This window comes from Gracilinanus agilis, chromosome 3, assembly GCF_016433145.1.
Source record: "Gracilinanus agilis isolate LMUSP501 chromosome 3, AgileGrace, whole genome shotgun sequence".
NCBI classification, from domain to species: Eukaryota; Metazoa; Chordata; class Mammalia; order Didelphimorphia; family Didelphidae; genus Gracilinanus; species Gracilinanus agilis.
Window position 1 is genome coordinate 344,786,162 of NC_058132.1, and position 144,179 is coordinate 344,930,340.

At 39.6% G+C, this 144,179-nt stretch overlaps 2 protein-coding genes across 2 annotated transcripts in view; one reads left to right on the top strand and one right to left on the bottom strand.

Annotated features, from left to right (window-relative positions):
- Positions 1 to 16,773: 16,773 nt before the first annotated feature.
- On the top strand, positions 16,774 to 120,712 carry FSTL1 (follistatin like 1). Its single transcript, XM_044670074.1, has 11 exons — positions 16,774 to 16,857; positions 17,069 to 17,125; positions 94,353 to 94,457; positions 98,169 to 98,298; positions 99,258 to 99,290; positions 101,785 to 101,915; positions 110,007 to 110,125; positions 112,242 to 112,354; positions 113,059 to 113,169; positions 117,074 to 117,159; positions 120,511 to 120,712. Exons 1-11 carry the CDS (start codon positions 16,855 to 16,857, stop codon positions 120,550 to 120,552), a joined length of 930 nt encoding a protein of 309 aa, XP_044526009.1. The 5' UTR covers positions 16,774 to 16,854; the 3' UTR covers positions 120,553 to 120,712.
- A 14,868-nt stretch (positions 120,713 to 135,580) lies between these two features.
- Positions 135,581 to 144,179, bottom strand: part of LOC123241550 (butyrophilin-like protein 10) — an 11,025-nt gene continuing 2,426 nt past the window's right edge. The window contains exons 2-3 of the mRNA XM_044669169.1: positions 141,973 to 142,377; positions 135,581 to 135,873 (exon numbers count right to left, since the gene is read on the bottom strand). Of these exons, the coding sequence (XP_044525104.1) occupies positions 135,581 to 135,873; positions 141,973 to 142,377 (698 nt within the window). The remainder of the gene's footprint in view (positions 135,874 to 141,972; positions 142,378 to 144,179) is intronic.

The following is a 144,179-nucleotide window of genomic DNA, read 5'->3' on the forward strand; positions in this document are numbered from 1 at the left end:
TAGGAATAGGAGCACAGAGTCAGGAGGATGGCTATGAGAGAGGAGCTAAGGCAGACTGGATTCCCTGGGAAAAAAAGCCTTTCAAATCTACACAGCCCCATAAAAAAATAAAGAGCCAAGACCTAGAATAAAGCAATTGGACTCCCTTCTTTGATGGTTGTGTGAGTCATGCAGACTGTATAGGTCCCTCAAAAGGTCAACATTTGAATTAATTGCTATGGGGCTCAGCTATAAATTCTTTGTATTTTCTACTAAATAAAACCTGATCTATATTCAAGATCTTGCTGTTCCTTTGAGTACTTATATGGTCCCATTTCCAGTTCCCTTTGCTGTGGATTCTTAGGCACAAACCAAATTCTGATGTTCCTAAGGAAACCCCAACTGTGGGTAGGAGACAAAGTAGAACTTAGTGAGAAGCCTTTAGGAATGAATTCAGTCCATGTGAGCTCAGAGCTATAGTTCTGAGTCATGGGTTGCACTTGTTTTATATATTTATAAATAGATACAGCTTTAAAAGTACCAAAATGCAAAATTATGTAAATCCACACTCCTATTTATGCAAAATAATAGCTTTCCCCAGTCTTATTTGATACAATTCAATAACTTTAAATCAGTCTCCTGAATTCAATGTGTAAATGGCTGCAAATAATTTGCAAAGTTGACTTTCCCTAAATGAACCGATTTAAAAACATCAAGGATAGGGTTTGATGGGACTGAGACCACATTTTTAAAAAAGTATAACTTAATAACCAACAATAAAAATAGTCAAATACATGCAAAATAAGGGATGAACGCATACAAAAAACTCTTAATGCATTATGCTAAATAGCTAAATGAGGCAGAACCAAACAACCTTTATAAAAATCCTATTCCCATGTCTAATAATAGCATGGATGGAACCCTGGAAAATGCATAGTTAAAGCTCTGGCAAGTTCTTAACCAGGGTGGAAGGATGCTTTTAAGGATGGACCATGTCTGATCAGGCAAGCAACATTGCTACGTACTGAGAGACATTATCAGTAGGTGGCCCATTACGTGGTGAATCTTTGCTATGTCAAACCATCAAATAGAAAAAGAAAAAGAGAAAGAAAGAAGAAAGAAAAGGACAAAAGTCCAGTTCCCTTTTGCAGTAACAGTAGCAGAGTGGGATAAAAAGCGAGCGAAGGTACTAAAAACTGCATTGTTTTTAGACCATCTATAAATATTAACTTAATTGTTAGCAAATTTCTTGTTCAGTGATGGCAGTGGTTATTAGGTGGCGCAGTGGCTAGAGTACTGGGCCTGGAGTCAGGAAGACCTGAATTCAGATCTGACCTTAGAAACCTACTAGGCATGTGAGCCTGAGCAAATCATTTAACCTGTTTGCCTCAGTTTCCTTAAGTGTAAATGTGCATAATAATAACTGTCGCTCAGAGTTGTTGTGAGGATCAAATGAGATAATATTTGTAAAAATTACTTAGAACAGTGCCAGGCATATAATAAGTAGTATATAAAATGCTAGCTCTTGATTCTACTAAAGAACTAAAACATATCAATATTGACATTCTTGCTATAAATTAAACCAATAGATATAAAATAATTGTAGCTCAATGGATGATTAAAAAGAGATGGAAGAGTTGGCTTACACTTGTTTCCAAAGGCAACAAAAAAAATGTCTTGGGGCAACTGGTCATTTCATCTTTCAGAGTTGATGATGAGCATGAGAAAAAAAAAATTTCCATGAATCAATCAACAAGTATTTAATAGTTCTTATGCCCAAGACACAGAGCAGATAATTAAAAGTTATGAATCATCCTCTAATGCAGATATAGTTAACTAATACATCATTTCCATCTGGCAACACAGGGTCTGGGTATTTACCAAGTCAAATGTTTCTCTACTTCCTTCTTCTTTTCCTTCAAACCCTAACTTTTTTTATCTTAGAATCAGTACCAAGTATCAGCTCCAAGACAGAAAAATGGTAAGGGCTAAGCAAATGGAGGTAAATGACTTGCCCAGGGTCACACAGCTAGGAAGTGTCCGAGATCAAATTTGAACCCAAGACTTTCCATCTCCAGGCCTGGCTCTCAATCCACTGATCCACCTAGCAGCCCCCATTCTTTCTTCTTAAATAAAGTCTTCATGAGATTCCTGCCTAATACACCAAACTCATTGGTGGGACCAAAGCAGAGGACCTAAGATCTGGTTCACTATGTCCATTCCCCAGAATCAGTGCCTAAGCCCAAACCTTAGGGGCTAGAGAGAACTCACCCTGTTTGACTAGCTGGGGGGCAGGTTATATTTATCAAAATAATATTTTTGTACTTTTAGCAAATCCCCAGAGGGGAACTAATAACTCTAGTGAGTACTCTCCAGCAGATTTCAGTCTAGTAGTAACAAGAAGAGGAGGAGGAAGGGGAGGAGGGGAACGTATAAATGTACATTTCTACTCTCCATAGAGCTGAGAGAAACTTGTTTCCTGGGGGAAATTCTTGGAGAAACCCCCAGAAGACTATGTATTACACCATATTATGGTGATATAGTTCAGTAAAAAGTGATTTGGAAGACTCTCTGCAGCATGGAATATTTAAAAATCAGGGATTGCAAGAGCTGGGTGAGTGTTGCAAGTAGCTAAGACCCAGGGGCCAGTTGACATGGAAGAGATAAAGAGAAAAAACAGGCATATAGAGAGGGAACAAGGAATCCTAAATAACAGAATCTTGTCTTTACTGTTCTAACTGCTGTGAAAATGGAGCAAAGTGCAGCAGTCATCTAGGCTAAGGCATCAGCACTCTCTAGATCAGAGAAATTCTTAACCTGGAGTCTATTAACTTGTTTTAAAAATATTTTGAAAGCTGTATTTTGATATAATTGGTCTCCTTTATAATTCTATATATTTCATTGCATGCATTTAAAAGCATTAGGGCAGCCAGGTTGCACAGTGATTACAGCACCAGGTTTGAAGTTCAAATTTAGCCTCAGACTCTTACTAGCAGTGTGACCCTGGCAAAGTCACTTAATCCGCTTTTACTCAGTTTCTTCAGCTGTAAAATGAGCTGGAGAAAGAAATGGCAAATCACTGTAGCGTCTCTGCCAAGAAAAACTCATGACATGGATATCATTTACTGCAATGCCCTTTTTATAGATGATCATCTCTTCAACCCAGAGAGATAAGATGACTTATTCAACATGCCACAAATAGATTTTTTTTTAGGAGAAATCTTTTATTGGCACAAGGGAACTGGGTTCCAAATGATTCAGCTGGAGCGGAACCCAGGTCTCCTCAGAGACTACAAGAATCTCCTGTACTCTGGTCTCCGGGAGTTCTGATAATTAAGGCCAGAACCTTAGCCAGAACCCATCCCCACCATGAACATCCAAGGGATCCTCAGTAGGGAAGGTAGATGAAATAAAGGAATCCCTTTTATTGGGTTTTCTCCTAGAATAAGAATTTAATAGGTTCATGAATTTAGAACTAGGAAGGAACAGCATTTCTTTCTCAGGATTATACAGAGAATAAATGCAGGCTCATTTAATGCAGAGTCAATATTCTCTGCTCTTTAACCACAGGATCAGCTGCATCAGGAAACTGGATGCATGAGAGGAGGGGGCAGGGCAATACAGCCACGTCCAGATTTTGGAGACAAACAAATGGAAGATGCCTTTTTGGACCTTTCACAGATAGGAATAGTGCTATGTAAGTTGTACAATGCCCTGAATGCTTTCCCGTGTTTCATGGACTCAATTACATAGACTCTGTTTTTATTTTCTTTACACTGATTTGATTATACTTAAAAGTTGTATCAAAGCCCCCTGTTTTTTATACCAATTATTTCCCAATATACTGCCCTCTTTCAAGTGAACTTTCCTTTGTAACAAAGACACAGGTAAACAAAACTGATAAAAACAATCTCATTTCTTCATCTGACAACATAAGTCAATATTCTCCATCTATAGTCCCCTACCTCTCTACCAAGAAAGGGTGGGAAAGTTTCATTATCTGATCAACTCAATTTTTCAGAATGTATTGAATTGAAGAGTAGCTAGGTGGCCTGATGGATACTGCTAGACTTCGAGTCAGAAAGGCTGGACTTTGAATCCAGCTGTAGACATTTTATGAGCTGTGTAATCCTGGGCATGTTACTTCACCTGGGCTTCAGTGACCCTCATCTATAAAAATGGGAATAACAGTAACTAACATGCATGGTTGTGATGAAAATATAATGAGATTATATTTGTAAAATGCTTTACAAACTTAAAGTGCTATCTAAATGCTAGCTAGCTAGCTAGCTAGGTGTAGTAGTAGTATATAATGATATTTTGAAAAGCAATATGAAAAGCAAGATGATTGACAGTTACCTGATTAGAACATGGAATGGACTGAGCCTGGCAGGGGCTAGCTTGTGCCAAATCAGTTGATATTCAGGTATAAAAGGGAGGATTTGAACTGAGACAAGGTCTCAATCTGAGATATTTGGGGTTGTGGGAGGTTTGTGGTGGTGGTGAGGGTAGGTCTTAGGTCAATTTGAATTATCAGCAAACTCCACTGACCAATCTCACAGTTCCTGATCCTATGATACCTTTACACTGAGTAAACTGTTCCTGATTCATACTCCAAGAAGAAACAACAACATCCTTCAGCAAACAACCTGATTTGGGTGAACCAGTCTGGCTCTGCCAGGCTGGCAACTGGCAATTATCAATTGACAACTGATAATCCTGATTACCTTCGATTCAAGTACCATCTTTGTCAGCATTAGCTTAGATCAAGAACTTCCTGTTTCCCTTCTTCCCAGTTATTCATCCTGCTTCCCTCCTAAGCCTGAAGCACATTAAATCTTTGAACTTACCTAGATTGGTATCAACTTTATCTTGAGGTTTAGTGATTGTATCCCTGGGGCATTTGAGGGAAAGGAGAATAGTAACATTCATAGCAAGATATAATCCACATCTCAAACTCTAGCATTATCCTAATAGGCCAGATTAGTTAGTTAGAAGTATCTGTATAATTCCATTCACAGATTCTTCATTTGGCTGGCTATTCTGGGACACTGTTATTCTGAAGTTGAGTTTAGCAGATTCAATAAAACTATCTTGTGGGCCCTTTGTGTTTCACTATCACAACTTAAGTGTTACACTTAGGTATCACTCACACACTCACTCAGCTTCAGCTCCTCATATCACCAGAACCTTTATAACAAGTAATAGTAGTAGTAGTAGTAGTAGTAGTAGTAGTAGTAGTAGTAGTAGTAGTAGTAGTAGTAGTAGTAGTAGTAGTAGTAGTGGTGGTGGTGGTGGTGGTGGTGGTGGTGGTGGTGGTGGTGGTGGTGGTGGTGGTGGTGGTGGTGGTGGTGGTGGAACCAGTGGCTGCTTCAGTGGCATTATGACTTGCTTCCAGGATCCTAGACACCATATTGCTTTGGTAAAAACTGTTTTCTAAGACATTGCCTAGTGCCTTCTCTCTGTTCATAAAGTTACAGAAATGCAAGATAGACCATGAGCTCATCACAGTTCCAATTGGAGGAAGGGTGAATGCAAAATCACAAAGAATCCCCAGTGATTTACAGGATTCCTCAGCTACTATCCCACTTTATTTCTCCACTCTGAATACAGTCTTAGCACAGTTCCTGGCTCATAGCAAACACCTAAAAGTATTTATTAACTGACTAAAAACCTTCTTCAATCTCTGGCACCCAGAGACTTTTTCGTCTAACCCCTGCCCTATGCAGGTTTATGGGAAATTAAAAAGAAAATTTCACCAGAGCTCTAGTAATAATATACCCAGACATACGCAAATTATTTGATGTAGAAAACTATACCTTCAGGGAACAGTAGAGGCTTTCCTCTCTCAACCTGGCTGTTCCTCTGAGAATGATATCATGGATAAAATGCTCAACCTGGAGTCAGAAAGTCTTGGGTTCAAATCCTGCCCCTGACTCATTAATTATGTAATCATGGGCAAGTCTTTTATCAGTCTTTAAGCTATTTGAGCCCAGGCAACTTTCAAGGACTGGATGATGAGGTTATAGTTGAGTTGTAGTTTGCTTCAGATAGAGGAAGCTCCCATAGCAACAACTGAGGCATATCCACAGCTGGGAAAAAAAAACCCAACCATAAAATTTGGTAAAAAGAGATGCCATGAAGTAAAAGTTACCAAAATAATCATACCTTTCACCTATTAGTCTTATTGTTGAGAGCATACCCCAAAAGTCTTGGCTTCCTTCAAGTCCTTGCAAAGATCCCTCCTTTTATAGAAAGGCTTGCCCATTCTTGTGCCTTCCCTCTATCAATGATTTCCAATTTATCCTGTATATAGACTGCCTTTACATAATTGTTTAACTGTGGATTCCCCCCCATTAGACTGAGTTGGCTGGGAACAGAGACTGTCTTTTTATCTCTCTTTCTATCCTGGGTTCTTTGCACAGAAGAGCCTGGCATATACTAGGAGCTTATTTAATGTTTATTGATTGACAGAATGAAAAAGACAGATTTTATGTTAAAAAATTTACATAGCAACATTATGTTCATTACACTTTTTAAAATTAGAAATAACATAGGTCCCAAAATGGGAAAATGGTGAAGCAGTTCATATTAATATAACTGAATGCCAAAATGCGATCAAGATTGACAAGTATGAGGAAAACAGATATCTGGAAAGACCTCTGTGAAATTATGCAAGGTGGAAAAAATGGGAGAAAATGTAGTACATGCTACAAGCATGTAAGAGAGAAAGTAAATTAATAGACAAAGACTTCTGTTGATGATTTAGAGAGAATGACTTCCAGAAAAGTACATGGATACATTATACAACAAAACTAATCAAAATTATTAGTAAATTAACTAACATTGAATAATTTGTAGTCATCAATTAAGTTTAAACTGATTGTATTGATGAGTAATGCTGTTTCTTTTTTGTTTTGTTTTTTTAAACCCTTACCTTCTACCTTAGAATCAGTACTATATACTGGTTCTACAGTAGAAGAGTGGTAAGGCTTAGGCAATGGGGGTTAAGTGACTTGTCCAGGGTCAAACAGCTAGGAAGTGTCTAGGCCAAATTTGAAGCCAGGACCTCTCATCTCTAGTCCTGGCTCTCAATCCACCAAGCTACTCAGCTGCCCCTCCCCATGCTAAATTTCTAATAAAGCCTAAATTTTAAAAAGAGAGAGAGAGAGATGCAGGAGAAAGAGACAAGATGGTGGAAAAGATACATAGACCCACCTGATCTTTATCAAATTACTCTCCAAAAAACTATGATATAACACCTCAAAATGAATTCTAGAGCAGCATAATCCACAGAAAGATGAGGTAAATAATTGGTCAGCCCAAAACAACTCAGAAGGTCAGATATATTGCACTGGTGTGGAAATGGAGTACAAAGCAGCCAAGGCAGACCCCTTTATGACAACAGGCTTTGGGGCAGCTGAATCAGTAGTGAAGGGTTCCAGAGCTCTCAGGCACAGATGATAAAGGAGAAAGGGGTGATATATCTAACAGATACTCATAAGGAGACTACAGGGGTTCCTTTGCTGGCTTTGGGGGCAAGACTCTTATCTCAATGCCCTTACACAGAACCAGGTAGCAGTCCAGGGGCATAGTCTCATGGTGAGGAGGAACACTAATACACACCAGTGCTTGTGGCCACAGGGGAAAAGGGGGACCCTAGATATAGTTCCAAGGCAGAAAAGAGTGCTTATGGTTACTCATAGACCAGAGCACAGGCCAAGAGAATATTTAACACACCTCTCCTTATTCATAACATCTTGGAAGAACCGAAAGCAGATGGATTTCCCAGACTTATCTCTGAAGGCAGCTGCACAAAGAATCTGAAGCTTTGAGCAGTGTCCCTTTCATGACAGTGACAGAACTCAACTTTAACAGCTTTTTAAGTTAAAAGAAAAAGGCTGAAAAATGAGGAAACAACATAGAAAGTTGTTTTAATGACAGGGAAGAACAAAACACAAAACTCAGAAGAAGATAACAAAGTCAATATTGCTGCATCCAAAGCCTCTAAGAAAAATAAGAATTGCTTTCAAGCCCCAAAAGGATTAATATAGGAACTCAAAAAAGATTTTAAAAATCAAAAAGAAGCAGAAGAAAAATTGAGAAAAGAAATGAGAGTGATACAGGAAAATCATGAAAAAGAGTTAATAGCTTGGCAAAGGAGGCACAAAAACTACTAAAGAAATTAATATTTTAAAAACATAAAAGGGCATTGGTAAAAGATGCACAAAAATCCACTGAAGAGAAGAATTTTTTAAAAAGCAGAATGGGCCAAATGGGAAAAAAAGATAAACAAAAAGAGAAGAGAAGAATTTTTTTAAAAGGAATAATTGGACATATGGAAAAAGAGGTAAAAAATTCACTGAGGAAAATAACTTTTAAAAAAATAGAATTGGCCAAATGGAAAAGAAAGTACAAAAGCTCATTTTAAAAAATCATACCTTAAAAATTAGAATTGGGCAAGTAGATACTAATGACTCCATGAAAAATCAAGAAATGATCAAACAAAATCAAAAGAATGAAAAAAATAGAAGAAAATGTGAAATATCTCATTGGAAAAACAACTGACCTGGACAATAAATCCAGAGATAATTAAGTATTATTGGACTACCAAAAAGCCATGATCAAAAAAGGAGCTTAGACATCATCTTTCAAGAAATTATCAAGGAAATCTGCCCTGATATTCTAGAACCAGAAGGCAAAATAGAAATCCAAAAGAATCTACCTATCATCCCCCGAAAGAAATCCCCAAAGGATAACTCCCAGGAATATCATACCCAAATTCTAGAACTTCAAAATCAAGGAGAAAATATTGTAAGTAGCCAAAGAGAAATAATTCAAATATCATAAAGCCACAGTCAGGATAACATAAGATTTAGCAGCTTCTACATTAAAGGACCACAGGGCCTGAAATATGATATTCCAAAGGGCAAAGGAGCTAAGACTTCAACCAAAAATCATTTATTCAGCAAAATTGAGCTTAATACTTCATGGAATAAAATGGATATCTAATGAAATACAGAACTTTCAAACGTTCCTGATAAAAAGACCAAGCTGAATGGAAAATCTGACTCTCAAGTACAAAACTGAAGAGAAACACAGAAAGGTAAATAGGAAAAAGAAATCAAAGGACATTCAATAAATATAAACTGTTTATATACTTAGGGAAGATGATTCTTATAACTCCTAAGAACTTTATCATTACTAGGGCAGTTAGAAGGAGTATACATCAATACAGGGCAAAGATGTGAGTGCAATATGATGGGATGATATAAAAAAATTAAATTAAATTGAATTGAATTAAGGCATGAGAAAGAAATGCATTGGGAGGGGGAAGGAAAAATAGAATAGGGTAAATTATCTCACATAAAAGAGTCAGGAAAGAGCTTTAACAAAGGAGGGGAAGATGGGGAAGATGGAGAGAGTAGCACATAAACCTTACTCTCACTGAAATTGGTTTGATGAGGAAAGAACACACATGATCAATTGGGTATATAAATTTATGAGAAAGTAGGAGGAGAAAGAGATAAGAGGAGAGAGATGGGACTAATAGAAAAGAGGGAAAATTGGGGGAGGTGGTGATTAGAAACTAAATGGGAAAACAGGATGGAGATTAATAACCAGTAATCATAATAGTGCAAAATTGTTTTTACAAGTCTCTCTAATAAAAGTCTGATTTCTCAGATACACAAAGAAATGAGTCAAGTGTATAAAAATACAAGTCATTCCCCAGCTGATATATGGTCAAAGGATATAAACAGGCAGTTCTCAGATAAAGTATTTAAAATTCTCTATAGTCATTTTAAAATGCTCTAAATCACTATTAATTAGAGAAATATAAATTAAAGCAACTTTGAGGTACCACATCCCACCTATCAGATTGGCTATTATGACAAAAAGGAAAAATGACAAAACTTGGAGAGGGGGGTGGAAAAAATGAAACACTAATGCACTGTTGGAGAAGTTGATTCAACTATTCTTAGGAGCAATTTAGACTTATGCCCAGAGAGCTATAAAACAGTATATTGTTTTGACCCAGCAATACTATTACTAGGTTTGTTTCCCAAAGAGATATAAAAAGGGCAGGAGGAACCTATATGTGCAAAAATATTTAAAGTAGTTCTTTTTTGTGGGAGCAAAGAAATTGGAAAATGAGTGGATATCCATCAATTGGGAAATGACCAAGTAAGTTATAGTATATTGTTCCAAGATGAACTCAGAAAAACCTAGAAAGACTTATATGAACTAAAGCAGAGCAAAATAAGCAGCCAGGAGAACATAGTGACAGGAATACTATATCATGAACAACTGTGAATAACTTAGCTATTCTCAGCAATGCAATGAGCCAAAAACAATCCCAAAGAACTCAGGATAAAAAAAATGCCCAAGTTTCCAAAAAAAAAGAGCTGATGGAGTCTGAATCCAGACTAAAACAAGCTTTCACTTTCTTTCTTAATTTATTTTCAAGGTTCCTTCCACAAAAGTATTAATATGGAAAAAATGTTTTATGTGATTGTACACATAAAATCTATATCAGACAGCTTACCATCTCATGGATAGTGGGGGGGGGAAAGGATGGACAGAGGGAGAGAATTCAAGACACGAAATTCATTTTAAAATGTTGGATCAGTTTTTGCATGTAATGGGGGCAAATTAAGTTAAATTTTTTAAAAAGTTAAATCGAGGTGCTCATCATATTATTTGGTACTATGGGTACACTAAAGCCATGCCATGCCAAGGTGTAGTCCCTGCTTTCAAGACACTTATAATCCCTAGTTGAAGATATACTACTCAATACAACACAATGAACAAGGGTAAACAATATATTTTTAAAAATATATATTGGGGGCAGCTGGGTGGCTCAGTGGATTGAGAGCTAGGCCTAGAGACAGGAGGTCCTAGGTTCAAATCCGACCTCAGACACTTCCCAGCTGTGTGACCCTGGGCAAGTCACTTGACCCCCAGTGCCTAGCCCTTACCACTCTTCTGCCTTGGAACCAATACACAGTATTGACTCCAAGATGGAAGTTATGGGTTTAAATTTAAATATATATATATATATATGTATATATATACACACATATATATGTTAATGTATGCTATGGTAGAGGAGACAAATGTGATAGTTCTCAGAAGAAGAAAATCAAAAACAACTGGTAGAATTTTTAGATAAGGAAAGGGGAAAAGAATAGTCATTATAAACATGGAGCGGGGGGAATATAAAAAAAAAGGTAGACATAGAAGGGTACCATGAAAGGTTTAAAAGCTTAATTTAAGGTTTAGGTTTAGGCTCACATCTAGAGTTTCCACATAAGGGGGAATTTGGAAGTTAGTTGTGTTCAGTGTATAACATGAATCAAGTATGGGTGGGTATTTATTTCCTACCCACATAAGAAATAATAAAATCCAAAAGACTCTTACAATTGTGCATTGACAGTAGGACTTAAGTAGTGGGGCACCTAGTGTGACAAAAATAGAGGTACATGCTGGAAAGCAGTAGAAAATTAAATTGAATAAGTAAAATGTGGTAGGAAAAAGAGGTCAGAAGCAGGATCAAGAAGGAAATGAAGACTGGCTAGTCTAAGCCCCTTCCAAAATGGAATCCTTGGGAGGAACTCACCAGTGGGAGATGGGGGCCAGTATAGGAGTGGAGTCTGGATGTCTTTGCTTGTATTCTTGGACACTGATTTGAATCTTTTTCTGGCCCAATAGCAACAGAATTCCATGGTCTCATGAGTACCTCATCACAAAGTATTTGAATCTTTTCATATCAATAGCAGTGCACTTTAGGTGAATATAGATATAGAGGTACTATGTTGTCCCCATTGGTCTTCAGTGCTTCGGTCACTATTTGGAGTATAGATGGGTGACTCTGAAGTTTTGGTTGTACACATTGGAATCTGACCTCCTAAAGTCAATGGTGGTGTCTAAAATGTGGATAGAAGTGTCACAAAGATCACCTGAAGGAGATGAAATAATATTGGAAAAAAGAATGGAATTGGGAGAGATGTCCATAGTCAAATTCAGACCCCCATCATTAGAGTACCGCAAAAGACCATGGTATTAGTTGGGCATTATAGGGCGAAGAAGCCAAAGGCACTGAAGAAAATCTGAGGGTAAGATTGAGCAGCGGGAGAAGGGGGCCAGCATGATAAAGCCATTCCAGGGTAAAAAGACCACGGGGGAAAATGGATGTTCAGACCTTGGTTGCCGAAGTTCCAGTGTGAGGCTGTAGCTGAGGCATGGTGCTTAAAGCTGGGCAAGTCAGAAGCAAAGCCCAGAGGGGAAAGGCGAAAGATGATACATTCAGTTTTAAATCTGTTGAAGTGAGATAATAGCAAGACATCCATGTAGACATGATTTGTAGACACCTAGACGAATGGACCTAGAGCTAGCATGAAAGGCCATAATAGTAACTTTTGTTTACATACTTATAAAGTTGGAAATCTCCATGATTTTACACATGCAGTTACTTCTTTTCACCAACACAAATTGTAATCCTTTTATATTTTAGTAAACTCGAATGAACAACATGAGTTGCTACAGCCAAAAAAACTATTCACCTCTTGATAGTCAACCTTCTGGTAATGAGCCTCTCTCAGCCTAGCTAGACTGGTCCTCAAATAAACAGGCTTTCTTGCTAAGGCCTTTCCATTCAAAGCCTTTCCATTTTGGCAGGGTTCTGACAGAGGCTCTGTTGACAAAGATGCTAAAAGCCTAAAGTCACCTCCTGTACTAACACTTGTACTAGAAAAGAGTCTCATTTAGTGCCTTTGTAGAGAAGTTCGAATAGGGCTGGGGTGGTTGGAGTGTAGAGACCAAGGACCACAAACCTGGAGGTCCAATGGAAACTTCTGGGGATTCCAGGAACTTGGTGAGTCAACCTTTGGGTGCATCAGAGGAAATGAACTTTCTGGCTGCTTCAGTTCCTCTGGTGGCTAAGAAATTAGATTGCTTTGGTACCACTTTTGTTGTCATTCAGTCATTTCAGACTCTTTGTGACCCATGTAAGGTTTTCTTGACAAGGATACTAGAGTAGTTTGCTATTTCCTTCTCCAAGCTCATTTAACAGATGAGGAAACTGAGGCAAACAGGATCAAGAAGCTTGCCCAGTGTCACACAGCTAGTAAATGTATGAGTCCAGATTTGAACTCAGGATGATGAGTCTTCCTGACTCCAGGCCCAGCATTCTACCCACTGTGCCATCTAATTGACCATTTTGGTATCATAAAGAAAAACAAATCCTTCCCCATTTTATGATGGTGGCAAGGGACACAGGGTGGGCTGTGTCAGTTAAAAGGAGAAACAATTTCCGGCTGCTTCCCTTTTGCTTGTGGCAAGTAGTTTGTTCCATCTCTAAGTGAAAGACAAGATGTATTCTTGACTTCCACCACATGGCCACTTTTATGCAGAATTCTGATTCAATGAGGGGTGCTCAAAGAACCTGGTCCCCTAGCTGCCTTTTTTGCTTTGTGTTTCCTTTTCTGAGTAGGAGGATTCATCTAGGCTTAGAAATGACTTTGTGAATTTAGGTACTTGGCCCAGTGGCAATGGAAAATGTCTATATCCAGGAAATCATCCACCACCGAAGAGAAGAAGCTGAAATCCTACTTTCCTGAAGGCATGGACTTTGGATAAGACATGCAGAAGCAAGGTGAAATATTCAAAGTTTCAGCAGCAGTCTTACAAGCTGCTTCATGTTTAGGTGGTTTTAATGATTAACCTCCCAACCTGGTATAATAGTAGGCAACACTGTCACTTGCTTAAAGTCTTATTATAAATGCTTGTGAGATTCTTTTGGGTTTTAGCATGTCTTTTGTTGTGGGAAATGAATACTTGTATGCCTGGTTCATATCTTACATTGAGTAACTTTCTACTCCCTCCTTTTGGGGAAATTCTAGATGGAACCCTAGTACCCTACACTCTAATGAATTTATCTCTAAGGTACCAGGTTTGGATTATTTGTGATTGCCCTCCTCTCAGTAGAGGTAAGGATCTCCCAGAAATAAACCTAGCTGGACTAAGTGAGAGAGACTATACTGGAAGGGTCCCTTAAGAAAGTTGGTAGTGCCCTACTCTATTTGGCCCAAACTTTACATTTAGAAAATGCTTTGCATGAATTAAGAAATTGGTGTGTGAATGGAATGCTAAACCCAAAAGCTAAGTGTTGCAGTAGATAGAGCATCCTGCTTAAAGTCAGGAAAATCCGAGTTCAAATGCTATCCCTGTATGACCTTGACTGGACAAATTATTTAATCCCTTTTTGCCTGTTTCCTTACCTGTGAAATGGGATTAATAATAGTAAGTATTTCCCAGAGTTATTGTGAGATTCTAATGAGATAATAATTGTAATGCATTTAGCACAAAGCCTGGCACACAGTAAGTATTATATAAATGTTACTATTATCGTTATTAAATCAGAAAGATCTCACGTCAAATCCAACCTTTGACTTACCAGCTCAGGGAAATGACTTAACCTTTCCGAACCTCAAGGAACTCTCTAAAACTGTAAGTTGTAGACAAGTAGCATTTATATTGAATTTCCATGCATTATTTCATTTGACTCCAGGACTATTATTATCTTCATTATACAGATAAAAAAAAACTCAAACTCTTAGAGGTTGAGTGACTTACATAAGATCATACAGCTAGGAAGGAAGTAGAGCCTGGATAAAACCCAGACTTTTAAACTCCTTTTTCAGTCTTTCTTGCACTATACTATACTGCCTATATATCTTATAGACTTTACCAAAAAGTCATAAATCCATGAATTGATGTCACCTTAAAGGGAAAGAACATATATCAAGGCAGGGAAGGCTGAGGGTCAAAGACTAAAAGTTTTGAGAAAACCAAAGTGAAAAGGCAATAGGGTAGAGAAAAGTCTCTAAAGAAATTAAAGAAGTAGTAGTGGGAAAATTAGGATAATACAGTGTCATGGAAGCCAAAGGAGTAGAGATTTTAAAAAAGAATGGATTTGTCAATAGTGGCAAATCCATAGCAATACCTTTCCTAATCATCCCAACTAAAAGTCCTCCTTTGGGGCAGCTGGGTAGCTCAGTGGATTGAGAGTCAGGCCTAGAGACTGGAGGTCCTAGGTCCAAGTCCAGCCTCAGACACTTCTCAGCTGTGTGACCCTGGGCAAGTCACTTGACCCCCATTACCTACCCTTACCACTCTTCCACCTAGGAGCCAATACACAGAAGTTAAGGGTTTAAAAAGAAAAAAAGTCCTCCTTTGAACTCCTTTTTTTAAAATCCAACAAACATTTATCATTAAATGAATACCTCTATTATTTATTATCATACTACTCAGATGATACTTATACATGACCTTGTATTACATATACATATCTCTCTAGATAATAAACTTAAGGAGGGAAAGGACTTGCTTTATTTTCTATTTTTCTCCATCACAGGCTTTAGTATGGAATAAATGTTTGTCGATTGACTACCAGCCCAGTGCAAGTAAGAGGTGAAGGAGAATGAGAAGTAGACTGTGAGATCATCTCGACCTTTAAGAGAGCAGTTTCAGGAACACAATGGAAGCAGATTGCAGGATGTTCGGAAGGGATAAGAAACAGGAAACTGGTTGAGAGGTTTTGACAGTGAAAATTAGGTATACAGGAGTAGATGTGACAGCAGGGCCAAGTGAGGGTTTTGTTGTTTAATATGGGGAAATACTGTGCAAGGCAGAGGGAAAAAAGAGCTAGTGGAGTAGTGGAGAGGGAGCAATGGAAGATGCTGGAAGGGTTGGCATAATTGGAGAAACAAAGTCTCTCAGGGACCAGGAGGGGCTAGGATTAAGGGCACAGGTAGATGGTTAGTTTTACGGAGTGGGAGAGGCACCGCACTTTCTGAAACTAGAGGGAAAGATTAAGAAGGTGAGTTGCGATGGAGATGAGGTTAAATGTTACAGCTCTTTTCGAGACAGCATAATAAATCTAGTAGGAGAGATTTTCACCTTTTCCTCAGGAGATCCACAATTAGGGGAGGGAAAACCCGCTGTCCAGTCAAGCCCCCAGACTAGCTACAGAGCTCTCCTCCAGCCTCTCCATTAGCTTAGTAGACCTTCTTCAATCTTTTCACAGTCCATTTTCAGGGGCACCTCCCAAGTCCCACTGCAGAGTCCCTCTCCCCACTTTGCCAATCAGCTGCAGAGAAACCACTTCTCCCCTTTCCTCCATCGTTCCCCTAACTCGAGAGGCGCCACTCCACCCCTCTCAAAGGCTACTGTCTCCTGTCTCCTCCCTGCTGCCCGGGTTTCCAGTACCTTCGGGTACCGCCCACCTGGCTGCCTCTGCAGGCGGCCCGGGATGGGGGAGCGAGGTTGCAGCAGGAGACCTGGAGAAGGGGGGATGGGGGATTCTCAGCTTCAGGTCCCCTTCCCCATCTTCCCTCCCCTTCTTCTCTTTTGTTGCTATTAGCTGCACCCCCACCCAACCACCCACGCTGGAGTCTCTTTTGGGTTGGGAGCTTAAGAGATGGGTGTGAGTTGGATAAAGGGAGGGAAGGAAGGAAAGAGACTGGAGAACGAAGGGGTAAAGCGCTGGAATCACTGAGAGTGAGCGGGGGTGGGGGGGAAGAGGAGGAGGAAAAGAAGGAGAGGGAGCTGAGAGCTGTGGGGGCAGCTGATGTTGGTGGGGGGAGGAGGATAGGGAGGAGCTCCGCGGGGTGGCAGTCAGGAAGGGAGGGGTCTTAATGGGGAGGCGGAGGATGGAAGAGAGTTTCTCCTCCCCTGGAGCCCCGATCAGATTTCCTCTAGAGGCAGAAGAAAAAGCAAAGATCCCACCTTCACTTCCCTCTGCCTGGCCCGAGTGGGCTCGCCTCCTTGCTTCTCGACTCTGCGCTGTCCGCCCGGGACCCAACGAGCTTCAGGATGGTGAGAGAGCGGGCGGGGTGCCGAGCTCACTGCCGGCCGGCCTTGGGTTCTAGGGTGACTAGACTCAGGGGAGCTCCCAGAGAGGAGAAAAGACAAGCAAGGGGCAGCGGGAGGAAGTTTGCAGGGTGGGGACTGGGGTCTGCATTTCTTTTTCTCTTTCTCTACCCCCACCCCCAATCCCAGTCTCTCTATGATGATTTCTCTTTCGCAGATCTGGAAAAGCCTGCCAGTGCTCGCCCTGTTGGCCATCGCCTGGGTCCACGCTGAGGTATGTGAGCTGCCCCTAAGGCAGCCGGGGCTACTGGAGCAGCTGCAGCTGGGTCTTTCCTGCGGCTGGCTGCACCTCCCCAGGACTAACCCTAAAGCCGCAGCAGACTAGGGAGAAGTAAGGTGGGGAGGGGGGCGGCGGGAGGAGGATTGAGCGAGTGGCCCCTGGGCTTCGCCTGTGCCTCCTTCTCCTTCTTCTGAGAAAGTTTAATATAAACCCTAAATTGGCAAAAGTCGGCTGGGCAGAGGAAGCCAGGCACGCGCGCGCACACACACACACAGCCTTAACATGGAGGGAATGGATCTGGGAGAGGGAGAGAGCCACCAGAATCCGAGAGCGGAGGAAGTGTCCCACAAGCAGCCGAGTTCCAAAAGACGTCTTGAGCTGCCCTCTCGGTGGGACGCCTGCCTTCTTTCCCGTTCCATCTCTCCTTCACCTCCCTCCTCTAAGCTCCCCCCACCCCACCCCAACCTCCCGCCAATACTATCTGCCCACAAAGAAAACGCTAGGCTGAAAAGAAAGAAAATGTCTCTCCTCTTTCTCCTGGGGTGAAAAAAAGTTCTCTTTCTGAAGTTAGGCGATTTCCCAGAGATTGTTTCCTGTCCTGCCCCTTGTGAATGAGTTCACATCCCATCCCTCTAGCTTCATATTCGCGTCTGAGACGTTAACCAGGGTCATACTTAAACCCTCTTAAGTACCGGAATGAAAATGAACCCTTGAACTAGGGTGGCATAAATGTGGGTGATGGATCTGGTGCTTGCTTTGCAAAGGGGCTCTAGGATTACCAGTGAAAGTATTTCAGAGCTTTTCTTGCAAATGTCTTCTTTTGAACTTTGAGGCCCCTTTCGTGTCATTAGGAACAAACGGACAGACCCTGCACCCTGGGAGCCCCCTAACCCATCCCCCATAAACTCTAAGGTCTATTTTCAGAAAATAAACAATGCCCAACTCCCAGAGGCTCTGGCCTCCAAGAACAAGTGAAGTCAGAAGCCAAATATTTGACAATTACTACAGGAAATGTGGAAGGAATTAAAAATCACCAACTCAGTTATATGAGGGAGAGAAAATGGAATGTGCATTACAAAAGCAGGTCCCTGGTGGGTATTTCTTCATGTTGCAGCTTTGCCACACCCTTCTTCCAATCACTCCTTGACTCTGCCCAGGCAAATCATAAGCACAAATGATTTCCTTAAGATAGAAAAGTCTTCAAATTCATTCTTATCCTATTCCCTGTCATCTTGTTGATTGAGCCAGAAAAGCAGAATGAACATTGCAAGGCATAACTAAGCAGTTGTAGTCCTTGGCCTAAACCTAGCCAGTGGGTTCAGCTCACCTATGATTTGACCACTTCTGTTCCCACAGTCTGTAATTGAGGGATGAGTGAATGAATCCTCAGGCCTCTGACAGAACTTGGTGACTGCTGGGACTTAGAAAACAGAAACAGCTGCTGCAAGGAAGCAGATGTATTGAAATTAGTTTCTCTTCAAGCTCAAAAATTATTAGCATGGGTCCCTGTATGTTTTGGCAGCTTCTTCAAATCTTAGCTTTAAAGCAGGAAATCTGTCTCTGCCATGCTGCTCCACCTACCCTCTTTGCACTCCTTTTGGGGAGTATTGTAACCCAGAGCTATGTGACATTGCCCAGGCTGCTTGTCCTGCTGTAATTATAATGCTATTCAGAAAGTTTGAACTTGACAGCAAAGTTCTCTCAGCATGGCAGTTTCTTAATGGAGATAGAAAAGCACGAAGTACTGTTAAGTCTTACATGACTCACTCTTAAAATCCTTGGGGAAAGCAAGAGGTGAAATGAAGAGATTCTTGGAGGGAGGCTAAGATTTGGAAACTTAGGGTGGACACACAGAAATGAGGGAAGCTCTTAGTGTAAAGTGTGTGGAAACAGATAAAAAACAAGAGTAAAGAGTTTGCAACAGAAGAGCTGATTTTAGGTGCCTGGGCTTACCTTTTTCTCTTAGTGCTCTTTTATCAGTTAATTTCTAAGGTGTGTATGGTACTGATTGACATGGATGCAAATCATTTCTTAAGGATGCCTTTAACAGGATGGGCTCAAAAGTGAAAAGACAAGTATGTTTATATCTGTGTTCTTAATGAAAATAAATCCTATCTCATTCATGTAATAGATCAATCCCCTCCATGTGGCATTGATTTGCTGCATCGAACTTTGTTTTAATGCATCTTAAGATTTTTGGCTCTCTAATGATAGAGAGGCAAAATGGTCTAGTAGTCAATAAAGAACACTTCGTAGAGGGAGGAAAATCTCAGTTCAAGACCCATCACTGTTATTATGTAATTCTGGCCAAGTCACTTGGTGTTCTAGTCAACTCTCTGAGACAATGATTCTGTTCTAGAGAAAATATTTTTAATATTTTGATAATTGCATTTCAATATAGTTGTTCTTTTTGCCCTATGTATTTTATTTTATGTGCTTAAAGATATTATTCTGAGCATAGGTGCATAGGCTGCACCAGACTGCCTAAAGTGTCTGTAACATAAAAAAAGGTCAAGAACTCCTGCTATAAGGCTATTAAGGTGCTGATTAGTCAGTATTGGTTGGTAAAGAGAGTTTGCTCCCTCAGCAGCTGTCTATGCCAAGGAAATCATGGGTCCAGTCACTAACCTGATCCCTATCTCATGGTAGAAAAACATAGTTCATTGTTACTCATAGGGGATCCAACACATACACACGCACGTGAACACATATCCATTGTTGATGTTTTTGTTCAGTCTTGTCTGACTTTTGTCAGACACATTTGGGGAGTTCTTGGCAGAGATACTGGAGTGGTTTGCCATTTCTTTCTTCAGCTTATTTTATAGATTAGGAAACCAAGGCAAACAGGGTAAACTGTCTTGCCCAGAGTCCCATAGCTAGTGAGTGTCAGAGGCCAGATTTGAACTCAGGAAGTGAGTCTTCCTGACTCCAGACCCAACACTCTATCCCCTGAGACACCTAGTTGCCCCATCATATATACTTTCATACACACATACATAGAGAGAGATAGAGAGGTACAGGCATAGTTAAGGAGTAATAACCATGTTTAAGAGTTTTTAAAACTTCACAAAATCACAAAAACTTTTTTTTCAGCTGACTAACATATGAGTGATGCTTTGGGATGTTTTCCTGAGAAATTTATGCTGTGGTTTTTTTTTGAATGGGCTATTTGCCCCACTGTCTTTGGCTTATCTCTAAATTTTTGAAAGATGTGGTTGTCTGACCAAGGTGTGAATATATTAATGTTTCCAGAAAACAACTACATGGAAAAATGTTTTATATGATTGCATGTGTAAAATCTCTATCAGATTGCTTTTCATCATAGAGAGGGGCAAATGATGGGAAAGTGTGAAGGAGGGACTATGGGAAGGAGGGAAAAATGTGGAACTCAAAAAAAATTTTAATGAATGTTAAAAATTGTTTTTACATGTTATTGGGGGAAATAAAATATTATTTTTAAAAAGAAAAATTAATTTTAAAAGTATATCTTAGGATCATAAATGTAAAGACAGAAGGGCCCTTAAAAGGCATCTTCTGCAAAATGGCATCATTTTACAGATGAAGGAAGTAAAAATCAAACACTTTCCCCAAGGTCACATAGCTGATCACAAGTGGCAAAGTTAGGATTTGAACTAAGGTCCTTTGACTCTGAACTCGGTATTCTCATTCCACTGCACCATGCCACTTTCCGAGAGCCTAGTATGAAAGCAAGGCTATATAATAGATAGAGTACTGGACTGAAAGTCAGGAAGATCTAGACTCAAATCATGTTAGTGCTATTTACTAGGTATGTGTCCCTGAGCAGCTCACTTAACCTTTTTTAAAAAAATTTTTTAGGCAAACAGGATCAAGTGATTTGTTGAGTATCACCCAGCTAGTTAGGGCTTGAGGTTGGATTTGAACTCATGAAGATGAGTTTTCCTGATTCCAAGACCAGTGCTCTATCCACTATGCCATCTAGCTGGCCCATCTTCCTTAATCTTAACATGGATCAGGTAATTCTTTAGGATCACGAGTTTGAAGATAAAAGAGATCTTCCAGGTCATATGGGTCCAACCTCTTTGTTTTACAGTTGAAGAAACTGAATCCCAAAGAGATTACATGATTTTTTAAAAGATCATACCAGTAGAAAGTGGCAAAACTGTCATTTGAATTCATTTTATCATTTGCTGACTAGGTGACTTTGGTCCAATTTTCTTTTAGCATTTAGACAAGTCATGGTCTGGTAGAGAAAGTTCATGTGTGGGGAATTCTTTTTTTAATTTATTTTTTAATTAATTAATTTAGAATATTTTCCATGGTTACATGGTTCATATTTTTTCCTTCCTCTGTTCCCTCTCTCTTCCCATAACTGTCAAGCAATTCCACTGGGTTTTACATGTATCATTGATCAAGACCTATTTCTATGTTATTAATATTTTTAATAGAGTGATCATTTAGAGTCTACATCCCCAATCATATCCCCTCTATGGGGAATTCTTGACCATGATGAAATCTTGGATTGGGATGGGGAAGAGAGGAAAGCCATAAATTAGTTGTGACAGCTAGGAGGAGCAGTGGCTAGAGTACAGAGCCTGGAGGCAGGATGTTTCATCAAATGGAGTATCAGATACTAGCTATGTAACCCTGGGTTACTCATTTAACCCTGCTTGCCTCTGTTTCCTCATCTGTAAAATGAGCTAGAGAAGGAAATGGCAGGCCATCTTTGCCAAGACAACCTCAAATGGCATCATGAAGTTTTGGATGCAACTGAACAACTACCAGTTGTGAAGGGGCAAGAAAATGGCCTTCAAAAACAGATATGGCCCAGGTCTGAGAAAGGTGATGGCTAGGTATGATCATCATAATCTGAAATTACTGTAAAGATACACAAATTTCATTCTGATACTTTAATGTTTTACACATGGTGAATATTTAATGAATTCTTGAACTAATAAATCAATCTGCTATAAAAATTATAACTCACAGAAATATTTTGGAATGATGCTATTTCATATGCTCTTCATTTTTTTTTTCATGAGGCCTCTGCGAATTTTTGCTTAGTACACAACTCATTTTTGGTAATTCATTCCATTTACTTACTCAGCTCCACCTATCCTCCAGATAATCCATTTATTCATCCATGCTCTACACTGGCTAGCAAACCATACACCCTTGGAACTCTTTAGAGTGTGTGTGTGTGTGTGTGTGTGTGTGTGTGTGTGTGTGAGTCTTTAAATTATATGACAATGGGTTACTTTAGTGTTCTGGTTTGATCTATCATCAAATGGGGGTCTTCATGATGTCATGGAAATAAGATTGGATTTGGAGTTAGAGGATCTGGGCACACATCCTTGCTTTGCCAGAATGACTGGGCAAATCATTCCCTGGGTCTCAGTTTCCTTATCTCTAAAATAAGGGGGTTGCAGTGGAATTATTCATTGGCTTTGGGGGAGGGAAGGAGGGGAGGGAAAGAACATGAATTATGTAACCATGGGAAAATATTCTAAATCAATTAATTAGATAACATTTTTCAATTAAAAAATAAAATAGGGGTGTTGGATTAAGATGACTTCCAAATTTAAATCTATGTTCCTAGGTAGCAAGCTGGAGTAGCAGCCTTAGTGAAGGCTGGCTGAAGGACATGTCCACCTTGGTGAGCGTTATCTGTCATTTGGCCCCTCAGAGGGGTTCCTGGTAACATCTGCTCTAGGATAAGTTCTTGTCCTCAGTCTTCTTGAAGTTCCATTTTATCAACTCACCTCTAAATATTGACAGGGTTCACAAAAAGTTCAGTACTTAGGTGACTGATTTAAAAACCAAGCACAATAAATTTATTAATTTGCAATGAGATTTGTCCTAAGAACAAACTTTAGCACAACCCTCTCCCAACACTGCTTACAGTCATCCTTTTCTTTTACCAGTGGCTGGCATATTCTGGGGGCTTAACAAATGCTAGTTGATTGACTGACTGTCTTTATTCCCTACAGCCCATGATGAAAGGTTTACCAGATGAAATATTAGAAAGATATTTACTGAGGATGAAATCTGATCAAATGAATGGGATTAAGGCCTGTTTGCATGGGAATCAACTCATGAGTAGGCTTTCCGAAAGCCAGGTCCTGCGCTAGATGTTGAGGATAGAAATATAGAAGTGAGACAGTCCCTGCCCTCAAGGAACTCAAATTCTAAGAAGTGCATAATTGTTTATAGATGAGTAAACACCATATGTAGAAAATTAATTCAAAATTATGGAGAGAGCACTAACTGATAAATCAGGTAAAGTTTCTTGAAGGAGGTGACACTTGGTTTAAGCCTGGAAGGGAGCTTTAAGAGATGGAGAGGAGGAAGGCAGGCATTTTGGACATGAGAAGTAGCCCCTGCGAAGGCAGATAAATGTATGGGAAACAAAGTAGGCCACTGTAGCTAGAGTACAGAGTGTGAGGGACAGTCATACGTGACCAGTCTGGAAGGGTAGGCTTTGGTCAGCTTGCGAAGGACTTCTAATGCCCAAACAGAGGGGTTTCTAATTTATCCTAAAGTCAGATTGTTGTTGTTTAGTCATTTTAGTCATGTCTGACTCTTTGTGACCCCATTTGGGATTTTCTTGTTAAAGATACTGGAATGGTTTGCCATTTCCTTCTCTGGCTCATTTTATGGATGAGGAAACTGAGGCAAACAGGGTGAAATGACTTGCCCAGAGTCCCACAGCTAATGAGTATCTGAGTTCAGATTCAAATTCAGGAAGATGAGTCTTCTTGACTCCAGGCCCAATACTATATCCACCGTGCCATTAGCTACCCCATAAAGTCAGAAGGGAACCTGAGTAAAGGAATAGTGTGCATAGACCTATGCATAAGAAATATCAGTTCTGAATCTGCCTGGAGAATGGTTTGTAGAAGAGAGATAATGGATACAGGGAAACCATATGGAAGATTATTACAATAGTCTCAGTGAGAGGTGATAAAGGACTGGACTAGGGTGGTTCTGGTATGAGAATAGAGGAGGAGAGTTGCAAGAGATGTAGAGGGAGTGGATGAGACTTGCCAACTGGTTGGCTATAACAGCGAGGAAAAGCAAAGAATTTGGGGTGATTCCAAAGGTATAAAAACTGGCTTTCTGGAAGAATGGTGGTTTTTGCACAAGAAATAGTGTATTAGAAGGAAGAATGGGCTTAGGGAAAAAGAAAATGTTGAGTTGGAGACGTGAGACTGGTTATTGTTGTTCAGTCATTTCATTTGTATCCAACTCTTCATTTGAGGTATTCTTGGCAAAGATACTGGTGTGATTGCCTTCTGCAGCTCATTTTACAGATAAGGAAATTGAGGCCAATAGGGTTAAATGACTTGTCCAAGATCACACAACTAGTAAGTATCTAAGGCTAGATTTTAATTCAGATCTTCCTAAATCCAGACCTAGTGCTTATTCATTGTGCCACCCTGTTGCCTGGCTGTGGGACCGAAGCTCAGGAAAAATGAGAGTTACCTAATTGAATAGATAGGAACTGAGGAGATCACTATGAGAGAGAACAGAGCAAGGAAAGAGGAGAGGGTTTTAGAGACATATCCATGCCAGACATGGATGATGAGTCTGTAAAAGAAATACAACAGAGCAGTGTCCAAGAGTACAGTGAAATCAAGAAGGAAGATGACTGGCCATGATGACCATTGGGTTTTGTAACTAGATCATTGATTACATGGGACAAAGCAGTTTTGGTCAACTGTTGGACCTAGAAACCACTTTGTAAGGGGTGGGAGTTGAGAATTAAGGAAGAGGTGAGAAAATAGGGACAATACAGACAGCTTCCTGTTCCCCCCCCCCCCCCCCCAAGGAGATTAGCTTTGAAAGAAAAGAGAGATTTAGGGCAATATATTGAGGCAATGAGTTAAGTGAAGGTTTATAAAAGCTTAAGTTTAGAGCTGGAAGGGGCTCAGAGATCATAGACCAACCTTCCCATGTTATAGATGAAGAAACTAAGAGGCTGGATAGCTTATCCAAGGTTACCTGGTACTATATGGCTAAGCTGTGATTTAAATTGGAAGACTGTCTCCAAGTCCAGCATTCTTTCCTTTCCACTATGTTGTCTCTATCTTTTTCTTTTTTTAAAGATGGGGGAAGGAGTATGCTGCTAAATGTTTAACAATAGGCTCTCCAAAAATGTTCAACACACTTTTAAGTTTAATCTTCATTATTAACATTTTCTTCATCACTTTTTAAACCTATACAAATCAACAAGACAATAAATCAAACCCTGATTTGTAGATTTATCCATTTACAAGGTGTAAATGCTCACACTGACAATTTAACAATCAACTTTGGAGCCAGTATCTGTTGGCTCCAGCACACATTTAGAGACTGCTAATAAAACTGATTTTTTTCCAGCAACATAGAAACAACCGAGCTTAGCACCTAGTGAGAAAGAATAGAGTATAAAATCTATGAGAGCCAGTGTTATAGGTTAATATGACCTGAAATCAGTTTTCACCTCTCCTCCATACTGGCTGTGTGGCCCTGGACAAGTTACTGGATCAGGAAGACCTGGGTGTGTTTGCAGGTAGAAAGGAAGGAGCCTGTGGATAAGACAAGCTTGAAAATTACGGAGAAAGAGAAGACGATCAGAGTTGAAAACTAGAGGAGATAGGAATGGGTTGGTATTGGCAAGGAGAAGGATCATCTTATCCCTTGAGGGAAGAAGGTGGAAGCTGGGAGTAATATATGGTTGAGGTCTAGAAAAAGACTACAGGTAACATGACAATGAGACAAAGGATTCAAGGGTCAAGGATGGTGTGAAGAGTCGGTATGTTGTATCAAGGACATCTAGGTTGCACAGTAGATAGAGTACCAGGCTTGGCATGAAGAAGACTCATGTTCTGGACTTCAAATCAAGCCTTGGAAACTTACTAGCTGTGTGCTCTGGACAGGCCACTTGCCCCTGTTTGCCTCAGTTTTCTCATTCACAAAATGAGCTGGAGGAGGAAATGGCAAACCAGTCCAGTGTCTTTGCCAAGAAAACTCCAAATGGGGTCACAAAGACTGAAACAACTGAACCACAACAACAAATGTTGTATCAAAAAGAGCAAGAGGGTTGGAGTCAGAGGATTTGGGTTCCAATTCTGATTCTGAAACTTCCTGTATGACTGTGGAAAAGTTATTTAAATTCTCTAAGTTTCCCCATTTGTAAAATGAAGAAACCATAATTAGCAATTTACTCCTAGGACAAACTTCACAAAGTCTAACCTCAAGTTAGATTTTTAAGACTAATTCACAGGACAGCTGTGGCACAGTGGATAGAGCAGCAGATCTGCAGTTAAGAAGACCTAGGTTCATATTTGGTCTCGGATACTTCCTAGTTGTGTGACCCTGGGCAAGTCACTTAACCCAGATTGCGCATCCCCTGCCCTTCTACACTAGGGTTAATACTAGGACAGAAGGTAAGGATTTTAAGAGAAAAATAAAAAGATTTATTTGGATAGAAAACAACTTGTGGGACACAGCAAGGACCCCATGCTGGGGAAAGTGGGGAGAAACTCACCCAGATTGTTTTTGCCATGGGGAAGGAGCACACCATTTGGAAGCTGCTTATTTTATCTAATAATTCTTACTGTAATTCCATCGAGAGCCTGAATGAATGAAAAAGTACTAAGTACTTACAATGTACTAGAGAAGCAAACTAGCAAGACAGAGCCTGCCCTCAAAGAGCTTACATGCCAATGGGAGGAGAAGAGATGAAGATAGAGTGGGTGGAGGGTGAGCCAAGTACAAGATGGATGTCTGGGAAATGACCAAGAAATGAAATAGAACCAGATGAGGTGGAAGTTTGCTTATCAGAGCCCACAGTCCCAAGGACAAAGTCTAAGACCAAATGGATGGGAAGGGGATAAGAAAGATGACTTCCTGGTGAGGTACATACTTCTACTAATGCAGGTGGGTATCTGCTGACCTACTTGGTCTTACGGAGTTGTCTGGTGGCACGCGAAGTTGTAACTTTGCTAGGGATCCACAGCCAGTGGGTAGGAGAGGTGGAAACTGATTTCCAGGTCTTACTGACTATAGCACTGGCTCTCATAGGTTATGTCCTGAATTTTTGCTCATTACATACTAAGTTTATTTGTTTCTATGCTTCTGAAGGTTAGTCTTGCCAGCAACCTCCAAATTTCATTGCCTTGAGGCAAATCCTCAGCCACTCCACCCTAGTTATGACTCTACTTGGATAATCTCTAAGGTCCTTCCCAGTCCTAAAATCTATGATTCATTTCAGCCATTTAAAAAATCTGAGCTCCTCACTCAGTGATTTCATCATTCTAGGGCAAGAGAGGTCATGGTGTGAGAATAGAGGAGGAAAGATATAAGAAAGCTGAAGGGGTGGACAAAAATTGCTAATCAATTAGATACGATAGTGAGAAAGAAGGAAGATTTTAGGATGATTCTAAAGGTACAAACCTGGCTCCCTGGAAGAATGGTGGTTTTTTACAATATCTTTTATCTTTAAAATATAAAAGTTATCATTACAATATAAAGCCACTCACCCACTGGAGGAAAAAATCATTCTAGGGCTATACACAAATTTAAAAAGCAATTTCATTGAACCGGGCAGGGGAGGATAGAGAAAGCACTTTAAACATTTAATTCACCATTTAATTTGAGAAGATGGGACATAAAATGGGTTTTATTGTTTGTTGCCTTTACTAAATACACTTCAGTTCCATATTATGGGTAGTTAAGGGAGAAAGATGGCAGAGGAAAAAACAGAGACAAAGGGAGAGAGCAGTGAAGAAGAGAAAGGAGATGAAAGAGTGAGGAGGAGGGGAAAGGGGTCACCTGTGAAAGGTAGAGCTAGGGGGCTGGGGAAAGCATCCCAGTCTGAGAAGGGAAGGCTTGGGTGTGAGTCCCAGCTCTGGCTCATTTAATACAGGGGACCTAAACTGCAGGATCTGGTTGTCTACAAACCCCTCCTCTTTGCAGATGTCCTTTGGCATTTTCAGGGTATGTTGAATCTGAGCTCCTGCACCCCTCCTCCCCTTGCCTCCCTGGGGGAAACTAGAGGCAGGAAGTCTCTCTTATTTAATTGGGCAAATCTCTATCTGAGAGCAAATGTCTGGGACATTTCCTACATTCCCTTACGCTCTTCCCAGCCAACACACATACATGCAACACATAGACACAGATCCACTCATATACATACCCACAGAAACAGACACACATAGAGTATACATACACGCTCACACACAGTCATGGAAAGTCATATACAACACAGATACACATACAGACACACAGACACACACACACTTACATACAGACACACAGACACACACACACTTACATACAGACACACAGAAACACACACAGACAGGTACACATATGTACACAGACATACATACAGACACACAGACAGACACACACACTTACAGACAGACACACAGAATCACACTCATGCAGAGGTAGATATACTTTATCTGCATGACTTTCTGCTTCCTTCCTGCTTTCTTTATCACAGGGTGACCATCATAATCAAGGATCAGTGAGAGGAAGGGGCTGTTCTTAATGAGAGCCTGACTGGGTAGCTCCCTAATGGTCCTTTTTGAGAAGCTGACTATGATTTTAAGACTAAAACAAATTCCAATTCCTCAAATTCTATAATCTATAATACTAAACCTTTTCATCATGTAGAAAATAATTCTTCATAGATATTTCCTCCCATGGATGTGTTTTCTGTCAACCGATCACATTGAAAAGATCAGGGTTTGACACGAAATGCAGATAACCCTTCTGGACAGAGCCCTTTGTGGATGGGGTCCTTGAAACCTTAGAGCAAAGCCTGGTGGGAGGTTAAGTTGCCCTAAGTGGCTAACAGCATCCACTTTAGTGAGGAAGAACTCGAGTCTACTGAGTCTAATTACAAGTTCCATTTCCAAGAATTCCTTTTCATTGAGCCTGGAGACCATTACAGAACTGCCCAAAAGCTATACTGACTGCTGTACGAGGATTAATCAGTCAAGTATTAAACTCCCGTTATATGCCAGGTGGACAGCTAAGGTGGCTCAATGGATAGAGTACCTGGCCTGGAGTCAGGAAGACTCATCTTCTTGAATTCAAATCTGTCCTCAGACACATACTAATTGAGTGACCCTGGGCAAGTCCCTAACCCTGTTGACCTCCGTTTCCTCATCTGTAAAGTGAGCTGGAGAAGGAAATGGCAAAGCCCTCTGGTATCTTTGCCAAGAAAACCCCAAATGGGGCCATAGGGAGTCAGAAATGACAGAAAAATGACTGAGCAAAATGTGCCAGTTTTGAGGAATACAAAGCTAGATGAAACATCATCTCTGCCCTTAAAGAGCATACATTCTGTAGGTAGAAATGAAAGTCAATTGGACTTTTTGGGTTTGGAAGTGAACTTACAATTGGGGGCCTCAGAAAAGACTTTGTATCAAAGATGGAGCTTGAGCTGTGCCTGGAAGAAAAGTAGGGATTCTAAGAGGCAGATGTGAGGAGGGAGGACATTCCAGGAAGAGGGGGAGCCAGTAGGGAGGCATGGAGATGAATGGTGAATGAAGAACAGTAAGGAGGCTGGTGTCACTGGATCACAGTAGGGCTGGGGTGGAGAGTGGAGTAATGAATAAGAAGCCTGGAGGAGCAGGAAAATGTCAAGTCATGAAGGACTTTGAATGCCCGATGGAGGATTTTTTATATTTTATCCTAGAGTTAATAGGGAGCTACTGGAATTTATTAAGAAGTGGAATGACATGCTTAGACCTGTGCTTTAGGAAGATCACTTTGTTAGAAGCAGAGGATGGATTAGAGTAGGGAGAGACTTGAAGCAGGGAGGCCAGTTGCAATAGTCTAGGGGAGAGATGATGAAGGCCTGGCCAGGCCATAGAAGAGTTTTTTGGTTGTTGTTCAGTCATTTCTGTCAGACTCTTTGTGTCTCCGTTTGGGGTTTTCTTGTTGAAGATACTGGAGTGGTTTGTCATTTCCTTCTTCAGCTCATTTTACAGATCAGAAAACTGAGAAAAACAGGATGAAGTGACTTGCCCAGGGTTACACAACTACTAAGGGTCTGAGCCCGGGTTTGAACTCTGGAAGATGAGTCTCCCTGACTCTAGGACCCAACACGTTATCTACTGTGCCACTTAGCTGCCCCTCACAGCAGAGTAGTTATCATTCACAAACAGGCCAGTAATAAAATTTCCAGTCTGCTAAATGTCAAGTCATGAAACTCCATTTCAAACTTTTACTTCTAAAACCTGAAGGATTAGCATTCTCCCTGAATGCTCAGTAATCTTATTCATGCACATAATTCAGTACTAGTGCTTGTGGTTCTGTCATGCCAGGGATGCCCAGATACTTTAAAGGAGTCCCAGAAATGGTTCAGAGGGTTCTACTTACAGGCAGCTAGGTGCCTTTGTGGATAAAGCACTGGATCTGGAGGGAGGAAAACCTGAGCAAAAATCCTATCTTGGATACTTACTAGCTGTGTAACCTTGGACAAGTCCCTCCAGCTCTGTGTGCCTTACTTTCCTCAACTGTAAAATGGGGATAATAATAGTACCTACCTCCCAGGATTATTGGGAGGATTAAGATAATACATATATTAAGTACTTTGTAAACCTTTGTTGTTGTTGTTGTTGTTGTTGTTGTTCAGTTGTGTCCAACTCTTCGTGACCCTATTTAAGGTTTTCTCAGCTGAGATACTGGAGTGGTTTGCCATTTTCTTCTCCAACTCATTTTCCAGATGAGGAAACTGAGGCAAACTGGCTTACGCGATTTACTGAACGTTTGAGGCCATGTTTGAATTCAGGTTCTACTGATTCCAGGCCCAGTGCTCTATCCACAGCACCTCCTAACTGCCTTTCACAAATGTTAAAACTATGTAAATGTTAGCTCTTGTAATTTCATACTCCATTCTTCAAACCCCTTGAGAGATCATGGTTCTAGGATTTAAGAGAATGACTATAGCTTGGACAATATGAGATAGTCAGCTTCATGTAGGCAGGATTCTACAAATTCGAATAAATCTGTTTATATTTTGTGGTAAAGTCTCACTCAACAAAGGATATGAGATCAATGTAAGTAAGAAGATAAGGAAAGCCAACGCTTCACAACTGTCTCTGTGTTTTTCTTCTAATTCTTGTGGTCATAATTGTGATTTTCCCAGTCGTCTTTCCTTTCCATGCTAGTTTCCAGGCACATCCTCTCTCCTTTCCCCTGGCCACCAGGAGCCTCTGGGAAAAAAAGAGAAAAATAAGCAAAACTGAGACTCATTCTAACTCATAAGCATTCTGACCCAGATCATTCTGTCCCTGTGTATCCCTACCTCCCTATCAAAATATTATCTCCTGGCCAAGATTGGTCACTCTATTCATCAGCATTCAATTTCCTTTTAGTGATTGTTTTTTGGTTATTGTTAAATTGTTAAATGTGCACATTGTTCTAGTGATTTTACTTACTTCCCCCAGCTCGTACAAGTCTCCCTATGTTTCTCTGAATTTCTCTTTCATTTCTTATAGTATATTAATATATCATTAAATTTATATAGCACAATTTGTTCAACTTTTCTCCAGTCTAAAGTTAGCATCTACTTTGCTTCCATTTTTTCGTTATGACAAAAAGTGAAGTTGAAGTATATTGGTAGAGAGGCAGCTTGGTGGTTCAATGGATAGAGTACCAGGACTGGAGATGAGAGGTGCTGGATTCAAATTTGGACTTAGACATTTCCTAGCTGTGTGAGCCCTGAGCAAGTCTCTTAACCCCATTTACCTAGCCCTTACCTCTCTTCTGCCTTGGAGCTGATATTTAGTATTGTTTCTAAGTCAGAAGGTAAAGGTTTTTAAAAATAAATATATTTGTATATGTGAGGCTTTTCTTTCTGTTTTTTTTTTTTTTTTTTTTTTTACCACCTCGGGGATATATATATAGTCAATGAGCATCAATAAATAAGTATCTTTTAAATCTCATAACTCTAACTTGCTTTCCAGGGCAGTTAGACTAATTGACCTGGTCCCTTCCAGCTTTTCTAATCTTCAAATGTCTTACTCTTACTTAAATTCTAGTAGTACCAAGTTGGAGAATTCTAAGAATAACATATTCATATGCCTCTCTTCCCACAGTCCTTACAACATTATTTCCATCTTTTTGTCATCTTTGCCAGTTTATGAGGTATAAGGTCAACAGTCAGTGAACTTTTACTAAGTGCCTACTATTGTTATGGAATAGTAATAAGGAATATGGATGAAAAGGTATGGGGATAGGATGATGGAACAAAAGGGGGAATATATAGGAAGGGCTGCTCAAACAGGCTAATCATAGAGGCTAGAGACAGAGGGTACTGGGAGGAAATAGGCTGAGTCCTTTAGGCAGGGAAGTTATCTCTATGATACAAGAAGAATTGGGTCAGCCAGAAATGTTAAAAGTCTGGCTGAATGGATTCTGTAGTTAATTTCTCAGGTCCCTTTGAGGGAGGAGTCAACAGGCCCTCTCTGCCAGTGGAACTGAAGTCTACAGGAAGTCTCCGCTAGCTACTTCCTGCCCAAGATGGATGCCTAGGTTTACCCTCAAGAAATAAAAGTAAAATTATTCTTCCCTCTTCAGCCTTTGCCCTAGTATTCAGTACAATGATTCACCAGAGGCTCTTTGTGTAGATATCAAAGGGGATTTATTGATGCCAGAGGCAAGCTGAAGGAAAGAGGGTTTGGGGGTTTTGTAACTTCTGCTAGGGAGAAAGCTGGTGCTGGGGGAAGGGTCACAGAAGAGAGGGTCAGACTGAGAGAGGCTGGCTCTCTCAGCCAAGGAAGGTTTCACTGCCCTGAGGTAAAAGGATTTATCAGATCACTAGATAAGGGGGTATCTTGGTTTAAGTTGTCCTTCCTGCCTACAGAAGCTAAAACCCACAATGTCCAACCACCAAACCACCCTTCCTTCCAAGGCCCAAAGGGGAAATTCAGGGAAATAGCAAGATGTAAATGGAGAGGTCTGGGAGAGGTCCAGAGAAATCAGCAAGGTCCAAAATGCCCCAAAGGCAAAAGGCCCTTCAGTTGGAACTCCGGGGATATTAATAGCCTCAGGGACCAATGGTTTTTCCCTGAGCCCACCCGACTGACTGGTTCAACATTCTAAACCTTTCCAACTGACAGAGCTGCTACAGTTGGTTTGCAAAAGCAAGAGCTTTTGCTGCAACCCTGCATTACATTGTGTTGTTACATTGTGTTAAATACTGGGGATACAAATTAAAAAAAGACAGTCCTTCCCCTCAAGGAACTTACAGTCTAATAAAGAAGACAAACAGACAAAGACAAAGAAACAAAAGGAAACTGAAAAGGAGTAGTGAGGGTGAGCTGCCAGAGCTGCCCTGATGCTTATGGAGTAGGAAGTAAGGGGAACAGCTAATAGAAAGTGAGGAAATGGCTGAAACTCCTGAGCCCTCTGTAACGAAAGGCTTTGGGAGAAGTAGGTTGTTTTGACCTTCCATATTCCACTTAGAGGGGAGAGGCAGCTGAAGATGCTGAAGAGATGATGAGTATCAAACTGGAATCATTCTCTCTGATGATAAGATTTCAAGCAATGACCATAAGCTCATCATTAAGCATAAACATGAGTTCCTGGGGGAGGTGAGATGTTTTTTGGTCGAACCGAGCTGTGGAAAATAAAGAAGTCTCAGAGGGGTTTTCATGCGAATTTCTCTTATTATAGACGATTTCATTGTATAATGAAAAGAACAATGGAGTAGAAATCTGGAGCATAGGGGTCTAACCCATGTTCTGCTGTTCACTTAATGTATGAATGATAGTTTATCACTCTGTGACTCAGCTGGATCCTGTCTGATGAAGGGGTTTAATGAAATTATCGCTTAGATCCTTTCAATCAAAACAAGTTTTGATTCTTTGGAGACAAAGGAGAATCAATTCATCAGCCTATGATACTAGAACATAAGCAACGAGGCTCAAGATGATGGAGACCAGGAGAAAGACCAGTCTTTCTCCAGAACCCCTTGGGCCAGCAGAATCTGGAGTCCTTTGAAAAGCTGTGCTGTTTCCATTCTGATTCTTCCTTGTGGTTCAGTAAGAACGAACTGTCCAATACCAATCATAAATCTCAATTATCTGAACTCTCCAGTGGTCAATGAATGTTTTAAAATGATATGCCTAGGAGGAAGCTGGCTCAGTGAATTGGGAGCCAGACCTAGAGATGGGAGGTCCTGGGTTCAAATATCCTCGTGTGCTTCTTGGGCAAATCACTTAATTCCAGTTGCCTTGTCTTTACCACCCTTCTGCCTTGAAACCAACACATGGTATTGATTCTAAGACAGTAGGAACGCGTTTTAAAAAATGATATGCCTATGCCATCTCAGGGTCAGATTCCTTTTCTGTCCTTGACTTGGTTTAAGAGAGGTGGAATATGTCCCTTCATCCTCAAATATACATAAAATTAGGTAGCTGTGGATGTCTGGGAAGCAAAAAGACTTCAATCTCATCCTAGGTCATCTGTTGAATAATTTATTTATGAGATCATGGACAACTCTCTGCACTCTTCCCTACCCTACTACACATTTCTTTAAAGCCTTTTCTTTGTGTCCCACTCCACTCTGACTTGAACCCTTCCTAGTATCAATGAGAAACAGTTAAGCAGAATCAACCAACAAAGTTACCACATCTGAGGGTGCGTGTAACATTCTGCACTTACAATCACCCACCTACCCTCTGAAAGAAGAGAGGTTTTTTTAATTATCTATTATTTATTATTATTTTCCTGACCCACTGTCGTTACAGAGTTGTGAGGATTAAAGGAGGCTGTAGGATTTAGAATGGGAAAGGATATTAGATGTAATGCATAGGGAATTATTTGTAAGTAATAAAGCACTACAGAGATAGAAAATGGTACTCTTATTATTCTTTGTCATTCAATTTTTTTGTTAGATATTATTTTTTGTTATTCAGTCTGCTGTAAATTAATAGTATTGCCTTAAACTCATGTCTTTATGACAAATAAAATAACATTATATTATTGAAGATATCAACATATATAATATATTATTCAATATAATTAATATATTAAAGGACTATATTAATTATATTGATATAGAAAATAATGCAATCATAATGAAAGCATTTGAGGTTGGTTAGAAATTTCTGTTTCCTGTTTCAACTACTTCTCCTTGGTCTGACCTTCCCTGGTTCGTCAAACTGTTAGTGTCCTCTCTCCCTAAACTCCCTTGAATTTATTTTATATTTATTCTATGTATACTTATATTTGCCTCTGCTGTCTCTACCAATAGAATGTAAGATCTTTGAAAGTCCTGAAGACTCGTCTCCAGTGCTTAGCACAGTGTCTGCTGTCTATTAATAGAAATTTAATAAATGCCTGTTGATTGACTGACCTCTTTGCTCTTGAGGTTTTCATTGCTGTAGCCTGCATATCTCTTCCTGTGTTGAAGTCATCATAAGTAAAATTTAATTTGCATTTCTCTTCTTTTTTTTTAAACCTTTACCATCCATCTTAGAATCAATACTGTGTGTTGGTTCCAAGGCACAAGAGTGATAAGGGCTAGGCAATGGGGGTTAAGTGACTTGCCCAGGGTCACACAGCTAGGAAGTGTCTGAGACCAGATTTGAAACCAGGACCTCCCTCTCTAGACCTGTCTCTCAATCTACTGAGCCACCTAGCTGCCCCCATCATGTAGGATCTTAACAAAAGCATGAGAGGTTCCTTGTTGGAGCAAAGATAGTGGAGTGGTTTGCCATTTCCTTCTCCAGCTCATTTTACAGCTGAGGGACTGAAGCAAACAGGATAAAGTGACTTGCCCAGGGTCACATAGCTAGTAAGTATCTGAAGCCAAATTTGAACTCATGAAGAGTAGTATTCCTGACTTCAGGCCTCGGCCTGATATTCCACCCTCTCTGCCCCATAGCTGCCTGTTGAACATAGAACTACAAAGATAATGGCTCAATAATACTTTAATAGTTAATGTCAAATGAGACTTAAAACAGGTACAGTTGCTTCCTAAGTGTGTTGACCTTCACAATGGAGGATGTCTTATCTATGTATCCAATGGAAGAAAGATTTTTGGGGAGTGAAGCTCTCTAGATATTCTTGTTAGCTAAATAAACAGAACAACTCTGGCATGAGATACGGGGCAGATATTTTTATCCCGTTCCATAGTTAAAGAAACTGAACCTCAGAGATGTTAGTTAAGTTGTCCAAAGGGGCACAGACATTAAAAAACAGAATGAGGATCCATAAATCCAGTTTGTTAGAATTGGAAAGAACCTTAGAAATGATTTAGTCCTGTCCCTTTAGTTTACATATAGAACTTGTGCCTATTGGCCCCACGGAAAAACTATCCCAGGTTCAAGCCATGCTTTGGGTCAGCACCAGCTCAAAATCTCCCTTGTGAGCACCTATCAGTATATTTATTTTTGTCAGCCAAGCAAGGAACATGTTATTCAAATAATAGACATTTAAACAAATAAACATTTGATGTAAAAACAAAACAAATAAACATTTAAACAGCATAACAAATAAGATAGCAAGAGATTTGCTCTATGGACATATGGGGTATCAATTGTGTCTGATTCTTCATGACCCCATTTGGGATTTTCTTGGCAAAGATACTGGAGTGAGTTGCCTTTTCCTTCTCTAGCTCATTTTACAAATGAGGAAACTGAGGCAAACAGGGTGAAGCGACTTCCCAGGGTCACTAAACTAGTAAGTGTCCGAGATGGGATTTGAACTCATGAAGATGAGTCTTCTTTTCCTGACTCCAGGTCCAGCATTCTATCTATGGTGCCACTGAAGCACAAAATAAATGCTTGATGATTTGACAGTCCAAGCAATTAAGAAACATTGTGAATGGCCAACATTATTCCTCAAATATTTGCTCTAGAATTCTCTAATTCTCTCAGTTGGTTTGAGCTGACCTTCTGAAAAAGTCAACTTGATTGAGCACAGATGTGGGTAGCCATGACTTAGTACCTGAAACTTTGGAAATGTGATGATGGGGATCATATAATGCTCAGAGGCCATCTTGTCCAACTCCCTCATTTTATAGATGAGGAAACTGAGAACATGTTGGGCAAATTGGCTTGTTTACATAGGTAGTCAGAAACAGAGGTTGGATGTAAACCCAATTCCTTTTTTCTTTTCTGGTAACTGGCAAATCTACTCACTGTCCCCCCTATAAAAAGAACAGGTCAATATTTATTTAAAGTCTAGATATGTTGAATGTCATATATGCAAGCTTTCCCCTGACACTTCTGGCACATATTTTGCTATGGTTCATATCTTTGTCAGGAGTACTGAATGGTACACTTTTTTCCGCAAGCAGAGCTGGAAGATTTAAGAGTTTTTCAACACCTCTACTTTGCAGATGCCATCATAGAGTTGATTCCACCTTCAGACTCAGACTCTGAAAGTTCCAAAGAGAGAAAGAGAAATTCTTGAATATATCTTTGTCTTGAACCCAAGTTTGTTGGCTCCAAGGCAGGTCCTCTACCCACTCTGCTGTGCTGTCTTGTAGAGAGCAATAGCAACAGCAGTAGTAATGAAAGTTAGCATCTCTATACTGCTTTAAAGTTTGCAAAGTACTTTATAAATATTCTCTCATTTTATGCTGTCAACAACCCTGGAATTAGGTGATATTATACTCCTCATTTTGCAGATGAGGAAACTGAGGTTGATCAAGTGATATGTTCAGGGTCCTACAGCTAATAATAATATGAGACTAAATTTGAACTCAGTCCTTCCTGATGTCCAATCCAGTAGTACACTATCCTCTCTACTACCTAGTTACCAATATTCAGCATATAATGGGAACCAAAAAAGTGCGTGTGGGGGGGGGAGAGATCCCTCTAGGAATAATGCCAGTGAATGCTATGTATGCCCTGGAAACTGCTAGTATAGGATCAATCCCACAGCTATTAAGAAGTCAAATCATGAATGGCTATGAAAAGATCTGAAATTCTGGGGATGACCTTTTCTCTGAATCTTCAACCCTATTATCCTTCCTCTGAGGATCATAAAGAATCCCTAGCATTTAAAATCACAACAGAGAATGAGAAGGCCTTTGTAACCCTTTCTTCAGTGCTCCAAAAGATTTATGACTTCATCAGTTTAGTTATTTCCTCCACTGAGATGGATAACCAGCCCACACCTTCCTACCTTGGTAATGTCTTTCTGAGGTGCCTAGGCCAGAGAGATTCACCACTTACTAGCCAACCTTTGGGGCAAGGAATATTTCCATGTTTGACTAAACTGGTGTTCAGAGAGCAAACACACAATTAGTTGCTGAGCCCATGTTTAGAACTCATTCTCATTTAGGCAGCTAGATGACCCAATGGATAAAGCATTGGATTTGGAGTCAAGAAGAACTCACTTCAAATCCTGCTTCAGACATATACTATTTCTCTGTATGTCCCTGGGCAAGTCATTTCATCTCTCCTAGCCTCAGTTAATTCATCTATAAGATTAATAATAGTACCTACATTTTAGGGTTGTTGTAGGGTTCAAATGAGATAGTATACATCTGATTGAATCTCAAAAGCCTGTTTGCTGGAGATCCTTCTCATTGTTAAAGATTAATTACTCAATGCTTCATACTTGGGTGAAGGTGGGGAGTCCAAGTGAGTAATCAATCTCCACTAGTAAAGAGACTTCCATGCGAATGGGTTTTGAGCTATAGGCTACATATGGAAAGTTCTACACAAGTGCCAGTTATTACTATTATTTGTGGATACTCTATCAGCAGATCCATTGATTTGCTGAATACGCAGCTCACAGACTCAAACCCAGAAGGTTAGAGGTCATCTAGTCCAAACCCCTCATTTTACAGATGACAAAATTCAGGCACACGAAAAGTTAAATGACTTGATGACTGGGCCAAAGTCATAGAGGAAGTAAGTAGCTGAGCTGGAAGTTGAATTCAGGTCTTCTGACTCCAAGTCGGGCACATTTTCCATTACTCTGTCCTGAAATGAGTGGCAAAATGGCCTAGAGTGAAAAAGAGAAAAGAGAAAAGGAAGGAGGAATTATCTGAGAAAAAGAAGAGAATTAACTTTTTAGGATCAGACAAGCTATCTGATATCTGTTTCCATGAGAACAGAGAAGATTTGTAAGATATCTGTGCCTATGACTGAAAATGCCATTGTTCTTCTCTGCCCGTCTCCAAATAACTCCTTGCCTAGGGAGGATTCCAGTTACTCAGAATGTGATTTTACCTTTGACGGCCTGGTATGGAAGAGAATTCACAGGACTGGGAGCCAAGAGCTGAATTACAGGAAACAGAATAATAGAGAGACTATGAACACTGACTTTGAGGTCAGAGGAAGTAGATTTAAATCTTACCTCTGGTGTTCCTTGTGAGATTTTGGCAAGTCACTTAATTTCTCTGAGCCTTCGTTTCCTCATCCATAAATGAAGATTGGGCTAGTTGATCTCTGAAATCCCTTCTAGCTCTAGGTCTATAATCTTGTTACCAGCTGTGAGAAAGATATTTCTCTCCAAGCTTTGGATTTTTCATCTGCAATTTGAAGAGAATAGGGCCACTAGGGGCACATTGGATAGAGTATCAGTGGAATCAGAAAGATTCATCTTCATGAATTCAAGTTGTGTGATCCTTAACCCTATTTGCCTCAGTTCCTTCATCTGTAAAATGAGCAGGAGAAGGAAATGATAAACTGCCCCAATATCTTTGCCAAAAAAACCCAAATGAGGTCAAGAAGAATCAGACATAACTGAAAAGAGGCTAAACAATAATATCAACAAATTTGAAGAGATCAAATGCCTCTTCCATTTCTGTCATCCCTCCTTGCATCACCATTACCATCACTCCCTTTCTGCCAAGATCTCTTCCAACTCCAACATTATTATATAATCCTATTTATGATATTTCTGAGACATTCTATACTTGAATCCACTCATTTGGTAAATCCAGATGAGTGAAATTTCTCTGAAATTCAACTAGTATTCATTCTCTTTCCAGAAATCAGAATTTATGAGTCTTGTGGTGCCTTGGGAAGAGATGTCTTCTGCTGGTACATTATTGACCCACTACCTTTCATCAAGTCATCAACAAGTAGTTATTAAGTATTTACTATGTGTCCAGAACTGTGCTAACTGATCAGAATACAAATATAAGTGGAAAAAAATATAGTCTCTGCCCTTGGGAAACTTACATTCTAATGGTGGAAGATAACACATAGAAAAAGCTGAAAAGAATCAAAGAGAGGAGATGAAGGTACCCTCCATGAGGAGATGGTAGAGAATGTCCAAAAGGAAAGGTAGGAATGCAGAGCTTGAAGATTAATTAATAAAGATGTGTCTGGCTTGGGTGTCCTCCTTAAAGTGGAGGTTCTGGAAGATACCAACCAGTCAGATGAAGGGACCACAGAATTGGAGAGTCTTTCTAGTTTGGGAAATACAGTGGTATAGAGGGAATTCCCAGTGGGAAGAGGTTTCTTTGACCTGGTAGAGAAAGTCCAGAGTAGAACCACCAGTATGGAATGGAGAGAAAAGAAGTCTTAAGTAGAATTCTTTGCTATAAAGGGGTTCCCAGGATAAGAAAGGGAAAGGGGGGTATATTCAGAAAAGAAGGTGATATAAAAAGATATCAGGGGGCAGCTGGGTAGCTCAGTGGATTGAGAGCCAGGCCTAGAGACAGGAGGTCCTAGGTTCAAATTCGGCCTCAGACACTTCCCAGCTGTGTGACCCTGGGCAAGTCACTTGACCCCCATTGCCTACCCTTACCAATCTTCCACCTATAAGTCAATACACAGAAGTTAAGGGTTTAAAATTAAAAAAAAATCAATGATTTTTAAAAAATCCTTATCTTCTTGTGTTAGAATCAATACTGTGTATTACTCAAGGCAGAAGAGTGACAAGGACTAGGCAATGGGTCTAAGTGACTTGCCCAGGGTCACACAGTTAGAAAATATCTGAGATCAGATTTGAACGAGACCTGGCTTTCAATCCCAATATCATTGATTTTTAAACAAATTTAATAGAGGAAATTATTAGAAACCAAGATATCTGCAGATTTCAATTATTCCTGCTTATCTCCTGCTCTGAGATTCCTCCACTAGAAATTGTGGTTAATTGAGAGCCATCTCAATGGTATAGTCCTCCTGCTGCCTTTTAGTAGGGGTGTCTTTTAAGGTTTTGTCCTAAATCCTCTTCTCTTCTTTTTTTTCTCTCCCTTGGTAATCTCATTTATTCCCATAGGTTCAATTATCACTTCAAAACAATTGACTGCCAAATCCACATATCCAGGCCTAATCTCTGCTCTGAATTCTTGCCCCACATCTTCAGCTGCCTGCTAGACATCTTCACCTGGATGTCACACCAGAACTTCAGAGTCCTCAGGTCCTACACTGAGCTTATAAAGCCCTTCACAGTCTGGCTTGGATTCTCTTCCCAAATTTGTTTCCTATGACTCTTCATCACACCCTTTCCATTCTAGCCAAACTAGGCTCCTTGCTCTTCTCTGTCTTCTCTGTCTTTGCACACTCCCTATATCTGGAATGCCTCCTCTTCTCCCTTTCGTTCATGGGTGTGCAGGAGAAATTTAACTACCAGTTCTCTAAAAGGGACAGTGCACTTTGAAGGGTCATCTGCATCATTAACAGTTACTCCATCTTTCTTATGTCTAGATAATCAACAGAATCATCAATTAAGCCCTGATTTGTAGCATTTGCAAGTTGGAGGGTGGTATAAATGCTTACACTGAAATCTGAATATTGTTCATTTGAAAGATATTTATCTAGTTTTTATTTTTAAATGAACATTACTCCTATTCCGAAAAAAAAAACCAAACCCATTTTGAACAAATTGGCTCTGGTGAGCCCCCAATGCCAATCTTGGGATCCCTAACCCCCTTCAAGGCTTTGGTCAAGCACCACCACTTTCGAGGCCTTTCCTGATCTCCAAATTGTCAGTACCTGCTCCTCAATGACCTCATAGATATTTTGTATTCACTTATCTGTATGGGTCTCCCTTTCCTCCCAGTTTGTAAGCTCATTGAGATCTGAGGCTTTTTTCATTTTTGTCTTTATTTCCCCAGTGTCTGGCACATAGTAATTGCTTAATAAAGGTCTGTGGACTCTCCCTGAATAATGAGATGTAGTCTGTCCTTTTTAGAGGGAATAAACAATGTCCAACTCTTCCCCTTCCCCCACCGCCACCGCCCGCCATCTTTCCCCCGTTAAGATTCCTATGAACCACTATTAACACACATAATGGCTTTTATATTGGCAGCACAGTCATGGCAAAGCTCTCTTGGGGAGCCAGCTCATGAGAGTTGTCCAATAAATCTCCATCCTCTGGCTGGGTCGGAGGCTTCCATGTCATCTCTTCCTACTCTCTTTATATGCTAATTTAGCAGCCGTCATCAATATGCTGTTCTGGGTATTAAGCCTAGATTTATGGGCTATAATATGTTCCCTGAATAATAGTAGACCCCATTTAGGACAGCATTCTTGCCAAAAACAAGCCATGTGACATGTGGCATCAGGCAGGACATTTTGCAAGACCCAGTTTTCTTTGTGCAATGGAGTATCCCTTAGAGTTACTGCAGGGAGAGGTGGCTCTGAGTCTTTCTCCATTATTTACTGCCCCAAGATTTAATAATGGCTATACAGTTGAGGAAACCCACTCTATTTTGCTAGATGGACATACCTTATAGTTTTTAGTTTGTCAGTAGGCAGTGTGTAGCAAACCTTATCTGGTGGCCTCCCTGATATCTGACACCAAAGTGGTGCATCTTCCTTTATCTTTTGCATCTGAGGTTCAATATGACTGAAAGGCACTGAGAGGGCAAACATAAAATTAAGCAATTGTTCCTGCCCTCAAGGAGCTTACGTTCTTCTTTATCTTGTACCAGGCTGTATCACTCCTACCTTCTATATCTCTCTCTCAATTCACTTAATCTTTTTAACTGGTTTCTTCCTTTATTCTTGACTCCCATTCTAAGATCTTCCTATTTTATCTCTATCTGTTAACAAAGAACTAATTTTAAAATTTCATTATTACAAACTCCTTGAAAAAGCTTCTGCTTGGGGCTGTGTTCCCCAAATGGAGGCTTTAAAGGACTCCAGAAATGGAATAGTTCCAATCAGCCACTGGCAGCTCCAAAGTTCTCATTAATTCATTGAGGCCTGTTTACACAGATTCTAAAGCTCCATCAAACACTAGGTTTACCCAGGGCTTAACACCACTCTACTTGTAGGAATTCTCCACTGCCTGAATGTTTGACTCAATTTGTTAGATTACTCCAAACACAGAACTGAATTACCATACCTAGTTTGATAATGCAAAGAGAGTCGTAGTATTCAAATACTGCCTCAGAAACTTATTAGCTGTATGACCCAGTGCAAAGTCATCTAAATTCTCTATGCCTCAGTTTTCCTGTCTGTTAAATGGGGATAATAATATCACCTATCTCATAGGGTTTTTGTGAGAATCAAATGAGATGACAGAAATGAAATGTGTAAAGCATAAGCAGTTAGGTGGCTCGGTGGACCAAATACCACCAGCCTTAGAACTAGGGAGACTCATCTTCAGGAGTTCAAGTCTGACCTCAGACACTTACAACTGTACAACTCACTTAACCCTGGTTGTCTCAGTTTCCTCATCTGTAAATTGAACTGGAGAAGGCAAACCACTCCAATATCTTTACCAAGAAAATCCCAAATGGGGTCACAAAGAGTTGGACACAACAGCGACAGAAGTAAAGCATTTTGTAAACTTAAAATCCTTTATAAATGCCACACATTATTATTTTGTATGTTTGTAAGTATAACATCTAACTTCTCTCTGCTTCAGTTTCCTTTCCTGTAAAATGAGAATAATGATGGCACCTACCTGACAGGGTTATTATAAGGATTAAATTATATAATCTATATAAAGTGCTCTGCTATTTGTTATTATTATTTTTTTAATTACCAAAGGCAATGGAGTAGAGCAGGCTTAAATCACTGGGAGTTCTAAAGAGACCTTCCAGCTGCCTCCCTCATTTTTTCAAAGCCTTACCTTTTTATTTTATTTTATCTTAAATCTTCCATTTTAGAATCAATATGAATTTTGGTTCCAAGGGAGAAGAGTGGTAAGGGTTTTGCAATGGGGGTTAAGTGACTTGCCCAGGGTCACACAACTAGGAAGTGTCTGAGGCTAGATTTGAACCCAGACCTCCCATCTCCGAAGGTCTGGCTCTTATACACTGAGCCACCTGGCTCATTCTTTCTGTGGATATAAATATTAACCAAATTGTGGGGAACTAGAGGTATTTGTTTTGTAAATAATAAAGGGTAAATGGATCCTTTCTGAAACCTCTGCTTAATGACCCCACATTTTTATGTATGCATTTCTGCCATCAAGCTCAGTAACATAAATTTCTTCCCATATGTGGGTTCCAGAACTAATGTTCTTCCAATTAATGAATCAATGAATGTTATTGAGTGCCTGCTTTGGCACCAGTCCCTGGGATGTGCTCATCAGTAGTGGTTTCTCCTAAAGATAGAGAATGATGGGAAAAGAAGAAAAGTAAGGAAAATTTTAATGAGAATTTATGAAACGTCTCTGTAATTCTTCCATATGTTTTCAGTCTTTCATCCATTTGTATAAACTCACTTAAATTTTCCTCTGCATTTTATCTAGAGAGCCCTTCGCTTTCCTTGGCACCAAGCCAACTTCTGTTCAAGGGTAGGTCAGGAAATAGTGCTGAAAAGTGCTGGGGTTTTCAGCTTATAATGGAGGCTGCTTCTCTTTCTCTTCATACAGACTAACCCACAGTCCTTTGCTGAACTTTATAGGAAATGTCCTTCTTCCTGACTATCAGAAAGTGAAAAAGTACCAGGGTTTAGGTGGCAACTATTTACCAGGACAAGAGATTAGATGATAGTGTGCATACAGTGGAAAGAGCTGGGTTCAGATCTCACTTTGGTTCATAGATTTCGAGCTGGAAAAGACTTCAGAAGCCATCAAATCTAATTCCTTAATTTTATTGATAAAGAAATTGAGTTTTTTTTTAAATTTTAAACCCTTAACTTCTGTGTATTGACTTATAGGTGGAAGAGTGGTAAGGGTAGGCAATGGGGGTCAAGTGACTTGCCCAGGGTCACACAGCTGGGAAGTGTCTGAGGCCGGATTTGAACCAAGACCTCCCGTCTTTAGGCCTGACTCTTAATCCACTGAGCTACCCAGCTGCCCCCAAGAAATTGAGTTTTGACAGAAGTTAAGTGACTTACTCAGGTCCCACTGTGGCATGATTTGAACATAGGTCTTCCTGACTCCAGTCCCCCAGCATGTGTATCCTGATATTGCCAGTGTGACTCAGGCCTCAGTTTACCCATTTGTAAAATGAGAAGGTTTGACCTAGATGGTCTCTGAGTTCCTTTTTAAATTTTCTATCTTTATTTTTATCTACATTTGTATACTATGCACTCTTTTTCCGTATTAATTTTTTTCCTTCTCTTATCCAACTTTTTACTGCCTCCATTCTACCCCTTGTCACTTGTTCTTCCTATTCTCTTTCTCCTCTTTTCTGTTTCGAAGAAAATTCAATGTGATGTTGAGTTGTCTTGCTCTGCTGCAAAGACCGCCAGCCAGCCTCACCATGAGCTGTACCACGTTCACACTCATGACAGGGACCCGAGTTTAGGAAATGTGGTCTGAAGTGTAAACAAGTGGGAAGAACCTCAAATCAGTGCCCATTCCTGTCTGTTATTTTTGCTTTCCCTGTTGGGGTAAAGTAAACTTTTCCAAATTAATAGAAGTGACTTTGAAGGTATTTGGAGAAGACTTTGGTCACAGGAAAGAAGGAAACAAGCATTTAAGTGCCTGCTATGTGCCAGGCACTTTACAAATTGATCTCATTTAATCCTCAGAATAACTCTGGAATTGTAATTACTGCTATTATTATTCTCATTATACAGATGAGGAAACTGAGACAGATATTAAGTACTTTTCATAGGGTTGGTGATGAAGTGGATAGAATGACAGGCCTGGAATCAGGAAGACTTGAGTTCAAATCCAAACTCAGACACTTACTAGTTGTGTGGCCCTAAAAAAGTCAATTCACCCTGTGTGCCTCAGTTTCCTCATCTGTAAAGTGATCTATAAAAGAAAATGGCAAACTAATCCAATATATTTGCCAAGAAAACTCCAAATAGTGTCATAAAGAGTCAGACAGGACTGAAACAACTGAATAACATAGCTAGGAAGTGTCTGAGGTCAAGTTTGAACTCAGCTCTTCCTGAATCCAGACCTAGTGCTCTATCCACTAAGTCACCTAACTGCCTACAATAATGATGATGATGATGATATAATAACATTTATAAAGTAATAAAGATTATCAAAGCTCTTTGCAAATTTTATCCTCACTACAATCCTTGGAGATAGATGCTATTACTTTTCCCATTTACAGATGAAGAAACCAAGGCTTACTAAGGGTAAGTGACTTACCTGAGACCAAGGAGCTATTGGTAAATGCCTGAGGCAGGATTTGTAATAACTCACAATAGAAGACTTTAAGGTTTGTAGAATGCTTTACATGTTACCTCATTTGATCCTTGTGATCCATCCTCTGGCTGGGTTGGAGGCTTCTGTGTCATCTCTTCCTATGCTGTTTACATGCTAATTTAGCAGCCTTCATCAATATGCTGTTCGGGGTATTCAGCCTAGATATGAGATAGGCATTCTTATTATTCCCATTTGACAGAGGAGAAAACTGAGAGTGGGAAAAAACTTGCCAACAATTACCCAAAGTAGCAAATAAAGCAAGTCAGGATTTGAACCAGGTCTTCCAACTCTGAATCCAGTTCTTTCTCCACTGCATCGTGCTGTCTTGATGGGAAATAGCTTAAAAGTCTTGTTTAAATGTCCAGATGTGCAGTGATTTCTCCTTTCTACTGGTGAATTGCAAGGCTGGCCTTCCCATCAGTAGAGCCAAGAGCTTACTCTTACCTGCATGAACTGCCTTGGATCAAGCCCACTAATACTTTGATAGCAGAGCTAAATCTAAGGCCACATTCATGAATGTTCGTCAACTTCCCATATGGGTCCAACTCTTATCAGTCTAAAACTAAACTCTTTCTTTTAGTCCAGACCTGACTTCATTGGTATCTGGAGCTTCCTAGTACAGAAATTTCCCCCATTAAGGGAGATCAGTGACTGCCCTGTACCTGAGAAGTCTAGAGAGTTACCTAGGAACACAAGCTACTTACCTGTATCTATTCCTATAGTAGTTGACAGAAACAGGATTTGAACCCATAGCCATCTGACATCAAAGCCTATTGTTGTTGGTCAGTTGTTTCAGTCAACTCTGACTCTTAGAAACCCCATTTGGGGTTTTCTTGACAGAGATACTAGAATGGTTTGTCATTTCCTTCTCCAATTCATTTTACAGATGAAGAAACTGAGGTAAGCAGGGTTAAGTGATTTGCTTAGGTCAGACAGCTAGGAAGTATCTGAGACTGGATTTGAATTCAGGTTCCCCTGACTCCAGACTCAGTACTCTATCTACTGTGCCACCTAGCTACCCAAAACTACACAACATCCACCACTAAAAGGAACCATATTCTTAAAACGTTTATTGGCTGTTGCGATACCCACTCTAGGAAGTCTGATATCTTCAGGTGTTCAGAGAAGATGCCCCACCTTCACAGTAAAGTGCAGTAAACTTCACCCAGTTTCACAGTAAAGTACAATGAACTCTAGATTTGAGGTCAGGGGTCTGGGTTTGAGTTCTGATCTATCAGTCATCCATGTGACTTTGGACAAGTCATTTAGCTAGTCTCCTCATCTGTAAAATCAGGAGATTGAACTAGAGAATCTCTAAAGTTCCCGCCTTTCTGGTTCTAAATTTTGTGATCTATTCTTTCTGATCTGTGAGCAAATTCCTCCTTCAACTCCAACAGCTGAATTCCAGCTCAGAATATTTTCACTAATGAACCCTTTGCCCTGGGGCCTTAAGAAGTTATGTCATGTGTTTGTATTAGCTGAACAAAAAGTAAGCACGCTTCCCGGTCTGGTTCCCCCTCCTCCCTGATCCCTGCTCCTTTGGGAGAGGCCAGTTATAAAGTCTAGACAGTGTCTGCTTGGCAATATAACCCTCTGGTTCAACCAGCACAGTTAACGCTCTCTGATTTTAGTTGTGTTTTTTGTTTTTTGGGTTTTTTTCCCTTGCTCATTTCTTCAGCACAGTTATCTGTGCTGGAGATGCCTCATGGGACTGGCAGAGGTTATTCTCTGTAGAGGCAGGTGGGGTTAATTTATGATATTCTGTGAATTCAATAAGCCCTAAGAAGTATGAAGTTAAAAAAAAAATAGCAGCAGTGCTAGCTGGGACTGTTGTTGAGTTTACAGAGATCCCTGATGTGAGCTGGCTTCAAACAAGCCTCTATTTGTCAGCAGGAGAAGGGCTAAGCTAATAAGCCAGAGGATGGAGAACTGAGAAGCTTCAGTTTGGGGTGGTAGAAAGTCTTTGGTTAAATTCAGTTCAGTGAATGTTTTATTAAACCCCTACTGTGTGGTATCATGGGAAGGCAGCTGGACTTGGAGTCTGAGGACCTGAGTTCTGCTACTTACTACCTATGTGGCCTTGGACAAGTCACTGATCCTCTCTAGGACTCAGTTTCTTCTTCTATCAAACAAAGAACTTCAGTTAGATGACAATTAGAGAACTCTTCCAGAACTAAGTCTATGATTCTGTATTCATAACCCAATGATGTAGATGAGAGTCAAAAACCTTGAGTTCTGGTTCCAGTTCTACTATTTGGTGATCTTGGAAGTCATTTCATCTCTCTGAGCCTCTGCTTTCTAATCTGCAAAATGAGGATTGGCTAAATTATGGAATGGACTCCTAGAATTAAAGATGACCTTAAAGGGTGTATATTTCAATTCCTAGCTGAATCAGCAGCACCTCTGAAGTCTTCAGTTTCCACTCACATAAAGGCCTCCAATCCTGAAGAACCTGATGGCTCCTGAGGCCATCCATTCCATTTTGGGACAGCTTTAATTGCTAAGAAATTCTTCCTATAGTAAACTCAAATTAGACTCAATGCATTAAGTTCCTTTTAGTCCTAGTTCTGCCCTCTGGTTCCAAGCATAACAATTCCATCTCTTTTTCTACGTGATAGCTCTTTAAATACTTAAAGACAACAGTTGTGTCTCCCCTCTCTCAAGAGTTCTCTTCTCTGGGTTAAATTATCCCAAATTCTTTTTATTTTTTTAAAATGTTTATTAATATTCATTTTTAACATGGTTACATGATTCATGCTCCTACTTTCCCCTTCACCCCCCGCTCTCCCCCCACCCATGGCCGACGCACATTTCCACTGGTTTTAACTCCCAAATTCTTTTTAACTTATCTTCTTATGCCATGATTTTGAGTCTCTTCCCTCTCCTTAATGCCCTCCACCTTGTCAGTCTCCTTCCTAAAACATGTCATTCAAAATTATACAGTGTATACCAGATGTCTTCTGACCAAGGCAGAGTGTGGCCGACTTTGCTTCTTTTGTTTCAGACCATAGTAGCCATGATGGATGGTTAATGCACCATGGAGAGGCATTAGCTTTTTGGACTTCTGTGCCATATTGTTGACTTAGATTGAGGGCTTTTATTCAAACAGACTGTTGCCCAGCTCTCTTGGACTGCTACAGTTGATTTTTTAAACCTACGTGTAGACCTTTTATAATTATGCCTATTATTTTTCATCTAATTATGTTTGGTCCAACATTTTATAACCTGCTGAGCTTTTTTGAGGATTCCCATTCTGTCATCAAAGGAGATAGTTATCCCTTCCATCCTTATATCATCTTCAGATGTGTTCAGCACTCAGAAATCTATGGGGGGCAGCTAGGTAGCTCAGTGGATTGAGAGCCAGGTCTAGAGACAGGAGATCCTAGGTTCAAATCTGGCCTCAGACACTTCCCAGCTGTGTGACCCTGGGCAAGTCACTTGACCCCCATTGTCTAGCCCTTGCCATTCTTCTGCCTTGGAGCCAATACACAGTATTGACTCCAAGATGGAAGGTAAGGGTTAAAAAAAAAAAGAAATCTATGGCATCTTTCAAATCATTTATCTAAATGTTGAATAAAAATGGTTCAAGACTGGTGATCCAGGGGGCAGCTAGGTGGCTCAGTAGATTGAGAGTCAGGTCCAGAGATGGGAGGTCCTGGGTTTAAATCTGGCCTCAGACACTTCCCAGCTGTGTGACCCTGGGCAAGTCACTTAACCCCCATAGCCTACCCTTACCACTCTTCTGCCTTGGAGCCAATACACATTATTGATTCCAAGATGGAAGGTAGGGGTTTTAAAAAAAAATGGAGCTCCACGAACTCCAGCCTAGAGCCATCCTTTAGGGTCATAGGATATAGCATTAGAGTCCAGAGGAATGTCTGACATCATCTAGTCTGGATGTGTCAAACTGATAATCCACAAAATGCCCTGGTACTGCCAATACATATACAATAAGGAATTATTCAATAAAATAAATAAAAATATAATACAACACAAATGATGTTAATAGGCGGTCTTCTGAGTTACCATGTGACAGCAGGAATCTGTTTCTATTTGAGTTTTCACCAGTATTGTAGTCCATATGCCTTTTACAAATATGGAAACTGAGGCTTAGGGCGATTAAGTGATTGGTCCTAAGTCACTTACATTATTAGTACCAGAGCTGGGATTTGAACTCAAAGGACTCCAATGCCCAGTAAAGTTAAATCATTAAATATTTGTTTAGTACCTACTATGTGCCAAGTATTGTGTTGATAGGGATACAAAGGAAAATAAAGAATCCATGTCCTCAGGAGCTCACATTCTAATGCCAGTGTTGGTTCTATAGCACCAGTCAAAGACAGATCTGTTTAGATAGATTCTCTGCCTTTTGGCACTTAACATAGTAGGCATTTAACAATAATAATGATAGCTAGCATTTACATAGAACTTACTATGTGCCAGACACTATACACATATTATCTCATTTTATCCTCATAATTCAAGGAGATAGGTGCTGTTATTAACTGCATTTTGCAGGTGAGGAAACTGAGACAGACAGATGTGAAGTCACTTTTTTCAAGGTCACACAACTAAAAAGTGTCTGAGCCCAGAATTGAATTCAGGTCTTTCTGACTGCACACCCAACACTTTATCCACTGTACCACCCAGCTCCCTAATAAATGTTTATCGCCTATCTAACTGGCTTGGAGTCTGGTGTTGTTGAGCCAGTTTTAAATCCACCTAGCTGCACCATCACTCAGATTACATCTTTCCATGTTGTCTGCGAGGACATCATAAAAGATTTTGCCAAAAGTCCTTTAGAAATCCAGATAGAGAAAGTCTCAAATTCATCCTTCAAAAAGTCAAGGAATCAACAAGAGGAAATTATTATGTATGTTATCCTCACCAAAAAAGGAGAAATTGGCTGCTGCAGTGGAAACGATAAGAACCCTGGGGAAAAGGGAATCTTGGAATTTGTTAGAGAAAAGGAGAATTAAAGGAGAGTAAGTCTAAGAATAGTCTGGCATCCATCCTACATTTAGGGAAAGCAGAATTCAAAGGGTTCAGAGAAAGGATAGGAAGTATCCTATGAACTAATATTTCATAGGGGGAGTCATCTTAGGAAGAACAGAAATCTTTCAGGAATGAAATTCTGAAGATATAAAGAGAAATAATTCTAATGAGGAAAAAAAAGAGCTGTCATAAAAGGCCTATATGGATAGACAGGGACCTCAGGAACAAACTCAGATTTTTAAAAGACATGTACAAAAGGTGGAATAAAAGGCAGATCATAAAAGAGGAATACAAAAGCATGGAACAGCCTGGTAAGAATAGAGTCAGAAATGCTAAAGTTCAGAATGAGTCTGAGCCTGGGAAGGAAAGCTAAAGATAACAAAAAATATATAGGTTTTTAAAATACTATATTAGGAAAAAAAGAGGAGGATCAAAGGAGTTAGGCCATTGCTTGGGATAGATGAGAGCACGACAACTGACTATTAAGGAAAGACAGAGCAGTTCACCTTTTTGTTTCTTTTCTTTGTCAAAGGGAATAATTTTAGGAATAGAAAAGGCAAGAAAAAAGGTAGTGAGAGCATCTAAGTGTCCTTGATTAGTCCAGGCCTGACTAAGGTACAAAAATCACCCAGCTGATATGATTGCTGAATTATATTTCACTTATCTTTGAAAGCCCAGGGAGGACAGGAGATATACTGCAGGACTGAAGAAGGGCAAGGGTTGTCTTCATTTTTTAAAAAAGAGAGAGAGGAGAAAGGTAATGGAATCTACAAGCTGTAGATGAGTGAGCTTGTTCAATTCCCTCGGGGGTGAGAGGCTCATATTTATTATTAAAGGGACAGTTAGTGAACATTTAGAAAAGGAAGCAGTAATCACAAAGAACCAACATGGCTTCATCAAGGATAGATTATTTCAGACTATTCCTTTTTTGACACAATGTGCAGACTGATTCATCAGTAAAAGATTCTAGATCTGGTGTAATTAGATTCTAGATGAATATTTGGTGCTCTGTCATATTACACCTGTCGAGCCCTGTGGGCCCCATGATAAGATAAATCAGGTAGATTTGGAAGTGATAGAATAGTGAGACCCAGGGTTCTCAGCATTTTAAAAGTGGAATCCCTATTGGTTTTGTATTTCTCTCTGTGCTTTTTAACATTTTTATCAACTCCTTGAATGAAAGAATAGATGGCCTATTTATTAGGTTTGCAGAAGAAGACATAGTGTGAGAGATAGGTATGATGAAGAATTGATGGCATACTTACCAGATTTACAGATATTGTGAGAGATAATCAAGATAGGGAAGAGAAAGAAATAAAAATGGATAGGGCTTTAGTCTAGCTGTGTCATCTGGCTGAGTCATTTCTTTTAAATAAGGGGACAACTAGATGATGTCCAAGGTCTTGATCAGATCTGACATTCTCTGATTTATGGTGTAATGTATATGATTATTTATTTTGAATCCTGACAGTCCAAGGAGAAGCAACTCAAAATAGTTCCAGCCTCAACTGAGGTATTGGAGTGGGACCAGAGAAGCAGACACTAGCTTCATATCCCTAGAACTTTGTTCCTATATCATCACCTCATGGACATATTATGCACATAGATCCTACTATGCCACATGTAAATCCCTCTCCCCCATCAGTAAATTCCAGTGGCCCCTTATCATCTTAAGGTCAAATCTAAAATCCTCCATTTGGTATTCAAAGCCTTCCCAACCTGGCCCCTTCCTATCTTTCCAGTCTTCCTATATCTTACTCCCTTTCCACTCACCCCCAATCCTGCCACCTTTCTGATCCAGTGACACACTGGTTTTCTTGCTCTTCTTCAAACAAGAACCACCATCACCCTTCCAGGTGAACTGGAAAGACCTCCAGGAATTGATGCAGAGTGAAAGGAGCAGAGCCAGAAGAACATTGTACACAGAGACTGATACACTGTGGTAAAATCGAATGTAATGGACTTCTGTACTGGCAGCAATGCAATGACCCAGGACAATTCTGATGGATTTATGGTAAAGAACGCTGCCCACATTCAGAGGAAGGACTGCAGGAGAGGAAACATATAAGAAAAACAACTGTTTGAACGCATGGGTTGGGGTGGGCATGATTGGGGATGTAGACTTGAAACTACCACACCAATGCAACTATCAACAATTTGGAAATAGGTCTTGATCAATGACATATGATAAAACCAGTGGAAATGGGCGTCGGCATGGGTGGGGAGGATGGAGGGGGGGTGAAGGGGAAAGTAGGAGCATGAATCATGTAACCATGTTAAAAACGAATATTAATAAATGGTTTTTTTTTTAAAAAAAGAACCACCATCACCTAACTGCATTTGCACTTACCTTTCCCACATACCTGAAATACTTTCCCTCCTCATCTTTGCCTTAATAGGTGAGTATCCTCATTTCCTAAGGCTTAGAAAAATATTAACAATTTCATCTACTCAATATAATGACTTAAAAAAACAAAACAAAAAGAAATATGCTCATAGAATCTAAAGAGAAGAAAGTAGTCTTATAATTTCTTTTTTAGATCACTGCCAAATTATTTGGTTTGCTTCCTGATTTCCATTTCTCTGCTCCATTGTGATGGTAGTATTTTCATATCCCAGATATGTAGACCAATGCTTATTTTTATTACTCTAATACTATTTTTGTCAGGGAGACAAACAGGGTTAAGTGACTTGCCCAGGTTCACACAGCTAGTAAGTGGCTGAGGCTGGGTTTGAACTCAAGTCTTCCTGATTCTAAGCCCAGCCCTCTATCCTTTGAGCAACCTAATTGCCCTATAATGCTATTTCTTTCTATTCGAAGATATTTTATTTTCCCAATTATATAATAATAATTTTAATATATGTTTTCCAAAATGATAAGATCCAAATTGCCTCCTTCCCTCCCCACTCTTAGAGATGATAAGCAATTTGATCTCAATTATACATGTATTATATGCAAAACAAACTTCCACATTGGTTTCTGTTGTTAAAGAATATTCATGTAAAACCAAAACTCCAAAATAAAATCGTAAATAAACTAACATGAAAAATAGTATGCTTTCATCTGCATCTGACTCCAACAATTCTTTCTTTGGAGGTGGATAGCATTCTTTTTCATAAGTCCTTCAGAATTGCCCTGGATCATTGATTGCATTGCTGAGAGTAGCTAAATCTATCACAGTTGATCTTTCCACAATATTGCTATTACTATGTACAATGTTCTTCTGATTCTGCTCATTTTGCTTTGCATCAGTTCAGATAGATTTTTCCATCTTTTTCTGAAATTATCCTGTGTATCATTTATTATAGAAAAATAGTATTCTATCACCAACCTATATGACAATTTGTTCAGCCATTCCCCAAACAATAGATATTCTCTCAACTTCCAATTCTTTGCCACCACAAAAAGAGGGGTATATTTTTGTACAAATAGGTTCTTTCTTTTTTTTATGATTTCCTTGGGATATAGACCCAGCAGCGGTATTACAGGATCAAAGGGTATGCACAGTTTTATAGTCTTTGGGAATAGTTCAAAATTACTCCCCCAAATGGTTAGATCAGTTCACAACTCTACCAACAATGCATTAATTAGTATCCCAATTTTGCCACATTCCCTCCAACATTTATCAATTGCCTTTACTGTCATATTGGCCAATCTGATAGATGTGAGATAGTAACTCAGCACTGCTTTAATTTGCATTTCTCTAAACAAGAGTGAATTAGAACATTTTTTCACGTGATTATTGATAGCTTTGATTCCTTCATCTGACAGTTGCTTGTTCATATCCTTTGACCATTTGTCAATTGGGGAATTATTCGGGTGATATTTTGAACTTAATTTATGCCTTCCAGAAATATAGTAAAGTAGAGAATCAATCCTGTCAAGAAGAATTTATTTGACTAGGCTGAGCACATTTTAAAACTAAAAAGAGGTAACTAAATCTATGGCATGAGTTTACACAGTGAAATTAAATAGTGATTACCTTAAAAAGAAGGATCCAGAGAGACTCCTGGTCACCATAACAAATGTGCCCAATTAATCCCATCTCTAATGCAAAGTTTAAAAGAAAAAAAAATTTACCCTCCATTGGAATGAAACCTTCCTTTTAACAACAATAATGACAAAATTAAGCCCCCCCAATCTGATGATGTATAGAATATTCTGTATTCTGTCCTATTCTTCTATCCTTCTGTCCTATTCATCTTCTTTGTTTAGAATTAGTATATTTTATTTTTCTTTGTCCAAGACCAACATTGTTTTTTCATTTAGCTTCCTCTTGGCTCAATTTTCCTTTACATTTTTGTAGTCATTATTGTTCTCATTCTGTGTATTCTACTCTGCATCAATCCATATACATTTTCCCATGTTTCTCTAATTCCTTATCCTCATCTCCAAATTCTTCTTATTCCTAAGACAAAATTGATACACCTGAGAAATATGTAAATATTTATGGTCACCCTGACTCGAGGCCATGACTTGGTTTCCTGTTTTGGTCAGAATTACAAAATATTCAATATTTTTCTTAGACTGTTAATACTTTGTTTTGTGTGCTGGTTCTGCAAAAGCTTCTGCTGCTTAACTGAGCTTCTGTGGTCATTTATAAAGATTTAACAGAATTTAACTTCTCTTCTTCCATGCCACCTCTCAGAGTTTTACAGAGAAAATACAATACTTTTCTCCCATTGGATTGAAAGCTCCTTGAGGGCAAGGACTGTCTTTGATCTCTTTTTGTATCACCAGCACTGGCACGTGGCCAATGCTTAATAAAAGTTGACTGATTTATTGATTGATTAGCACAGTACTTGGCATCTAGTTGGCATTTAAAGTGCTTGTCAATTGAATGATTAATTGTTTGGGAGGATGGAAAGTTGGAAAGTTAAAGATTCAGAAACAAAATAAGTATGTTTTTATTTTTTACTTATTTTTTTTTTAAATCTTTACTTAATGTCTTAGCGTCAGTACTAAATATTGGCTCCAAGGCAGAAGAGTGATAAGGGCTAGAGTAGATAATAGGGGTTAAATGACTTGCCCAGGGTCACATAACTAGGAAAAATCTGAGACCAGATTTGAACCTGGGACCTCTTCTCTCTAGGCTGCTCTTCTTCCCATAAACACACACACACACACACACACACACACACACACACACACACACACTTTTTGAAACTGCAAATAGGGAAAACAAACAAACAAACAAATAAATAAATAAATGAAGCTGCAGATAGGTTTTTATTTAAAAATTTTGAAATTATTGCAGGAATATTTTTTCTTTTCTATTGTTTTGATCTTTCATTTGGTATGGGTTTTTTTCATTCCTTCTCTTCTTTCGTGTATCTTGACCTTGAATGTAGCCATATACCCTACATACTGTGAAGTATTCCTTCTCTCCATTTAGCTATTTATTTTAAGGTTTAAGGCCTCCCCTCTAGGCTTTAGGTATAATCAATATAGTAAACTCATCTCCAATATCAGCTCAAGGGTCTGGTTGATATTCAGTGTAAACTAACTCACTAGGAAAGGCCCACATTCAGTATAAACACACCTTTGATTTCATGATTTTCTTTCTGGTTGCCTTGGAGGAGAATCTGAAATGCAGGGGTCAAGGTAGGGAGAAGGAAGTCAAGAACACTGGAATTGTTCTCTTGTGTGTTGATTTACACTGAAAATTTAATGGGCCAGGGGACAGGAAGGTGGATGGGAAGTCCTGGGTTCAAATCTGGCCTCAGACACTTTCTAGTTTTATGACCTTGGGCAAGTCACTTAATCCTAAAGTCAGAGCCCATACCACTCCTCTGCCTTGGAAACAATACACAGTATTGATTCTAAGAAGGAAGATAAGAGGTTTTTTGTTTGTTTGTTTTTTAAAGAAAGAAAAAGAAAATTAACTAGGCCTTCTAGCTAAAGATGGCCTGGTGATGAAGACCAACTGTAACCTTTTGATAATCATTATAAACAAACATTTCTGGTGGAGATTTTTAAAGATATTTTTCTGTCCTTCAGTTCGAAAGTTGAAAGGTTATTCTAAGAACTCCACTGTAGGCCATCTCCTATTTCAGACAAAATATGAAAACCACGATGATGGTATCATGTGGATAGGCACAAAAATGGTTTTTCTGAAATGGGGCTTATTAACATGAGTGGTTTGATCAAATTCCAGCTTGAGAAATTGCTCCCTACTTCACTCAATCCCCTTTTGTATTTCATTAAAATAAATGAGGTGTCATTTCCTGTCCAAAAGTTGGGGCCCAGGGTTACTCTTAAGATTGTAGGACAACCGTGCTCCTCCTGGTGGCTGCATTTCAGGCATGGAGAGCTCTCCCACATGGTACAATCCTTTATGCAGTGTAAGTTGAGTGCATGGTGTATTGGCCACCATAGTTATTGTGATATCCTGAGAGGCAGAGATTTTCTCATTCTCCAGTGATTTTTCTGTTTCATTCTAGGTAAAAGCCTTTTCCTCTGCTTGACTAGATTGGAGAATGGTGTGTGTGTATGTGTGTAAGCGTGTGTGTGTGTGCGCGCGCGTGTGTGTGTGTGTGTGTGTGTGTGTGTGTTGGGGTGATGCTACATTCACTCAAATGTGACAGTGGTGGTTTTCTCGGGAATCAATGGCATTATCTCTGAAGGAGAGAAGAAAGTCAGAGATTTCAAAGTCAGTGGTATTCAGACTGGGTAATGAAGCATATTAAAATGTTTTTGAACTTCAAAGTAGGTTAGAATAGGGCATAGGAGGCCTAGGATTAGTTTCTAAAAGTTGGTAGGAATGGCCCTGAGGGATCAGCATATCGGAGTTTTAGAGCTGGATTGGACTTTAGAGATGATCTAATCTAACCTCCTCATTTTGATTTTTAATATTTTATGGCTATGTCTTGTTTCTTACACTAATACTTTCCCAATAAATCCTTCTCTTTTACCAATACACTTTTTTTTACCATAATATTCTCTTTTACAAAAAAAAAAATGACAACAAAAATAAACTAAAATAGTTAAACACAATCATTCATTTAGAAGCATGACAAAGTCAAAGGATTCTTCACCCATATCCTCTTAGGAGCAGCTAATGACATTACACATTTGGAACCAACATTTACCTTCCTCATATCAGAAGTAAGAAAACTGTTGCTAGGAAAGGAAATAATTTTCCCAAGGTGAAACGAACAGTGATGATGGCAGCTTGTTCACACAGACTAAACCTGTTAGGACAAGCAGAAGCAGGTGAGGTGATCATCTGTGAATTCTGTACCATCTAAGACACTTTCTAAGGAAGTCCTGCTTAGTCCTGGCATCCCTGGTCAGAACAGGTGCAAGACCAGCCACTATGTAACACGAACCTGTAATCTGGAGGACAGACATGTAAGAGGAAGTAGGAAAATTTGAATGTATCTGGAAACGTGACCTATGTAGAATCTGTACTACCTGCAAAGTAAGAAGTGGTAGAATCCAGAGGAAAAGAAATTTAGCCTTAATACTCTGAACATACACCCCTGTATGTTCATCATCATCAGGCTCATACACCCCTGGCACCAATTGCTATCTGATGGGAGGGGAATAATCTCTGCAAATGCCAGGGCAGCCCAGATTTGCATTAGTGACCTACTTTGAGTTCCCCATATATGACACTACATTTTCCACCCCCATATCTTTGCACAGTTTTCCAAACCAGTAATGCAGCTGTACAAGGATAGACTCTAACATAAAAAAACAAATTATTATATATGTGTATATATAATAAGTCAGACTTGACCTATGTACATGTTTATGTATACACACACACATCCAGGAAAATAAAAATTCACTATTTTGTCTCTGTACGGCCACCAGAATGCCTGGCACATAGAAGGCATTTAAGAAAATGGTTGTTAAATTGGATTGAATTGGTAGAGAATGCCATCAGAAGTCCATAATAAGGAGTGCTGGCCCTGAATGGAGAACCTGGGGAGTCAAGAAGGAAGGAAAAGCAGCAACCAGAAGGGTCCAGATGAATCAACAAGATGGATCACACTGAAAATGAAGAACCAAAATCAAAGGCCAGTTGGCAGCACCAATAGTGATGCTGTGGTTAGAGCACTGTGCCTGGAGAGAGGAACACCTGAGTTCAAATCCAGCTTCAGTCACTTACTAGCAGTATGGCCTCAGTTTCCTCATCTGTAGAATGAGCTGGAGAAAGAAATGGCAAACTACTCCAATATCTTTGTCAGGAAAACCCTCCAAAATTGGGTCACAAAGACTTGGACACACCTGAGATGACAGAATAGCAACAATGATGGTGCCAATAGTCTGGCGAGGGGTTCATAGTACCTGAGAGCAATTGAGGCATGCAGAGGACAGACTGACAATGGCTGCACTCAGCAACAAACCAAGCTGTCAATGATCCTTTTAAGTTGAGTCTATGTGTCACCCAGCTTCCTATCTTACCAGGGAAATATTGTCTAGCTTTTAGTCTCCACTGTGAGCTTATAAGGGTCCTCAGTAGTTTCTTGGTCTACTTCTGCCTCTCTACTAAAGTATGTCTGAAACTTTATTAAAGATTAGACCATAAGCCCGTCCTTTCCTGACAGACATCCCAAGGGAGTTGCTGGAACTAAGTCCTTCGGGATGCAAAGTTGGGACAATAGTACTGGAAAGGTAGCACCAGTTGTATTGCCCCAAATCCTTATTTTCTAATCTTCTTTATAATTCCTTTTTTTTAAGAGCAAGAACATACTTTATTTTTCCCCCATATGAAATGATAGGAAAAATATTTTGATATTAGCCATGTTGCAAAAAAATAAAAGCAAAAAAGCAAGAAAAATAAAGAAGTGAAAAAAGTAGGCTTCAATCTGTACTCAAGAGTTCATCAGTTGTCTCTGGAAGTAGATAACATTTTTCATAATGAGTCCTTTGAATTGTCTTAGATCATTAAATTGATCAGGGTAGCTAAGTCTTTCGCAGTTGATATATTGCAGTTACGGTATATAATGTTCTCCTGGTTCTTCTTACTTCACTCTGCATCAATTCATATAAATCTTGACAGGTTTTTCTGAAACCACCCGGTTCATCATTTCTTTGGCACAATAGTATTCTATCATAATCATATATCACAATTTGTTCAGTCATTCCCTAGCTGAGGGTCCTCTTTTCAATTCCCAATTCTATACCACTACAAAAAGCTGCTTTAAGTATTTTTGTACATATAGGTCCTTTTCCTTTTTCTTTTATCTCTTTAGGTTACAGACCCAGTAGTGGAATTGCTGAGTCAAAGGGTATGCATGGTTTTATAGCATAGTTGCAAATTATTCTTCAGAATGGTTGGACCACTTCACAATTCCACCAACAGTGCATTAGTATTTTCCCACATCCCCTCCAGAATTTTCCTCCTAATCTTTTTTTTTTTTTTTTCAGATAGCTCTTGTAGCAGTCCTCTTTAGTTACAAGAACCAAATCAGGCAAACTGAGCATATTTGACCCTTCACTGATCCATAGTCTTCCTCCCCACTCTGTTATATCTTTTTTTACTTTCAATAGATACTCTGATAATGCTGAACTCTCCCTCAGTCAGACTCATCCTGATTCTGATCCTCTTAGCTCTAGGCCAAATTGTAAACTGTCTGGAGACTGACAGAAGGCGAAAACCGTCTTTGTTCTTTTCCTCAGCAGTTGGCATTTCTGACCTAATTGGCCACCCCTCCTGACTTAAGCATCTGCACTAGGCGGACGATACATTTCACTGTCTGTTCCCATATAAAACCAATTTCTTGTCTGTCTCTCGCCTGCCTAACCTATCCAAAAATTGTTTTATTGCCCCAGCATGAAATGTTAATGATTACACTACACTGTCAGTTGCTAGGCCCTGAGGAAGTGGAAGCACTCAGGAATATGAAAGCAATCTTCAATTCTGCCTGCTAGGTATCAATCACACAAAAGACTCCAAGTTATTTTGTCTTTTCCCTGCCCATTAGTATCATCTCAGCAGCCTTGCCTCTAAGTCATTTCGGTAGCCAGGGTGGCAAGCTTACTTCTGTAGTCATGGCAGTGAAGGGATGACCCAGTCCGACTGGTATAAGACAGAGGAACAAGACACTGGTTTATAGCTTTGATTCCACACATAAAATGCCCACGGGGAAAGGTAGATGTCAAAAATCTTTTAGAGAAAGTTAAGTCAAAAGTAAATTGATAAGGATGGCAGTACAGGCCCAGGATAAGTATTAAGTAGAGTTTCCAATATGTGGAAATTTCATTTAACTGAGACAGATCCTTTCAGGGGCTTGACCACATTTATATTATTTTATGGGGAATTAGGATTTCTTGAGAAATTCATTCCTGTACCCAAGAAACAGCTGATGTGCAAGGCACTGTGCAGAAATGTTACCAAGCATTTATATAACACTTTAAAGTTTGCACAACACTTTACATATAATATTTTACTTATTCCTTACCACAACCCTGTGAAGCAGGTGCTGTTATCATCCCAGTTTTACAGCTAAGGAAATAGAAGTTGAGAGGGTGAAGCAGCTATGATTAGGTCTTAGTATTCAAGTAAGTATCTGAGCATGTAAAACCCAGTGGAATTGTGTGTCAGCTACTGGGGAGTTTGGGGGAGAGGGAAAGAACATGAAACATGTAACTATGGGAAACTATTCAAATTAAAAAAAAATAAAGAAAAAACAAAAACAAAAACAAAAATGAAAACAAAAAGCCAAGTAAGTTTCTGAGGCAGGATTTGAACTTGGGCTTTCTGGCTTCTGAACTAGCTGATTCAACCTCTAAACTCGAGTCTTCTGATCTTGAATCTAGCAGTTTATCCATTTATACTATTCTGCCTGATAAAGATGATTCTACCATATTGCAAAGAAAGAAGCAGCCTTAATTACTACTCTAATAACCAAGCTTAGCCTCAGAAAAGAGTCAAGACAATTAATGTACTTCCCTTCCCTTTTTTGCAGAGGTGGTGAACTATGGGTGTGGAATATTTATACTGTGATATAGTTGAAGTATTCCTTGGTTTTTCTGAATTGTATTTATTCTCTTTTTTACACTTGGTTCTGAGGGATGGATCAGTTGGAGGGAGAGGATAAGGAATATGTTCAAAATGAAGGTGATAAACAAAAGGTAATAAGAAAAAAACACTTAAAAAAAAAAGCTCACTGGGTGCTGGCAGCCAGGTGACCCAGTGGACAGAGAGTCAGACCTAAAGACAGAAGATCCTGTGCTCAAATCTGGCTTCAGCTACTTCCTAGCTATGTGACCCTGGGCAAGTCATTTTACCCCCATTGCCTAGCCCCTTATCACTCTTCTGCCTTGGAACCAATACTTAGTACTGATTCTAGGACAGAAGGTAAGAGTTTCCAAAAAAAATGCAATTACCAATTTTTCTACAAGTTCATGCACCCCTTAGTTATTTGATCTACAGGAACTTACTAATAGACCCATTCTCCAAATTCTCTCTCTGCTACATAAATCAAAGGTAGGATGAGTAGTATGATGTGATCATTGCACCAGGGTGAAATGTTAACTGTAACACTCCTTTATTGCATCACTTACCATGGATTCTACATTTGAGAGAGATGCTAAAGATCAACTTGCTTAATTCTCTTCTTTTACAAATGAGCAAACAAAGGCCCATAGAGGAATGACTTGTTCAAAGTCACACAGCCCAGTGAGCTGGGACTAGAATCTAGGTCTCCTGTTTGACACTTTTTATGTTGTATCATGCTGCCAACTTCCCAAAGGATCAAGGAACTTCAGGAATCCAGACCCAAGAGAATATAGTATAATCCTCTTTAAAAAAAATCCTTACCTTCCATCTTAGAATCAGTACTGTATATCAGTTCCAGCAGAAGAGTGGTGAGGGCTGGGCAATGGGGTTAAGTGACCTACCCAGGGTCACACAGCTAAGGAAGTATCTGAGGTCAGATTTGAATCTAGGACCTCCTATCTCTACACCTAGATCTCAGTCTACCAAACCAGTTAGCTGCCCCTTACAATTCTCTTTTATATATTTTAAGTAATTAGTGGAGAGATAGAAACCTCCAGAATGAAAAATACTGCTACACAGATACTTTACTGTGTTTTTAAACTCTTCTAATCATTTTAAAGTGACTATTTAAGGTAGTTTAACCTTAGAAACCTCTGTGTGTGTGTGTGTGTGTGTGTGTGTGTGTGTGTGTTATCGCCATTATATTCCTTAGGAACTATAACAAAAAGGGGAAAAAAAAGAAATTCTTTACATTTTGGTGGTTGTGTTTGAGGGAGTCTCAGGGGATTTTAATACTTTGTAAAAGCAGGGGCTTAGACCACAGCAGTCCAGAGTACCTGGCAGTCTCTCATTGGAGGACCTTTTGGCAAGTGGAATCTGATTGGTCGACACAATTTGTTGTCCAGCCCCTATCCCCCAGCTGTGACTTTACAGCTGCTGCCAAGAAAGGATGTGGGCCAAGAATGTCCTGCCAGAGGAAAATGTGCTTGATTCAACTGCCTTTAATTTCAAACCACCAAAACTGTGTGTAGGTGATGCTGAAAGCAGGAGGCAAAGACCAGAATAATCAGTGGACTCAAGACAAGAGGAAACTTTATGAATACTCATAATTTTTTTTTTTTTTTTTTTGCCATTTGCTACATTTACTCAGAGATTTCTGTGCAAGGAACCAAAATACTTGGTACTAATATGTAAGGGAAGGACAAAAACAGTCTACAGCTTTGTTGTAATTAATCAACTAATACACCCTAAGACTTTGTAAATAGAGGTGGCAACCTTTAAATGTTATCTGCCCTGTAGAAAAAATACAGGAGAATAAAGAGTCATAGATGTAAAGCTGGAAGGAAGCGTAAAGGCCATCTCTTCTAACCCCCTCACTTTATGGGGGATTGAGATATCCAGAGACATTCAACTACTCAACCAAGGCCACAAAGGCAATGGGATTTAGTACTCAGGACCTATGCTACAAGTTTTCTGTTCAATCCGTTATATCACTCGGCCTCGTAGGGTTTAGAAATTCCTCAGTGGCACCATTAAACGTGACTTTGAAGATAACCATTCTCAATGTTTTGTTGTTGTTCACTCACTGTGTCCAACTCTTCATGACCCTATCTAGAATTTTCTTGGCAAAGATACCAGAGTGGTTTACCATTTCTTTCTCCAGTTCATTTTACATTTGAAGAAACTGAGGCAAATTAGGTTAAGTGACTTGCCCAGGGTCCCACAGCCAGTAAGTGTGTGAGACCTGGTTTGAACTCAGGAAGATGAGTCTTCCTGACACTAGGCCATGCACTCCTTCCAATGTGCCACCTAGCTGCCCCCAAAGTACATTAAATTCCATCCTTTTTATAAAGCATCTTGGTCAACTCACATTGAAATAATAGCTAACATTTATATAGTACCTGACGGTTCTTTCATTTTATTCTCCCAACAACCCTAGGAGGTAGGTTCTTTTGTTATTCCTATTTTTCAAATGAGGAAATTAAGGGAGAAAAAGGTTAAGTGATTTGCCCAGGGTCACACAATTTAATGAGTATCTGAGGCACATGCCTGTAATTCCTGCTTGAAAGGAAGAAGAGGCTGGTGATCACTTGACTTCAGGGGTTCTGAGCTGAGGCTAAACCTGGGGATCTGCACTAAGACTAGCACTAATATGGTGAGCCCTAGGAGCAGAGAGCCACCAGGCCAATGAATGAGAATAGCTAGAGCAGGTTAATGCCATGGGTGTCTCAGGAGAGGAAGGAAGGAAGGAAGGAATGGAGGGAGGGAGGAATGAGTGAAGGGAGGAATGAATGAAGGGAGGAGGGAAGGAAGGAAGAAAAGCAGATGAAAAGAAAAGTTTCTTTGTTCAGTGGATAATGAAGATCTACTCAGATTTTTCAATAGGAGAGGGACATGATCATAGCAGTGCACTGGAAATATTCCTTGGGCCCCAGTGTTGAGGATAAATAGATGGGAGAGACTGGAGACAGGAAGACCAAATAGGGAACACTGACCATAATCTAAGTGAGAATGGACTAGGTTTTGATTTGGGAGATGGGACTAGAAAGGAAGAATTTGAGAGATACTTTGGAGGTCTGAATTTGTCACTAATTTGATGTGTTGGGTGCGAGAAGAAAGAGTCAAAATAACTCCAGTTATCAGCCTAAGATAAAGGGAAGGTGGAGGAGGGTAATGGCGGAAACAGAACTCAGAGGAAAGGCAAGTTTCAGGACTGATGGAATAACTAGACAGAAATATCCAGCAGGATATTAGAACCATAAGACTTGAACTCAGGGAAGTACAATTAGATGGGAGTTCTCTGAATCACAGTCATAATCGAAGCTCTGTGAGGATTTTGCTCTGTAATCTGGGCCAGGTTTCTTCATGTCTCTGGACCTCAGTACCCTCATCAGTATAAAGAAAGAATTAGATCAGGTGATTTATCTCTAAGATCCTGTCCAGCTCTGACATTCTCTGTCCTATGAGCCTGATGCTTCATCCTAGTTGGGTTTACAAATGTTTAAACATATATTGTCTCCAAAACCTTTTGTTCCACAACTTATAGAAAGGGAAATGATCAGTCTCTCAATACAGATTTATTTATATGTACATAACTTTCTGACTTAAATGAGCCCCTGAGAGACTTGGGCAGCATTTAAAGGGGGAAAGGAAATAAGTATTTATTAAGGGCCTACTATGCACCATACGCTTTATAAATATTATCTTATCCTCAGAATTCCGAGATCCGTGCTATTGTTATCCTTGTGACAGATAAGGAAATTGAGGTAGAGGTTAAGTGACTTGCCTAGGGTCATACAGCTAGTACAGATAGTAAGTGTCTAAAGGTAAATTTGTATTCAGGTCTTCTTGACTGAAAGTCTGGCATGCTAGGGTACCACTTTAAGACAGGCATCCCACTTATACTCTATTTCTTCGACCTACACTGATGCTCCCTGTCATCAGATGAATAATCTCTGTGACTGTGGATACGAATGTAAGGAGAGTGGAAAACCATTTCTAGGAACAATTTATATTAATTTGTTGACTCAAAATATTAGCAGATTGAACACTTTTGGAAACCTGGGAAAACTGCAACATAAATCTTCCTCCCTAGGGGGAATGCTTCTATGTAGAAAGCCAGAATCTGTAAAAAGCCAGCCCTTGGAGAACAGCGGTAGGTCAATTTGCTCTAGGCAAATAATAAACATCCCTCCTTGTACCCCCTGGCCAATCAGGAAGCTCACACAGTCAGACAGCTTTGGTTAGGTAACCTTTTCCTCTGCCTCTGTTATTATTTCCCGCTATGTTCATAAGCACGTCTGCCTTTACTCCCAGTTCAAACATCCACTCATTTTCTTAGTGAATTTTTTTTTCAAAAGTCCTAGAATGGAATGTTTTGGAGGGAATGCGTGTTTAGACATCCATAACCTCAAACAGGACAAGGCAAGAGAATCAGAGAATCTTAGAACATAGGCTGGCAGGGCTGGCAGGGAGCTCAGAGATTATTTATTCCCACTCCCTCGCTTTATAAATGAGGACGCTAAGGCCAAGGGGGAAAAATGGGCTTGCCTGTGTCATGGAGTAAATTCATGTTAATGAACATTACTAGGGTGTCTCACTCAAGATTGTGTCCCAAAGGGTGTTACTTGACATACCCCAAACATGGAGGCCAGGTATTCTGTAAAAGTATTTCTGTCTGCAGCACAGGAGGGAGGAAGGGGGGCAGGAGAGAAACAATGTTCTGGGATTCAGGAGACAGTTTTTGGTGGGGAGACAAGATGTGATTTTAATTGCCACAGTGAACTCTCAATTAAGAAACTCCCTCAGGAGTCTATACGTGTTAATAAATATTCAGCAGTTCAGCAAACGTGCAGTAATTTAGAAAACATTTTTAAAAAACCCTTACCTTTTGTCAATTCTAAGACAGAAGAGCAATGGCTAGGCAATGGGATTAAGTGACTTTCCCAAGGTCACATAGCTAGGAAGTGTCTGAGTCTAGATTTGAACACAGGACTTCCTGGCTCCAGACTTGGTACTCTATCCACTATGCTACTAAGTTATCTGCAAAAAAATTTATAAGTAGCTTCTCAGGAATCTGTATTAAGGACACAAAACAAAATAAGATACAGATTCCTAAGATAGGAGTGACTAATACAAGGCAGACCTAACCTTTAAAGCTTCCTTTGCCATTAACTTACTGGGTGATCTAAGTTTATTGTGATTATCAACAATAATAATAGCTAGTTTATATATCCTTTTACGTTTTGCAAAGTGCTTTACAAATATTTTCTCATTTGATCCTCGCAACAATTCTGGAAGGTAGGTGCTGGATTATCCAAATTTTCCAGATGAAGAGACTGAATTTAAGAATTGTTAAATGTCTAAATTTATATTACATAGCAGTGCTTAAGTATTTGAGATCGGATTTGAACTCAAGTCTTCCTGACTTTGGGGCCAGTGCTTCATCATCTGGAAAGGATTATAGAATCACAGATCTTATAAAAGGAACCTTTGATGTTGTTTAGTCCAACTCTCTCATTTTACAATTAGGAAAACAGACCCAGAGAAGATGGGTAAGAAGATTTACCCAAGGTCATGCAGTAACCTAATACCAGAAATGGGCCTAGAATCTAGAGCCTCTGAGAACCAGTCCTGTTATCCTGGCCCATGTGCTTTCAGAGCCTCAGTTTTCTCATCTGTAAAAGGAGCATTCCTTCAGTAATTCAACAAACATTTGTTAATGGCCTCCTATGGTAAGACATTGTATTGGCGCTTTGAGAAAAAACAAGATAAAAATGATACAAGTCGGGGGCAGCTGGGTAGCTCAGTGGATTGAGAGCCAGGCCTAGAGACGGGAGGTCCTAGGTTCAAATCTGGCCTCAGACACTTCCCAGCTGTGTGACCCTGGGCAAGTCACTTGACCCCCATCGCCCACCCTTACCACTCTTCCACCAAGGAGCCAATACACAGAAGTTAAGGGTTTAAAAAAAAAAGAATAAAATGATACAAGTCTTACTCTTAAATAGCTGGTCATGGGCATCACAATAGTTCCTGGGTTTGTTTTGGCAGGTATATTCCTAGATATTTTATTCTATCTATGGTTGCTTTAAATGGATTATCTCTTACTATCTCTTCTTGCAGGACTTTGTTGGTGGCAGATAGAAATGCCAATGATTTATGTGGTTTTATTTTATATCCTGCTACTTTGCTAAAATTATTGACAGTTTCAACTAATTTTTAGTTGAATTTCTGGGATTTCCCACATATACCATTGTATTGCCTTAAAAAAGAGATTGCTTTATTGTCTCGTTGCCCATTCTGACTCTTTTGATTTCTTTTTCTTTTCTTAAATGAAATACCATGAGAACAAAACTATGTAAAATATAGAAAGGCACTTGGAAGAACAGAAATCTCCACAATTTTGAACTCTGAGATGGCTCTCAGAAACACAGCTTCTTAAGTAGGCAGTTTTCAGATAAAGAAATCAAAACTATCAATAAGCCCATGAAAAAGTCTTCTGAATTGCTTCTAATTAGAGAAATGCAAATCAAAACCTTGCTGAGCTTCCACCTCACACCTAGCAGATTGACAAATATGACAGTAAAGGAAAATAATAAATGTTGGAGGGGATGTGGCAAATTGCGACACTAATGCATTGCTGGTGGAGTTGTGAATTGATCCAGGCATTCTGGAAGGCAATTTGGAACTTTTAAAGGGGCTTTAAAAGATTGCCTGCCCTTTCATCCAGCCATACCACTGCTTGGTTTGTACCCCAAAGAGATAATAAGGAAAAAGACATATACAATAATATTCATAACCTCGCTCTTTGTGGTGGCAAAAAAATTGGAAAATGAGGGGATGCCCTTCGATTGGGGAATGGCTAAATGAATTGTGGTATCTACTGGTGATGGAATACTATTGTGCTGAAAGGACTGATGATCTGGAGAATTTCCATATGAACTAGGAGAACCTCAATGAACTAATGCAAAGTGAAATGAGCAGAACCAGAAGAACACTGTACACTGAAAGTAAAACATTGTGGAACAATCCAATGTAATGGGCTTTGCTACTAGTAGCAATGCAACAAGCCAGGACACTCCCAAAGGACTTATGTAAAAGACAGCTATCCACACTGAGAAAAAGAACTATGGGAGAAGAAATGCAAAAGCAAAACATGACATCATTTGTCACATGTATATGATTTGGGGTCTAGGCTTTAAAAGATTGCTCTATAGCAAAAATGAATAATATAGAAATAGGTATCAAGTGATAATATTTGTACAACCCAGTGGAATTGCTTGTTGGCTCTGGGAGCAGGGAGGGAAGAAGAGAGGGAAAGAAGATGAATCATAGAAATTTGGAAAAATATTTTAAAAATAAAATTTTTTAAAAAGCACAGTTTCTCCCGCCTAAGTTGCCACATCTACTAAAGGTCCTGCCATTAGTAAAGAAGAGTAGTTTCCAGGGTATCATGGGAATTAGTCATGGAGACCTATCCAGTATGTTACTAGAGAGCATGGTATCTTAGACTAAACTCGGAATAACAACAACCAACAACATCCAACATTTATATAGCACTTAAAATGTACCAGGCACTGTGCTAAATAGTTTATAATTATTATTTCATTTTTCCTTACAACAACCCTGGGAGGTAAATGCTATTAATATCCCCATTTTACAAATGAAAAAATGGAGGCAATTAAAAATGCCAAGTGACTTCCCTAGAGTCACACAGCTACTGAATGTTTGAGGCTGGATTTGAACTTGGATCTTCTTGACTTTGGGGCAGCTAGGTGGCTTGGTGAATAGAATGCTGGGTCTCGAAAAACTTGAGTTCAAAAGTTAAGGGCCTCAGACCCTTGTGTGACTCTGGGAATGTCATTTAACCTTATTTGTCTCAATTTCCTCACCTGTAAAATGAACTGGAGAAGGAAATGGCAAACCACTCCAATATCTTTGCCAAGAAAACTCAAATAGGATCAAGAAGAGTTGGACACAACTGAAAAACAACTTGACAATAACAAGAACTTTGTGACTTCAGGCCCCGCTCTCTCTCTACCTTGCAATCAGGCTCTGATGCTTACTAAACTACTGAGACTTGGTCTCCTCTTCTGTAAAACAGGGATAATAATAATTATGCTCCCTGCCTCACAGGGTGGGAGAGGGGCAGACAGCATGGAGTCAGAAGGACCTTGGCTAGAAACCTACCTCTGGTCCTTACCAGCTGAGTGACTGGGAAAATCATATAATCCATCTCAATCTCCTCATCTGTAAAATGGGGACATCTATAGTACCATTCTCTTAGGGTGGTTGTGAGACTCAATTGAAATACTCTGTGTAAAGTTCTTTTTGTTGTTCTTCAGTTGTTTCAATCATATCTAATTCTTGGTAACTCATTTTGGGGTTTTATTTGCAAAGATTCTAGAGTGGTTTGCCATTTCCTTCTCTGATTCATTTTACATTTGAAGAAACTGAAGCAAACAGGATGAAGTGACTTGCCCAGGGTCACATAGCTAGTAAATGTCTTCAGATTTGAACTCGGGTCTTCATGACTTCAGACCCAGCGTTCGATCCACTGAGCCACCTAACAGCCCATCATCGGACTTTAAAAGCAGCTATAGAAGTTTTAGTGATTAAAGTTTAGCCTGAACCTCAGGTGGGAGCTGGGCTAATTAGAAGCAGAAACCTCCAGGACACAGGCCAGAGAAGGAATGCCTTGTGTGTTCTGCTCAGCACACTGCCTGCCTGTCCTACAAGAGCTGACTCAGCCAGCATCCAGCCCCCCTTAGCAAAGTCTCAGCAGGGGGCCCTCTCGCTGGAGAGACTCCTCAGGAGTGGAGCTGGCACTAGAGGGGCACAAGAGCTGGCCGACTAAACGAACAAGGCCCCCATCTGTGAAGCCCAAACCTACTGCAGGCTTTTATTGTTCGGCCATCTACTGGCATCTCCTTGGAAAATCGTAATCTTTGGACTCCAGGTCCCTTACTACCCTCCCCCCCTTCCCTCCCCATTTTCTCCTGACCAGCAGTTGCCATAGTAACACACTGTATGAGAACATCTAATTACATCTGTCTACTTCCTCTAGAACCCTACTGAGCCACCCATGGAGTCTTTGTTTCTACCAAGGTTTTAATGTTTCTGGATTCTGTGTTAGGGAAAGTGTGATTAATTGACAGTTCATTCATTTAACAAAGTTTAATCAGACACCTACTAAGAACAACTTAATGCAAAGGACCATGGTGACTTCCTTGGATTCATTCCTGACTCTCTTTACCATCTCCCTCCCTGGAAAATTAGTTGAAATGAATTGCCATTTCCACATACAAATCCTGTGCATCATTGCCCTCTCTCAGCTTACATGGTCATCTCCCTGGGTTCGGGCCCCTCATCACTTCTCATCTCATTTTCTGTCCCTGGGACTCAGTCTTCTCATCTGTACAAATGGGGATAATGATAACTGCATTCCCTACCTCACAGGGTTGTAGAGATGCAGACAGCATAGAGCAAGAAAGACCTTGGCTAGAAACTTATCTCTGGTCCTTACCAGCTAAATGACTAAGAAAATCATATAACCCATCTCAATCTCCTCATAGGTAAAATGGGCACATCTGTAGTACCATTCTCTCACCTTTTGTCTCAGAATCAATACTAAGTATTGGTTCTAAGGCAGAAGAGCAGTAAGGGCTTGGCAATGGGAGTTAAGTGACTTGCCCAGGATCATACAGCTAGGAAGAATCTATGGCCAGATTTGAACTCAGGACACCCCTGACTCCAGGCCTCACTTTAGCCATCTCCTTGCTCTGAGATAATTTTTCATACCATGTTTTTGTTTGAATGGATGAAGAATAAAGAGCACCTTATTATTTCTCTAATAAAAACAGAAGATGATAGATTTAGAGGTGGCAAAAATCTTAGAGGTCATCTAGTCCTCCAACCCTCTGATTTTACAAAATAGGAATGGAGATCATGTCTGGTCATAGATTCCCTGAATTGTACACATGGCTTGTTTGAAAGGGCAAAGAGGAATGGGTTGCTCAGTTAATCCCATGGAAATCTTAAACACAATATTTTCAGTGGCTGAATACAGTGTTTCCATGCAACAGGGTAAGATGCTAGGTTTTTCTAATGGGTACAATGTTGTCATTCCATCATTTCAGTTGGCAGAGATACTGGTGTGGTTTGCCATTTCCTTTTCTAGCTCATTTTAGAGATGAAGAAACTGAGGTAAACAAGGTTAAGTGACTTGCCCAGAGTCACACAGCTAGTAAGTGTCTGAGGTCCTTTTTGATTCTGCTGAGCCACCTAGCTGCCCAATGGGACAGGATAATGAAATTTCCTTGAATCTGGGTTCAGAGACTAAGCCCTAGTCAGGGCCTGAGTAATTCAGCTCGATAGCAATGGTTATGACAAATGTCTTGGGCTCCTTTTGCCCCATCAATGGAAGATATCCATATGAACCTGCCGGGAGACCCTTCTCCTGAGGAATTTGAGATCTCTGTGCTGAAGGGCTTGGTAAGCAACTCTAGCAATATGGCTGGAGAGCATGTAGCTGGTTTGCTCTGAGTAGAGAGGCAGGAGATTGGAATTGGCCTTTCTGCCCAGATGCCCCCCAGCAGGAGACATTAAAAAAAAAAACCAAACTGGCTGTTCTAAAGTCAATCTCTCTTGAAACAAACTACTGGACGGCTTATTTCCCTCCCCACCCGCCGAACCCCATCTTGGTCCAGAGTGTAAGAGTTGGGATGTCTGCCTTTCTCTCCCCCGCCAGCCCCCCCCCCACTTTTAATCAATGCATTTTCCTTGAGCTGCATGTGGAAATAATTAGAGTAAGAATTGCTGTGTAAATGTGAACCCTGGCAGCCCTTAACATAGTTTAATGACAGTTTCTTGGCAAGAATGAAAGATTGTAGATCATTTGCCTGAGAATCTCATATGAATTTCCACTGGCGATACTCTTAACTCTTCTCTTTTCTAAGTCTTTTTTTTTCTCATAAAGCTAAGACAAGTACAATAAAGCCTGCATTGTTAGCATATTGAGGGGAACAAGGGATTCCATCAAGTTAAGTATGAGTGAATTCATATAGGTTTAGTCTCCCTTTTAATACATATAAATCACGTCTACTCTTTTAAAAGGCCTGTGAGGCAGAGAGCTAACTCCCCTTCCTTCCCCCAGATCCTTCCCAAACCACCAAAAGATTCACAATCATACTCTTATATAGACATATGAGCCAGTTTATCAGTATTTAGGCTTCAAATTAGCTTCTTTGGTTGGAGCAAAAATTTGTATTCAGGAATACCTGAAGTGAAGGTTTCTTGACCTTTTGTACTGGCAAAAGGGCAATTAGATGGCACAGTGGATAGAGGACTGGTCTTGGAGTCAGGAAGATTCATCTTCTTGAATTGAAATCTGGCCTCAAACACTTATTGTGTGACCCTGGACAAGTCACTTAACCCTATGTGCCTGAGTTCCTTATCTGTAAAATGAGCTGGACAAGGAAATGGCAAACCACTCTAGTATCTTTGTCAAAAAACTCCAAAATGAGGTCATGAAGAGTCAGATACAACTGAAATGACAAAGGACAATGACAATAACTAGCAAAAGGTCTGGATAATACAGCTTTTATTTTACCTAGTGCAGGTAGAAAGAAGAACTCAGCATGAAGAAGGAAAAAAAATAAATCCCAACAAGGACATGTCCAAAACCATACAGTGAATCAATTATCATGAAAGCCTAGAATTTCTAGCTAAAATAGATTGGTTTTTTTTTTTTAGAATAAATTGAGTTAGAGTCAGAGGTTATGTGTTTTAATTCCTTCTTTTCCATTTATTACCTGTGTGACCTGTGGCAAGTTACCATCTCCCTGAGACCTCAGTTTCCTCATCTGTATAATGAGGGGTTTGAACTAGATAACTCAGGTCATCATTCTCATCTCTCTCCCATCAGATGCACTACAAACAAATAGTTTATCTTTATATTTGTCTTCCCCAATGGGAAAGTAAATTTCTTGTATTTATATTGCTTAGCACAGTGGTTGCCACGTAGTAAGTGCTCAGTAAATGTTCTAGCTACTTGCTTCTTCCTCCCTTCCTCCCTCCCTCCTTTCCCTCCTCCCACCTCTCTTTCTCTTTCTCTCTGTATGTTTTTGTCTCTCTGTCTCTTTCTCTCTATCCTTCTGTCTCTCTGTTTCTGTCTCTCTCTTTTCTCTCTGTCTCTGTCTCTCTCTGTCTCTCTGTCTCTGTCTCTGACTCTCTCTCTCTCTCTCTCTCTCTCTCTCTCTCTCTGGCTCTCTGTCTCTGTCTCTGGCTCTCTGTCTCTGTCTGTTTCTCTCCCTCTCCCCCTCCCCACACCTTTTCCTCTATCCCTCTCTTCCCTCCTATTGGTTGTTCAGTCATTTCAGACATGTCTGACTCTTACTGACTCCATTGGGGTTTTCTTCAAAAACATACTGGAATGGTTTTCCATTTCCTTCTCCAGCTCATTTTATAGATGAGGAAACTTGGGCAAATAGGGTTAAGTGACTTGCTCAGAGTCACTGAGCTAATAAATTTCTGAGGTCAGATTTTAACTCATGTGTTCCTGACTCCTGGACAAGTACTCTATCCACTAAACCACTTAGCTACCCTTTATCTCTCTTGAATGCTTGATTTCTCTTTCTTTCTTTTCCTCTCCTTCTTTCCTTCCCTCTAGTCCTCACTTAATCTCTTTCTTCCTCTCTCTAGTTCTCTTATTTCTCTCTCTCTCTCTCTCTCTCTCTTTCTCTCTCTCTCTCTCTCCCCACCCTCTCCTCCCTCTTTTCTCTTATATTCTCTCCCATCTCTCTGTATCTCCTTATCTCTCTGACTGTGTGTGTCTCTCTCTCTCCTGCCCTCCTCAATTCTTTTCAGCTGTAGATCGGTGACCCTACTTTTTAAAAAAAGAGTAATCCATCTTGGGGCAGCTAGGTGGTTCAGTGGACATAGAGCTAGGCCTGGAAATAGGAGGTCTTGGGTTTGAATTTGACCTCAGATACTTCATGGCTATGTGACCCTGGTCAAGTCACTTAACCCTAGTTACCTAATCCCTTATCACTCTTCTGCCTTGGAAAAAATACTTATTATCAATTCTAAGAGAGAAGGGAAGAAGTTGGGTTTTGTTTTTTTTAAGAGTTTTCCATCTTTCTCATTTCATAGGAAACTGAAGGCCAAAGATAAGAAATAAGATGCTCAGGATCACACAACTAATTAGTGAGAAAATTGGGTTGAGAATCCGGGTCACCTGACTCATAGTGTCTTGCTGCTATTTCTTAAGTAATCTGAGTATTTCGTTTAATCATTTGGGCATATAAGCCCCTTTATGAACTAAAATGCTTTATTCAACCTCCAGTTAGATCTACAATAGCTGGGGTGGTTGTGTTTGATGATTTATTAACAACTATCTGGAATTAATACCAACCTGGAATCAATACTAATTCGGCAATTTTCTTAGAAATGATAGCTCAAGTTATAGAGCTTCCTCCACTGTTTTCTTGACTTTGGTGCCAAAAGTTAGATGTAACGTAATTTTCATTGCCAGATTTTAAAATTCAGGTAATTATGACCCAGAAAACAGGCTCCGTTGGGACCTTTGCTTATGAGGGAGATTCAGATTAAGTTTTCAATAAGGCTTTGAACATTTTTTCCTTTTCCTTCCAATATATTTTGGCCAGGTATTCCTTGAAGAGTCCTTGAGAACAGAATTCAGTTCCAGATCCAGGCCCTTGGACCAATCCCCTTCACTATTAATTAAGAAGGGACTCCCAAGACAATATAAGAAGAAAGTTTCCATTTATTAAAGGCAGAAACTAACTAGAAAACCAGTGGGGCACTGAGGTTGAAGGTGCAAAATGTGTCCCCGGGATAAAGAAACTCATAGATTTGAAGCTGGAAGGAACCTTAAAGAACAACTAGTCAAACTCTTCTGTTGTATTTTTAATGTATTTTATTTTCCCTTATTTTATTAAACATTCCCCAATTACTTTTTCATCTGATTCTGCTTTATATTCAAAAGGGGCCAGAATATAGGTTCATTATGTCTGCCATAGAGCAGGAGGAGTTCCAAATCTTTGTCAGTTCCTGTATCCAGTGACTTTTTACAAAAGAATTTAAGACATTTTTATTTTCAGTTCTAGAATCTCTTCCTCTCTATACCACCTCCCCTACCCATTGAGAAGGAAGGAAACACAATATCCATTATAAATATGGAGTTATGCAAAACATATTTCCATTTCAACCATGTTGCTATGGGGGTAGTAGGAACAAGAAAAATAAGGAGAAAAGAAATGCTTTAATCTATACTCTGAGTCCATCAGGTGAATACCAGGTCTCATCATGAATCCTTTGTAACTGTCACAGATGATTATAATATTGATCAGAGTAGCTTAAGTCTTTCATAACTCATTATTGTCATAATATTGCTATTACTCCATGAATTGTGGTCCTGGTTCTGCTAACTTCACTTTGCATCATATGATACAACTTCATAGATTTTTCCAAAACCATCTCCTCCATTACTACTTATAGCATAATTGTATTCCGTTACAATCATATACCACAACTTATTCAGTCATTTCCTAGTTGATGGGCATTCCCTCAGTTTCTATTTTTTGGCCACTACCGCCAAAATAAGAACTGCTATAAGTATTTTTGTACATATGGGTCCTTTTCCTTTGATCCTTTGGGATAGAATTTAGTAGCAGTATTGTTAGATTAAAGAGCAGGTACAATGACCCTTTGGGCACAGTTCCAAATTGTTTTCCAAGATGGTGCACTAATTTGTATAAAATTGCACAGGGCAATTTCCCCATATCTCCTCTGACATTTGTCATTTTCTGTCAAATTAACCAACCTGATAAGTGTGAGGTGATACCTCAGATTTGTTTTCATTTTCATTTTTTTTATTAGTAACTTAGAGCATTCATTGACTAGTGATAGCTTTGATTTCTTCTTCTGAAAACTGCCTTTTTATAACTTTTTGACCTTTTTAAAGTTGGGAAATAGCTTTTGTCTTTTATAATTTGGCTCAATTTCCTATATCAAAGAAAATTGTAATAATTTTTCCCCTCAGTTTCCTGATTTCCTTCTAATTTTGACTGCATTGGTTTTGTTTATGCAAAACCTTTTTAACTTAATATAATCGAAATTATCCCTTTTATTTCCTGTGACAATTTACCTCTTGTTTGTTCTTAAACTCTTCTCCTATCCAAATACCAGACAGCTAATTTTTTCTGTGCTCTTCTAATTTGATTATTTCACCCTATTATATAAATTATGGACCCATTTTGAGCTCGTCTTGGCAAACTTATTTAAGTTTAAGATGGTAGTCTATGCCTAATTTCTGCCAGACCACTTTCCAGTTTTCCCAGCAGTTTTTTGTCAAAGAGTGATTCCTTGTTCTAGTAACTAGGATCTTTGTCTATCACACACTAGATTACTGTGCCCATTTGCTTGTATACATCATGGACCTGATCTTTTCCATTGATCAAGCACTCTATTTCTTATCCAGTACCAATTTACTTTGACAATGACTGTTTTGTAATATAATTTGAAATCTGGTATTGCCAGGCCCTTTTCCTTTCCATTTTTATTTCATTAATTCTCTTGATATGTAAATATTTTTCTTTGCCCCATAAAGAAATTCCTTGATAGTTTAATTAATATGGCATGGAATACATAAACTAATGGAGGTAGTGTTGTCACTTTTACTATATTCTGTCCATTTTATAGATAAGGAAACTAAGATCAAGATAGGTTAAGGGACTTGCCAAAAGACAGAGAGTTATAAAATCGAAACCCCAGGTTATAACCCAGGTCCTCTGTCTACAAATCCAGCACTCTCTTCCCTAAAACAGTAGGACTTTGTTTTATGTGAACTCAACACACACAAATTTAAGGACATGCAATTGGCAATGGAAAAAAAATAAAGACAGAAAAATACATAAAGTAATTTTTTAAAATTACATGCTAAATCTATGCCATTTTCCCAAGCAGCATGTCTCACAACAGTTTGCTCTATCACACTCATTCTTGCTCTGAGACGCTTTAGTGTGAGTCATTACATTGTTTTAGGACAAACGTTAGCTCTGGAATCAGTCTTCGTTTAGAGTTCTTGCTTGTAACAAGTCCTGTCCCATCAGGGCAATGCTTCTCTTTGTTTCATTAACATTATTTAGTTATTAACAGTGTTCCAAAACTATTAGAGTAGTGATATTGGGAGCTCTGATAAGCTTAAGGAAAGTCATAACTATGGGAGTAGAAACACAGAAGAAAAACAACTTTTTGATCACATCGTTCAATAGGGATATGATTGGGGATGTAGACTCTAAATGCAAATAGTGCAAATACTAATAATATGGAAATAGGTCTTGATCAATGACATATAAAACCCAGTGGTACATATATGCACATTGGCTATGAGATGGGGGGAGAGAAAGCAAGAACATGAATCATGTAACCATGGAAAAATTTTAAATTAATTAAATGATTTTTTTTTCAAATAAAAAAAAGGAAAAAATAGAAAAGTCATAAAGTGCCTGGGTATGTTTGTATAAGAAATACTTATGAAATAATGAGGTTTGTTATTATGTGCGATTTTCGACTTATGTGAAGAGTAATGTATTGTGCAAATAAAATGAGGTCCTACTGGCTTCCAGCTTGCTACCCAACATCTATAAGCCTGGGTATAGCTCACCTACACTTTAATTTATTTCTCAATTACTTTCTAGAATTTTCTTCCCCAGGCATTAGTTTGGACTTTATCAACTCTTCATCATCTTCTTCTGCCTTCTGATCTCATGAAATTTTATAAAGAGGACTAAAATGTCACAAATTTCTTCATGTATTTTTGTCTTCTCAAAAAATTCCTAAATTGCTGTCTTAACTTTCCTACCAGATGCAATGAAAGCTTTCTCTCCTCCCTAAAGCTATCCTCAATATGTCTGCTCTAGATACCATCTTTTTTTTTTTTTACCTTTTCTTGTAGATCTTCAGTTCCAAATATTACTTCCTTCTCTAGCATCTTCTGTCCTTCTTTGCTCATTCCCTCCTTCCCTCTTTCCCCCAACTTCTTTAAAATCTCCCTATCCTTGGGGCAACTGGGTAGTTCAGTGGATTGAGAGCCAGCCCTAGAGTTGGGAGGTCCTAGGTTCAAATTTGACCTCAGACACTTCCTAGCTGTGTGACCCTGGGCAAGTCACTTAACCCCCATTGCCTAGCCCTTACCACGCTTCTGCCTTGGAGCCAATATACAGTATTGACTCCAAGAAGAAAGGTAAGGTTTTTTTAAAAAAAATATGAATAAAAACAAACAAATAAATGAAATGGAATCTCCCTGTCTTTAAAAAGCATGCCTTCTATCTCCTAAATAATCTCCCTCCTCTTCCCTTCCCCATATTTCTATACTCCCTTGCCTTTATTTCCCTACCTGCCTGCTCCCCTCCTAACCATTTGCAGTTCAGTTTCCATCACAATCACTGAATGAAATTGCTACCAGTGACCCTCATCTTGTCAAATTAAACGACCTTTTCTCAGCCTTCATCTTTTTCACCTTCTCTCTAGCATTTAAGTCTGTTAATCACCCACTTCTTGGAACTCCTAGGCTCCCTGACACTGAACTTCTCTGGGTCTCTTTCTGATTCTCTAAACGGGACTTTTCCAGCTCCCTTCCTGGCACCTGGCTTCTTCCTCTCTACAGTCACAACAGACTCACTCTCTCATCTCCTAATCCTGGCTATGTCAGCTTGTTCCCAAGCTTTCTGTTTTCTTTTTTCCTGTCTCTGGGGAATGAATAACTGTACCAACTCAGAGATGATATCCAGGCTTTGTTATCACAATTCCAAATGCTTCTGTGAGAATTGCTTTCAGATTTAGGGATCTCAGTCTTCTAAGTACATAGAGAGGGAAGGCTCAATTCTGGAGCCATTCTCTTCTATATATGCACTTTTGTGCTCTTTTAGAGCCAGATTCAATACCATCTCCTAGAACAATGATGGAGAACCTTTTAGAGATCAAGTTCCCAAACTGTTCTTACCCCTTACCCCAGAGAGGGGAGGGAGGAAGCACTCCAATTGGGCTGTTGGGCAAAGGGATGGATTATGTGAGAAATGTCCTCAGGCGCCCATGGAGAGGGAGAACAGAGAAGCCCCCTTCAGGATGGATGCCATAAGTTCACCAATATGGTCAAAGAATAAGGATTGGTGAGCCAGATCCTGGTTCAAGTATATTTTCCAGAGCCCATTGAAACACTCCATACTGAGGCAGCTACATAGCACAGTGGATAGAGCACCAGCCTGGAGTCCAGGAGGATGTGAGTTCAAATTTGGCCTCAGACACTTCCTGGCTGTGTGACCCTACATAAGTCACTTAACTCCATTTGTCTAGCCCTTAATGTTCTGCCTTAGAATTGATACTATTGATTCTAAGATAAAAGGTATGGGTTAAAAAAAAAAAAAGGAAGAAGCATACTATACTTCTAACCCTCACAGGTTTCTAGAACAAAAATGCTAAATAAATTTTTATTTGGATAGCCATTGCAGATGGGCAATGAATTGGACCCAGAATTCAATAAGAAAAGGAGAGCGAACTGGATTGTATTTTTTTAGGAAAATTGTGCTGTATTGATCATCAAGTTTCACCTTAAACAAGGCCCATATTTTTAACATCCATATTTACCTGGTAAAGTATGCTATTGTTTAATTGTTTTCTGTCACATCTCACTCTTTGTGACTTCATCTGAGAGTGGAAGACACTAGAGTGATTTGCCATTTCCTTCTCCAGCTCATTTTACAGATGAGCAAACTGAGACAAACAGAGTGAAGTGACTTATCCAAGGACACACAGCTAGTAAGTGTCTGAGGCTGGATTTGAACATCATTCTTCCTGATTCTAGGCCTGGCACTCTACCCACTGTGCCACTTGGCTTTGTAATGATGATGATGATGATGATGATGATGATGGTGTTATGTGGCTATTAGTAATAATAACAACTAACATTTATATAGTGTTTCTGTGTACCAAGAATTGCAGTAAGCACTTTACAATTATTTTCTTATTTGGTTCTCACAACAATCCTGGGAGGTAGAAGCTATTATTATTATTCCCATTTTAAGGATCGGGAAACCAAAGTTAAATGACTTGCACAGGGTAACCAAGTTGGGAAATATCTAAGGCCAAATTTGAATTCTAGACTTTCTGATTCCAGATCAGGTACTCTTATCTCCTGCACCACCTAGCTGCCCAGGCTACTTTGTTTTGTAATTGAAAAACACTGTATAAACGTAAATTGACATTTTTGTTGAGAGGAAGGAAGGATACTGGAAATCTCATGCTGGGGAAAAGGATCTTTCATTATTATCTGAGGAGGAAAAAAAGATGGTGGTGATAGCATTGACCTTGAAATGAAGTGTGGGCTATAAACATGCATAATAGGGGAGATTCAGTCTCTGCAGCAGCAACACAAATTACCTGCCACTGACATCAGGCTGATTGCAAGGACTCCGTGCTTGTCTTCCCCACCTGCTTTCCTAGAGACATACAGGGCACCACGGTTCCTTCTATTGGAGACCCAGAATTAAACAGATAAACAATTTAACAAGGTAAAAATGAATCCTCTAGATGCATTGCAGACAACATCTTTCCTAGTCCCCAGAGCGGTTCAGGTTTTCTTGTTTTCCTCTCCTTTCCATCAGCCAGGGCTGGGTTAGTGAGCCAGCCCCCTCTGCTCCCAGCTGCCAGCAGCCCCTCTCTGGGTGCGGCCAGGCCTCCCGGTCTTATAGAACATGCTATTCACTGCAGCGCAGCCCCACCCTCCCCCAGAAGTCTCTCCTGCTTTCACCCAGGCCTGTGGATTTCTTTGTTCTCAGGCTGCACAGCATTCTGTCTGTTGGGGGGTGGAGGGTGAGACGGGAGGGGGCTGCTGTACGTTCCATGAAGTTTCCATTACTAATTTTGGCAGGGAGAAGGAAAACCATTCTCTTCTTAGAATTCTGTCGCAGAATTGCTCCTGTAGATCGAGCCAAAATCTCACACGGGCATAAAAAGGGCTGTTGAAAAGAAAAGTTGGGAAGGAAGAAAAGGATCAGGGATGAGGCCCAACCAATCCACGTTAGGAGTAGATGATATTTTCAACTGACAGTTTTAGGGCTTTGCTCTGTAACTTCCTCCCCAGCCAGAGCACATGGTCTTCCTGGTTGTTCTTCACTGCCAAAGACACAGGTTCATAACCTCTGAAACATTTCATTTCTTATATCCAGACCTTATGGATTTGGGTGGGCTGAGAAAGACAAAGACAGAGACAGACAGACAGACAGACAGACAGAGAGAAACAGAGAGAGAGAGAGAGAGAGAGAGAGAGACATGGACAGAGACAAAAACAGAGCCAGAGAGGGGAGAGACACACACACAGAGAGAGACAGAGAAACAGGGAGAGAAAGGCAGAAACAGAGAGAAAGGCAGAGAGACAGAGAAAGGGGAGAAGGGAGAGAGACAGAGAAAGAGAAAAACACAGAGAGAGACAGAGACAAGAGAAACAGTGACACAGAGATGGAGAAAGACAGAGACAGACAGACAGAGAAACAGAGAGAGAAAGACAGAAACACAGAGACAGCCAGAGAGGGGGAAGAGAGACACACAGAAACACAGAGACAGAGAGAGAAATGCAGAGACAAAGAGAAGGGAGAGGGGACAGAGACAGCGAGAGAGATAGACACAGAAAGAAAGGCNAGACAGGAGAGAGAGAGAGAGAGAGAGAGAGAGAGAGAGAGAGAGAGAGAGAGAGAAACAGAGATGAGGGAGAGACAGAGACAGAGAGAGGTATGAAGGGATTGAAATCTCTGTCAGTAGAGGAATTTCTACCACAAATCCTTAAAATATTCAAGTTGATATTTCTTAAGGGCCAATGCCTTATATAATAGAACCCAATGATTCCTTCACTTGTGCTTCTCTCCCAGCTTTTTTTAGCTTAAGTTATTTATTTGTTTGCTATATTAAAGTTCCCTTGTATCTTCCTCCCTCTCTCCTCTCCCTGCACTTGAATACATAAATATGCCAGTTCCATATACTTCAGACCAGAAAGTTGAATATATGCTCTTCATTTATTACCCCATATGTATTTCATTATACCCACATGAAAACTCATGTTTTCTGAACTTGGGACTCTACTAATTGTGTAGTTCTCCTCATTTGGAAAGGGAAAGGGGCCGAAGCATCTTTTGTTTAATGAATCATTTCCTCTTCGTGAAAAAGGGGTGATTGTAGACTTGAGAAAGAAAGTCCTTTCCCCATATCTTTGCCTTTCCAAAGCCTACATGCCCTTCAAGAGCTAATTTAAGTTGTGAATTTAGAGCTAGTAGGGAAATAAGCCATCTAGTCCTTTCCCTTTCATGATATAGTTAAAGAAACTGAGGCTCATGGATTTTTCCTAAGATTACACAGGGAGTAAGTGTATAATGGGATATGAACCCAGATGAAGCCAAGTCCTCAGACTTCGGAGCTCATTCCATATTACCAGCTGCATATACATGACTTAGGACATCCAGTACACACCTGGATGTACATATGAAATGCACCCATATATACATGTGCACTTGTATATATAAACATGTATTCATACATAGATGTGTGTTTATAAATTTATGTGTATATACACATGTCTGCATATAAATACTTAATGAAAGGCAGCATTGCACAGTGAGTTGGCCTCAAAGCTAGGAAGACTTGAAGTCCTGCATCCTTAAAATTTTTTTTCCAGACCACTCTAGCCAATTGCCATCTCTGTCTTCCTCACACATCTGCATCAGTTAGTGTCTGTACATTGGACCCTTTTTCACGGATGCCATGGTATCGGTTTCCTGTTTGTGTATCCTCCTCCTAGCTCTTTAGCTAGATTCCAAGCTCTTTGAGAGAAAAGACCATATTGGATAGATGAACTCTAAGGGGACCCTCTAGCTATAAATTCTGTTAACCTATGGCTCATACTCCTTTGATTATCTATAACAGCACATTGACCTCTTGCTAGAGCTCAGTTAATACCATATTGACCTGAAAATGTGTCATCCTCCTAAAATGAGACTTATTCAAAAGAAAATCAATATATAAAAGGGGGCAGCAAGGTGGCACAATAGATAGATTGCTGTCCTTGGAGTTGGGAAGCCCTGATTTCAGATGTGGCCTCAGACACTTATTAGCTGTGTGGCCCTGGGCAAGTCCTTTCACCTCTGTTTGCCTTAAAACACTGGAAAAGGAAATGGCAAGCTGCTTCAGTATCTTTGCCAGGAAAACCCCCTGGACAGAATCGGTGTGCTGTGGCCCATGGGGTCAATGAAGAGTTGGACATGACCGAACAACTGAACAATAACAAGAAGATATATAAAAACTAGATCTCTGACTTCACTGGTATAGAAAATTCGGAGGAGAGGAAAGTCCCTCTACCAGAGTAGACTGGCATCTTTTCTTCAACTCATATTGTCTAAAACCCCTCTGGGTTAAGTAACTTGGCCAGAGTCACACAGCTAATAGGCATCAGAGGAGGAACTTGACTTTAAGTCTTCCTGGCTTTGAGGCCAATTCGCTGGGCAATGTTGCCTTTGATTAAATATATATATATATTTACATTTACTTATATATTTATATATAGATATACGTGTATATAAATTTATAAACTAATATGCCTGTGTACAAACACATGTTAATATATACATGTGTATATGTATGCATATATGTGTGTTTATAGGTATTGATCGGATGTCCTAAAAGTCATATATATGCTAAGACTTTTGGGATACTCTGTGTGTATATACATGCATGCTTTTAAAAAGCTTAAAATTTCACTGACATGAGTACCACATAAAACATATATATATACACACGTACATATTCACACACATGTCTGTGCATATGCACATGTGTGCGTGTTTCTAGATCTATTTTGAATGATGAAATGATTTTTAAAGCTTTTTTTCTAGTCCAATAAAGATGTTTTTTTTTTCCTTTTTGCCATCATCGATCTCTTTATGTTTCACTTTTTTGTTGTTCGCTTACTAAGAGTATGATGGATGATGTCACCCTCATGTTTCATATAAGCCAGATTTGGGGGGAAAGTGGGACCTATATTTGGACTAGTACAGATTGTTCACTTGCACAGTATGGAATGGAATTTTTAGAACTCAGTACTGTAACTAAGAGGGAAAAAACCTTTTTAAGTATTCTGATATATTTGATAAGTATACATTTACAGACCCACATGGCATATTAATTATAAGTTTTGTTTATTAATTTAACTGTGTTCCTTAAGGTACTATAACTTTATCAGATTGGTTTAAGCACATTGGAGCTAGAAATGCCCTTAAGAGAACATCTAAGAAAGTGGCATTACTTTTACAATGATCTGTGATTTAGACTTTTCATTAATTCAAATGGGCCAATTAGTTCAAATTAGTGAAGCTTTACTATATGCAAGCAAGCCCTAGCATACAAACAAGTTGTATTTAAGAAGTCTGCTTATAAGTAGAGGCAAGCATGTTTCCATGGAAATAATGCTATTATCCAGTAAGCAAGCAATCAGTCAACAAGCATTTGCTAATTATTCTTACCAGGCTTTGTTCTAAGCACTGAGAATACTTTATTTTAGGAGGCTGAAAGGAAACATTCCTTCCCTCAAGGAGTTTGCATCCTACCATGAGGAGCTAGGTAGCATGGCAGAGAGCTCTGGCTGACCTGAGTTCAAATCCTCCTCAAATGCTTCCTAGTTGTGTGAGATTGGGCAATAATGGGTGGCCCGTCATCTCTAAAGTCAGGTGGTTGGACTCCATGAACTCTGAGGGCCCTTTCAGCTCCAAAATGATGATCCTATGGATCCACTAGATGATTTCTTTCATAACTCTGCCCAAGAAACAAACTTCAGAAGTACACATTTACATAATCAGTTGGTATATTAGTTACAGATAAGCTTTATTTATTAAATGTAGACAACTACCAGCTTTAAGACACTGGATAGGTTTTCTCTCCTATAAAATGAAGATTTTGAACTCCATATCCTTCAGGTTTCTCCTACATGAAGCCTTTCTTGTTCTCCTGAGCTGCTATAGCCAAATAGGAGGTTATAAGTGTAGAAGCAAGATAGGAATTGAATTCCAGGACAAAGGAATGAAGATGGGAGATGGAGTGCAGTGGTGTGCCATGGGTGAAGAATGGCAAGAAGTCCCAGTTAGGCTGAATCTTAGAATTCAAGGAGGATAAGACTATTTAACAAAGTTGGAAAGGCAGGTTGGAGCCAGTTTGTGTGGGCCTTTCAAAGCTAAATTGGAGTCTGGCAGTGAAAAGGAGAAATAATAGGACAGAGTATAACTTACATGATGGTAAAGTCTATTGAGGATTTTTTTTCAACATGGCGGAAGAGCTGAGCATGATTGTAGTCAGAAAGAAAGAACCAATTAGGGAGAAGTTGAAAATTAGAAAGGGAAGGAGATGATTGTGGGGGCAGGTTGTTGGAAAAAACAGAAGGGGATTGAGTCAAAGGCATATGGAAAGAACTTGACCTAATGTGAAGAGCCACAAATGCCTGGAGTAAAGGAAGAGGTATTGGAATTGGAGGTAGTGTCAAGGGATTGAGAGAAGGAAAAAAGAGGAAAACACTGCCAATGGTCTTCAATTTCTCAGTAAAATTTGCAGTCTTCAGCAGAGCAAGAGGGAGGGAAGATGGTATGGAAGACTAGAGAAAAGAAAAGAAGGTTTAGAATAGTCTCTATGAAGAATAAGATAAAAAAAATAAGATAAAAAGGGGGTGTACATGGCATTTAGGCATCTAGGTGGCTCAGGGGATAGTGATAGTAGGCCTAAAGCTAGGAGGACCTGAGTTCAAATCTGGTCTCAGACTCTTAGTAGCTCTTTGACCCTGGACAAGTCAATTAACCTCTCATTGCCTGACCAAAAAAAAAAAAAAAAAAAGGATCCAGTAGAGAAGGAAATGGCAAACCACTCCAGGATCCTTGCCAAGAAAAGGTGTTAGAGATGTTAGATTAAGTGTTAATAGAAATACTAGAAAACCACTGAGTTTTCCTTTAAAAGTTAGCAACTTTCCCACATCTCAATTCACCCACTCCCAGCCTTTTTTTCCCATCAGTAGGGCACTGTAACTCATCTTTATATTTACACAAGACGACACCATTCTCTAGGACTGGCCTTTTTTAGATGTACTAGAGTGGGAAATGAAGGTTTGGTTAGGGAGGAAGAGTAGTACCTCTGGAGGAAGTAAGAAGTAAAGAGGAAGGGAAGGGAACCAACATTTATTAAATGCCTACTATAGGGGCAGATAGGTGACTCAATGGACTTGGAGCCAGATCTAAAAATGGGAGGTCCTGGGTTCAAATCTGGACTCAAACATTTCCTAGCTATGTGACTATGGGCAAGTCGCTTAACCCCAACTGTCTTGCTCTTACCATTTTCTTCTGCCGTAGAACCTAGATTAAGGTGTTGTTTTTTTAATACCCACTATAATAAGCCAGACACTCCATTAAATACTTTAGAAATATATTGTTTGATAGAAAATTAGGAACATCCAATCTATTGGTACAGCCAGTCTGTAGACGTAAGATTAAATGGCTTGCCCCTTCCCTCTCTCTATAAGAGTAGAGGTCTATCAGGGGTTCTAAACTGGAGTGTATGGACTTAAAAAAAAGACAACTATTCCAATATAATTGATTTTCTTTGTAAACCCCAAGATTTTTCTTAGTTTGTACATTTGCAGGTATTAATCTAAGAAGGGGACCATGGGCTTCACCAGACTGTCAAAGGGGTCTGTGATACAAAACAGGCCTTAAGAATCTCTGACCTAAATAATGTTCTCTTGGGTCACTTTATACAGAGGGATATAATAAAAATGAAAATGATTCTAAAGCAACCCTAGGATCATCTGGTTTGTCTCCACTTTTTACAGGTGAGGAAATGAAGACCCTCAGCTATGTTGTAGTATAGCTCTTGGAGGCTAGGAAGAGAAGGGGAATGACCACCAATATCCTTACAATTGAGAATGGATTCTACTGTCTCAAAGGAAAGAGATGTCTTTAACAGGAGAAAAAAAAATCAAAAGCTATAGGTCTCCATATCCTTTGGTCAGGACTTCATTTTAGAGTTCTTCCCAGAATACTTTCTTCAGATTTGGAGAAGCTGAAATCAAAGATTGCCTTATTTTAGAATGCCACTTTGAGATCTTACATTTCCTATTGCTGTTGCGAAATTAATCTTTTGTCTTCTTTCATATCTTTAATTCACCAGAAAAAAATTGAATTGATTGTAGGGCACAAGTATTAATTGAATACCTATTACGTGTTAGGCTGAGAGATGTACTTCAACAATTCAATGGATCCTTCTCTGGTGTGTGTTCTCCCTCTAATGGTGCAGATTGAAACCCATCCATCATTATGCATTTTTTATGTGCTAGGAACTGTGTTAGGCAACATCCATGTCTTCTCATGTCATTTTGATATAAGAGGGCATGGAGATAATACATGCCAGCAGATTTTCCTAGGAGGTTAGATATGAAAAAGAGAGATATAATAATAACAACTAACATTTATATAATACCTATTGTGTGCCTATGCTAAGTAATTTACAAATATAATCCAATTTCATCCTTACAATAATCCTGAGAAATAGGGAGTATCATTATCCCCATTTTATAGCTGAGGAAACTGAAGCAAGCAGTTAAGTGACTTGCCTGGGGTCACATAGTTAGTAAGTATCTGAGGCCAGAGTTGAACACAGGTCTTCCTGACTCAAGGCCCATCACTCTATCCACTGTAGCACCTAGCTGTCTCATATATAAGACAGATTATAACTGGAGTGATGCTGAAATCTATTAAGGATTCTTTTCAGTTTGGGGGAGACTTGAGCATATTTGTAGTCATCAAGGAAGGAACTACTAGATGCTGGGAAACATACAAAGACCATTAAGGTACTCTTTCCCCTTAAAGGCAGCCCTGAGTGATTACTTGCACTCATCAGAAACACAGGGAAGAAATTAGGGAAGGGGTTCAGATGAACAAGGGATGTCCTCTGGAAGGTACTGTGTATGGTCACAGAATTTAGAGCTGGAGAACTTGCAAGCTCTAGGTCACACCCTTCATTTGACAGATCATTATCATTGTGGATTTGAGTGTCAGAGGATGCCAGGGGGAAAAGAGAAAGAGAGAGACATTAATTGAGTTTTGTTGATGAAATTGAGCTGTTCTTTTTCCAGATTAGCAAGCACCCAAACCTGATAATCACTGCCAAGTATGTGTTGTGTAATGCCTTTTGATGCCCCCCACTTTTTAAACCTCAGCTTAGTGAAAGTGCAAATTAATCTGATCTACTCTATGAAGAGAGGCAGTGACTTCTGCATTGCAGGCTTCTGGGAGTATTTAGAGAAGGAGAGAGATTGCCACCTACTGTTAGGCATATCACCTACCTCCTCATCTATTTGCATAAAAGCTGAGGCTAGTATAAACAGATTGTTGTTTTTTCTCTAGCTAAGATTGAACTAAATGATCTCTAAAATTCAAGGATACTGTGATTTTTTAAATTCTACATCCTCTTACCTCCCTATCTTCTATCTCAGCAAACCCTCTCACCCTCTTGCCTAATAATCTGACTACTTTAAATATGAATGCCATGTGTTTATGTCTTTCTAGATGTCATTCTTAGAATCAATACTATGTATTGGTTCTAAGGCAGAAGAGTGGTAAAGGCTAGGCAATAGAGGTTAAGTGTTTTGCCCAGGGTCTTACATCTAGGAAGTGTCTGAGGTCAGATTTGTTGGAGAGTTCTTAATCTGGGGTCTGTGAACTAGTTTTCACATAGTGTATATGTATGCATATACACATGTATTACAATAGAATTGGTTTCTTTTATAATCCTATGTATTTTGTTTTGTGCAACTAAAATCCTTATTCTGAAAAAGGGTCTGTTTGCTTCACCAGAGCACCAAAGGGGTTCTGGAACAAACAAAAAAAAAATTAAGGACCTTTGGTGGGAGGGAGTGGGAAGAAATCCAACATTTTGGCATACCATTTAGATTCATCCAAAGAAGCAATCTGTGTTCATAGTGCCTGGGTCTATGAGCACACGTCTATAGATACTTGGAAGGATAAGTTCTCACTGGAGCTAGAGCTTCCTCAAGGTCATCCTATCCAGATTCACAGCTCCAATATAATCTAAAGCTATGTCTTTGTTTAAAAACCTGGAAGCCTCAGTTCTCCAAAGCTAGCTAAGGTTCTAGAGGCCTCCAAAAGGCATCTTGGGGAAATACTAAAGATCATAATAACTGATGTTTCTATAATGCTGCATAGGGATTGCAAAACTCTTTACAGACATCTTGCTTGATCCTCACAACAACCCTGTAAAGCAAGTGCTATCTAGATAAGGATATATAAAGTCATCTGTACATTTATACAGAGAGCAGCTAGGTGATATAGTAGAAAGAGTGCTGGGCCTGGATTCAGAAAAACTCTTCCTGAGATCAATTCTGACCTCAGACACTTACTAGCTGGGTGACCCTGGACAAGTCACTTCCCCCTTCTTTGGGTCTCAAGTGTCCTCATGTATAAAATAAGAAGATTGGTGAGACAGCATCGTATAATTGTAAAGAGCAACGGATTTGAAATCAGAAGACTTGGATTTAAATGCAGGCTCCTCTAACTACTTATGTGACTATGAGCCTTGGTCTTCTTATCTGTGAAATGAGGGATTAAATGGCCTTCTAAGGTGCCTTCCAACTCTAATATCAGATCCTTAGCCGAGATGATATGTATATAGCTTTTGAGCTTTATGAAGCATTTTACATTCATTATTTCCCTTGCTCCTCCCAACACTCCTCTGGGCCAAGTGCAATTATTTATCCCCACTTCGAAGACAAGGAAACAAAGACTCAAGGACCCTAAGAGTCCGAAGCAGAATCTGAGTTCTAAAATCCATGACTAAATGGGATTCCACGTTGCCTTTCAAAAGTCTCTGCAGTCCGAGCCCCCATGATTCTGTGAGCTCATAATTCCTGGCTGGGATTGTTGTGAGGACCAAATATATACAGAACATTCTGTAACTGTAGCATGCTTTAAAATGTAAACAGTGATTTCCTCTACACATTTGTGGTGATATAGATGTTGCAAATGTCGGTAAACCTGCTTAACAGCGTACAGATGTGCTCGTATGTGTTTCGGGATGTAATGTCCGACCTTGGTATTTGATGAGCTTCTGCGTGCGTTTGTTTGTGCAGTGTGTGTGTGTGTGTGTGTGTGTGTGTGTGTGTACAGACATTTTCTGTTCATTGATTTTTACTTCAGGCTGTGAAATCCTTTCCTCCAATCCTGCTTAAACGTTATGGTCTTGGTTCTGTTTCCAGGGAAGAGAGACCCTGCTGGAAATACTGTTTATTCTTATTTTTTACCCCGTTTCTCTCCTCCTCCCACCGTGCTTCGGAAGCAGAAACGGCGGCCGGCCCTTCCCTCTACCTCCCCTTTAACCTTATTGGCTCCTTTCCTTTTTAGCAAGAGAAAAAAAAAATTGGAGGGGGGGGGGGATTGGCAGTCATTGGTTCAGAAAAAAAAAAAAAAATCAATGAGCCAATAAAATGCAAGTTTGGAGGTTGTTGCTAGACCAATGGGAATCTTGCGTGTCAAGGACAAAGAAATAAGCTTTTCCAAGAACTTAATGCTACAGAATTCAGAAAATAACCAGCAGATGGCAGCAGATCAAGCTGCATGGATGGCAACCTGGCAGCTTCCAAAGGTCCGCATTGGGTGGGGACCCGGGAAGGGAGAAGGTTGCGTGGTATCTGTTAGTTCTCCCTTGATATAAAGTAACTAAATCTCACTGTTGCAGACTTTGAGAGTGGGAAATAAAGTAACATAAATTTTGTGCTGGATTTGAACTTGTGCAGGTTTGAATCGGCTGCCTAAGCCCGCAGCCAATGCTATTAACCACTCTCCATTTATTACTCCCCACCCCACCACACCACACCACACCCCACCCCACGGAAGGATGCTACCTGCTGTGGGTGCTACAAAGGCTAAAACAGTGAAGCCTTGCTGGAGGCAGCTCTCCCAGCATAGCCAATTATATAGAAAGGGGTGGCAAACATCTCCTTAACTTTGCTAATCCTACCTCCAGAAAAGAGGCGAGGGAGCAGCTTCCTGCTATGGAAAAAGAAGTGCCTCCCTTGGAATTAAGGTCTAGGTGTCATCATCGTCGTCATCCTCATCATCGGTATTTATAAAATGCTTTAAGGTTTGCAGAATTCTTTACATGTATGTTCCCATTTGATCTCACAACAACCCTGGGAGGTAGACATTATTTTTGTTCAGTCATTTTAGTGGCATCAGCCTCTTCATGACCCCATTTGGGGTTTTCTTACTAGAGTGTTTTTGTCATGTCCTTCCCAGCTCATTTTACGGAGGAGGCAGCTGAGGCAACCAATGTTAAGTGACTTGCCCAGGGTCATACAACTAAGGAGCGATTTGAATTCAGGAAGATATGTCTTCCTGACTCTGGATCCAGTGGCCTATTCACTTTGCCACCTCGCTACCCTTCTATGAGAAAAGTGTTAGAGAGCAGTCCCATATCTAATATGTACTTGAACACAGGTCTTTCCCATTCTAAGATCTGATTTCCATTCACTACTCTATACTGCCTTACATAGTAGGTGCTTAAATATTTATTGATTTAAATGTTCTAGACGACAGGATTTTTCTAAGTCCAGAACTTAGAATCATAGAATATTAGTGTTGAAAACAACTTGGAGGTCATTTAATGCCATCATTTTAAAGATGAAGAAACTGAACTTTAATATCATAGGCTAAGCTTATTCCCAGACTGATCATTTCTGTTCTCCATGTTTTTGGAGAGTGATACATTTAAAAATGTATTTTTTTGCATATGAAGATACGAATTCAGCAGTCGGGGACTGCTGACCAGATGCTACTGAATTGGGTAATAACAGTAACCATAACTACACAGCGCCTGGTTCATAATAGGTACTGAATAAGCATCTGATGAATGGAATTTAATTTCTAAGCATAGAGTTTTAATTGAGTGCTCAGTGCAGTTTGGAACTGCCTTGAGGAACAACCCTCTCCAGTTATCCCACTCCTACCCCCACCTTTGTCTTGGGGTTCAGTCAGTCATCAATGCTAGGTCTTTCAAATTCTGGCTTTTCAGAAAATAGTTTCTATTATTGACCTATTGTCCCAAAATAAAGCTTAGGTTAGGGAGTGAGTGCTAGGCTTTCTAACTCCTAAATGAAGCAAGAATACTGGATTTGGTTTTAAAATATTTGAGTTTAAATCTTGGCTCTGCCACTTATCCTGAAGAAGTTGGTTTTGCTGTCTTTTCCCTGCCTCGCTTCCCTCAATCTTCTTCTTGACAGAGTAAAGAACTTGGACTTGGTGCTTGTTAAGGGCCCTCCCAGGTTTAATCTTCCGAGATTTTTGTATTAATGAAAGCTGATGGGTGGATGATCTCTGATGATTAAGAATGTTACCATTGGGAGCTGCTAGGTGGCTCAGAGGTTTGAAAGGCAGACCTAGAGATGGAAAGTCCTGATTTCAAATTTGGCCTTAGACACTTCCTAGCTGTGTGACCCTAGGCAAGTCACTTAATCCCCATTAGCCTAGCCCTTACCACTCTTCTGCTTTAGAACTAATACTGGAACAATATTGAATCAATAGCTGCACCTAGTTCAAAAGAAACCTGAAAAAGGTTAATGGGAATGTTGTTTGAGATATGAATCTTTCTTTGTTACCTAGCTTCTTTTCTTTTTTCTCTTTCTGTTTCAGGAAGAAACAAAAAGCAAATCCAAAATCTGTGCCAATGTGTTTTGTGGTGCAGGCCGGGAGTGTGCAGTCACTGAGAAGGGAGAGCCAACCTGTCTTTGTATTGAGGTAAGTTATTCAGAGAGAAAGGGTAACTTCAGAAATTGCATGTGGCTGTTTGCCAAGGGTTGGCTTTCACTAGTATAATGCAAAATATATATTTTAATCCTCCACAGGATCACAGGCTTACAAAGGAACATTAGAATTTTTCCAGCCCAGTGCCTTCATTTTACAAATGGGACTGGGGAGAGAAGGGAATAAGCATTTATGTAGCACCTACTATGTGCCAGGCCCTGTGCTAAGTGCTTCATATTTATTACCTCTTTTGATCCTCACAACAATCTCTGAGATAAATGCTGTTGTTGTGATCATTTTACAGTTGAGGAAATTGAGGCAGAAGTTAAATGACTTGCCCAAGGTCTGAGGCTGGATCTGAACTAAGGTCTTTCTGACCATCGCTCTACCCACTACTCTACCTAGCTGCCTCTAGATGAAGTAATTGAGACCCAGAGAGCTTCAGCAACTTCTTTATGGTCACAGAGGTAGTCAGTGGAAGAGTGAGATTTAAACCTAGTTGCTTTAGAGACCAAATCCAGGATCTTTCTCTTTTACCACAAACTTCCTCCTCATCTATCCAGCTCATTGCTTCTCAGCTTTTTTTAGCACTGGAGAGGAAAAATCCCAAGTTATGCCTATTGTAGTTACAAATGCAGTTTTTGAAGATTTATACTTAGGGAACTGGAAAAACTAGAGAAATATCTTATTTGCTTCCTTGTAAGAGACTTGCTGATAAATCCCTGCTTCTTAGGTAAATAAATATAGGAAAGCTGCCTTATGAGCGTTTGCCTAGAACTATTGAATTAAGGATATGGCAACAGTGCTCAAATCCAGTACTACCTTGGGTGCTTGATCTGGAATGAGAAAACCTGGATTCAGCTCCCTACTCTGCCACTTGTTACCACCATCAGGTCAGGTCATTTAAATCCTTTGGCCTCAGTTTCTCATCTGTAAAGTGAGAGATTTGGGGTAGATAGCCTTTACAGTCTATGGCTGCTCTGAATCTATTGTCGTCCTATGCCTTCCCTTCCTGTTAAACATTTTCCTAATCAGTTCCAATTTAAGTCACCATGGAATTTTAAAAATAAATCTCTTTGTTTATGTGTGTAACATATAGTTATGTACATTTATATGTGTGTAACATACATGCATATTTTTATATATGCTCAGTATCCAGAGTCCACTCAATAATTGGTCAAAGGGCATGAATAGTTTACACATTACAAAAGGGGTGATGGACTTCACCTAGAGGAATAGACTGGCAAAGGCAGCAAAGAAAAGTTTTTAAAAGAAAGGTGACAAGGGAATATGTATTATATAACTCAGCAAATTTTAAAACACATTCCAAGGCAGTAATTATCAAAAAATCACATGGTATTGGCTGAAAAACAGAAAAATTTTCAATGCAATAAAATAGAGATTATGGGAATAGAATCAAACCATAATAAGGATTTCATATGTAATATGAAATGATACAAGGAGAAAAAGACTCACTACTTAATAAATGCTTTAGGGGAAGGGCAATTGGGATATATACATAAGTGGAAGAATTCACTTGAATTCATATACCTTGCCCCATACATAGCAATAAATTCCAGGTAGTTTGGTGCTAATCATAAAAATAAAACAACCTATTTAACCAAAACAACAACAATAACGTCAAAAGAAAATGAGAAAGTATATTTATACCAGCTATGGAAAGAAAATGGATTCTTGGCCATTGAAGGAGTGATAGCTTTCATCAAAGACAAAATGAAAGCATTCAGCTTTATTAAAAACACAAAATTTTGCATAAGGAAATATAATAAAGTAAATATGCTGGGGAAATCACCAGAATGGGAGGAAATAAAATAGAAAAGCTTGGTCTTCAAAATATTGAAAGAATCAACATATTTAATGTTCAGTATCCAGTCCACTCAGGTTGTCAAAGGAGAAAAACTGTTTACACGTGAGAAAAATAGACATCAAAGGATCACACAGAATAATAATCGTTGGTAATAATATTGATGATAGCTGGTGTTTATAAATTGCTTCAAGGTTTATAAAGGGCTCTCTATATATTATCTCATTTGAAGTGCGTGCCCTTGCTAACAATTATACCATTCAAATTAAAACAGCTCCAAGGTGCCATTGTACACTTCCTAAACTAGCAAAAGCAGATTGGAATGATAAAAACCCATTTTGAGAGGGCCATGTGGGGAAAATGATACACTAAAGCACTGCTGGTAGCAATAGACATTCATCCATGCAGTCCTCCTAGATAGCGAGATATCAGGATTTTAGAAATTATACCAAGCTGTTCATACCTTTTAACCAGGTAGTTGCTTTTTTGAAAAATACATTTTGATACTTAAAGGTTCCATGATTTCATCTATGTGGGTACTTCCTCTGCCCCTATGGTTGGCAGTCCTTCCATGACTTAGTAATTATAACCATAACTAGCATCTACATAACACTTTCAGTTTTGCAGAGTACTTCACAAATCTTATCTCATTTGATCAATCAACAAACATTTATTAAGTGTCTACCATGCTCCAGGCACTGTGCTAAGTTCTGGGGATACAAAAAGAGACAAAAGATGATCCCTGCTGCCAAGGAGCCCACATTCGAATTGGGAAGACAGTAAGGAAACAGATATATGAAAACAAACTATGTACAGAATTAATAGGAAGTAATTAACAGAGGGAAAGCACTAGAATTAAGAGGGCTGGGAAAAGCTTCCAGTAAAAGATGGGATTTTATTTGGGTCTTAAAGGAAGCCAAAGAGGTCAATAGTGTGTGTAATCTACACAACAATCCTAAGAGGTGATGACTGTTATCCCCATTTTACAGATGAGAAAACTTAGTCCCAGGGAGAGAGGTGAAGTGACTTGCTCAAAGTCATATAATTAATGAATGTCAGAGGCAGGTCCTCTGACTCCAGAGCTAGTTCTCTTTTCACTGTACCATGGATCCACATATACTTGCCATCCTCCATTGCCAGTCTGTCTTTGAAGCTTTTCTTTATTTTAAAGCTGGATATTGTTGTTAGTCATTTCAGTGTTGTCCACCTTTTCATGTCCCCTTTTGGGATTTTCCTGGCAAAGATACTTTAACGTTTTGCCATTTCCTTCTCTAACTCATTTTACAGATGAGGAAATGGAAGCAAAAAGGATTAAGTGACTTGCTCAGGGTCGCATAGCTACTGTCTGAGGCCAGATTTGAATTCAGGAATATGAGTCAATTATGTTTTTTGTTTGTTCGTTTAATTAATTAATTGATTTAGAACATTTTCCCATGGTTATATGGTTCATGTTCTTTTCCTCCTCCCCCTTTCTGTCCCCGTCCCATAGCCAACTAGCAATTCCACTGGGTTTTACATATGTCAGTCAATTATGTTTTGATAGGGATTCTTGGCCAAGAATGGGCTAGACTAGATGGGCTCTGAAGTCTTTTAAAACTCTGAGATACCATAGGTACTATAGACATTATTATCCCCATATTATAGAGGGGGAAATGGAGGCTCCAGAAAGTTAAGTGACTTGCCCAGGAGCGCACACCTAGCACATGTCAGAGGTGCATCAATCTCAGGTCTTCCTGGCTTTCTTAAGTACAGCACCCAGTTTACCATACCACACTAGTGCAAGGAGAAGCCTTATCCATGCCAAGGGGAAAGCTCGCTGATGAGCTGGTTGAGGTCCGTGTCACCACTATAGCAACATTCCATCCTTGGGTCTGTTCCAGCAATGCAAACCTCACAAGAGACCTGTGTGTGGCAGCAATGGGAAGACTTACCTCAACCACTGTGAACTGCACCGTGATGCCTGCCTCACCGGATCCAAAATTCAAGTGGACCATGATGGGCACTGCAAAGGTAAAGTTTATTCAAGTTATAGCATGTAGCTCTCATCCAGCTCTGTGACCTTGGGCTGGAGGGTGAAGTCAGGGGTAGGGGTTGTGTAGACCAGTTGAACAGAGGTGAAAAAGAATGTGGTTCCACTGATTCTTTCCAGTTCTCTCCCACTTCCTCCCAAATCCTACTAAATAATTGACTCTTCCTAGAGATGGTGCTGACATCTAGCCCTCTGACCATCACTTCCAGCCAGTCAATTCTTCACTAATGTCTTATGACCTTATTTCAGCTAGTCAATAGAATGGACTCATAGGACCATACATTTAGAGTTTGGAGGGACCACCCAGGTCATCAAGTCCAACTCTCTCACTGTGCAGGTAAAAAGACGAAGGCACAAAGCTATTAAATGACTTGTCTAATAAGCATCTGAGGTAGGCATGGAACCCAGGTCTTCCTGTACCAAGGAGTATTGTATAGTCCTTCCTACAACAAGGATATTCACTCCCGTATGCCCCATTTGGGGACCCCTAACTGAATTCTGTGCCTTACAAAATTATCTCTGTCCATGCTTCTCCAGTGGAAAATGAAGTCATTTGGGAGCACTTCTTCACATGCAATGTCATCTTATTGCCAGATGGTAGCATGCCTTGGTTTTATACCTTAACAACCTCCCATTTAAGTGAAAAGATCTTTGAACTCCATCCTGTACTCCCTGCATGTTACTAGTATAAAACAGATGTCCTGAGCCTTGGATGCTCAGTCCAGCCCTCGTCAGGAACTGGGCACTCAGATTAAATTCTGTGGATCCAGTTAGCTTCTTTCCAGTTAAAATTCAAGAAGAATAGGGCTGGCTTATGGTGCAAAATAACAACAATGCTGTCTCCATCTCAGCGGCCTCCTAGCAAGGGCTTAATCATGATAATGAAATGATCTGATTTCCTACTTTGACAAGTTACACCATTTCCCATTTCCTTTGGCAGAGAAGAAACCAGCAAGTCCATCTGCAAGCCCAGGTGAGTGTCTGCTTTTTCTGCCTGTCTGCATCCAGGGAGCCCCTTCCTTAACCTCAGGCTCGACTCATTATCCACAGAGTCCTCAGTGTATGTGCCACAGAAATGGTGTTAGTCCCAAGAGGTTCAAGCCTGCATTTTACACATGAGTCTAAACAAGCAGGCTATAGCAATATGGGCAGGACTTAAACTTTAGCGGAGTTGTGATTTGTTTCTTGTATCTTTTTAGAGGAGATATTATGAATTCCCATATCTCCTTCATTTGCCCATTGAGTCTTGCTGTGGTCAAGTGCCCAAAAGAATCAGATTTCCAACACTTTTCAATCATACACTTACTGTATAAAAGAAAATTACTCACGTGTATATCTTTGGGGCAGTTGGGGGCATAAGGCCAGGAGGAGAAAGATTCATCTTCATGAGTTCAAATTTGGCCTCAAACACTTAAAAGCTGTGTGACCCTAAGCAAGTCACTTAACTCAGTTTGCCTCAGGTCCTCATCTATAAAATGAACTGAAGAATAAAATGACAAACCCCCTGGTATCTTTGCCAAGAATATTTCAAATTGGATCACAAAGAGTTTGAAATGACTCACGCACAACATGTTATTGCTGTTGTTCAGGCATGTCTGACTCTACATGGCCCCATGGACTTTGTCCATGAAGTTTTCTTGGATACTGGAGTGGTTTACCATTTCCTTTTCCAGTGTGTTTCCATTTAACAGATGAAGAACTGAGGCAAATTAAGTGACTTGCCCAGAGTCACTGGGTAAGTGTCTGAAGCTGGATTTGAACTCCAATCTTCCTGACTCTACCCCCTGCACCAATAGCTGCCAGCTCACATGTATAGAAGTACTCTAAAATCTACTCAATGCTTTCCTTTCAATAAACCTATGAGGCAATTAGTACAAGTCATGCTTGTCTCTCTTTTACAGATGAGAAAATTGAGAGGCTAAGCAAGGATTAATTAATTAACCCCAAGGTCATGCAGTTAGCATGTAATGCCTGGAAATTCCATTAAACTCACTTTTATTTTTTCCCTGCCTTGCCACATTTTTGGGATGTTTCAGGCCTCTCATTATCCTGTGTCTTCACTACTTCTTCAACCTGAATGTCATGTCTGTAGTCGTTGTCTAATTCAGTGATTAAAAACATCGATGTGTTCAGGGCTCGAATGAAATCATAGATATAAAACACTTTGCAAACATTAAAAGTGCTATAAAAATGCCAGTTATTACTATGATTGTTATTATATTATTTTTGTTGTTATTAACCTAGTCCCCATGGGTGATGACTTCATTCCCTAAGCCTTCTACTGTACTATTGCTGAGTTCAAGCAATGTTTATAAAGCAACACAGGAGAGAACTAGTGAGTGTTTAACAACTGGGCTCTCTCTCTCTCTCTCTCTCTCTCTTTTTTTAAACCCTTACCTTCCTTCTTGGAATCAATATTGTGCATTGACTCCAAGGCAGAAGAGTGGTAAGGGCTAGGCAATGGGGGTTAAGTGGCTTGCCCAGGGTCACACTGCTAGGAAGTGTGGGCTCTCTATTTAAAAAAAAAATACAGGGGACAGTTGGGTAGCTCAGTGGATTGAGAGCCAGGCCTAGAGATGAGAGGTCCTAGGTTCAAATGTGGCCTCTGACACTTCCTAGGTGTATGACCCAAGGCAAGTCACTTAACCCCCATTGCCTAGCCCTTACCACTCTTCTGCCTTGGAACTAATATGTGGTATTTATTGATTCTAAGGCACAAGGTAAGGGTTTTAAAAAATTAAAATTTATTAAACATGCACATACATTTTAAAATTTAATCTGCATTTTTCTTACCTTCTTAAATCTATGCAATCAACAAAACAGTAAATCAAACCTTGATCTATAGCAGGTGCCAATTTCTGAGGTGTAAATGCTAACACTGAAAATTTAACATTCAGCTTAAGCTAGTTAGAGTTAAATGCATTCCTTTCTTGGAAATATTAATACTACCCCCAAATGGTATATAAGTTGACAGGGATGAGAAACTTGTATAATATGATTACTCTATATGATGAGATAGAATAGCCACATTAAATACTGGAATGGTTTGCCATTTCCTTCTCCTGCTCATTTTGCAGATGAGGAACCTGAGGCAAACAATTGACTTACCCAGGATCACAGAGCTAGGAAATGTCTCAGGCCAGATTTGAACTTAGCATGATAAGTCTTCTTGACTCCAGGCCTGGTGCTCTATCCACTGCACCACCTAGCTGCCCTTCATCTTGCTCATCTCTACCTATAACACATGAAGTAAGCATGGGCCTCCCAAGCAGTTTTTTTCCCCTTTATCTTCTAATCAGGACATTAAAATTAATTAAAAGTCCTTTAAGATGTTTTTTCTCTCCTACATCTCTCTTCCCTATATTCTCTGCTATCTTTCTTTCACTCTACTTATTTCTGACTTTCTCTGTCTCTTCCCCACCATGTTCCCTCTCCTTTCTTTGATTTTTCTCATCTCTCTCCCACAGTGGTATGCTACCAGTCAGACCGAGATGAGCTCCGGAGGCGCATCATCCAGTGGCTGGAGGCCGAGATCATACCTGATGGCTGGTTCTCTAAGGGAAGCAACTACAGTGAAATCTTAGATAAATATTTTAAGGTAAGACATACATGGGTTCAAAATGCCTTCCCCCCCTTAAGTATGAGAACCTATTAGCAGCAGCTATGTCCAGCTACAGTGTATCTCCCCAGATGTTGTTCAGAAATATCTAACTCTTTGTGACTTCATAGACCATAGTTATCTATGGAGTTTTCTTGGCAAGGATACTGGATTGGTTTGCCATTTCCTTCTCCAGTGGATCCAGTGGGTCCTTTGGGGATCTTCCCAGAGCATAAGGGAAAAGAAACAAGCCAATCAACATTGATGTGAAGGGGAAAAGAGAAAAGAATAGGCATTTTCTGCTCCTGTTATTTGCCAGACACTTTCCCTAAGTACTTTACAAATATTAGATGATGCATTGGATGGAGTGGCTGGCCTAGAGTTGGCAAGACTTATATATTTTGGGGGCAACTAGGTGGCTCAGTGGATTGAGAGCCAGGTCCAGAGACAGGAGGTCCTGGGTTCAAATCTGGCTTCAGACACTTCCTACCTATGTGACCCTGGGGCAAGACACTCAACCCCCAATGCCTAGACCTTGCTCTTTTGCCTTGGAACTGATATTTAGTATTGTTTCTAAGATAGGAGGTAAAGGGTATTTTTTTTGTTGTGGTTTTTTAAAGTAATTATGTGCCAGGGCCGGAGATACAAAGAAAAACAAAATTAGTCTACATTCTAATTGAAGAAACAACATATAAAAAACTTGTCCATAGTGGAGCAGCTAAGTGGCTCAGTGGATTGAGAGCCAGACTCAGAGATGGAAGGTCCTAGGTTCAAATCTGGCCTTAGACACTTCCTAGCTGTGTGACCCTGGGCAAGTCACTTAACCCCCACTGCCTAGCTCTTCCCTTTCTTCTGTTCTTCTGCCTTGGAACCAATACTTGGTTATCAATTCTAAGACGAAAGGTATGGGTTTTAAAAAATTGTCTCTAGGATGGACATGATGGTATATAGCTGTAGAACCAGCTGCTGGGGAGGCTGAGGTTTGTGAATTGCTTGATCTTGGGAGCTCTGAGTTACAATGAGTTATACTAATTCCTTGTCTGGCACCAGTATGGTAAGCTTCTGGCAGTGAGGGTTCTGGGGCTGCCTAAAAAGGGGAGAACCAGCCAACCTATGTCAGAATCAGAGTTGTTTAAAACTTCCCATGCTGTGAAAGACCTCTAAGAACTGATACAGAGTGAAATAAGCAGAACCAGGAGAGTATTGTACAAAGGTACAGCAATATTGTGGAATGTTCAAATGTGAGAGACTGAGCTAATTTCAGCAGTGCAGTGATCCAGCGGAATTCTGAGGGACTTATGACAAAGAATGGAATGCCAATCAGAGCGTATGATTTTTCAGTCCTTTATTTGAGCTTATGTTTTGGGGTTCTGGTTTTATAAGATTACTCACTTACAAAAATGAACAATATGGAATGGAATATATTTTGCATGATAATACATGTATAATTAATATTGAATTGCCTGCCAGCACTGGGAGGAAGAAGGGGAGAGAGGGGGAAGATAAGTTCAATCATATCGCTTAGGAAAACTTGTGTGTAAATTTGTTATAACAGGTAATTGGTAATAAATAAATGAAAGTTAAAAAACAACAACAAAAACTTTCCATGCTGTTTGGAGTGGGATTGGGCTTGTGAGTACCATACTGGCACCAGTATGGTAAGCTTCTGGCAGTGAGGGTTCTGGGGCTGCCTAAAAAGGGGAGAACCAGCCAACCTATGTCAGAATCAAAGTTGTTTAAAACTTACCATGCTGTGAAAGACCTTTCTAGCCTAGGTGAGACAGAGATTCTAATTTTTTAAAAAATGTACATAAAAGGTATCTACAGTAGAAATGGAAAGTGATCTCAGAGGAAAGATGCTACCAATGTGGAAGGGAAGGGGTGAGAGATATACAGCCAATAAATTTAAATCCATCCAGATTCAGACAACCTAAACATGTGTCCATCTGATCACAAAGAGACAGATGGACACAGAGACAGTTTCATATAGACATGAAGAGATGCAAACACACATGGACAACTACATGTTTGAATTTACATTGTAAATCACTGCGAGGTCTGCCTCAATATAAATACACAGGCCCAGAGATAAACCATCACTGATACACACAGCTGTGAATGACAATTAGGCCTCCCTTAGCTACACACACCTACAGTGAATGACAATTAGGCATCCCTCAGAGACTGCCTAAAGGAGTGTGACTTAAGAGGTGGAGCTACAGCAGCAGCCTCCTAGGTGCTCCCTTGAAACCTGCTAAATAGAATGAGGAGAAAGAAAAGGTGTAGGAGCCTTAAATAATTCATTACCTGCCAGCATCTGCTTATCGGGATCTGCTTCTGGCCCTTTGCCTCAGTCCCCCAGCATTCCCCACCTCAGCTAGAGGCCACCCGGTTTCCATTTTTACCCTCCAGATCAGAAGCACCTAGGGTGGGATTAGCTCCTGGCCCACAGGAGCCATGAAGGGCAGAACTGGGAGATTGTTTCTGGAATTGAGCCATGTTTTTGACATCATTGAATGTTCCTGTTTACATTTGCCTTTTTTCAGCTCCTGCAAAGTCCCTGACTCCTGGCCATTTGGCTGACCTAGTGTCCTAGGCCAGGGAAACTGGGGCTAAAGTGGCAATATTTGCTAAGCACCTAATTAGCAAGAATAAAACAGCATTCTGACTGACCCTTTCTTCCTCCCCCCAAACTGAGGGTACCTCTGGGCCACTGTATCTGGGTAAACAAATTCCTACTCATAGCTTGGTTTGTGTCTAACCTGCCTCTTTTCAAAGTACCTCTTTGCCTCCTAATTAAAGGGATAATTCTAGATCCAGACAGTGAAGCCTGAGGTCAAAATGTGTCCAGTCAGGCATTATACAGGTTAACACAGAACTAGGGTCAAAGTCAGACAGGTCCTCAGAGGAGTGGAAGCAAGCTGTAATATGCCAGAGACAAAGATACCTTAGAAGTAAGACAAAGCCCACCTTGGATCAGAAGTCTTTCAAAATCTTTCTTAATAATTACTTGTTCCAGGAGCAGCTAGGTGGCTCAATGGATTGAGAACACAGGAGGTCCTGGGTTCAAATCTGGTCTTAGACACTTTCTAGCTGTGTGACCCTGGGCAAGTCATTTAACCCCCATTGTCTAGCTTGAATCATTCTTCTACCTTGGAACCGATACATGGTATTGATTCTAAGATGGAAGGCAAGAGGTTTTTTGTTTTTGTTTTTTAATTAGTTAATTAAAATACATGTTTAAATGCTTGTTCCGTTCTCCAATTCCTATCACTGGAGGATCCAGGGATTGATTTTCCTGCCCATAGAGCTGGGTAAAGGCTTTTATAGGACCATCAAACCCAGTAGCTCTTGCCATGAGTGGCATCTCTAGAAACCCTCTAGAAGGAACCAGATTGTAAAAATGTTTTGAAAGAAAGACCTCACTTCATTTCGGTCAAAGAATCGATTCATTTTTTTAAATGTATTTATTTGTTCGTTGGTTACATTAAAATTTCCAGGTATTTCCCTCCCTCCTATCCCCACACTAGATTAAAAAAAAAAGAGTTTTAATTGTCTTAAAGATTCAAATTTCTATCAACCACGTGTGAGCCATGAAACTCAGACCAGGCCTTTCTCAACTCAGCCACCCGGGAAAACATAGCCACACTGACTCCATTGCTTGGTACATAGACAGTCCTTCAGGTTGAAGTATCCCAGAAGGGGGTGGGTGGGTGAAGCACATCAAAGAACCAGGCCAGGAATAAGAGGAGGGAGGAGAAAGGGACTTGGACTGGGCACTCTAGATAAGATAAATTGCTGTTGGCAGGAGTTTGTTAGGAACACAAGGCATTGTCATGGTAATTACAGCATTGGGGAGCTCAGAGACCCAAACCTCTCCACAAGGAGGGGTTTGGGACTTTGTAGTGTTAATAATGGGCCTTTGGTGACATGGTGCCTCAGGTATATTAGACACCTGCAATTACATTTGATTACTGGGTACTTATATCACACTCCTACATCCACACACCTCCATCCACCCCTCTTCTACAAACATACACTTAAACAAGCTCTCATCTAAAAATGTGCAAATTCCCTTGAGAAAAATCTTTGCTAAAAGGTCTTCGCTTCCGTCACAGAATTTCTCTTCTTGACCCATGAGCCAAGTGCTTTCACAACTTTACCTGGATTTGATTGAAGGACTTTCCTTTCCACTCTCAGCTGACCTGATTAGGAAATTATTAGCATTGAGAGCAATACTGGCTCATGTTTGGGCACCTCTTATCCACTGCTCTCAGGCAGTTGTCAGTTGGTACCAAATTCAGGTGACTTAATGTGGCAAAATCTAAACCAGGAAAACAAGGATGTCTCATCTCCTAGCTTACCTTTCAGTTCCTTCACTCACAAGGGGATCATCAACGAAATCACATCTCGCTGGCATGTTTATAAGAAGGATTTGACAGTGACTGTATTTTTATCTTCAGTCACTGGGATTTTAATTTCCATTGTTCAAGCTGACTCCGGATAGAAATAAGAAGCCTGATCACAAGGTCAAAGATCTTTAGAAACTATGGCTAATTAGTTATTGACAGCAGACAGCCTAAAGGGTATGTACCTGGACTCTTGTTTGTTATCTATTTTCTAGTGTTACATTACCCTTTGGGTCCAAATGTTACCTTGGAGTGGTCCTTATCCTGGTGAACCCTGCCATTCCCCTCTGAACATTCTCAAGAGGTTCAACAAGAGTGTCCAAAATGGATCTCTTGACAAACAGATTTTCTCACTATAACTCTATGAGATTAGTTGGAAAATAAATTTTCTCCCCATTTTACAGATGAGAAAATACAAGCATGCAGAGATGTATCCTTGTGCCTGGATTGAGATATAAAGGAAGATTCTACACATTAAGTGGTGCCAAGTACAAATTTAGACATTCTGAAAGGAGAATCTACTTCTCCTTCTGAGCTACTTTTCTATGCTCTGTATCAACACCTCTATACAACCTTCCTTATTGTTGTTCAATATTTCTTTTCATGTCTAACTCTTCATGAATCCATTTAGAATTTTTTTAAAGATACTGCAGTGATTTGCCATTTTCTTCTTCAGCTCATTTTACTGATGAGGAAATAGACAAATAGGGTTATGACTTAGCCAGAGTCACACAGCTAGAAAGAGTTTGAGATCAGATGTGAATTTAGGGAGATGAGTCTTCCTGACTCTAAGCCTGCCACCTTTCCCCAGTTGTATCGAGGGAGCAGATCAGAACTCAGTTGGGGCCAGAATGAGCTCAGGAACTTTAGGAATTGGCTGAGGCTCCATCAATCACCTAGCCTGTAAGAGCCTATCATGGGCCAGGCATTGTGCTAGGTGCTGATGATACAAAGACAGAAAAAAAGAAGCAGTCCTTTCCTTCAAAGACCTTATATTCTATTGACCTTACACTTATGGGGACAAATGACCAACTTAGGAGATTTGTTGTTGTTCTGTCATGTGTGACCCTGTGTGACCCCATTTGAGATCGTCTTGGCAAAGATCCTGGAGCGGTTTGCTCTTTCCTTCTCCAGTTCATTTTACAGATGAGGAAACTGAGGCAAAACAGGGTTAAATGACTTGCCCAGGGTCACAGAGCTAGGAAGTACCTGAGACTAGACTTGAACTCATGAAGATGAGTCTTCCTGATTCCAAGCCCAGTGTTCTATCCACTGTGCACATAGCAAGGACTTGACCATAATGCAACTCTCCAACTTACACTTAACTAGAAATGAGTACCCTTAGTGATCCAATGCTATATTCTTAGAGATTGCCTAGTGTTATAGTCCTCACCCATCAAGCACATCATTTATAGCTTAAAAGAATACTACACTATAAAAATCATACCTATAAGATCACAAATGATGATTTTGAAGGTAGCTAAGAAATGATGGTCTAGTCCAATCTTTTGATTTTAAAAGTGAGAAAACTGAGGCTCTGAGAAATGAAATGACCTGTTCCAAATCACAGTGATAGTAACTAGCCATGCCAGAATTCAGATTCAAGTTTTATGACTCAAAGTTCAAAATTCTTTCTACTTTACCATACTATTTCTTATCCTTCCAGATCTTAGTCACTTAGCCCTGTGTGATAGGCAGTATAAGTGTCATTAGTACATATAAACCATTCAGGGCCCAGAAAACTTAAGTAGCTTTCCCATAAGCACATAGCTAATAAATGGTAGAGCCAGAACTCAAAAACAGATATTTTGGTTCTAAGTCCTGTATTCATTGCACATGATGCCCTAAAAAATAATAATCCTGTACATCAGGAAACACTTCCATTATAATTTACAAAGTACTTTCATCCAAACAAGTAAGGTATAATTATTACCTACTTTAATTCTCAGAACAACCCTATAAGATGAGACCAGTATTATTATCTCCTTTGGAAAAATAAGAGAAATGAGACTCGAGTTAAAAGTAACTCACCCCAGGAATTAATCATGCAAAGATAAGATTAATAAAATCATTGTTATATGAGATAGCCTAAAAGTCTTTCCAGTAAGATCAGAGATAAAGCAAAAGATTAACATTTTTGTAAAAAAAGGATTAATAAAATCTCAGACATGGTTGATCTCTTGTTTTTGCTACACTTTTGTCCCCTTCTTTCCTTTTTTATTATTATTTAGGCTAGCTGGGGAGGAGAAGCGAAGAGATGTATTTTAAAGTGAAGATGATATAAAAACAAAAATTATCATGAAGAACTAAGGGGGAAAGAAAAGAGGGAGGGGAAAGAGGCATAGTCATCCATCTTAGGCATTCTAGTAGAATCCAGAGAACCAGCTGGCAATGTAAGGAGATGGAGGTCATAGCATCATAGATTCAGTGCCAGAAGGGAACTAAGCTAAGACTACCAAGCTCCTCATTTTACAAATGAATAAACTGAGACTTGCATAAGGTCACAGAGCAAGTGTGAAGTAGAATTAAAATTTAAATATTCCTGATTGAAACCCAGCTCTCTCTCCACTGAATCAACCCTTTCTTGGATTTAAGGATGCTTCAGTGATCTATGAGCAGTCTAAATCCATTATAGTCATTTCTCCAATAGCTGCCCCAGGGCAACTGCTACCTTTCTCCATTCCTGGTTTGGTCACTTATTAGTCATATGACTCTCTTTCCAGGGCTTCAGTGCCTTCATCAGAATACTAGGAGTGAAGGGGAAGAGATGAGATGATCTCTGAGGCCCCTTTTAGCCCTTGCATGACTATAAAGTAACTCTGTCCTAACTGCTCAGCCCCAGCTTGTATTCAAAGGTATTTCATTGCTGTCTGGGCAGGCATTCTCCTCAGGGACATCCTTTACTTTCTTCTGTGGAGATATGGAGGAGGTCAGAGGAGTATCTGAATACCTCACAGATTTGTGATGTTATAGCTATCATCCTCTTAGTGTCTAGTACAGGTGAAAAGATAAATATATTTAGGCCAAATTGAAAGAGATAATCAAGGAAACTACATTATGCTAAAATATATTATAGACAATGAAGTAATTTATATGATAAAGGCTTCATTTCTTAACTATATGCTAAGGAAAGAACTGAGTCAAATTTATAAAAAAGAAGAACCATTCTCCAACTGATAAGTGGAGAAAAACATAGCAAGAACTATATGAACTGATGCAAAAGGAAGTAAGAACCAGGAGATCATTGTGCATAGTAACAGCAATATTGTAATGATGATGAAATGCAAAAGACTTGGCTACTCTGATCAATACAACAATCCAAGAAAGTTCCAAAGGTTTCCTAAAGAAAAACTGCTGTTCACCTCTAGAGAGATCTGATACACTCTGAGTTCACATTGAAGTATCATTTTCTAACGTTTTTCTTGCCTTTTTTGAAATATGATTAACATAGAAATATGTTTTGCATGATTTCACATGTGTAATTGTTGTGTAAGTGTTGGAGGAGTTTGAAGGGAGGGAGAGAATTTAGAACTCAAAATTTAAAAAGAAAAGAATGTTAGAAATAAATAATAAATTAAAAATTATTTTAAAAGATGAATATGTTTAGTCAGACAATAAAAGGAAATATGAAGCCATCATTGTCTACCATTTGTCCACATTTACCCTTTACCCTTTTTTTTAGAGTTATGATGATGGAGACTCCCGCTTGGACTCCAATGAGTTTCTGAAATTTGTGGAACAGAATGAAACAGCCATCAACATCACCACCTATGTCAACCAAGAGACCAACAAGCTGCTCAGGTGCCTAGAATTTGGGATGACTTATATTAGGGATGGTTGGATGGGAGAAACGGAGAAAGATTCCTTCTATGTACAAAAGAACTACTTCTATGAGGATGTAAAAAGTACAGTACCAGTTTCATTTATTTTCTGTTGCTTCTTATTGTTGTAGGGTTTTTTTTTAAAGCATTTCACATTCATAGTTTACAAAGCATTTTCCTTATAACAACCCTGTAAGGTAGATATCATAATTATTTTGATTCCCATTTTACTTGGGATGCAAACTCATTATGACTTGCTATTGAACATTCAACTTGATTGAAACAACTTAACGACAATAACAATTTTATAGATAAGGAAACTAAGGCAGATAAATTTGCCCAGGGTCACACAACTAGTCTAATATTGGATTTTAATTCTGTTCTTCCAGACTCTAACATTCAGTATTCAATCTCCTGGGTTGCTTAGCTGCCTTTCGAGTTGGCTATATAATCAAGAGGGCCTAAATTCAGTTCTTGTCTTCTGATAGTAATGAATATGAGATCCTAGGTAAGACAGTTAACCCCAAAGTATCTCCAGGTAGCTCTCTTAAATTTTGAATTACAGAACAGCTTCTAAACTGCATTAGTCAAAGGAGTTTTTTCATAACTAATTCTCTTGTTGTTGTTTAGTCATTTCAGTCCTATGTCACTCTTCATGATCCCATTTGAGGTTTTGTTGGTAAAGAAACTAGAGTGGTATGTCATTTCCTTCTCCAGCTCATTTTACAGATGATAAAAATGAGGCAAAAAGGATTAAGGGACTTGCCTAGGGTCACACAGTTAGTAAGTGTCTGAGATAAGATTTAAACTCATGAGGATGATTCTTCCTAATTCCAAGCCCAGTGCTGTATCCATTAAGTCACCTAGCTGCTCTCAGCTGGTTCCCTCCACAACTGAAATCATAAGTTTAAGCCAAAAAACAAAATAAAACAAACAAACAAAAACACCTCATTATTTTTTACTGGAGATCATTGTAAGACTTAAATAGTACAGAGTAGATACAGCATGATGTTTGAAATAAATCCAAAATATCCAAACCAAAAAAAATTTAGAATGGGTTTCTAAGTGAAAGAATAAATAACACTTTAGAGAAAGTTCCTGAGAAGGTAATTATTGCCTCCTGTCAGGCCTGAAGTTAGGAAGACTCATCTTCCTAAGTTCAACTCTGACCTCAAACACTTGCCAACTGTGTGATCCTGGGCAAGTCATTAAAACCTCTTTGCCTCAGTTTCCTCATCTGTAAAGTGAGCTGGAGAAGAAAATAGCAAACGATCCCAGGATCTTTGCCAAGAAAACCCCTAATGGGGTCAGAGAGTTGGGCACGACAGAAACAACTAAACAACAACAGTTTTAAGTGTGTTGTTGTAGAAAGGAAGGACACTGTAATAGTAAGGTTTGCAAGGGCAAGAGCATTTGTTGACCATAATAGAAAAATCATTCAGGAAAATACCACTTAGTACAGCAAAAACATTTGGACAGTCCAAGGGATCTGCCATCCAGGCAATTAATAGGCTAATTCATGGATTAATATTTATATTGCCATGAGATTTAGGGCTGGAGGGGACCTTAAAGATCATGTAGTCCAACTCACTTTACAGGTAAGGAAACACTTATGTAGGACTTAAATTAATATCCAACACTCGAAGAATTATATTTTACAAAGTTTATTAATAATCACATGAAGTAGGAGGAATAAAAGGAAATAGAAATAGAAAAAACCCAATGACCTAACAAAATTAAGACCACGTGACTAAGTTGTCCTTGCCTGTTTAAAAAGCCTACTCCACCGAAGCCCTGACAGGAAGACAAGAGAGCGAGAGGTGGGGCTACACTAAATTTATATCCTCCCTACATCAGCATGTAACATGAGGAGATGGGGTGCTGGGAATTGTAGTTTTTTAGGGTAACAGATTCTAATTACACACCTAGAGATGTCAATTGATTTGAAATGGTAAAGATGATTAGTACTTGCCAGCTACTGGCAGACACTGATTTTACAGTAGAAATCCCTGCTGGCTATCCCTGGGGATAGTGGCTTTGTGGAGCAGAGCTAAGGTCTTCCTGCTGACCCTGTTCTCTCTTATGTCTTGTTTCAGGGGACTCTGCATCGATGCTCTCATTGAGCTCTCAGATGAGAATGCTGATTGGAAACTCAGTTTTCATGAATTCCTCAAGTGCCTCAACCCTTCTTTCAACCCTCCTGAAAAGAGTAAGCTTTTTCTATCTTACCTCATAAGGGAGGTTTTCATGGTCATAGGACTAAGGAGTGTTGGGATCTCCCAATTCAATTCAGTATTTCAGTAAGCATTTGTTGAGCACCTACTATGTGGTGGATACTACTTACTACTACTGGGATGGGTGCTTGGGATACAAAGACTTGACCATTCCCCAATTGATGGATATCCCCTCAATTTCTGATTCTTTGCCACTACAAAAAGAGCTGTTATAATATTTTTGTACAATGTAAAACTCAGTGGAATCTGTGCATTGGCTAGCGGGGTTGGAGGTAGGGGTTTGGGGGAGAAGGAAAGAACATGAAACATGTAACTATGGGAAAATATTCAAAATTTTAAAAAAATTAAAATTAAAAAAATTAAATATTTTTGTATAAGTAGATCCTTTCCCTTTTTTCATTCTCTCTTTGGGATACAGACCCAGTAGTGGCATTACCAGATCAAATGGTATGCACACTTTTATCACCCTTTGGGCATAGTTACAAATTGCCTTCCCAAATGTTTGGATTAGTTCACAGCTCCACCAACAATGCCTTAGTGTTGGGGGAGATATAAAAACAGAATAAGGCATGTTCTCTTGATTCACAAAAAAAGAAGGATAAAATGTCCTAATGAAAAGTCCAAGCGACAAACTGTACTGAAATCACTGCCTCCATTTTTTTTTTTTTGGCCTCAATAGAATGTGCCCTGGAAGATGAAACCTATGAGGATGGAGCTGAGACCCAGGTGGAATGTAACCGCTGTGTCTGTGCCTGTGGGAACTGGGTCTGTACTGCCATGACCTGTGAGGGTAAGTTGTGCTCCAGGTTCAACAAAGAAAGAAGGTTCCTTTATATGTTCAGCAGGAGATAAGGATGAGGATATGGGTTGGAACTGGATCACAATTTGGAAGGACATACTTGTGCTTGTACTCTTGCTTTGGAAGAGCACTGATGGTCACCACCCAGAAATACTGACTTCAGAAAACACATGAGGCCCATGGAGGTATTTGGGAAGAAGGCCCAAGGAGTAGACAGGACCTTTGATAGTCAATCAAAGTGTGATAGTATACTAAGTTGATAGGATTAGGAGGATGTACTACAGGTAAAAATCACTTAAGTGTTCAAAAGCTAAAGGGAGAAAAGAGGGAGAACTAGGCCAAGTTCTTCAGGCACCAAGAGACACTGGTAAACCCTCTGAGACAGAAATGTGTAACTTAGCAGGGTAGGCAGAAACACAGAAGGTTAGAACTTAAAGGGAATTCTAGAGGTTATCTAGTCAGAATTCCAGAACTGGTGATATAGGGCCATTAGTCAAGAATGTAGGATTGATGGCAACAAAAGTAAATAATCTGAGCTTGTACAATTTAGAGGCAGCATGGTACAGTTGGGAGCTTCTCAAAGTATGGTCTAGGGTTCTCCAAAACTTTTTTAGGGAATCCTTGAAGTCAAAACTATTTTCATGATAATACTAAAAGAATTTCAAATACAGTAAATATCAATAGTTGAATCCACATAAACAAAAGTTCTTGGGCGGAAGGAGGCAAGGGGAATCATCAATGGTTTTGAAGAGTATAATGGGATCCCTAAGACAAGAAAGGTGGAGAACTGCTTATATAGGGAACAGGATACTTATAATCATGAGGACTTAAGCTCTAATTCTGCCTCAAATACTTATATGACCCTGGACAAATCACTTAATATCTGTGTCTCAATTCTCTCATCTGCAAAATGAAAAGAAGAGAAGAAGCAGTTGGATTCTGGCCTCTAAGATACTTCTAGCTCTAAACAGATAATCTTATGAATATATAGAAGCCAAAGGCCAATGGGAGTAATGATTTTTTTTTAAAACCTTACCTTCCATCTCAGAATTAATACTTAATATGGGTTCCAAGGCAGAAGAGAGGTAAGGGTGTTTTGCCCAGAATCACACAGCTTGGAAGTGTCTGAGGCCAAATTTTAATACAGCATCTCCTATCTCTGGAACTGTCTCTCTATCCACTGAGCCATCTAGGTGCCCTGGAGTAGTAGCATTATATTTAAAAAATGAATTTTTAAAAAATGATTGTAGAGGTCAAGAGAAGTGAATTAAGGCCAGACAGATTTTCAGCATTTTGATGTTGCACTGGTACTTGGGTGGCAACGGGATGGCTTGGCCAAGAAAGGATCAGGTACTACAAGCCAGGCAGCCCAAAGATCAAATGCATACTCATACTCAGAAAAATAAATAAGTACTAGAAGCCCAAGAAGCCAGGGAATCAAATTCAAGAAGATCAGTCAAAACAGGGACCAGGAATCCAAACTAGGGCCTGAGAAGCATAAAAGGCTCAGAAAAAAGGTCTGAACAGACATAGATAAGGCATCCAAAGAACCAGCAGCAGCCCTAGGTCTGCTCTCAAAGTACTCAAGCTAGCAACAACTCAACTCACTAGGCCAGAGAAGGGAGTAATAGGGGGAAAGGGAAGACTAGTTCCTGATAGGAAGAGCACGAGGAAGTTGTAGATTTGCAGTACATTGGGAGAGTCAAAGCCAGACAAATTGTCAGGAGTCATGGGTTCAAGGGACCAAAGTTGAGAGAATCTTGCAATTGGCTGGCTTTCCATGGATCTAATGACTCAAAGGATGCTCCAGGGTGAGTATGTCCATTTGCCAGATCCTTTGCTGCTCCTGAGGGTAGCCCTCAGTTTCCAGACTGTCCTGCAATGAGAATTTAATTGGTTTATAGAAGTAAAAGCAATCATTGCAATAATATGCCTTATAACGTATGCCAACAAGAGCCAAAAAGCTAGAGTCAGTGGTGGAGGAGAGCTCTTCTCTTGACACAGAGCCTGATTTTCAGTCCTAGTTACCAGACAAAAAATGGTGACTGGAGTATTTTGTGGAAGGTTTACTATGGTGTGGGTTATAGATCAATCAATCAGTAAACATTTATTAAATGTCTACTCTGTGCCAAATGCTAGGCAACTAGGTGCTGCAATGGATAGAGCACCGAGTCTGGAGTTAGGAAGACCTAAATTCAAATAAAGAACAAATTTGAACTGGTCCTAGAACAATGGAAAAGCTATAGATATGAGCCCTGCTATGGACTCTGTTTGCCCTCCAAGGTTGGGTTTAGATAAGTTGGAAGAATAGCACATCTATAAGGTGCTATTTGCATACGTGAAAGTAATCCTATATCACTGAATTCATAATATTATATTATTAAATTTTTAGACCTATGTCTTGATCGGTATAAGGAGCTGCCAGGGAAGAATTTTATTTGCCAATGAAGATCAATTGATAGGTAAACGTTTATTAAATGCATACCATATGCTAGATGGTAGGCAGCTAGGGAGGCTACAATGGATAGAGCATCAGGTCTGGAATCAGGAAGATCTGAATTCAAATGTGACCTCAGATACTTACTAGCTGTGACCCTGGGCAAGTCATTTAATCCTGTTTTCCTCAGTTTCCTTGAAATGACTGAAAAATGTGCCAGACACTGTGCTAAGTGCTGAATCAGTCCTTTCTTGGCAACTTAAGAGTTAAGAGAATTGTCTAATGAGCAATTAAATGTCTTGTTCAGGACCATGCAACCAATATGTGTCACAGGCAGGACTAAAATATCCTGACTTTAAGAGAATAGGAATTCTCTAATCATTACCCCACATTGCCTCTTCTTACTTTATTCTTTTCTTTACACCATGTTGCTTGGCATTTTGAGGACATTGGGTAGAATGTGGCACCAGATGATCTTCAAATTCAAAGAAATGGAGTTATAACTAAGAAACCTGTTCTTCCATATCATGTACTTGTGTCTTGGAATAAATTTTTATTTGTATCGTTTGTTTTTAATCACTTACATTTCCCAGTGTACATTTTCCCCTACTCTCGTCCCTCCATAGACATCCCTTAACAACAACAACAAAAAGTTCACCTTACCAACAAAAATTTCCCAACACATCACAAAATATCTGACATCTGAAATTTTTCATGCCCATAGTCCCCAATCTCTGCAAAGAAGAAAGGAGGTTACCTTTTCATGTCTCTTCTTTTGGGCCAAGTTTGGACATTCGAATTTTATAGTATTCATTTTCTTTTGTTTGTTGTGACTGTTATCTCCTTTTTGGTGTATTTTCCTGTTTCTACTACATCGATCCATATAAGTCTTTTCATGCTTCTTTAGTCATCATACTTATAATTTCTTACATCTCTGTAATTACATTCATGGCCCACAATTTGTTTAGTCAGTCCTCAAATCACTGGGCACTTTCTTTGCTTCCAGTTGTTTGCTAACCCCCCAAAAGACTGCTCACTCTGTCTCTCTCTCTCTCTCTCCCTGGGGATCTGTCTCTCTGTCTCTGTCTCTCCCTCTCCATCCCTCTCTGCCTCTGTCTCTGTTTCTCTTTCTCTGCCTGTCTGTCTCTCTTCCCCTCCTTCCCTCCCTCTCTGTCTGTCTGTCTCTATCTCTCTGCTTGTCTCTGTCTCCATCTGTCTGTCTGTCTGTCTGTCTGTCTGTCTGTCTCTCTCTCTCTCTCTCTCCCTCTGTCTCTTTCCATATATATGTGTGTATATATAGATACACATATATAAAGAGACCAAACCACATACTTCTAGAGACAGATCCATATAGGAGTTAGTGGTCCCTATGAGGATCTCAATCAGGTAACTCTTATTATAATTCCCAAACTGGTTTCCTGCTTTAACTCTTCTCCTAAACCTGCCTTTTTCTTTCAGGAAAGAATCAGAAAGGGCAGCAGCCTAATGAGGAGCTGACTGAAGAGGAGCTGACCAGATATGTCCAAGAACTACAGAAGCATCAGGTAATGAGGAGCCTTTCCTTTTGTCCCAGAGATTGCCAAGCCTGACGATCCAATTTGCCCCTCTTACTCTGCTGCCTTAGAATGCGCAAATGGCCTGCTCTTTTATAGACGGTAACAGGGTCTACCCAAGGACATGAGGATCTCAACTGATGCTACTGTGATAAAAGCCATTAGATTCAGACTCTGTCATGGTTGACTTTCCAATTGATCTGCCTCACATAATTTGTGTTTATTCATGATGGCAGGATACAGCCTTGCAGAAAGTGGTGTTCATTACAGAATAGTGGGCCACAGAGTAAGTAATGCTGTTTTGATAATGAAGAAGTAGCACCAAACACCCATAAACCCTGCTACCAGGGGAGGTTGAGGCTGGTAGATCATTTGTTTGCAGGAACTCTGAGCTCTAGAGATCTATAGTAAACTCAACGCCAATGTGGTACACTCCTGGGATGCCTAAGGAAGAGCTAAACCAGCTCAGATTAGAAAAGGAACCAGTCTAAGATCTCATGCCAATCTTCATTGGAAATGGGCACATGAGTGGCTTCTGAGTACCCTGAAGGGGTTGTGGTAAACTGTTTCTGTACCCCAGGAAATATGATGCCAAAAGATTTTTTATCATGAGGTGGACACATAATTTTGAATCATCCCCAAACAAATAAGACCATGGAATGAACCAAGGCATAGCATCTAGATAGCCAAGCACTGACCAGTTAGTCAATCAACATTTATTAAGCTCTTGCTGTTTGCAGGGCATTAGGCTAAGTGTTATGCCAGAGAAGTCCCAGATTGGCCATTATTGGTTAATTCCCATTAGAATCACGATCTCCACCAAGAGGTGGGAAACAGGAAACCCATTTCAAATGATAGTCATTGGAACCTTGGATCTATTACTAGGCCAAGAGAAGGCATTCAGTTCAATCCATTTAATTTACATGCTAAACTTGTTATAAAATGTGAGTTTGAAGCGCTAAGGGAACATGAAAAATCCCTTTCACAAGAAGTGTTCAAAAACATCAGAAAACATATTTCCTCTAAAGTGTTTAAAGTACAAGAATGACTGAAGACAGGATCAACACAGGCAGCACTGTATAATAAAAAGAGCACAGGTTTGGGAAAACCCAAGTTAATAATCCAGCTTTGACACAAGTTGTGTGTTTGGCTCAGTTACTTAATAGCTGTGATCCTCAGTCTTCTTGTCTGTAAAATGGGGATAGTGCCTCTTAAAATTATTATAAGGAAAGTTCTTTATAAGTTTTAAGGTGCTTTAAAAGTTTTAACATTTAGATAAATGTTAGTTTTTCTTAGGAATCCCAGGGGTTTTCCTTCTAGCCCTATTATTTTAATATCTTACCAATCAGTAGTCTTTATCAATTAAATCCTCATTGTGCTCTAAACCCCAAACAAAGACAAAAATGAAAGGACATTTCTTGTCTCCAAGGAACCTATGGTTTATCATGGGAGCCTGTATTAGTCCATCAGTCAATCATTAAGTTTCTATTAAGTCACTATTATTTGCCAGTAGTTGTGCTATATCAGGGGGATGCCCCCAAAAAAGGCAAAAGAATAGTTCTACACTCAAGAAATTTACATTCTATCCTATAACAATATTAATTAATCAATTAAAATCAATACTTTTCATTTATAATATGCCAGGCACTGTGCTAAACACTATGGCTACAAAGCAAAGCAGAAACAATCTGTGCTCTCAAGAAACTTACATTTTAATGGGGAAAACTACATGTGTAAATCAGTGCAATACATTCAGAATAAATAGAAGATTGCTTCAGAGGGGACAGCACTAGCAGCTTCTGCCTCCTGGCTGTTCCACAAACAAGACACTCCATCTCTTGGCTCCAGGCATTCTCTATGCCTGTCTCTCATGCCTGGAAAGTTCTCTCTCCTCTACTCCAACTATTGACCTCTCTGACTTCCTTAACTCCCAATTAAAATCCCACTTCCTACAAGAAGTCTTCCTTAACCTCTTTTGATCCCACTTCCTTGTTATCCTGTATATCAATTGCTTCCTATATATTGGTTTGCCTATTGTCTCCTCCATTAGATTATAAGCTTCTTGAGGGCAAAGACTGTCTTGTGCCTCTGTTTTGTACCACCCGCCCTTAGTCCAGCCTGGCACATAGTAAGCACTTAATAAATGTTTATTAAATGAATGAACAGTGCTTGAGTAGAACTTTAAAGTAAGTCAGGAAATCTAAGAGTCAGAGGGTGACATTCGGGAGCATCTTAAGCATACAGGACAGGCTGTGCAAAGTAAATACTTATAAGTATATTTAAATACAAAATAATTTAGGTGAGGGGGGAGCACTCATGGGACCAGGAAGTGACACATGTAAAACCCAGTAGAATTGCTCGTTGGCTATGCGAGTGGGGTGGGAGAAGGGGAGAGAAAGAACATGAATCATGTAACCATGGAAAAATATTCTAAATTAATTAATTAAATAAAAAATTTCAAATAAAAAAAAGAAAAGAAAAGGGTGGAGTGCTTAGTAATGATGAGAGGTGAATCTGGAAAGAGCGAGCAAAGAGTATATCCACTCCTTTTTTCCTGGTCCCATCTATTAGAAGGCATGAAAGAAAGAACAGCCCTACTGGAGGGAGTGACTGACTACAGAGGAATCAGAGGATCATAAATGAGAATGGGAAGGAACTTTAGACCAAGGCAGTCATCATCTGGATGAAGACATTTGGAGTCAAAGATTAAGTAACTTGCCCAAGGTCACCCAGGTAGTAAGTGGCAGATCCTGGATTCCAAACCAGGTATTTCCACACCAAATCTGGCATACTCTCTACTACACTAGGCTGCCATTGAGTAATAGCAGAGGAAGGGGGAGACTTTACAGTGGCAAATGACTGACTCCAAATCACAGACTGTAAAGGAGAAGGGAGTAAAAAGAGGTTTCTTCCAATTTGACAACTGATGATTTTCAGAACTGCTGATGGCAAAAGGGAGCCTCATGCCATTCAACAGTAATAGCCACCTTCCCGTGTGTCAGCTTTACACATTTAAGCAATGCTAAGTTTAAAAAATGTGTCTGTCATAGCTTTTAAAAAAAGGATTAGGGATAGCTAAGTGGCTGAGTGGATTGGGAGCAGACCTAGAGATACAAGGAAGATGGGTTCAAATCTGACCTCAGACACTTCCTAATTGTGTGACCCTGGGCAAGTCACTTAATCCCTTTGCCTGACCCTTATCCCCTCTTCTGCCTTGGAACCAACACACAGTACTGATTCTAAGATGGAAAGTAAGGGTTTAAAGAAAAAAGGATTATTATCATAATGGAAATTGCTAGACAACATTCTCTAAAGCCATTTTTTTCTCCTTCCTTCTCAAAGGAGACAATGGAAAAGAATAAGTCGAGCACCAAAGAGATATAACAGAAGCTTCCAGCCCCTGAAGAAGGAACCCAGGGATTCTGCCTCCCGGCAGGTTCGACCTGTGCCCATTTACTTCAGTGCTGAATACCATATACACAAGTGTCTGCTACAGTCTCCAAATCACCAATATTTACATTATATAATGAGTTTTTTTCACTTATTTGTTTTTGTAATAAAGAAAGATGTGGGAGAAGAGACGGGGTGGGGCTATAACCTTTATGTCCTGGAAAGCTTTAAGGGAAACTGGAACTGGTACTTGAGGGACTCACTAAGGAGAATTCTTCCAAGTTATAGGAGGAGTCCTTTTGGATCAGAACCATATCCCAGTTCTGTGCAGCTCTCAGATGAGCTGTAGGAAATGCAATAATAGAATGCCAGGGAGATCTGTTAACGGGTGGGAGAGGGCTGGTGGCCATTCTGGATTGAAGGGAAAGGAGATTGTAAAGGAGGGAATACACCCATCATCCAGAGAAGGCACTAGGGGTCAGGGCACCATACTGTGGCTTGGCCCCAGAGAACAGAAGCCCTCTGAGCTTGTCCTCTGCCTCTCTGTCCAGAAGTGTTCCCTCCAAAGAGAAATGGAAAGGCTAACTCATGGCAGTTTTCCATTAGCCAGTTATCTGTCAGCATGACCCAAACTGTATACCTCTACTGGTGTTCCTGGAAATCTGTTAATGACCATACATCCTCCAAGCCACCTAGTCCTCATGAGGCTTAGGTGGAGAGCTCTGAGAGCTCCAAACCTCGGGGCTCTGGCTCTTGTCTGCCACCCCTCGCCTCCCCTGGGCACACTCTTTCATTTGTTTTTGTTTTGTTTTTTTGACTTTTCACAAAGGTGCTATCTTTTCCTGAAACACTTTTGACAAGTTGACTCTTTTTTTTTTCATTTATTGTTATTACCATTGCCTGTTGTTCATGAATATTTTATTTTCTGGACTAGGAATTGAGTTTTTGTATTTTTCAGTAGTTTCTAGACTTTGGGCGAGGGGAGTGGGGGGAGGAATTTATTATTATTTAATGTCTCGTTCCATGCATGACCTCACTGTGCCTGCAGCCCAGACTACACACTACATTGCACACTGGATGGGTCAGGGTTTTCTCCCATTGCTTCTAAGGACATCAGGGTCTATGAGTAGGAATGGGGACTGCCTCAAAGAGAAGCCAATGGAAGAAGAAACATTGTCATAGGAAACTGTAGGAAGACTGGGTTTTGACTGATTCTGGAGGGATAATGCTGAGGGCTCCAGATACACATATCTGTATCAGAATTCAGATATTCCAAATGGTCAGCACTTAAAAAAGAAGAAGTATAACTCCTCTTTCTACAGACTCCTGGGAGCTAGGAGATTATATTGATAGGAATGGAAAGCAAGTGTCACAAATGGATAAGGTAAACCTCCAAAGAAGAGACTGCTCAATGAGGGTAGCAGAGAAAGGGTCTGGCTATAGTGCTGAAGGCCAAAGAGAACTGTCTACCCCTTTTCCTGGCTGAGACTGTCAGTACTGGGTAATGATCTCCTCTCGTTGTACCTTGTAGCAGGGAGATAGTAGCCACAGGTTCAATGTCTTATGGAGGAAGCCAGGTTTCTGTGAGTGCAAGAAGGCTTGTTGTCTACCCTCAGCCCTTCCAGGCTTTCTCAGACTTTGAGATTCTGTGAGTCAATAATTTGAGTTCATATGATTTTAATCTCTTTCCATGAGATGAAGCTCTGTAATGATAAGATTGGCAGCAAAGAGCACATCTAATGCCGACGGTAGATTGTGCCAAAAAGCATTGGAGGCAGCAGGCAATAAATGGAGGAGAAAAAGAAATAAAGGGAGGGGAATATATATGATTTTTTTTTTGCTTTGAGGGTTTTTTTTTCCATTTCATGTTAGACTTCTTATTATTTGAAATCAAAATAAAATATCTCCGGTAGTAATTTATGGTAGGTTGTCAGTTAACATGCAGTTCTTAAACACTTACTATGTGCCAGGGACTCTGTATGAAGGAAAATCACCCAGAATGGGCAGACAAAGATGAACTAAAATCTGCCTCCTTGAAGGAAATATCCACTTAGAGGATATCATGGGTCAGTCAAGTTTGGAATTAAAACCTGGCATCTAATTTCAATAGAGAAAAAAAGTGAAAAATAACTGGCACTATCTAGCTTGAGAAATACAGATATTTGAGAAGCCACTTCCCATTTCTTAGTATTTCAATTCTTACATCCCTTTTCCCATGCCTGGCACTGTGTATTTCAGAAGGACACACAAGGGTGTTAAATATTCCATCTACACATCTACAGCTTTGCATAATAAACATTTGTTGATTAATAAAACAAATATGAAATCCTGGGTGTAGGAGGCAGGCAAAGATCCATTTTTTTTTCTCCAGAATTGAATGACTTGGGTTGTAATGCATAAACAATGATGAGAGCCGTTGTGTTTAAATTGAAATTCTCCCTAAATAGATTTCCTTTCTCCCTTTCAGTGAAAAAGTATGCGATTTCAAACACTCCAACTTGGAGAGATCCATTTTGCTTAGATTTCTCATCTTTCACCTATCTCTGGCCTAAGACATTGTTAACTCCCTCTTCCATTCCTGCAGTCTAAGCATCTCCTTGTTTAAGTGCCTTACGCAACCTCATAGCCAGCCTTAATCAAAGTTTTCACTTGCAGAAAATGGGCCTCTTTTCACATCCCAGAATCCTTGAGGAGAGAGGAGAGGTCAGAGTCTGGCAGTGAGGTTAGAAGCAAATTAGAGCAGTATTCCCTCGGCCAATTCTACCATCACTTTTAATTCAATGATACAATTTTAAATTACCATGTCTATATGGGATCGTAGATTTAGAGCTGGATGGGAATTCAGAGATAGAGTCCAACACCCTCATTTTACAGATGAGGAAACTGACACCCCAAAAGATTAAATGATTTGGCTAGGGTAATACAATTACTAACTGTCTGAGGCAGGATTTAAACCCAGATCTAACAGACTTGATTCCACCACTCTATCCCTGATGCAGCCTCTCAGAACATAGGGACAAGCTGGGTCTAATGGATGAAATTCAAATACAACCTGGCCTATTTTTGTCTGTAAACTGAGGACTGCTCTAATCAGTTCTATCAAAAGATTGCTTATGAGCAGCCCAAAATCTCATGGAAAGGATGTTGTGGCCCAAGCTTGGAGGATCCTCCTGAGAACTCTGCACAGAAGAAATGGAACAAGATTTCCTAAAATATGATTCTCCTGTCTTTTTGGAAAAGAGGCAATAGAGCAAGCTCCCATGCTTCTCTTCTTTCTCTACCCCAACTATGGTCTTATAAATTTATTGCTGTATGTGTTAAAAATAAGTATCTATGGAAATGTTAATGCTACCCCTCCCTGACCATCCTCTGAGAGCAGATGAGTCTTCGACCTACTAAGCAGCCTCACTTCCACCATCCACCAAGTTCTGAGAAACTATCTCTGAGATAGGACTGCAGGGACAAGTTTTTCTTTTATGCTTATTTTCGACATACAAAAGCTCTTTGAAACAAACGTAAGCCTTCTTGTATTTCTCTTGCATGTGGAAATGCATTGGTGAAAGGTCTCTGTAGTCAGTAGTAGGCTTTCATATGGCATTTATTTTAATCCTTTTTGTAATTCCTGATTGGTTCATTTCTCCCCCTCTCCTTTGGAGATATAATTGCCAAATAAAGAAATTAAAACAATGATTTCATTGGGTTTTTTTTTCCTTTCCCAAGTAGGGCCAAATAGAATTCTGCTCTGGGCCAACAGATCTCACCTCACAAAAGTCATACTATAAAGAAAATAGGATTGGGACTTGCAGAACTTTAATAAGGGACTTAAGCAACCTATGAAAGAATCAGAACCCAGCAGAGGAAACAGGATTTTGTCTCCTTCCTGTGCCTTCAAAGTACAGTCTTTATTGATAGAAGAGTAGGGTACAGTAGGAAAGAGGAGCAATATTGCTCAGTATTCCCTGGATTGCTACAAAAGGAATGTTGTTAGTCCATGGAATAAGACTAAGCAGAAGGAGCCTCCTCATAAAAAGGACATTCACTAAGAGATGGATTTTTTTTTAACCCCAGCCTCTCATTCAAGCCAGAGGAGCTATCCTCTTCCTTGATGGAGTGTGTGCCTGTTACATTGAAATCACAGATTTTCAAAGTTTGGGAGCTGAGAACTATGATTAAGACTTAGTATATGCCATGCAAACATTTTTTCCTGCCTCATCCCCCTACTTCCATGAATACATATTCAGAATAGGGATATAATCATCAGATAGCTTGAAAAAAATCAATGGTATCTATCCCCCATGCTAAATTTTTTTAATCCCTTACTTTCATCTTAGAATCAATACTGTATATTGGTTCCATGGCAAAAGAGTGATAAGGACCTCCCGTCTCTAGGTCTGGCTCTCAATCCACTGAGCCCCCCCAGCTGCCCCCCGACTCTCTATTAAAGGATAGGGAAAGGTTAGGCAATGGGGGATTTAGTAACTTGCCCAGGGTCACACAGCTAGGAAGAATCTGAGGCCAGATTTGAACCCAGGTTCTCCCATTTCTAGGCCTGGTTCGCAATCCACTGAGCCACCTAGCTGCCCCTCAAGCTCCCAATTAAATGAAAAATTTAGCCCATATGGGGGAAAATTGAATTCTGTTAATTCTTAGAGGTTTTAAATATAGAAAATAGCAAGATTTTGTTAAGAAAAATGTTAGAAAAACTAAGAATTCAGCTTAAATCCTTCTAAAACATAATGCAGTATACAAAAATACCATGGCAAGGAGCATCTAGATAGCTGAATGGATAGAGCACCAGACCTGGGGATGGGACTCCTGAGAGTTCAAATCTGACCTCAGGCTCTTCCTAGGACAAGTCACTTAACCCCCATTACCTTACCCTTACTACTCTTCTGCTGTAGAACCAATTCTTAGTTTTGATTCAAAGACAAAAGGTAAGAGTTTTAAAAACATATCATGGAAAGATATTTTTGGATCCAGGCCTAAGATTTTAAGGTGTAGTCTTATAGAAAATTGCCTCTCTATAATCATTAGAGAGGTTAAATGATTTAGAAATGGTGGCTCAGTAAAAAGAACACCAAACTTAGAGTCAGGAAGACTCTTCTTCCTGGGTTCAAATCTGGCTTGAGACCTTTACTAGTGACCCTGGGAAAATCATTTAGCCCAGTTTGCTTCGGTTTCCTCATCTATAAAATGAACTGAAGAAGAAAATAGGAAATCACTCCAGTATCTGCCAAGAGTACCTCAAATGAGGTCATAAAAAGTCAGACATGATTGAAGAATGACTGAAGAGCAAGAACAAACATGACACAGTGGAAGGAGCACTAGAATTATAATTAATCTCCTTTTCTGGGTCACTTACCATATTTCGTCCCTTTCCTGTGAGGCTTAAGGCTCTGTCCTGAGTCTTTTTCTTCTGTTTACACTCTATCTCTTGGTGACTTCATGGACTCCTGTGGGTTTAATTATCATATCTATGAAAATAAATACCAGATCTATATATCTAGCACTATCTCTTTACCTAAGTCTAGTACCACGTGCAGAGATTTGTTGAAATCTACTGGACCCTGAGCCAACTGTAAAATTTCAATTTAAAATTTAAAAAAAACTTCAGAAAATGGCACCACCTTAGTAGATCTTTATGGTCAAGTTGGGCAGCTAGGTGGCACAATGTGCAGAGTGCCAGGCCTAGAGTCAGGAAGACTCATCTTCCTAAGTTCAAATCTGGTCTTAAAACTTAATAGCTCCAATGCAACTATCAACAATTTGGAAATAGGTCTTGATCAATGACACATGATAAAACCAGTGGAAATGTGCGTCGGCCATGGGTGGGGGAAGAGCGGGGGGTGAAGGGGAAAGTAGGAGCATGAATCATGTAACCATGTTAAAAATGAATATTAATAAACATTCAAAAAAAACTTAATAGCTTTGTTACTTTGGGCAAGTCACTTAACACCTCAGTTTCCTTATCTGTAAAGTGAGTTGAAGAAGGAAATGGCAAATATTCCATTACCTTTGCCAGTAAAACTCCAAAAGGGTCACAAAGAATCAGATGTGACTGAAAAAGATTAAACTTCCTATTTTTTTTTGTTTGCTCGTTTTTACAGCCTATTTCTTGACTCTGATTTTTATATTAAAGTTAGTCTCTGCTTTCTAGGAGGTAGGGAGACACTGACCCAAGCTTCAGGTGTTTTGAGGCTGCCGTTTTCTTATGCTTAGATTTTAAAGCCTTTCATGACTTAATGCCAACCTATCTTTTCAGCTTCATTATTCTTCCCCCTTCGTTCACTGAAGTCCAGTCAAACTGACTTTCTTGCTATTCCTTACACATTTCGCCACCTTTGCACAGGCTATGTGCAGAGTGCAAGGCTTATTTTTTTTCTATTTAGTGAAGTACAAGTGCCCTCAAAATTTCTGTGCTCTGGAGCAAAGTTTCAATCATCATAACCTAGTTGTGGAATTCTTTTAGTTTTTCATGCTTCCTTTACTTTGCAGACCATCTTGGAGTTCATAATGTTTCATGGAACTTCCAATGACTTGCAAATATTCCATTCTAATATTAATAAAGAGTAGTTAAAGTCCATGGACCTCTTTAAATCTCCATGAGGAAACTAGCTTGGAGCCAAGGATTGGTTATGATGTCACTTGCCATTTAGGCAATCCATCAGTAAAGCATGTATTAAGCACCCACTATGGGCCAGGCCCTAAGGAGCTGGAGATATAAATTCAAAAATAATAATAATCTCTACTCTTTGACTTCCAGAAATGTTATGGCCAATTTCAAGAACTCTCAGACCAAGGAGAAAATGCTACAAACAGCTAGAATGAAATAATTTGGATGTCATGGGGCCCCAGTCAGGATTGCACAGGATCTGGCAGCTTCCACATTGAAGAACAAGAAGGTTTGGAATATGATATTCCAGAAGGCAAGGGAACAGTATTTACAATCAAGAATCACCCACCTGATTATATTCTTTCAGGGGAAAAAATAATAATAATCTCTGCCCTTAAGAAGTTTACAAAGGTGATGGAGGAGTGTATGTTTGGGGGGATAGTATTAAATAAAATGCACATGGACAAAATAGATTTTTTAAAAAACTACATGAAAGCCAGTTTGGTACAGAGAACTGAACATTAAATTTGGGAGTCTGGAAGTTGTTCATTGTTTTCAGTCATGTCTGACTCTTTGCGACCCTATTTGGGGTCTTTTTGGTCAAGTGACTGAAGTAGCTTACCATTTCCTTCTTCAGTTCATTTTATTGATGAGAAAACTGAGGCAAACAGGATGAAGTAACTTGCTCAGACTCATGCAGCAAGTCAGTGTCTGAAACTAGATTTGAACTCAGGTGTGTCTGATTCCATGCCTGGCACTCTATCTACCGCACCATCTAGCTGTCCCACCTAACTTGACCTTGCTGAGTCATGAAGATCCAAGTATAAAGCCCACCTCAGAAAAACGTGTTACCTGTGTGACCTTAGGCAACCAATCAAGAAGTAGTCATTAAGGGGGCAGCTGGGTAGCTCAGTGGATTGAGAGCCAGGCCTAGAGATGGGAGGTCCTGGGTTCAAATCTGGCCTCAGACACTTCCCAGCTGTGTGACCCTTGGCAAGTCACTTGACCCCCATTGCCTAGCCCTTACCATTCTTCTGCCTTGGAGCCAATACACAGTATTGACTCCAAGATGGAAGGTAAGAGTAAAAAAAAAAGAAGTAATCATCAAGCACCAACTAAATGCCAGGAAGTTTTCTGGGCACTGGGGATAGAAAAGCAAAATACCTATGCATTCTATACAGTTATCCAATTTGTAAAATGAGGGGCATTGGACTAAATGGCCTCTAAGATCACTCCCATACTAGATCTTTGAATCTATGAGATATAAAGTGATTTGGGTAGGGAGGCAGAAAGAGTTGGGGTATCAGAAAAGGTTTCATGTTAAAGGTGGCACTTGAGTTGAGCCTTAACAGAAATAAAGATGGAGTTGAGGAGGAAGTACATTTCTGGCATGGAAGACAGCTAGAACAGACAATGAGGGTAGCTAATATATGGAATTTCATTCCTTTTTCCTTAATTTACTTTCTCTTGACCTCAAATTCCGTTGTGTTTTTTTTCCCTCTATCAGAAGTGATAGAATAATTCAAAGAAGTGGGAAAATAAAAAGCAAATATCCAGCATTCTCTAACCCTGCTTTCTTTCCAGTCTTTCACCAGCTTCATTTTGGCTTCTATTTATTTTCCTCCAGAGAAGAAGAGAAGGCTTCTTCATGGAAGAGCCATTTGATTTAATGTTCTGGGAATAGAAACCTAAAGGCAACCCTTTCCAAAGAAAACAATTGAATTGGATAGGGCCACAGTGAGATTGGAGTGGCTCCAGGATGCAGTAGGGGTTTTGGTTTCTCTAAAGAAAGTTATGTGGGCCCAGTTTGGTTTTCAGCACTGAAGTCCCCTGAACATTAAACTGCTAAATCAATTCAAACTTCAGGAGGGTGGTGGAGTTGGGGGAGGGTCTGGATATCTGTAGGGGTCATTTCTGACCATCTGGACAGCGAAGTAACACTTCAGGAACTAGTTAACTTCCTGAAGACCAATTAGCCTAGATTAGACTCAAATCTTTTCCCCTTCCTTGTCCCCCACCCCCACCTCAGAGGTCTGGACTGAATAAGACTGGCCTCAGGAATGTGGGAAGTCAAACATCTGTTTAGCTGCATGACTTCTTGTTTCCCAGTCAAAGAATGTTTGCGCTGGAAGGAATCTTAGAAATCATTTACTCCAACCCCATGATGCCTGTTTTTCTAGTTTCCCTTTGTGTTCTCTGTAGAGTTATTAGAATGAGATGTATATATTTATTTTTTATTTTTATTTTTATTTTTTTTAAACCCTTGTACTTCGGTGTATTGTCGCATAGGTGGAAGAGTGGTAAGGGTGGGCAATGGGGGGGTCAAGTGACTTGCCCAGGGTCACACAGCTGGGAAGTGGCTGAGGCCGGGTCTGAGAGATGTATATATTTAACATCACTTGCGTTCACTGAATATCAGAAGTTCCTGTATCCCAGTCAATTTGGGTATGAAAAGGTTAGACAGAAGGCTAAATAGAAAGATAGAAAGATAGACATAAAACATTTATTAAATTAATATTAAATTATTTGCTTTCTACAGTCAAAAGATACTAAATACCTCCTGTGGGAAACGACAACACCAAATGTGGAGGCAGTAAAACAAGAAAAACACAATGTCCTTGCATCCATGATTCTTCAGTTACTATTCCCTCCCCATCTTCTGTCCTCCTCTATAACTTCTACTTGCCTCCTTCCATCTTTACCACAATAAATATAGCTAGCTAAATGGACAGATAGATGGATAGATGGATGGAAGGAGGGATGGATGGATGAATGGATGGATGGATGAATGGAAAGTTGGAGAGATGATAGAGATAGAATGATAGACAGATGTCTGTCTCTGTACCTCTTTTTGTTTTATCCTTCCCTGTGGGATGAAAGAAAAATGAAATGAGTGATGGGAGTCTATATATAATGTGAGGTTGAGAGATGGAGAAAGAAAGGGCAGAAAAAGACTAGGAGCCAAGAGAGGTTTGGAAAATGAAATTTAAAAGGGGTAGAGCAAAATTTTAAAGACATAGACTTTAGCCAATCAAAGCTAATCCATGTTTTGTATTGAGAGGTAACGGGATATAATAGAGTGCTAGACCTGGGGTCAGGAAAGCTGAGTTAAAATCTCACTTCAGACACTTACTAGCTGTGTGACTCTGGGCAAGTCATTTAACCTCTCTGGACTCAGTTTCCTCACCTATAAAATGAGGGAATTTACCTATGTTACCTCTAAGATCTCTCCTGACTCCAAATCTATGATCCCATGAAATATTTATTGTGCTCTGTGCTACTCATTTCCCAGCCATACACCCTCTTAGGAAGAAGATGTCTCTTCTTCCATGGTGCATCTTCCTAGTCCTCAAAGGATTTCTACTATACCAAGACAGAGAAAAGTGACATCTCAGAAGTCATATCTCTCAGTACTGCACATAGGTTCATAGATTTATAGCTAAAAGGGACCTTGGAGGTCATCTAGTTCATCTCCCTTATTTATATAAGCAGAAACTAAGGGCCCAGGGAAATGTAGTGACCTGTCTGAGGCTGCTTGGACAAGCAAGGAGCAGCTGAGCTGGCCTTCAAATCCCACCAGTCTGATTCCAGATACAGGCCTTGATCCATTAGACTAGGCTGCTATAAAAGCCCGGCCAAAACAGCACACATACCTCACAAAAGAAATGCATGAAAAATTTGCAAAAGAAATTCTTGAGAAAATACTTTTAATTGTTATTCAATTTAATTTCTACCCATTTAAGACTTTTCAGCTTTACTTAAGGAATTACATGTGTAAGAACACAAAGGTGTTTCTCATCACTAAATACAGAGACAGATCCCCAATAGGCACCAAATAGTTGTATCCAATAATCTGAAGACTGTTAGCTATTGCCAATTTACTTCTTTGCATGACAAACAGGTAAAGTATGGAAAGATTAAATTAGATTAGATTGATTGATAGGTAGGTAAAGTTGTTCAGTCATGTCCAACTCTTTGCGACTCCATTTGGGATTTTCTTGGCAAAGATACTGGAGTGATTTGCCATTTCCTTCTACAGCACATTTTACAGATAAAGAAACTGAGGCCAACAAGGTGAAGTGACTTGCCCAGAGTGACACAACTAGTAAGTGTCTGAGAATGGATTTGAACTCAGGAAGATGAATCCTCCTGACTCCAGGCCTGGCATTCTATCCACTGCAACATCTAGCTATTCCACAGTTGGAAGACAGATAAACAGAGCATTTATTAAGCACTTAGTATGTGCCAGGCACTGTGCTAAGCACTCCTTATACAAATACAAGTAAGCAAGACAGTCTCTGTCCTTCAGGAGCTTACATTCTAAGGGAAGAAGACAATACATAAAGGAGAACTGGAATGTAGAGGCAGGGGCTAAGAGAAGGTACAAGATGGCAAAGAGAAGTTCTGGGAGTATAATGTGAAATATTGATGAGGTGTCTCAAAAAATTAGTTGGAATAGACAGCAATTGATCAGGAGACTGGAGCAGAGAATTCTTGAGTGTCGAAGGCAGCTGATAAGGAGGAATAGAAGACTGGAGAGTTGTGTTGGTACTGAAAAAGATGTTGCCTCTGGTATAAGGAAACTAGGTTGACTGCCAGCAGGAAAGGGTGGTGGTCCTCTGTTAGCTTTCTTCAGGTTGCTAATAGTAATCATACATTCGATGAAACTTTCTTCCTGAAGAGGGGAAAAGAAAAACTTAAGGAATAGAAGTTTAGCATTATAGGCAATCCCTTCTTCTCATCTGAATACACTCCTGGAGACCAGATAGAAAAATCAAAGTAAAATCCTTTTTTTTTTTTTTTAATAGACGCCATATAATGGGAGGCCCTTTTATTAGTATTGTTTTTAAATTTGTTTGTTGGTTATATTTAAATTCCCAGGTATCTCCCTCTCTTCCCCTCTCCACTCTAAGAGAAGGCATTGCTTGAAAAAAAATGTATATATAAACTGTCTTTTGGGTTTCTGTTTATCAGTAAGCCCTCTTCTTCTTAAGTTGGTGCTCTGGAATTTTTTTCTTTTATTTATTTTTTTTAAAACATTTATTAATGCTCTGGAATTTTTAAGGCAAGATGCTGCCTGAATTTGTGAGGGTATAATAGGGAGGAAAGAAAGTAAAGTGGAACTGATGAACCACTGGCAAAAAGTGACAATTAGTAGTTGGAACCAACAAATGAGTAGATTATAAAGAGGCAAGCGAGAAAATCCAGGAGTTTTTTAGTCACTGTTGGATGAATGTGATAGTGAAAATCAAACTGAACAAAAGTAGGAATTAGCTATTCCTTGAAGTCATCTATATCTAACTTTTCCTGGGACTGAGCCAGGTGCCCTGAGATTCTGATTTCTCTAGTGATGTCCAAAAGACTACACACTGTCTTTAACTGTTTAGTTATTTCCAAGTATTTGGGGTGGGGGTGGAGGGGAAAGTCTTGCAAATAAAAGAATAAATGACCTAAAAATGACTTTTTTTTCTTCTCCTTTGAGAAAGGATAGAACAAAACTGGTAGATGAGGAAGTAGGTGAGAAAGTGATCTGGGCATTTTATTATTATTGTACTTATTTTGTTATTTATTTGTGTACATAACACATATGGTATGAATACTCATTTATTTGTTCAGTATGAGTGATATATGTAATGTCACAACTAAACATGCTAGCACAATCTTAGTGGCATGTAGAGAGACATGGGGTCCAGCTTCGATGTACTGATGGTCACAGGACATTCTGCCCTGGTCAGAACATACCTGGAGTATTGGGCTCAGTTCAGAGTATCAAATCTCAGGAAGGACATTAAGAAATTGGAGAGAATCCAGAAGAGGGTAACACGGGTGGTGAAGAAGGTCAAAATTGCTGACCTAGGAGAATTAGTTCAAAGGACTGCAGAGGCTTAACCTAGAGAAGAGATTCAAGGGAAGCATGGAAGCTGCCTTAAAATATTTGTCGTATGGAGAGGAGTTAGAATTGCTTTACTCGGCCTCAGAGGACAGAAGAAAAATAATAGATTGGAGCAGCAAGGAAGCAGATTTAAATTTGACATAAGGAAAAGCTTCCTAGGAATTAGAACAATCTGCAAGTAAAATATGTTGCCTTGAAAGGTAGATGGTCTGTTAACAGTCAATTTGTAAAGCACCTAGTATGTGCCAGGCAACATGCTAAATGCCAGGGCCAAAAAGGCAAAAACCTATAGTCACTGCTCTCAAGGAGCTCACAGTTTAATGGTAGAGACAACACACAAACAATTCTATACAGGGGGCAGCTAGGTGGCTCAGTGGATAGAGAGACAGGCTTGGAATTAGGAGGACCTGTGTTCAAATTTGACCCTGGGTAAATCACTTAATCTCAGTTGCCTAACCCTTGCCACTCTTCTGTCTTAGAACTGATATTGACAGCAGGTAAGGGTTTAAAAATATATAATATATGTCTATAATCAGACAAATTGGAAGTAATCAACAGAGAAGAGAGAGTAAATTGTCAAGCAAAAGCTTATTTAGGAGCTGTGGAACATTATGTTTTGTTCTTCATGCCCCAGGACCTCACTCTCTGCTCCAGTGTTGGACTACAGCCCAGAACTAATGGAGTGGTCACAAAATAATGTGTCCTACTAAACCTTTTTCCCCCCTAGTCAGCATGCTCCAGTGTACATATTAGCAAATAATTTATTTCAGTAAGTCATTTCTTCAGTCAAGTCTTACTCATCATGACCTCATGTGGGGGTTTTCTTGGCAAAGGTAGTGGAGTATTTTGCCATTTCCTTTTTCTAGTTCACTTTACAGATGAGGAAACTGAGGCAAACGAGGTTAAGTAATTTGCCCATGGGTCACAAAGCTAGTAAGCATCTGAGGTTGAATTGAGACCCTCCTGACTCCAGGGTTAACTCTCTTTCCACCATGCCACCTACTTAACCTTCATTGCCTAGAAGAGCCCTTACTGTTCTTCTGCCTTGGAACCAATACTTAGTATTGATTCTAGGACAGAAAGTGAGGGTTTAAAAAGAAAAAGAAACCTTGGAATGTCTAGTACTTTCTATGATTAAGGAGTTGATGTAATTGTCTTAGTTGAATGTAAGCTTCTGAGGCCAGAGATATAGCTTCATCTCCATCAGTGCTTGGTATATATTTCTTATTTGACTTCAATCCACAAAGATCTATGATTCTGCCAGTGTGAGTACTGTCTCCACTGATGTAGATTGCAACTCTCTGATGACTTAGGAGATGGTCCCTAGGAATTTCCATGATTGAAAAAGTCATCCTGATGCAACCTTCATCACTTAATCAGGCTGGTCCTTAGATGATAGATACTCTGTCAATCATTAGATCCCTATTTATAGCTTTTTCAACTGGGCTGGGCCTGCCAGACTTTTTATTTCGTTGGCATAATCTCCCAGGGTCACTCCCACGCCACAATGGGATTTTAGTGAAGGACTCAGTATAAAATGGCATAAAATGATACTTTTTTGTCTTCATTTACTAAGGAAACAAAATTAATTTTTCCAAAATTTTCTCAAATGTCTACTGATTTTTATATTAATTTTAAAAATTAAAAGACTATAAAATGTTGGGGTGGGATACATATCACATTTTTTAAAAAGAGAAAACAATGTCTAATGACACTTTGGATTTCCATAGAACACGGGGAGAACAAGTGCTATTGGGACCACTAAGGGTGATTGAAATTCATCTGGTGAATGGAGTCACTCTGATTTATCTTATGCTATTCTCCTTAATTTTAGGCAAAGTGGCCAACGAACTGGTTCCCATTCTTTCTATTCCATCTCCCACCTCCTTGTCTGTGCACATGCTGTTCCAATGTACTTATCTTCACTTCTTAAAATCTTTAGCTTCCTTCAAGATTCAACTCAGGTGCCGCCAACTACCTAAAGTCTTGTCATTAGTGCCCTCTCCCTTCTCAAGCCTATTATACTTCCTTATCTGTGTGAATGTTGTATGCCTCCAGTTGAGTATAAGCCTTTTGAGGGCAAGACTTATTTTTCATTTTGCTTATGTATCCACAGCACCTATTACATTGTCTGGTACATAGTAGGTACTTGATAAATGATTACTGAATGAATATATTTACTTGTAACATGGGTAAATGATCCCTGCCCCATTCTAGTACAAACTACATTTATTTACAATCTGGTCTGTAAATTATTAAGCACTTGGGACAAGAGGGGCACTGTGCCTGACCTAAATACCTCAGAATATTCAGATATTCCATCTTTCCTGCTTATCCTGTCTTCCATTTCTATCAAATAACAAACATTTTCTCCTTGCTTTTTAAAATCCTCCGTCCTCCTTCCCCTCAGCCAAAGTGGCTTGGAATTCCCAACAGAGAAATTCAGTAAATTGTGATTAATGATGGTTTCTTAGTGGTGAGTTACCAATTACTTCACTGTCTCTTTAGTCACAGTTTCACTTACTGGGATACTTGCGGATTGTCCTAAATGGTTGAAAATTCACATCTGTCTCTATTATGCGACAAACGTATTTCTCATTGAGTTTGACAGGGTATTTCAAGACAGAAAACACTCTATAGGCACCATTCATCTGTTCCTCATAGATCTCCACAGTGCTGTAATTGGACAAATCCCTCTCTCCTCTGTCCAGCCAAGTCACATTTGGCAGGTAGTACCAGCCTGTGGAGACGCAGGTGGCCACGGTTTCATCATCAATTTGCTTGAATTCCACCTGGGGCTGTTCAGAATCTAATTATAAAAATAACAAAACAATTAGTGACCTTCTGATTTTAGTCCCAGTGATAACTGCCCTGAGAGGATCAGGGGCTAAGCAGGAATCTTGGTCCGACTTTTCATGTTAACCCCTTATATAGTGTAATCAAACATTGGTTTCCTGGGAGTAGAAACATAATGGGGGGAAAAAAACCACAGGTTTGGTAACAATGCTTTGTAAATACATCAATCTTTTCTCTTTTGTTTCTTTGCTCTTTTTGGCCTTATCTATGATTTCGTTTCATGCCCTGTGTGAAAAGAGGGGGACCATGATGTAGCAAATAAGGAGATGAACTGAAAGCCAAGGAGACTTGTGTTCAAGTTTGATCTCTGATTCATGCTGATTACATGACTTCAGGTAAGTCCATTAACCCCTCAGAGATCTAGGCAATTCTGAAAGACTATAAAGTTACAGAGAAGATGCAGAGGAGTTTCCTTATCTGAGAGATCTCTGTGACAATATAATCACGAATTCAGTGCCTATCCCAGCATGGAAGCTCCCTCCACTGATGCAGGTGTGACTAGTCTTTTAATCTTGGAGTCTTGACTTTTTCATATCATATATAACTAGTCTCCATCAAAGGCAGGCCTTTCTAACTCCAAGGCCAGCCCTCTAGCCTAAGTGTCCAGGTGGTAAAGTGGATAGAGGATTAGAGCTTGAGTCAGGAAGACCTGAGTTCAAATCTGCCCTCAGACACTAGTTGTGTGACTCTGTCTGCCTCATTTTTCCTCATCTATAAAATGGGAATAATAATATTGCCTACCTTCTAAGGTCATTGTGAAGATTAAGTGAAATAATGTTTAAAAATGCCTTGCAAAGGCTGAGGGACTTATGAGAAAGAAAACTAGCCACATTCAGAGGAAGAACTGTGGGAGGAAAGAAAAACAATTGCTTGAATACATGGGCTGATGGGGATATTATTGGGGATGTAGACACTAAACAATAACTCTAGTCCAACTATCAATAATATGGAATTAGGTCTTGATCAATAATACATGTAAAACCCAGCGGAATTGTGAGTCAGCTAAAGGGGGTTGGTGGGGCTTGGGGAGAAGGAAAGAACATGAAATATGTAACTATGGGAAATTATTCAAAATAAAAATTTTAAAAAAAGAAATAATTTAAAAATCAATATTGATAGCCAAGGCCACAAATAAAAGAACAAAAACTAATGTTAAAAAAATGCCTTGCAAACCTTAAAGTGCAATATAAATGCTGGCTATTATTTTTCATTATACAATATGCCACCTCTCAGAGCCCTTCCTAATAGGATGCATCAGAAGTGGTATTAGAGCCCTAGCTTCCCTTTTCCTCTCATTCTTGACCCCCTCTCACAAAATGTTATGTAAAAAGAAATAGAAAGGGAAATGGGAGTAGTTTCAAGTTGAATTCACTAGCTGGGTAATGGGATAAGGGAAGAATGACTAGAAAGACAGCTTCAGGGAGAATATTCCTTGAGGTCTGACATGGAGCCTTAAAACAAGTTTAGGGCAGGTGGCTAAGATGTCCAGAAGGTCTGGCTATTTGAATCATAGCAGTTGTCCAACTCAGGAGTCATTTCCCAGGAATTGCAAACCCTGGAGCAAATACTACATCCAGTCCAAGGAAAGTAATAACTATTTCACCCTCCACTGGAGGGTTTGAATATAATTTTTAAAAGTCTGCCAGTCCCTCCTCCAAACTAGAGCACAAATATTAAATGAAAATAGTTCTGGATTGTTAAAGGCTACAATAATAAAAAAAAGGATAATAGAGAAAATAGAGAACTTGAAAGTCCATGAGATGCCCTGTTAAACATGGTGGTAGCTCAGCAGAATTGAGTGAATTCAACAGACATTTCATGAAAGCCTATGATATATGAGGCATGATGTTAAAGGCTATAGAGAATATACAGATTTGTTAGACATAGCCACTGCCCCAGAGAAGTTTACAGTTGAAGTAGGGTTAAGGCTAGCTAAGGAATCCTGGATGGCTCATATTATTTCTTTGAGTCTCAGTCTCCTCATTTCTAAAATGAATAGACTGAAACACATAGGTACTGTAATGTAGAGATGGCAGCATGGAATCCCTGCAAAATTCCATGCTGCCATCTCTACATTACAGGACTCAGGTTCTTTCTAGCACTGACATTCAACATCAGTTAACTTTTAAACATCTACTGTGTGTACAATACTATGCTGGGTATAGAGAGAAGTTAAAAATTAAATAGCGGTGTCACAGTCTAGTGTGGGCATATGGTACATGCACAAGTAATTAGAATGTAATAAGATGTGACAAGTACATACAAAAGAAACAAATCAGGTTCTTTTTGAGGTCCAAAGTTGATGGAAAAGGGAAGGAGGAGGATGTGGATTGTTGTTTAACAAAAGCATCAAGGGAGTTTTCATGGAAGAGATGGCATGTTTCCTGCAAAGCCATCCCTGATCCTATCCTTCCCTTCCGCACATCCTATAGCTCTTTGCTTTATAATTTTCTAATGCATTTGCCATATAATACTGTATATTATTATATACCCTACCAAACTGGAAGCTCCCTGAGGGCATCAATTGAATCTTATCAAAGTCATCTCTCCCCAGTATTGTATTGAGCACCTTATAGAAGATTCTGGATGTTAATACATTTGTTGCATTCAGTAATAATGTATTGTATTTGTATTCTAAAGTACCTTACAAATTCAGTGCATTATCATTTAAATTATATTTTAAATTGACTAAAATACCTCCAATTCAGACCAACAGCCCTTCTTCCAGCCCATTAGGGTACAGGCATCATCCAGGGAAGCAATCTTTGTGGACAAGGAACCTGGCAAAAAGCCTCTGCGAGTTCTGTAGCCTCTGCCTCCTCAGTCATAGCTACTAAAGTCCCAGAGAAGGAAAGTTCTCGCCACCAAAGTCTTTAGCACCCTCAAACCACTCAATGACAGAAGCAGATCTTTATAAATGGAAATAATGTTTTAAAAGGTATATTATCAACTGCTTGGCCACTGCGCCTAAGGACCAATGGACCTATCCAATTGACTTGCAGCTGAACCCTCCTATGTGCGTCCCCTGTTGAGGTTGGTTTGACCCAGGGAGAAAGGAGCCATCATCAGTTCTCACAGAGATACTTCCTTACGCTGATGAAGGCCCTGGCAAGGCTGTTTACATGAGCACCAGATAGGTGGCTATCTGGGATGAACTCCCTTGGACTGCTTGGGTTTCTAAAAGAGCCCTAAAAAAATGTTTTGGGTATTGCCTCTTCATAAACAAATGCCCCCTAAAAATGATGTAATAACACAATGACTTGAAGGAAATATCTCTATAAAAATCTGACTCGATTGGTCATTGAATGAAGCTGTATGTAACTTTTGCCTGGCCCCACACTCATTATTTTCGCAATTCAGATTTTGATAAGAAGCCTAGAGCTGGCATCGCCCTTATTTGAATTTGAGCTTCTTGGAGGCAGTGATTTGTCTTCTTTTTTCAGGCAGAGACTGTCTTTCTTTTCCTTTTATATCCCCAGTGCTTGTACAGAATAAATAAACTTTTTAAAATTGATTCATTCTTACATAACTAAACTCAGAGAATTTAATGTCTTTGAGAATCAGGAACAGGATAAGACTGAGGTCTGCACCTCTCACAAGCAGAGAAAAAAAGAGGATCCCACATTTTCAGATAGTGGTCTATGAGCCGGAACCTGTGGCCTCTTCATTTGATAGTAGAAAATACAAGTCAAATTCATGCACTGACAATTGAGTCATTAAGCCCCCGAGATCCCAGCAACAGCTTTGATCCATGGAAAGAGAAGCCAGTTTGCACTATAATTAATGACTTTATACTTTTATACTTCAAATTGCCATAATTTCATTGGTTGGAGTATTTACCCACCAATTCAGCTCACAAGCTCCTCTCTACACTTTAGGAGATAGTCTTTGTGAGTTACCCTAGACAAAAGAAACCACTATTTCTTGGCCAAACAGCTCCTGATGAGCCTCTTCAAACTTTTTTGGTTTTACTTTTTGTTGTTCAGTCATTTTTCGTTCATATACAAAGTTTTGTGACTTCTTTTGGGGGTTTTCTTAACAAATATTGTAGAGTGGTTTGCCATTTCCTTCTCCAGTTCATTTTACAGATGAAGAAACAAAGGCAAACAAGATTAAGTGACTTGCCCAGGGATGCACAAATAGCAAATGTCTGAAGCCAGGCTTAAATTCGCCTTCTTGACTCCAGACCCATTCTCTAACCACTGTGTCACCAAGCTGTCCAATTAGTTGGTTAGTCACATCCAACTCTTCATGACCTCATTTGGAATTTTCTTGACAAAGAAAAGTGGAGTGGTTTGCCATTTCTTTATCCAGTTCAATTTACAGATGAGGAAACCGAGGCAATCAAGTGCCTTGCCCAAGGTCACACAGCAAGTGAGTGTTCAAGGCCAGACTGTAACTTAGGAAAACAGATCTTCTTCACTCCAGGCTTCCTGACTCCATTCTATCTACTGCACCACAGTAAGGGAAAAATCCCATTGAAGTAAAAACTGTAACAAGCCTATGTTAAAAAAAAAATGTATGTCCATATCCCTAGAGAGAGATGGCTTATAGAAACGAGGATTCGCTTTTCATGTTACAAGTTCTTGAAAATGACTAGCCCTTATAAAACAAGTCTTCTCTGATGTCTATCTGTTAGGTCATTTTTTAAAAGAACCTGATTAAAAGCTGTTTTCACATCAGACAGAAATGCAATAGGAAATCTAAGTTCATAGGAATAGAGCCTTAAAAGAGGAAAGGAGCTTAGAGGTGACCCAGTTCTATCTCTACTCATTTCTCAGATGAGGAAACTAATAGATGCCCAGGAAAGAGAAGTTTCTTTTATTTTATACTAAAATGGAACATCCAAGGAGGATGCTTTAGGGGGAACAGCATATTGATTCTACACATGTTAGAAAAACACAAACCTGAATTTTAAGGAAAAAAAATATTGGCATAGGTAGAGAATCTCAGTGTTTGAATACAGTATGGGAAAAATCCCATTGAAGCAAAAATCAAGGTCTCACACCAGAAGCAAATTGCAGAAGCAGGGTTTAAACCTATATTTGTGGTTGTTATTCAGTCAGATATGACTCTCTGTATTTCTATTTGAGAATTTTTTGGCAAAGCTATTGGGGTGGCTTGCCATTTCCTTCTCCAGTTCATTTGACAGATGAGGAAACTGAGGTAAAAGGGGTTAAGTGACTTGCCTAAGGTCACAGAGCTAGTTTGTCTGAGGCTAGATTTGAACTCAAGAAGATGAGTCTTCCTGACACCAGGCCTAATACTCTATCCACTGCTCCACCTAGCTGCCCTTGAACCTATACAGAATAATATAATATTGAAAGGCAACAGTGGCATGGTAGATAAAGATCCAGCTATGTGACCCTGAGTAAGTCATTTAACTCTGATTGCCTAGGTCTTACCATTTTTCTGCCTTGGAACTAATACTTAGTATTGATTCTAAGATAGAAAGTAGGGGTTAAAATAATATGCTTAGACTGATTTTGGAGAAAGGTGAAGAAGTGACGAATGGTGTGAACTGTAGGAGAAGGAACAAGGAATGACTTATTTACGGGGGCTCTATTGTCCACCGACAGTGAAAACTTGGGCAAGTTGAATAGCTCTGCAACCATAAAATAAGGAGTTGCATCAAATATATTTTAAGATTCCTTTCAGTTCTAGAACATTGAGTGTCCCAGAGAGATTAGGATAAATTCATAGATAACTGAGTAAAATAGTGACCAGAGTCAAAGCTTGAAACCACGCACTCAGAATTTTGTAGAGGCAGTTAGATGGTATATTGGATAGTGATGGACTTCGAGTCAGAAAGATTGAATTCAAATCCATTTTCAAACACTTTTGAACTGTGACACTCCGGATGAGACAGCTAACCTTTCTCAGCCTCAGTTGCCCCATCTATAAAATGGGAAGGAAAATTACATCTACCACACAGGGTTGTTATAAGCTTCAAGTGAAACAGCACAGAGAAAGCACTTTGTAATTCTTAAGACATTATTTAAACATTAGAGCTTATTATTAAATTAACTACAATGCTAAGTAATTTCCTTACCTTCTACAATTAGCTTAATTTTGCTTTCACCCCTTCCAATTGGTGAGACAGCCATGCACTTGTAGATAGCTTGATCCTGGAAATTCACATTTTTTAATAAGAGGGACAGGATTCCCTCAGAAATTTCTGCCCGATTCACAGAAACTCTTTTCTCATACATGGCGTTCTGCTCCTCTGGCTGCTCCATGTTATTTCTAAACTGGTAAACCACTTTTGAGAAAACCTCGAAAAAATCATAGAACCTGAAAAACTGGAAATAATCCTTGTCATCTTCTACCTCAAATTCCTCCCTGATGTCTTCTCTTTCCCAGGTAAATTCGAGGTTGTCTGTGCCTTTCACAAAGGAGAAATGACAAGGCAAGGTAACATCAGAGTAAGGGTGGGCCCTTAATTCGTCGATAGCCGCTGGAAACATCAAAGATGGAGACAAAGTTTAGTAAAATACAAAATAAATGGTTCTGAATCTCTCAGAACACAGTTATTAGCTCTTTCAAGATTTATAGCTGCAAGCACTGAGGGGTTGGACTTTATGTCATTAACGAACCCTTAAATGAAATGCATTGACATTTTTTAGTCTTACAGCCTTTAGTTGAACTCCATCCCATCTCTTTTCAACTGACCCCATCCCTCTCTTTTAATTTTCTTTCAGAAAAAGGAAGTGAAGTCCCACAGATAGTTAATGACAAAGATGGAACCAGAATTCAGGCTTTTGGAGCTAAAAAGGACACTTGTTTGCCCTCAAAGACTATTATATTTTATTTGGTGGAATAGTAGAGTCTGGGGACTATGAGAGTGAGAAGTCAAAGAATAAAGAAAGGAGAGCTTACTTTCTTAGAGAAACTGAGAAAGTAAGGAACAAATGAGAATTAATAACACTAGGAAAAATAAAGTTCTGGTTTATCTGAAGTTAAGGGTAACATTATATGTGAAGTGGGGCCAAAAAATTTATATATCATCAGGAAACAGGATTTAGTGAAGGAAAAAATCTTAGAATTTAGACCAACATTCACCTTTTATAGATGATATAAATGAAGTCAAAAAAGTGAAGTGATTGCTAGGTCACAATAAATGACTTAAATGACTAGCAAATAGTGAAGAACCAAGAATCCTTCCTTTTCCACCACACTGTACCAGACTGCCTCCTCATGGTCATGTGTCACTGTGATTTATGATTTAAAAGATCTGTAAAGGTCTTTTAAGGGGAAATTCTGCCAACAGACCTGACACTTTACTTGGTGGCTTTCTGGAAATGCAGCCAGATAGTTCCCAGAAATTAGGACTCCACAGAAACAGGCACAATTTTGCCAAATTCCCAGAAGCTTGACTCTTGATGAAGATAATGAGGCAGTTAGGTGGTTCAGTGGAAAGAGCACTCTTGACCTGGAGTCAGGAAGACTTGTGTTTAAATCTAACCTCCAACACTTACATCAGTTGTGTGACTGGGGAAGTCATTTAATCTCTGTTTGCCTCAGTTTCCTCATTTATAAAAAATAATTATTATTTTGAACATAAGGTTCAAATGAAACAATAATTTGTAAAGTCTTACATGCTATATAAATGTTAGCCATTATTATTATAGTTAGCCTTTTTCTCATGATAATTTTTGCCGTCTCTCTAATGTAATTATAATGCTCCTTCCAACTACTGAAAATCATACCCCAATCTCTTTAATTTGTTAAATAACCAGGAGCAGAGGGCAAGTAGATGGCTCAGAAAATAGAGATGGGAGGTCTTGGATTAAAATCTATGTGTCAAATCCCAGCTGTATGGTCCTAGGCAAATCACTAAACCCCAATTGCCTAGCTTTCACTGCTCTTTTGCCTTGGAACTGATACTTAGTATTGATTCCAAGACAGAAGGTAAGGGTTTTTAAAAAAAATAACCAGAAGTGTGCTGCTAAATGATTAACAACTGGGTCTCCAAAAAGCCAAGTTTAATCAACATTATTAACCTTTTCTCTATCACTTTCCTAGTCTAGACTAGCAACAAAATGACTTGATTTGTAGGATTTGTAAATTTTCAAGGTACAAATGCTTACATTGAGAAGTTAACAGCTGGTTTTCCTAAACTGGGTAGAACCAGCTCGAGTATACTTCCATATGCAGCCTATGGTCTAATACCCCAAATTCTGAGTTTTACATGATCCAGTACTAACTGGAGGTTACTACCCCCAAATCACATTCTCTCTGTCTTGTGTTGTCCTCACC

Excerpts from the sequence above, each read along its gene's own strand:
- FSTL1 (XM_044670074.1), top strand. Across the intron at positions 99,291-101,784 it reads AAGTCCATCTGCAAGCCCAG|TGGTATGCTACCAGTCAGAC; the intron begins GTGAGTGTCTGC and ends TCTCTCCCACAG. Across the intron at positions 113,170-117,073 it reads TACTGCCATGACCTGTGAGG|GAAAGAATCAGAAAGGGCAG; the intron begins GTAAGTTGTGCT and ends TTTTTCTTTCAG.